The sequence below is a fragment of the Lycium barbarum genome, chromosome 12, assembly GCF_019175385.1.
Source record: "Lycium barbarum isolate Lr01 chromosome 12, ASM1917538v2, whole genome shotgun sequence".
Lineage (NCBI taxonomy): Eukaryota > Viridiplantae > Streptophyta > Magnoliopsida > Solanales > Solanaceae > Lycium > Lycium barbarum.
In genome coordinates this window covers 71,723,694-71,867,284 of record NC_083348.1, presented here as the reverse complement: position 1 = coordinate 71,867,284, position 143,591 = coordinate 71,723,694, and the positions used below count along the sequence as shown (strand labels likewise).

At 35.8% G+C, this 143,591-nt stretch overlaps 11 protein-coding genes and 2 long non-coding RNA genes across 18 annotated transcripts; 4 read left to right on the top strand and 9 right to left on the bottom strand.

The window, feature by feature from the left end:
- Positions 1-6,539: 6,539 nt before the first annotated feature.
- On the bottom strand, positions 6,540-8,909 carry LOC132624409 (uncharacterized). The gene has a single exon (XM_060339193.1). It carries the CDS (start codon positions 8,907-8,909, stop codon positions 6,540-6,542), a length of 2,370 nt encoding a protein of 789 aa, XP_060195176.1.
- Positions 8,910-18,988: 10,079 nt separating this feature from the next.
- Positions 18,989-19,739, bottom strand: LOC132622608 (stigma-specific STIG1-like protein 1). The gene has a single exon (XM_060337234.1). The coding sequence runs from the start codon at positions 19,647-19,649 to the stop codon at positions 19,242-19,244; it is 408 nt and encodes a 135-aa protein (XP_060193217.1). The 5' UTR covers positions 19,650-19,739; the 3' UTR covers positions 18,989-19,241.
- Positions 19,740-41,687: 21,948 nt separating this feature from the next.
- LOC132624408 (uncharacterized) lies at positions 41,688-42,406 on the bottom strand. Its single transcript, XM_060339192.1, has 2 exons — positions 42,097-42,406; positions 41,688-41,941 (listed from the first exon to the last, which is right to left on the bottom strand). The coding sequence occupies exons 1-2, from the start codon at positions 42,404-42,406 to the stop codon at positions 41,688-41,690; spliced, it is 564 nt and encodes a 187-aa protein (XP_060195175.1).
- Positions 42,407-44,828: 2,422 nt separating this feature from the next.
- Positions 44,829-50,684, top strand: LOC132622259 (uncharacterized). Of its 2 annotated transcripts, XM_060336834.1 has the most exons (7): positions 44,832-45,206; positions 46,086-46,152; positions 46,587-46,633; positions 48,720-48,807; positions 48,920-49,053; positions 49,149-49,247; positions 50,269-50,684. In XM_060336834.1, exons 1-7 carry the CDS (start codon positions 44,847-44,849, stop codon positions 50,347-50,349), a joined length of 876 nt encoding a protein of 291 aa, XP_060192817.1. In that variant the 5' UTR covers positions 44,832-44,846; the 3' UTR covers positions 50,350-50,684. The 2 variants fall into 2 exon arrangements, with proteins under 2 accessions (XP_060192818.1, XP_060192817.1); XM_060336835.1 differs by lacking the exons at positions 46,086-46,152; positions 46,587-46,633 and having other exon boundaries at positions 44,829-45,206.
- A 1,632-nt stretch (positions 50,685-52,316) lies between these two features.
- Positions 52,317-54,576, bottom strand: LOC132624058 (uncharacterized). Its single transcript, XM_060338892.1, has 3 exons — positions 54,157-54,576; positions 53,346-53,667; positions 52,317-52,934 (listed from the first exon to the last, which is right to left on the bottom strand). Exons 1-3 carry the CDS (start codon positions 54,554-54,556, stop codon positions 52,481-52,483), a joined length of 1,176 nt encoding a protein of 391 aa, XP_060194875.1. The 5' UTR covers positions 54,557-54,576; the 3' UTR covers positions 52,317-52,480.
- A 4,781-nt stretch (positions 54,577-59,357) lies between these two features.
- LOC132623436 (pentatricopeptide repeat-containing protein At4g04370) lies at positions 59,358-62,380 on the top strand. Its single transcript, XM_060338193.1, has one exon. It carries the CDS (start codon positions 59,459-59,461, stop codon positions 61,682-61,684), a length of 2,226 nt encoding a protein of 741 aa, XP_060194176.1. The 5' UTR covers positions 59,358-59,458; the 3' UTR covers positions 61,685-62,380.
- A 1,509-nt stretch (positions 62,381-63,889) lies between these two features.
- Positions 63,890-66,303, top strand: LOC132621809 (uncharacterized). Its single transcript, XM_060336251.1, has 3 exons — positions 63,890-64,179; positions 65,187-65,210; positions 65,665-66,303. Exons 1-3 carry the CDS (start codon positions 63,975-63,977, stop codon positions 65,970-65,972), a joined length of 537 nt encoding a protein of 178 aa, XP_060192234.1. The 5' UTR covers positions 63,890-63,974; the 3' UTR covers positions 65,973-66,303.
- A 461-nt stretch (positions 66,304-66,764) lies between these two features.
- LOC132621808 (glycosyltransferase BC10-like) lies at positions 66,765-73,386 on the bottom strand. 2 transcript variants are annotated; one of them, XM_060336249.1, is made up of 10 exons: positions 72,921-73,374; positions 72,131-72,247; positions 71,307-71,407; positions 70,180-70,251; positions 69,865-69,946; positions 68,813-68,893; positions 68,435-68,476; positions 67,861-67,920; positions 67,550-67,696; positions 66,765-67,148 (listed from the first exon to the last, which is right to left on the bottom strand). In XM_060336249.1, exons 1-10 carry the CDS (start codon positions 73,179-73,181, stop codon positions 66,963-66,965), a joined length of 1,149 nt encoding a protein of 382 aa, XP_060192232.1. In that variant the 5' UTR covers positions 73,182-73,374; the 3' UTR covers positions 66,765-66,962. The 2 variants fall into 2 exon arrangements, with proteins under 2 accessions (XP_060192232.1, XP_060192233.1); XM_060336250.1 differs by lacking the exons at positions 66,765-67,148; positions 67,550-67,696; positions 67,861-67,920 and adding an exon at positions 68,626-68,704 and having other exon boundaries at positions 68,436-68,476; positions 72,921-73,386.
- A 1,432-nt stretch (positions 73,387-74,818) lies between these two features.
- Positions 74,819-87,128, bottom strand: LOC132621905 (leucine--tRNA ligase, chloroplastic/mitochondrial). The gene is made up of 20 exons (XM_060336376.1): positions 86,691-87,128; positions 82,364-82,508; positions 82,235-82,291; positions 81,375-81,494; positions 81,184-81,288; positions 80,832-81,055; positions 80,676-80,742; positions 80,438-80,592; positions 79,983-80,247; positions 79,625-79,819; positions 79,396-79,475; positions 78,654-78,716; positions 78,437-78,518; positions 77,767-77,844; positions 77,596-77,697; positions 77,296-77,468; positions 76,974-77,151; positions 76,771-76,848; positions 75,992-76,123; positions 74,819-75,407 (listed from the first exon to the last, which is right to left on the bottom strand). Exons 1-20 carry the CDS (start codon positions 87,032-87,034, stop codon positions 75,162-75,164), a joined length of 2,889 nt encoding a protein of 962 aa, XP_060192359.1. The 5' UTR covers positions 87,035-87,128; the 3' UTR covers positions 74,819-75,161.
- Positions 87,129-98,254: 11,126 nt separating this feature from the next.
- Positions 98,255-104,615, bottom strand: LOC132622598 (lysine-specific demethylase JMJ26). Of its 2 annotated transcripts, XM_060337224.1 has the most exons (12): positions 104,401-104,614; positions 101,885-103,746; positions 101,673-101,785; positions 101,476-101,575; positions 101,263-101,395; positions 101,127-101,190; positions 100,311-101,013; positions 99,768-100,097; positions 99,028-99,403; positions 98,862-98,947; positions 98,652-98,771; positions 98,255-98,567 (listed from the first exon to the last, which is right to left on the bottom strand). In XM_060337224.1, the coding sequence occupies exons 2-12, from the start codon at positions 103,727-103,729 to the stop codon at positions 98,496-98,498; spliced, it is 3,942 nt and encodes a 1,313-aa protein (XP_060193207.1). In that variant the 5' UTR covers positions 103,730-103,746; positions 104,401-104,614; the 3' UTR covers positions 98,255-98,495. The 2 variants fall into 2 exon arrangements, with proteins under 2 accessions (XP_060193207.1, XP_060193206.1); XM_060337223.1 differs by having other exon boundaries at positions 98,255-98,771; positions 104,401-104,615.
- Positions 104,616-114,918: 10,303 nt separating this feature from the next.
- On the bottom strand, positions 114,919-116,595 carry LOC132622256 (uncharacterized). Of its 2 annotated transcripts, XR_009575854.1 has the most exons (3): positions 116,333-116,581; positions 116,190-116,251; positions 114,919-115,880 (listed from the first exon to the last, which is right to left on the bottom strand). It is a non-coding gene; the product is annotated as an uncharacterized LOC132622256 (long non-coding RNA). The 2 variants fall into 2 exon arrangements; XR_009575853.1 differs by having other exon boundaries at positions 116,190-116,595.
- A 9,578-nt stretch (positions 116,596-126,173) lies between these two features.
- On the bottom strand, positions 126,174-128,730 carry LOC132623555 (uncharacterized). Its single transcript, XR_009576290.1, has 3 exons — positions 128,548-128,730; positions 128,133-128,189; positions 126,174-126,553 (listed from the first exon to the last, which is right to left on the bottom strand). It is a non-coding gene; the product is annotated as an uncharacterized LOC132623555 (long non-coding RNA).
- A 2,433-nt stretch (positions 128,731-131,163) lies between these two features.
- Positions 131,164-143,197, top strand: LOC132624992 (uncharacterized). 2 transcript variants are annotated; one of them, XM_060339761.1, is made up of 4 exons: positions 131,164-131,507; positions 138,291-138,468; positions 138,652-138,762; positions 139,273-143,197. In XM_060339761.1, exons 1-4 carry the CDS (start codon positions 131,437-131,439, stop codon positions 139,279-139,281), a joined length of 369 nt encoding a protein of 122 aa, XP_060195744.1. In that variant the 5' UTR covers positions 131,164-131,436; the 3' UTR covers positions 139,282-143,197. The 2 variants fall into 2 exon arrangements, with proteins under 2 accessions (XP_060195744.1, XP_060195743.1); XM_060339760.1 differs by having other exon boundaries at positions 139,197-143,197.
- Positions 143,198-143,591: the final 394 nt, after the last annotated feature.

The following is a 143,591-nucleotide window of genomic DNA, read 5'->3' as shown; positions in this document are numbered from 1 at the left end:
TTGAATGTTGAGTTTTTTTCTTCTACCTTTGATAGTGCTATGAAAATAAGCCGAGTTTGCATCCCCTTCAGCAATCCATTTAATTCTGGCTTTTTGCCTCAGAAAAGACTCCTTCCTTTTTAGCATTTGGATATATTTTGCATTGGCCAGATTCAGAAGGGTCCTGTTTTCGGCCGAATTATCCAGAATCAAGTTGTGTTCCAATTCTGAAATTTTATTCTCCATCCTGTCCACTTCTTCAAATATGTCACCAAAAGTTACCTTGGACCAAACACTAAGGGCCTTGCAAGTCTTCTTCAATTTCTGGTGAAGAATCCACAAAGGATTTCCATAGATGTTCTCTTCCCAAGCTTGTTGAACAACAGTGAGAAAGTCATTATGTTCAACCCAAAAATTCAAGAACTTAAAGAACTTAATAGGATTAGAATCTTCAATATTAACATTGATCAATAGGGGGGCATGATCAGACCCTGATCTTGGCAGGTGGTTAACAGTAGTGAAATAAAAAACGTTACTCCACTCAGCGTTGATCAAGACCCTATCTAGTCTTTTCTAAATGGCTCTATGGCCTCTGTTATCACACCAAGTGAATGGATCGCCAAGAAAACCTGCATCTTGTAAACCAGAGTCCTCTATACAATTCAAGAAATCTAAACTGTTGGAAATATTGAAAGGTTTGCCTCCTTTTTTCTCCTCAGCACTGGTAATAACATTAAAATCTCCAAAAACTGCCCATGGACAGTCCACACTTGAAGAGAGAGTGTCAATAGCTTCCCAAAGGTCCTTTCTTTCCTCATTGTTACATTTGGCATAAACAGCGGTAAAAATTACCTTATCAATTCCACAAACACCTTTAACGCAAGCAAAAACATATTGATCATCACTAAATAAAACATTGACATCATATACATCATCCCAGAAGAGCCAAATTTTATTGTTGGGATTACAAAAGCATTTGTCCATGCCAAGCATAATTCGAAACTTGTCTCCTAAGCCATCCTGGTTTGGGTCCTGTAAGACAGGTTCCTGAAGACTAATGAAAGAGATTTTGTATTTGGTTTTTAAAATTTTTAGCCTATCAAAGGCTCCCATCGTTCTTACTCCTCTAATATTCCAAGACAGAAAAGTAATCATGGAAAACATTAAAAATGGGGGGTTTTTTTTTTTTGTGAGCCTTTGAGCTCTAGTTTTTAGAGGGGAGAATTTGCCTTTCATGATTTCCTGGCTTTTGGACCCTCTTGGGGAGAGATTTCCCGCCATGGATTGAACATTGTCATCATTTGAATTTGTAGACATATTAAAGATGATTCGCCTTGCATTTTCATCATCGGATTTGGCACAATCTGAGAGATCATCATCTTGGACAGAATTATAATCATCACTCCAATCCCCCTCCTCATGATCTAGTGGTTCTCCAGCTTGTTCGTTAAGTCCATCTTTTTCTTGGAGAGATTAAAAAGCATTTCCAATGTCTATAGTGATAGCTCCTCCTTTTATATTGTCTCCTAGAAGAATCCTTCTACAAATGCCATTTTTTGAGATCACCTCTTCAAAATCAGGCTCCTTTGACACCTCTAATATCCTATCAGAGAGGATACTAGAAGAAGTAGTGGCAGTCTCCTTATTGGTAGATGTATTTGGTCCCGGACCATCCTTCCCCTGGTCATTCTTCATATCACAATTGTTCGACGTATTCTGGGATGACAAACTGATCCCTGTAGGTTGGTAGATCTAGTTGGTTTTAGTAGGAGAGTCCTTTTTATAAGTCGGCTTAGGGGCAGTTTCAGCTTTTCGATCAGTGGCCTTCTCATTTTGGGGATCTTTGCTTTGATCAACTTTGGTGATTTCAAGATCATTCGAGTTATTTAGCACAATGTCATCATCTCTTGCCGTCTCCTGCTGAGTATCCTTGTCACTTTTATCTTCCTTTTTTTGATCCATCTTACCTTGTTTGGTGATTTTATTGGGTTTTTTCCCATGTTCTGATTTTCCTCATCGCCTGAAGATTTCTTTTGTTGCGCAGGTTCTTTTTCTTTGTATTCTTCATCTTTTTTGCCCTGAGGGACCTGTTTGTAATCCTTATTGCTAGCATTGCCTCTGTTAGAGAGCTTATTGTTGATAGTGTCTTTTCCCCCATCCTTCTCCTCTTTCCTTTGGTTCTCCAACCTCATTTGTTGAGATTTCTTCTTTTCAGCCCACTTACACACATCTAGGGAGTGACCAATCCTTTTACAATGAGTGCAGTATTTTGGCATTTGTTCATACTCGATTTTCTGATAAAATCCTTTCAAAGGGGAATTTTCATCCTCTAAGCCAATCCAAATCTTATCAAGACGAGGTTTCGTTAGATCCATGATAACTCTTGCTTTGGCTAGCCCCGGTCTTCTTTTAATCACAGTGGCATTATCGGGGGTCTGAGGGGTGCCAATTGGACTAAGGATTTGTTTAAGGTAATCCCAATGATAACAATTAAGAGGAAGGCCTGGCAATAACACCCACACAGGAGCAAATGGAGAGTCTTCATCCGGTTTGAAATCCGGAGTCCACTGCTCCATCCACATTTGCTGGCCGTCGATCTCGAACATTCTTCTAAAGAAAGCATTTTTACAGTCTTCTTCCAAACTAAATATCAAGAAAACAGTCCTAAAGTCGAAAGCCCCAATTTGAACATTTCCTTTGACAGTCATCTTCTCAGCAAAATCGCTTCGAATTTTCTCTATCTGAGGACGAGTTTTGAGGAACTTACCGACTATAGTCCATTTGCAATGATTGGCCATGACACCGTAGAATTGATTGGCTTTGAAAGTGACCGCTGGTACTCCATTGTGAGAAGAGACACGAGCCACGACTTCCGGTGCTCCTTCAATACTAGGGGTCAAAGTAGGTGAGGCAGCAGATGCATAAGAAAATTTTGGTGGGATTGTTTCTGTCGATGGGGTCGTTGCAGTTGGTGGTGATAAGATCTGTGCCGGACGCGCCGTTTGTTGGCCGTCCGGAGTGGCCATGAAGAGGCGCGTCGACGACAAACGCCACTGAAGGTGGTAGACCTCTATCGATATTACCGTTGGTAGAGAGAGAATATCTTTGCGTAGTGTTTTCTGTATCTTAAGTCTTCTTCGAATCTTTTGATAAATTAAATTTCAACAAGTCTTACCCTTAGTTTTATCATTATCATAATATACAGTATTAGTAGTAATATTGAAAAAGCAATCTATCTGTAATAATATCCCTATTGCATTAGTTGTATTCTTGGAAGTACTTGTTACTCTGTTAGTAATTACTAGACAAAAGTTAAATTTGCATATCAGTACCATTATACTTTTTCTTCTCAAGTCTTTCTTAATCCATATACAGTCAAACCTCTTTATAGTGGCAGTGTTTGTCCGAAAATTTTATGGATGCTATAGTAAGGGACTGATATGTACGTATACTGGCGTTTGATGTTTAGATCGATTTATTTTTCTATACTTTTTATTAGTCTTACATATAAATGAAAATGATATACTTGTTAATTTTAAAATCTCAATTGATTTTCATATCTCGTTAATTAAAAATTGAAATGACTAATAAATTCGTAACTAGTTGTACCATACAATAAAGAATTAAAATCTAAGGAACATATGCATTTAAGATTAATTGAGAATTTAAATATTTCAAGTTTGACGTAAGAATTCTACAATTGTAGGTTGTTTCGTAAATTTCAGTCTCTTAGTGATAATATAACACTTAAATTGACGAAGAATTTTGTCCAAACTTCAGCAAAAGAAAATTCAATAGCTTTCCCTTGAAGACTGTCTAAGAGCTTAACAATTGACTCTTCTATCTCACCTCAAGTAACAATTAACTCTTAACAATAACTTTTTATTTTGTACATAATATATTTCTTACTAAATTTTATTACACAATATATGAGTATGACTATTATAGAGAGGTAATTTTATAAAGAGCGTACCGCTATAATGAATGACGAAGAATTTTGTCCAAACTTCAGCAAAAGAAAATTCAATAGCTTTCCCTTGAAGACTGTCTAAGAGCTTAACAATTGACTCTTCTATCTCACCTCAAGTAACAATTAACTCTTAACAATAGCTTTTTATTTTGTACATAATATATTTCTTACTAAATTTTATTACACAATATATGAGTATGACTATTATAGAGAGGTAATTTTATAAAGAGCGTACCGCTATAATGAATGTCACAGATGTTATAAAGAAGTAAAAGATAACATGAAAAATCAGTTTCAGAGAAAATCGAGCCGTTATAGTAAAATGTTGTTATAGCGAATGACAATTATAGAGAGGTTTGACTGTACCGAATCCTTTTTACCATGAGTTCTTGGGTAAAACTTTTGCAGGAAAGTTCAGAGTGAAGGCGGAAATAAAGCTTCTCTTTTCCAATTAGACAAATAACATCAACTCAAAAAGGAAAAATATTTAAACCCGCCTTTTTAAAAAAAACAAATTGAGATTGATCAATTTTGCCATCCTTTACTCTTTAGTCCATTCATGAGTATCCTTAATGTTAGAATATTGCTTCATATATATCATTGTCATTAATAGAATTCCAGCAAGAAATGGGGTAAAGTACTCTATGATGTGTTCAGATTCTTCAAGAAAAAAACGTCCCATTTACTAAAAACGTCCAATTTACTCCTCAATTTCTGATTATGCTTTAAAGATTTCCTTAGGTTGGAGCTCCGTAAGGGCAAGGGAAAAAATGAGATATTTTCCTAACTGTATGTTAATATTAGATCAAAAGTCTGAATAAGGATCAAGTTACCCAATTTCGAATAGTACAAAATAAATTAAATAAAGAAATTTACTGATATAGTGCATTTTTCTCCTTCTGCTTTTCCATTATGATATTGATTTGGAAGAGAGACGGGGGGGGGGGGGGGGGGGGTTGTCTGAATATTGCAAAAGGTAAACTATGAGCACTTTTCTCCAAAATAAAAGCTCCTTTATTAATTCCATCGTTTTTCAAGTACATGAGTACGTAGCTTATGGGAAATAAAATAAAACATAATTGTAAGATTACATGCGTAATCGTCATTTATTTGTTCACACACATTATTATATTTCTCTAAGCACTATATATAGATATATAGCTAATTAAAGTATTATGCTTTCACGCTTGCCTTTCTTGCATTTGCTATGTCAAATTCCACAATGGCCTACATATTTTTTCCCGAACAAAGCGTTAACGCAGAATCCTTTGCAACAAATCTCATTGAACCTGCACATCTTCCCACAAAAACCACAGTTCTCTTTGTCTACCAAAAAATTCATGCACTTGTTCTTGCAACAAAAAGGCCCTGGACTACCCTTAGCAAGGCATATTTTAGGATTTTTGTTGCATGTAATAATTTTGCTGCCAAATGCTCTCTCATGAATTCTCCAAAAATGAAATTTTTCCTTAGCAAAAGAGTCACTTGTACTCCCTCTAAGGGTTGTTTCTAGTGTATCTTTTACTGCTTCAGCCATATTATTTTTGTCTTCATCTTCTTTCGAAATTGATTGCTCTTGAATTGATGCTGAAAGGGTATTAGCAAAAGCCATGAAAATGGCAAGAAAGAAGAAGAAGAAGAGAGTTAAGTTCTTCATTAAAGGAAAATGCAACTTTTTAACGTGCCTTAATTTTTGGGGTAGTATATATGAGATAATGAGAAGATTGGATGGGTTATGGAGAAGAATTGAGTTGAAGGGTATTTATAGGTAAATTTTTGCACGGAGCTATTGATTATACTAATAAAGTTCTTGATTAGATTTTGAACAAAGCTCGACAAACATTCTATTGATGGAAAGATTGTGACTCACCAAAAAACGCAAAACTGGTAGAAATGTAGAAAGTAACTGATCGACAATATATGTTGGTTTTGCGTTTAGAAAATGTCACCATTTTAATTTTTTATTATAACCAAGTTAACTATAACTCACCAGAATATCTAAGAAGTACTTTTAAAACGAGAACAAAAATTTGGTGCGAGTGTTGCGTAAATGAAGATCAAACTACTAGAATTCCAAAGCGATTTTATTTCTAAAAGAAGTTATATGTCAAATCCTTCGCAATCAGAGGCGGATCCAGGATTTTAACTTTAGGAGTTCAAGATTTAAAATTTTAGGACAGACCTCAAGGTACCATACAATAATAACCTAACCAAACAAAGAACATTGATATTCAAAAATTTTAAAAGTAACAATCCACCTTACACTCAAAACCATAGAAATACTTTTCAAACTCCCTCACCCCGCTATACCCAAAAATTTACATTTCAATACTGTAGACATTGAAACAGTTAAGTACTGGATACAAGCAAATAATTCTATACTTTAGTTTAAATAAAGTGGTTTGAGATATTCTCTAAAACGCATAAATCTCATTAAGTTTTATTCAGTTGTTTCCTTACTTTTCAGGTGTACAAGTGTTATAGTAAAAGCACGAAAAAGTAAAATATTTGTTGAAGAGCCAGGTTAAATCAAATCATATGACCACTATCAACATGCAAAAGAGATACATATATTTAGTAAATATCACCATTACAATTGTCCCCGACGACTTGTCATGTTTTGAAAACGATCAATGATCGCATCATTTGGTACACTTTCAAATACTTCATCTTCTATATAACAAACTAAACAATCATTAAGAAATTGATCACCAATTCTGCTTCGCAAGTCATTTTTGATGTATTTCATTGAAGAAAAAGCTCTTTCTACTGTTGCAGTAGCCACAGGCAATATCAAGCTTAACTTCACAAGCAAATAAACAAGTCTCCAAGTCTTGTGCAGATTTGTTTCAACTAATGTTTCTGAAAGATCTCGAATTCCTTTCAAATTAGAGAAATCACTATCTTCTCTCACAAAGAGAATATAGTTGTCAAGCTCGTAACTGAGATCTTCAAGCTTGGAAACACTAAACTCATCACGATAAAGTGTACCAAGTTTCATAATTTTGTCTTTATCATAATTTGCAAAAGAATTATCCGGACTCAAACTAGCCATACCTAAAAGCAAATCACTATTCACTGCATCAAAACGACTATTAAGCTCCGCAAGTTGCAAATCAATAACAGCATTAAAGACTTCTACATGCAAATGATGAGAATATGTGACACTTGAACTCTTGCGCTTTGACTTTCCAATATGATAGTTCTTATCCATTTCAGGAATTAGAATATCATGCTTCACACAAAATGAAGAGACATCTTCAATCAAAGATTCCCATTTAGACTCTCTCATCGATTGCAGTTGCCTCTTGGCAAAACCAACAAGCTTCATAGCATTCACAATATCTTGATCTTTTCTTTGCAAAGTCATATTCAAATCATTTGTAATTGCCAACACTTTCAACATCATTTTCAACATATGCACAAACTCAAAAGATCTTATATCATTCACTAGACTTTTTGCCATGGATCTCTCTAGATAAGTTGTACCCTCACTTGCAATTACTTCAAGCACATGAACAATTGATGAGAATAATGCAATAAAATTACGCACTGTTTTAAAGTGAGATCCCCAACGGGTGTCACCGGGCCTTTGAAGCCCAAGTTCTTGATTTAGTCCACTTCCCGTATAAACTTCACCAAGCACTAGTAATTCCTCTAGTTTTTTTGCTTGATCTTCTCGAAGAATCTCCCTGCGCTTAAAAGAACCTCCAACAATATTCAAGACATTAGCAACAATATCAAAAAATTGATCTACATCATAGTGCTTCTTTGCAACATCTACAAGAGTCAATTGCAACTGATGAGCAAAGCAATGTATGCAATAAGCTGAAGGAGTGTCTTCCAAAACTAGAGTTTTAAGACCATTGATTTTTCCTTGCATGTTACTAGCTCCATCATAACCTTGTCCCCGTATTTGAGATGGACTTAATGAATGCTCTAAAAGCAAAGAATAGATAGCATCTTTCAATGCTATTGCACTTGTATCTTTAACATGAACAACACTAAGGAATCGTTCAATAAGTGTGCCTTCTTTGTTGACATATCTAAGAACAAGAGCCATTTGTTCCTTATGAGAAACATCCTTAGATTCATCAACCAATATGCCAAAGTAATCTCCATTTAAATCTTCAATAATTGCTTTCAATGTTTCTTTTGCACAAGCATTCACGATCTCCTTTTGGATACTTGGAGCAATCATCATGTTATTTTGTGGAGCATTTTCTAGTACAACTTTGTTCACTTCATCATGCCTATTTGCATACCATTTTAAAAGTTCTAGAAAATTTCCCCTTTTTGTAGAAGTTTCACCTTCATCGTGGCCCCGGAAAGGCATTCCTTGTTTCAAAAGAAATCTTGTCACATCAACTGAAGCATTCAACCGAACTTGATAATTATTTTTATCTTTCTCATTATGCTTGTCAAAAGAAGTTACAATCGATTGTTCTTGATTCTTTAAGTCTCTCATCCTCTTGAAACACCGATTGTGAAGACTATTCACATCACCAATATGTCTATTAAGCCTTTCTATACCTTTATTCCAAGCTCTAAAACCATGTTTTGTAAAAGAATCTCCAACTCTTCCATGTTCATTTTTAAACAAGTAGCAACATAAACAAAAGCCCGCATCAAGTTTAACACTATATTCTAACCATTCAGAATATGAAGTACCAAACCAGTCAGGATTAAATTGACGCATGAGTCCACCAAATTCTCTCTTTGGGAATATATGATCACGAGGTTGGCATGGTCCTTTTTGAATATAATGTCTCCTTATTTGGTCACGTTCATTATAAGAATATTGTGAGATTTGCTTTCTTTCACCAGGATCAGGTTTAGGAAGATTCAAATCCAACACTTTATCTTTGTCATGAACAACTGGACACGAAGAAGAATTTGGCACAGGAGAGCTTAAACCAGAACTTGAAGGAGTTTGAATAACCTGGTAAAATCTCTTCATTATAGCGACTCTCGCTAAAAGAATCCTAAAATCACAAAACAAAAATCACTTCACATTGCATATATTAAATTTAATTTAATTAAACCAAGTATTAGTGGGTGGTGTACTTGAATTCTCTTTTTCCATTTTCTGGTTCTGGTTGTGAGATTAACCCAAAAAATATTTGATTAACTAACCCCAAAAAGCTGCATTCTCAAAAAGAAAAAAAAATATTATCCCAAATAGAATGCCTAAAAGCTTATAGTGTTGCATATGTTTTCAAAATTTATCCCATAAATGAACAATATTGCAGTACAATAAGAAATGAAAAGACATTAATAATAGATTTTGAGCTTTTAGGAGCATACCAGTAAATCAAAGAAGAGTTTGCTTGAAGCTTCTGACTTGGAACCAAGCTGAAAGAAGAGAAGACACACTTGTTTCAGTTGTTTGATTTTTTGATGTGGAGATTATAAAATTCAAGAAGCACTGAAAAAAAAAAATTGATTTGTTGGAACCCTAACTTTTGTACTGATGTTGAAAAGCCTTCTCAAAAGTGAGAAGTTTTTTGTTTCTTTAAAGAATGTGAAAATCAAGAAAACAGAAAAGAACATTCAGGTTCTTTTATGAGTATTTGAAAAGGAGAAAAAAAATCTCCTATAAGAAAATGAAGTACAAAAAAAAGGAATAAAAAGTATGAAGCGGGTCCTATTATTTTAAGAGCATACACATGCCTATTAAATGGAAAAGGACAATATAAGTCCTGCATCAAAGAAAGCATATTTGATATAAAAAACGTGGTCAAGGAGAATCGAACTTGGATCTCCAAGCATGGATAAGCCTTACAGTGAACTGCCCAACCACTGAACCCCCAGCCTCTTTTAGTTTGGGGTTCAACACTAAATGTATATGTATATTTCGGATATTTAACACAGTATATTTACGATTTACGTCAAAAGTTTGGGGTTCAATTGAACCCCACTCAAACACATTACATCCGCCCCTGTTCGCAATACGTAAGGTAATTTTATTTAAGAAAAATTAGCCTTTTGAGTTGTTAAATGTTAATGATCCACTAAATATTATTACTACTAATTTGTTTTTTGGGATTCAAAAGATGGACATAGTTATAAGCTTAGGGCAAGAAAACATTATAATAACGTCTTCTGTACGTGTGTATATATGTCACGACCCAACCCCGTAGGTCGCGACTAGTGTCCGTGCTGGACACCCAAACGTACCCAATAACCCAAACCAGCATATTAGCAGAATATATATAAATATAAAGGTCAAATGGCGTCACTAACTATCACATGTGAACAAATATAGCACGTGGAAGCCGATAAGGCTATCACAGATCATATCACCCAAAACATATACAGAACCCACATGTATGTCTACAGACCTCTACAGAACACAACAGAATCATAAGACGGGACAGGGCCCCGTCATACCCCTGAATAGCGTACATATATACAATAGCAAAGGACTGTACCAAAATATAGGCTCCGGACAAAAGAGCGCTCCAAAATAGCAGAATATAGTCCTAAGTAGGCGGATCAACAAATCTGTCATCTGAACCTGCGCGGCATGAAAACGCAGCCCCCGAAGAAAGGGGGTCAGTACGGAAAATGTACTGAGTATATAAAGCACGGAACGTAGTAAACAAAGTCATAACCGAAGCAGAAGGTACAGAAAATGAACGGAATATCCAGAATAGCAAAATGCTGATCATAAAGCATAAATAGTGCATGCAGAAAACATATGTCATATCTGGTCCCATTACGGAACAAAATCATGACCGGAACAGAACGTACAGAAAAAAATGAGTATAATATCCAGATTATCAGATGCATATTTCCAGAACATAAAGAGTGTATGCAGAAACATATGTCATATCATATCCGGCCCCCGCCAAGGGACTCGGTGAACAGAACGTGGTCGCCACCCCGACACTGGCGCCACAACACAGCATAACTCCAGAGTAGGGAATAACTCCGTAACATATCATATCATATCATATCATATCATATCAGAATGTGCACATGTCGAACATATCAGATGGTCATATCATCATATATCAGAATATGTGTACATGGCACAGCATACTCCACAACCCATGTACATGTATACCTGCCCCCTCACATCGAGGCGCGGCGAACAATGCAGTGAAATAAGCGTGATAACATATCCTGGCCCGGGCTCAGTGAAGGAAACGTTGAGGCATCCACGAATGGAGTAGTGAGAAACTAATGCAAAATAAAATATAACACATTTACGGAGACTCGGTAGCATAATTCAGATGACAAACCATATGACAGAAGCGGAGCAGTAATCATAGTGTATGCATTTCGGATATCCCAATAGCATATGTCAAAATAAGCTTTTTGTAATCATTTTCATGTTTCAAAATACATTATGGGGCTTATCAAAATAATTCAAACGAATGTCATATATTTCCAGAGACTCAATAAGACCTATCGGATGACAAATCGAAATAATAAAATCGGACAGAATCATAGTGAGTGTATTTCGGATGTCATAATGAATTACGGAGAAATAACCTTTCTACGATCGTTTCCATGTTCCAAAATAGTTTATAAGACTTAAGGGAGCATTTAAAACAATTTTTATTTAGTAGTTAGAAGAGTAGTTAAAATATTTCCTTTAGAACCGCTCGAAGACAAATCATAGATACAAAAGGGTAAAATCGGAAATAGTGGTCCACCTCGGGACAACCGAAGCGAAGGGCTCGAATTACGTATATTATGCCTATGGAATCGCCTATAGAGGTCCTAGGGACATTCCATAACTTTCTAGACAATTTGTAAAAGTTTACATAATTCTTTCAACCAAAATATCCTTAAAGGATTCAATTCCATTGAATGATAAAGGGGCATTTTTGAACGCGGATTCCGATGAATAGAACGCTTCCCGAGATTCAAATCCGATCCTAGTACACCTAGGACATGCCAAAATAAGAATAGGGGTAGCTTTACATACCTTTTTCGCCCTTTACGCTAGTCCAAATTCAATTCCCGTTTCGTTAAAAATCTGCAATTGGTCACTTTTACCAATTATCAATTTTCAAATTTTTAAGAATTCAATCTTAATTCATACTTGTCTACAGAAATTTGGGCAGCACCTCCCCTATACATATAGCATCCCCGAGAATTTAACTCGGCCAAAACAATCAACAACAACAACAATCACTACAAAACACAATATAGTATAACTAGTCCTCTTTCCAACATAGTGCAATAACTTTCATTCCAACTTCACATTTCCAAACCAATCTCAATGTTTTCACATTCATTACTAATCAAGATCATTACAATATAATTCGGAAGCATTTCATATCATTTCTACAAAATATTCACAAGATATACAAAATATACAAACTTTCCACCAAAACCATAATCCATCCAAAACTTCTAATCTTCAACCTACATATTCATAACATATTTCCATCTTCCAATTTCATCAACCATAATCATAATTCACACCTTAACAATTTCATTTTCATCATTACTTAAATTTACCATAAAATCACAAAACTTCCCATAACAACTTAACAACCAATCTTTCATGCCAATATGGACTATTATCCTTTCAAATTCACCAACTAACATAATAATTCACATTTAGAACTCCACTTCCATAATTACATAAAAACTTCATTAAAATCACATAATTTCCTATAACTATTTCCAATAATTTTCCATGTCAACTTGAACCATTTTCTTCCATTTCCAATATAAGGTTCACCACAACTACAACTAGAATACAACATAAAATTCAACTCATCTTATTTATACAACCTTACATACACATGCACACATACAAACCCACTTTGTAAACTTTCATATTTCCATAAATTCTACTCATTTCTACATACTACAACATAAACGAACCTTCATAACATAATAAAAAGGGATTAATTCTTACCCTTTTCTACAATCTTCTTCACTTGACCAAGTTGTCAACTTGAAGAAACAAGTGCTCTTTCTTCCAAAATAATTACACCAAGTTGTAAAGGACCCTTAATTTAGTAGAAAAACCACAAAATAATAATTTTTGGAGGAAGATTTTGAGGGGGAAAAATCCCCTAGCTAGGGCCGAAATTCTCCTTCTTTTTGCTCTTGTTTCTTGTTTTCTCTCCTTCTAGTTTTGTCTTGAAACTTCTAATGTTTCAAGACAATTTATGATCTCTTATATTAATTTTCCACATGGCAAATTAATTGGAATTATGGGCTTGGGCCATAAGATGGCCGGCCACCCCTCTCCCTTGGGCTTGATTTTTATTTTTTATTTTTTTGGGCCAACTCGGTTGGTCCCGAGTTGGGCCTAGCCCATTGACCTTTCGACCTTAAAACGTCCATATCTCCGTGTACCGACGTCACCTGGGAACCCACGACCTATGGATGGAAAGCTAATTCAATTATCTACAACTTCTATTTCCTGGTAGTTTTCCAAATTCCAAACTTATAATACAGTTTTTTCCCCCCAAAATCAGGTCACCCGAAAACGTTTTCTTAAAAATATTCGTTTGGAGGACTTCCACTTTGATTTGGCCCAAGGGCCCTTCTTGAGTTGTGTTTAACTTCACATATGTGATTCATATAATTTGTTACATGTCCCAAAAAAAATATTGACGTGTGGGCCCCACCTCAACTTACAATTAATCCGACGTTCAAAAATACGGGATGTAACAATATATATATATATATATATATATATATATATATATACTAGTAAAGTTGCTCGCGCTTCGCGCGATCATAAAAGTCATTAATGAATATTACGAAAAATTCAATAAGCTAATAACGTATTTAGATACTATACCTCTCTTTTTACTTTTATTACGAGGAAGAAGAGGAAGAGGGTCGCGGATGACCTGCCAAGGATCAGGTGGGGGAGTCTGACTTTGTCGAGTGCCCAGGAGATGGGGGAGAAGTTGATGGCTATGGGGGCTTGGGAGAGTAGTGGGGACGCGAGCAGTATGTGGGATAGGATGGCGAGCTGCATTAGGGAAACAGCTAGAGATGTCCTGAGAGTCTCGAGAGGTCGCCGTGGTAGGCGACGTGGGGACTGGTGGTGGAATGGAGAAGTCCAGGGAAAGGTGGAAGCAAAGAAAGTGGCGTATGCGAGGTTGGTAGACAGCAAATATGAGGAGGAGAAGCGGACGAATAGGGAAACGTATAAGATTGCGAGAAAGGAAGCAAAGTTGGCAGTTTCGGCGGCAAAAACGACAGCTTTCGAACGTTTATATGCAGAACTAGAGGACAAAGGCGGGGATGAGAAGTTGTTCAGGCTAGCCAAGGTGAGGGAGAGAAAGGCACGGGACTTGAATCGAGTAAAGTGCGTCAAAGACGAGGATGACAAAGTATTGGTAGAGGAAGCTCTCATTAGACGGAGATGGCAGTCATACTTCCATAAACTCTTGAACGAGGAAGGTGAGAGAGACATTGTGTTGGGAGATTTGGAGTACTCTGAGAGGCGCCGCGACTTTGGGTATTGTAGGAGTATAAAGGTGGAGGAGGTTAAGGGTGTTGTTCGCAGGATGCGCAAGGGAAGAGCTATCGGTCCTGACGAGATCCCTGGGGAGTTTTGGAAGAGTGCGGGTAGGGCAGGTTTGGAGTGGTTGACTAGATTGTTTAATGTTATTTTTAAGACGGCGAAGATGCCTGAGGAATGGAGGTGGAGTATGATGGTCCCTTTGTATAAGAACAAGGGTGATATTCAAAGTTGTAACAACTATAGAGGGATCAGGCTGATAAGCCACACTATGAAGGTGTGGGAAAGGGTGGTGGAGATGAGGGTGAGAAGAGGCATGCCCATTTTAGAGAACCAATTCGGATTCATGCCGGGGTGCTCGACTACAGAAGCCATCCATCTTGTGAGGAGACTGGTGGAACAGTATAGGGAGAGGAAGAAGGACCTGCACATGGTTTTCATCGACCTAGAAAAGGCTTACGACAAAGTGCCAAGAGAGGTTTTATGGAGATACTTGGAGGCCAAAGGTGTACCTGTAGCGTACACTAGGGCGATCAAGAACATGTATGAGGGAGCCAAGACCAAGGCAAGGACAGTGGGAGGAGACTCGGAGTACTTCCCAGTGGAGATGGGGTTGCACCAAGGATCAACTCTTAGCCCATTTTTATTTGCTCTAGTGATGGATTGTCTGACGCGGCGAATTCAAGGTGAGGTGCCATGGTGTATGTTATTTGCGGATGACATAGTGTTGATCGACGAGACACGCAGCGGAGTGAACGCTAAGCTGGAGGTTTGGAGACAAACTCTGGAGTCTAAAGGGTTCAAGTTGAGTAGGACCAAGACAGAGTACATGGAATGCAAGTTCAGTAACGTGACACATGAGTCTGGCATAGAAGTGAGGCTTGGTACCCAGGTCATCCCAAAGAAAAGAAGTTTCAAATATCTCGGGTCTATTATACTAGAAAATGGGGATATTGATAATGATGTCTCACATCGTATTGGCGCAGGGTGGATGAAATGGAGGCTTGCTTCAGGAGTGTTGTGTGATAAAAAGGTGCCACTAAAACTTAAAGGCGGGTTCTACAAAGTGGTTGTGAGACCGACCTTGTTGTACGGAGCAAAGTGTTGGGCAGTCAAGAGCTCTCATGTCCAAAAGATGAAAGTTGCGGAAATGAGAATGTTACGATGGATGTGTGGGCACACCAGACGAGATAGGATTAGGAATGAAGATATCCGGGATAAGGTTAGAGTAGCATCAGTGGAGGAAAAGATGATGGAAGCGAGGCTGAGATGTTTTAGGCATGTGAGGATGAGAGGCACAGACGCTCCAGTGCGGAGGTGTGAGAGGTTAGCTATGGATGGTTTCAAAAGAGGTCGGGGTAGGCCGAAAAAGTATTGGGGAGAGGTGCTAAGACAGGACATGGCGCAGGTTCAGCTTACCGAGGACATGACCCTAGATAGGAGGTTTTGGAGGACTCAGATTAGGGTAGAAGGCTAGTAGGTAGTCGTTGTTTCGATCTATAGTCTATTGCCCTTTGCGCCATGTCGTTGTACTTCGATTATCTTATTTATCTGTGGTAGCTATTGTTCCCTTTTTTTCCAGATTGCTTTATTTTGACTTATTCGCTTTCTTTAGTTTCATTTGCATTCTGCTTTGAACTGCTTGTGCTTATCTAACCTTTCTCGTTGTGATTTCTCTTGAGCCAAGGGTCTTTCGGAAACAGTCTCCCTCTCCCTGTCTTCCGAGATAAGGGTATGATCTGCGTACACTTTACCCTCCCCAGACTTCACATTGTGGGATTTCACTGGGTATGTTGTTGTTGTTGTTGTTGTGTTGAAAAAGGAAATGCTCATAAATAACATACGTTTGGGTTCATTGATATGTTGGTTTATTAATTTTGTTTATTTAGCAGGTACCTCTAATTAAGGAACATCTAGTTAATTATACTATTATATCAAGGAAGCTCTTTAACTTTTATGTAATTAAGAAAGATTCAAGGAGATCTAGAAATAATAAACGAACTCAAATTAAAGTATTTAAATTCTTATTAGTCATATATCAGAAGATGAAATGTATATAAATGAAATAAAGCATAATTGCCTGAATTCTTTCAACCTTCTTTTTTCAAAGTTGTCCGAACTTCGAAATGCCTAAAACAAAACAAATAATCATCAGTTAGTCAATTATTTTTGAAGAAGAGATGCTAATTCATTAATTTTTTTTAATTGCAAATAGAAAATGAAAAAGAAACTACACTAAGTTAACTAAAAGACAAAAAAGGCTATAAAGAATGCAATTTTAAAAATAATATTCAAAATTAGTACCTGGTACCTGTTGATGGTGGTAAGTGACAGGTATCCCGTGAAATTAGTCGAGGTGCGTGAAAGTTGACCCAGACACCACGGTTATTTAAAAAAAAAAACTAAAGATTGGGTCTGCAAATTCACAAAGCAAATGAGTGTCATCTGAGTAAGTAAAAAGTAAATGAAACGAAAAGGACAAAGAAGAAAGAGAACAAAGCAACATCAAAGGCAAAACACAATAATAAAAAAGATAAATAGAGCGTACATACTAAACAATCGTATAAATTCTTCCGGCATTTTCCTTTTCAAAAGAAATACTCCAAAATGCCTTAAATAAAATAAATAATCGTCCATTAGGTAAATAATTTAAGCCTGTCAATTGGGCCGGGTCGGCCCGGGACCGACCCACCTAACCCGGCCCATAATTGGCCCGGTCCCACAACCCGGTAAGAGGGTGGTGGGCTGGGCTAGTGAAAAAAATTAGGGGGCTGGGCCGGACATGCCATTTAGCCCGGTAGCCCGGCCTACCAATAGCCCGGGTTCTGGCCCACCGGGGGGCCCGGCCCGGCCCATTTCGAATTAATTTAAAAAAAAATTAATTATTTAAGTGGTATATTTGTGTATATCTTGTATATGTTAATGGTATATTTGTGTATATCTTGAATATGTTGTTGGAATGAAGACTCCCAACGGCTATTTAAGTGCTAAAAATTATAAAATGTTGAGAATGTGATACAAGACTACATAAGTAATTTAAAATAAAACTTCAAACTTAAATTGATAACATTGCAAATTCAAAACTTGCAAATTCAAAACATACAAACTTGAACGGTTAACTTATTACAAATGAAAAGTTCAAAACGCTAGCATCGATGGAGAAATTTAAAGAAGAGATAAACTTCAAAGTTCAATTTTGTGTCTTTTGTCCAAGTGCCTACGTAATGGACCGGTACCCCCAAATACCGGTTCAGACTTATGGAGATATATTTGACCACAATGTTGACATTTAACATGTTCTTCGTCTACTCGCTCAAAATGCAACCACACCAGACTTGATATTGATCTTCGGACTAGAGGAGGAGGTGGAGGATTATCATTATCCATTAAATTTAAATTTTGAAATTTGAAATTTGAAATTTGAACTTGGAAGTTGGAAGAGAGAGAGAGAGATTTAGATAAGTAGGAAATTTAGGGAAAGAGGAGAGTAGGGAATTGTGAGGCAATATGGAGAAGAATGAATGATACTTATAGATTGAAAATAGGGTCAAAGTATAATTTAAAGAACTTGATGGTTAAAATAAAGTTGACAGCAACTAGATTTTAAAGTATCGAACTTAATAAATTTTAGTATTAGAATTTATTTTAAAAATAATTAAAATCCAACCCGGCCCACTAACTAAAACTCGGCCCGGCCCACTTAGCCCACTATGGACCCCTACCCAGGTAGGGGCTGGGCCGGACATCCCTTTCCCTCCTCCAACCCGACACCCAACCCGGCCCACTAACTATGGCTCGGCCCAGCCCCATGTGACCCGCATTTATTTGGCCCGGCCCGACCCACTTGACAGGCTTAAATTAATTCAGAAGCAAAAAATGTTAGTAAATCACTAACGATCACAATCGTGAGTAAAATGAACCAAGAAATTGCTTAGACAATTAAAAGACTACAAATAGGTAAAGAATAGAACTTTTTCTGGAAAAAGAGGAAAGGAAAATAGTTATTGTGTTTTGGCGATACCTTATTATCTCCGCGGTATCCTTTTCGAAACTTAAGTGGAAAAAAGAACACTGAAGTTATTTTGTGGCAACCCTCAATTTGGAGACATAACTATCCGAAGAATCAATAGTAACGCCCCAATAAGGAAAAGTATAAGAAAGAACCTGCAACTGCAAAAACCAATGATGAAAAAAAGGGAAAAAGAAAAGCAAGCAAAAGCAAACCTATTCTTCAAGTTGACGTAATGATGATGCTATTTTTGCTAGAGTAAGAAATAGCAAACTTATTGTGACTTGATTTCTTTTAATCAGATAAGTTAGTTAGATGATAGAGGTTGGAGAAACAGGAAACCGGTTTCATATTAATTGGTATGTCGACACCCATTCCGAACGGCTGTGTAATTTTTTTCGTTTGCGACTCTTCGAAGTTACTGTCTTTTTTTATTTTATTTTAATAATAGTGTTGGTTTTCTGTTTTAAGAAAATAGAAGGGAAACTCCAAAATTTTGAAAAAATAGATAAATCTAGTTTCTCATCAATGAGAGATGCCACGTGGCGGGCCTAGTGCCTGCTTTATATAGATATATAGATATTAAGTTCTCAATTAATTAAAGCACAAACAATTTTATCTCTTGTAGTAGCATTTTATTTCAAAAGCATACAACTTCATCTATGTGAGAACTAAACTTATATGCGGAATTATACCACGTAATACAACTAGCCATCATACTATATATACCATACACAAACACAAATTTTCCTAATTAACTGGACACCAGTTAATCGCAATTATTACATATAATTAGCAGCAAGTGAAGCTGCTATTTAGCCCTCTAATTAAGCATAGCTGCACATTCCATAAGAACACTCGCTTCCTTTCTTGCATGTATTGTTGCACTTTCCACAGTGCCTTTTGTGGAAATATGTATTCACACACCACCCTTCGCAGCAAATCTCTGAATACCTACACTTCTTACCACATCTACCACAGTTAAATCCATCAGTCATAACATTTACACATTTTTTTCCACAACAATCTGGTCCAGGACTTCCCTTTGTAGCACAAACCCTAGGGTAGTTGTTGCATGTGTACATGTTATAACGACCAAAAGAGCCCTTTCCTCTTTGATATGTTGCATCCATTGTTTCATCATGAACTGATTCTTGGGTAGATAGTGATGGAAAGAGAGTAATGGTCATGGCAATTGATAGAAGGAGAACAAGTAGGAATGTGAATGACTTCATTTTTTTGGTTTTTTGAGTCTAGGGGTTTGTATATTTAATTGTGAATTGTGACTAGCTAGCTGTATGTGAAGATGGAGAAAGAATATAAATAATGTGGTATTTATAGAGAAGGTTATGTAGAAATCTGTAAATGGCGGTCCCTGTCACGTTACACAAAAATTATGTCACCGAAGTTTGGCTAATGAAGGAAAGAAACTGTTTAAAAATTGACATATTGGAGATGAACCTTAAAATTGTGGTTACGCCGGGAATTCTCGTAAGGGGATTAAAAAAATGCAAGAATGCCACCTTTAAAGCGAACTTTCAACTATTTTACCACTATACTACATATATTATGGCCTAATATGATTTTGAGCAATTCACGCTGATCAACCTAGTTTTCAAATTTAAGTTAGCTAAGGGCAAGTTGTCTATCTCCCCAACGCGATAACAGATACATACAACATTCTTTTTTCTTTTTGTAATTTTTTAAATTTTCTTTAGATACATGATCTCAATCCAATTTTGACAGCTTACTAGGGCATAATTTACGTATATAAACAGCATAATCAAGATGTCCAATCCAATTTAAAATGTAAAAGTATTAGAAAAAGAGTTGGTTTCTATCCTTTTTATACCTTTTTATATTTATTGTCCTTTTCCTGTATAATAATTTCTATTGTGGCCGTGGTTGATAGTAGCTCAATTACAATCATTTAAAACACTAATAATAATTTGATAAGGATCGTGGATACCTAGGCGGTATACTTACTAGATGAATATAATGAAGCAAGTAGTCAAATTCCGTCACTACTAGAAAAGCTCGAATTACATGAGAATTTTACCTGAGAATTTTTTCCGCATGTAATTCCTGCGAAAATCTAAAAATTCCTAATTGCTTGAATATTTGCCCGCAGATACGATTTCCCCAGGTAAATTCGCAAGCAAATTTTGTGCCAAATTATTACCTGGGATTTATTTGGAAAAATAATCTCCAAGTATCATTTTCGTAGGTAATTTCGCAAGTAAACAACCAAAAATACAAAAAACATATTTTGTTTGTGAACTCGTAGGAAAATCTCCAGGTAATAGTACTTGCGTATTTACCTGGGGATTATTTTTTTGGAGATTTACCTAGGGGATTGTATTACCTGGGGAATTACTTAGGGATCTTGTTGCTGCAAATATAGCTGGGGATTATTTCTTGGTAATTTACTTGGGGATTTTGTTCATGCAAATTTAGTTGTGGATTATTTGTTGGGAATTTACCTTGGAATTTTACTATCTAGGGATTTTGCTGTTGTGAATTTAGTAGGGGATTATTTGAATTTAGTAGGGGATTATTTCTTATGGATTTACCTGGGGATTTTATTACCTGGGAAAGTATTTGGGGATTTTATTAATGTGAATTTAGTTGCGAATTATAAAGCAAAGATATAAAAAAATTATATATTTTCTTAGAAGTCACAAAAATTAGTGATTGTATGTAAATTAAAAAATTTACAAGTGACCTCCAAATAATAAAAGTTAATATTTAAATAACGCCCTTCAATATTGATTTTGTCTATTTTATATTCATTGATTACTTATAGGTATACTTAGTTAAAATATTGATTTCATATAAAATCAATGATGTGAAATTTATTTGGGTTGAATATTTACATGTCATTAGGCATGGTATGGTTGGCATTAATATTTTTTGGATGTCCGGTACTATTTTTTCTGTTCCATTTTGTGTGACACACTTTTCTTTATCGTCTATCCAAAAAAGAATATTACATTTTTATATTTTAGAAACTATTTAGTTTTGAACTTCTCACTTTTCCCTTAAAAATGATTCCTAGCGACATAAATTGGGAAGAAATGAGTAATTCAATAACAACATAATTATCATGATAATTAATAATTTTATATGATTGGTATAAATGATATAACAAAGCTAAGAAATTATCACATCTGACTTTTTTCGACTAATATCATTAGAAATATACTAAATTGTGTATAATTGAACATTTTACATTTATTTTTTTAGAAATTAAGAAATGATTAAGTTGCATTAATTTAGTATTAGAATGATGTAACTATAATTTTTAAGCGTGTTTCGTACTTTGTATATGTTATTTTTTCATATGCATTTAAAATGATGTAATTTAATTATAATATGTTACTTAAGTCTATATATTAGTAAGTAACATTTACAAATAAATATCACTTAAGAATCAAGTAATCTTCTGATAATATTATTACAATAACTTTATCTTGTATTTCATTGTTAGAATTGAGAAATAATATTAACAACTACTCTCCCGCTCAAAAATAAGTGTCCACTTAACCTTTTTCGCTAAGAAAACACTACTTAACCTTTTTCGCTAAGAAAACACTAACTTTTAGAAAAAATAAGTATTTTGATTAAATTATCCTTAATTAATAAAACTCATGCTTAATTATTGCCTTGACTAAATAGGGACAAATCTGAAAAAATAAAGTTAGTTTCTTCTTGATTTTATAAGTGGACACTTATATTGAACCGGATCGTAACAACAAGGTACAATATATTTAATTAAGGCATTCCCATATAAAAGAAAATTCTAGTGTGTCATTCGAGGCATATAAATGAAACTTGTTGAAAATATACCTTAAGAAAAGAATTAAAAAAGAAAGTGAATGGAAAAATAACGGAAAATGATGGTAGTGAATAACTGGATAACACTCCATATCGGCGGCGAAGCACATGGTTGAGCCATTTATAAGTCGTAAACCACAGAAGATGCCGTACAACTTGTCTGTGTCTTCTACAGTTGGAATCTTTAATTTAATTGTTAACATTAATTGGTAGGACTAGTTAACATTAATTGGTAGGACTAGTTTGTTAGTAATTATTAAGGTTATAATAATAATTAATAAGAATAATATGGTAATTCATTAATTGTTAGACTATAATTCTAGTCGACATATGACAATGAATAATATGGGCGAATTTGGAAAATAGTGGAAGCCACTCATGATGAGAAATTTGGAAAATAGTGGAAGCCACTCATAATTGTTAGACTATAATTCTAGTCGACATATGACAATGAATAACATGGATTGTGATGAGAAATTTGGAAAACAGTGGAGCCAGTCATAATTGTTAGACTATAATTCTAGTCGACATATGACAATGAATACTAAGGGCGAATGCGAATAGTTGAAATATAAGCATTTGCTAATGCTGTGGATTGTGATGAGAAATTTGAAAAATAGTGGAGCCACTCATAATAAAATGAAAATACCTAGAATATAAAAAAAAATCATGGAATTACCTACGGATTTTTCCCAAGAAAATTTTCCTTTAAAAAAATTTCTTACGGAAATATCCCCATGTAATTACCTGCGGATTAAAACTTCGCATGTAATTTACCTGGAGAAATATAAATCCCCAGGTAATAATTACCACGAAGATTTTTCCATCGGATTTTTTCGCTGAAAAATCCCCATAAAACTAAATTACATGCGTATTTTCCTATATAATTCCCAGGAAAATTCCCATATAATTTGCAATTTTCTAGTAGTGCGTTAACCTGAATTTGCATCTTATTTCGTATTTAAAAAATTCAAGGTTTTTTTCTTCCAATTTATCAGTTACATGTTCACTTATGCAGACTTTTAGTACTACACGTTCATCTTTGCCTTCTGGCTTGTGTTGAAATGCTAGTCAATTTGCTCGACTATATTTGGGCGATACCAAATTTATCTTTATTTTCCAACTCATTGTGATTGTGGCATACTAAACAACTTGCTTGAACTATTTACACCCCTTGACTTTAATGTGGTTTGCAATTCATAGATCTCTAACGTATACATATTAAATATCTAAACTCTTTTTAAAAATATGAATTAATTCTTATTTGGTACGAGGTAAAATTAAATCAAACAACTCACTCCCTCATATCTTCCTATCTAAGGTCATGACCTCAGTCAGCTGAAACTGTGACATATCCTATCTAATCACTTCTCCCCAATTCTTCTTCGGCCCACCTCTACTTCTCCTAACTCCTGCTATAGTCAATCTCTAGCACATGCTATAGCCGAGCTCCAACTTGATGGCAATTGTCGAAAAACACTTTTAGGCGTTGAAGCTAATTTTCTAAATAAATAATTATACATGTGAATAGAACTCATAAAAATGCTAAAACTGATAATAAGTAGTTAATGTATTTGGGTAAAAGGTACCGATAAGCACATTTTGTGTTAAAATGACTGAAATATCTTTAAAGCTATTACACATATTATATATAAATTTAAAAATATATTTGACATAAAAAGGACAAATGATGAAAACAAAATAGAGAAATAATTAAAAGTTACTAGTTTTAGGCCGTATTTTAAAAGGTGTTTTAGGGCGAGTCTCGGGTGATGTGCACTCGCCCTAAAAACGCATCGAAGCATTCTAGAGGACGCAAGTATCATGAGGCATAAGTCCCAACATTCAGGAGCGTTCTCTTACGTGTAAATTCCAACGTTTTGGGTGTTCATTTAAGGCGTAAATCAGAAAACTTTTCTAGGTTGGAGCTAAAATTGCTTAATAAGCTCTTTTTCAATACTGAATTACTCAAAAATTGACTCATAATACATTCTCAAACCAAAAAAATTCAAAAGTCAAAGATCTCTTATAAGAGTCATGATACTCGTCGACTCTTTATTTACAGTACAAATTATAAAGCGAGAGCTCTGTCCTCCAATACTTGCCTGCTTCCACGCTTGCAACTTCCTGTGCTTTAGTTTCATCAAATTTTTTTCTTCTCTTTAATTTATTCTTTTTGAGTTCATTTTTGGTTTTAAAATTTCTTTTTGTATCCTTGAAGTCTCTATTCCAAAAAAAAAAAATCTATTTATATCATTTTTTTTTTAATTTTAGGTTTTTAAATAATAATGTTATATTATTGTCATTTTATTTTTTGAATTAGTAAAAACTAGAATATCAATTTTACAATTTTAAGCATGTTCTATCATATGTTATAAGTGTAATGTATCTTTACGTCTTTCACTTTTTCAGAGTTTTTTTTTTTTTTTTTTGCAATAATCATGTACTCCCTCCGTCTCAAATTAGTTGTCAACATTACTAAAAATATTTGTCCCAAAATAGTTGTCCACATTACTAAATCAAGATAGAATTAGTTAAAATTTTGCTATTTTTTCCTTACATTAATTATTTTTTAAAGTAATCAATATTGATTATAGTGCAATTTATTGGAGAGAGGTAAGGGTAATGTAGTAAAAATATGATTTTATTCATTATTTCTTAAAGGACGTGTAAAAGAGAAAGTGGACAAGTAATATCGGACAGAGGTAGTAGACGTTAGCATGTTTGATAGATAAATGCATTTTTCTACTAATTTTATTAATTTCTTGATTTTCTTTTAAAATTTTAATGTAATTTTTTTTGTTTATTAATTGTAATTAATTTATAAAATATTAAAAATTAAATAATCCTAGGGCTTACGTTCCACGCCTCACCTCGTGATAGATAAAATGCCTCGCCTCATGCGTGGGACTTTTAAAATACTGGTTTTACAGAAATATTCATGAGATCACGAAATTAGGGATAAAATAGTAAAAAGTTTGGTCAAACCGACAACTCTTTTAAGGTGTAAAATCATAAGTTAATGGTGATCAACTTATCTTTGTTGTGTGATTTATAAGCACTTGACTTATAAATACTTTGGATAGATAAGCCAAAAAGTGTTTATCAAAATACCCTCATAATATACTCAAAGTTGTGGCTTAGTGGTCAATGATTTGAGAATCATGAGGTCTCACGTTTAAATCCGTCCAAGCTGACCTGGACGCCACAGTTATTAAAAAAAATCCCTCATAATCAAAATGCTTAAAGGTAAATTCTATAGAGTGGTCGTTAGGCCGACCTTGTTGAATGGGACATAGTGTATTGGCCAGTCAAGAATGTCCACGTTCAGAAGATGAGTGTAGTGGAGATGAAGATGCTCAGCGGATATGTGGGCATACTAGGAAGGATATAATTAGGAACGAAGTTATACGAGGAAAGGTGGAAGTAGCACCTGTGGCGGACAAGATGAGAGAAGCGAGACTGAGATGGTTCGGGCATATGAAGAGAAGGCGTGTGGACGCACCCCTAAAGAGGTCTGAGAGGTTGGCTATAGCGGAAGTTAGGAGAGGTAAAGGTATAGGCCAAAGAAGAACTTGGTGGGGGGGGGGAGTAGTGATTAGACAGGACATGACACAACTTCAACTTACCGAGAACATGACCATAGATAGGAAGGTGTGGAGGTCAAGGATTAGGGTAGAAGATTTAGTAGTGTTAGTATAATCGCATAATTTAATTTATTTCTATGTGATTACTATTTATTGCACCATTTGATTTTAGTCTTGTTATTTTGTTGTCATATTTTTGCTGATATCATGCTTCAAATTATTTTTCTTTTCTTTTGAGCCGAGGTCTATCGGAAACAACCTCTCTACCCTACAAAAATAGGACAAAGTCTGCGTACATTCTACCCTCCCAGGCCCCACTCATAGGACTACACTGAGTATGTTGTTGTTGTAAATTTGGACATTTTTCGAAAAAGACCAAGTATATGAAGCTTATCAATTTCAGGCTAGCTTCATTAGTGACGGCAAAAAAATTGTGCAAGTACAGATTTGACACCTTCCCATTAAAAAAAAAGGAAAAGGGTAAAAAATGTCCTTAAACTAGATTAAATTGAACAAAAATGTCCTTCGTTCATATTTTGGTCCAAAACTACCCTTAAGTTATGCGAAATTGAAGAAAGATGCCCATATTGTTACTTAATTGGGTCAAAAATGCCCTTTTTCTAATAAATATAGTGTTTTTTCTTTTCAAACACATTTTTTAAATAAAAATATTATTTTTAAAGAAATCTTTTCTTGTTTCTTTTTCTTTTAAAGTCTCTTTAACTAAAGTGGGAAGTAATTTTTTTTCTTCTTAATCTCGTTTTATCAATTAAAATAAAATTATCCCATGTACTTTTTAAACTGATAATATAGGTCATATATATAATATCATAGTAACCTATCATTAATTTTAATTTAGATAACAATATAATTGTTTTTCCTAATAAAAAATAAATATTTTGATTTCTTAGTTTTTTTTTTTCGAATTGTAGTGGGATAAGCATTTGCTCATATAATCCTTGATTAAAAGTTAAGATACAACAATCATAATGCTATAAAATAAAATAAAATTATTACATTGCTTCAAATCACAAAATATCTTTAAGATATCGTCGATGGAGTTATTGTTGACCCTTTTTTCATTATAACTTTAAAACCAAGGATTATATCAACAAATGCTTATCCTACGTCAATTTGGAAAAGATTAAGAAATAAAAATATTTTCTATTTTATTAGGAAAAATAATTTATCGATATCTAAATGAAAATTAATGATGGGGTTACTATGACTTATATATATACATACATATATATATATATATATATATATATATATATATATATATATATATATATATATGACCTATATTATTAGTTAAAAAAGAAAATGGGGTTAATCGAAAAAATGAGATTAAGAAAATAAAATTACTTCTCATCTATTTTTTTTTAAAGAAAATTTTTTACCCTAAAAAAGAGAGAACGGTTAAATTTGTTTAGTAGTTTAAAGGATACGTGATTTAATTTGTTATAAGTAACGAAATAAATCTAATTTATAGAAGTTAAAGTAATAATAGGAAAATTGAGTGACTAAAATAAATAATAAATAATAATAAAGCGATTGAGCCTGGGCTTAGTTGATCTTGGGAGCAAATCCTTTGGTAGGTTTCCTCCGGTGGAACAGCTAAACGCTTAGACTTCTACGAACAAATATAATGTTCCGGAGCAACAGAGCAATTTAAGGAGAATAAATGTAAATGGCTAAGCTTGCAAGAACAGTATGTAATCATTGTTATTCGATGATTTTTTTTAGGACTGTTAAGCTCCTTTTATAGCGCCAGTACATGAACTCTTAAATCAGTAATTTAATCCTAATAATGAACAATAATGGGCAATGAATATTGCCTTAATACTGAATCGTAACGTCTGCTTCATATCCGGTCCGGTCTTGTAACGTTATTCCGCTATTATTTACCCGGTACAATTTTCTTCGCTGATTTGGTCCAGGTATTACCGAAGGCTTCCTACTCGCATTCAATGCCACAATTCTCAACGTTCCATCTTCCCTTGCCACGTGTTCCTGTATTATTCCGACACGTGCCAAGCTGTATTTTGCCATGTATACAGATAGTCCCTCACTCTCGGTAGAAGGAAGGAATACCGGGGAGTGGATTTGAAATCATTCCGATTTTGTTTTCATTCAATGGCGGGAAAACGAATCGTCCCATTTATTTATTCGAAAAGGCAACCGTCAAATTCGTAATTAATGCTACTACTGTGAAACGCCGACGACCCTTCAATCAAAACGATTGACATAAAGCTGCCACTTTTTCGAAAGTTGTGACTTTTGAATACCAAACGTTTCACCGCCTTATTCGAATTATATATAAGGCAAGAGGTTAAACCTCAAACTCAATCAAATCTTTCTTTCATTTTAGACGAGTAATATTTTACTTTAGCAAGTCTTTTTCTTAGCAAGATTTCAACGTCTACTCCTCATTCATCACCCAACCACTCTTCTCACAATGACACCCCATATCCTGGACGCCGTTCTGGAAAGGCTCCAATTTCTCCCACCAGTCAAGAAATTGATTTACAATCCCTTGTTGTTGACATCCTACCCGTGGGATTTAGGTACCACGATGATTTTGGTACTGTTAGTAATCACCAGTCTGTTGAAGGGGTTGAGTCGTTTATTACCGCCGAGTCTATCCCCCAAAGTTCGTACTGACTGCAATTTCTCCTCAGAAGTTACCATTGCTGCTGTTGAACCCAATGTCAGGATGAACCACCATTCAGAGGGTTTTTTCATAATTTATATCCATCCCTTCGCGATAGGTTTCAATCTCCCTATTCCTCAAATAATTGAGGATTTTTGCCACCGATACCGGGTGTGTATCAGCCAAGTCACTCCTCAAATCTGGCGCCTTGTTTACTTCATCAATTTTTTGGCTAATCAGGCTAGAGTTCCATTCTCCCTCGATCTCTTAATGCATCTGTATGCTCTTAGGGTTTTTCGAGGAGGGTTGGTTCACTTAAACCCCCGAGGAAAACGTTGTCTCGTGTAACATCCCGTATATCCGAGTTAGTTGTGACTGTATGAAACTAGTATAAAGATGAGATTTTAGCCATATGAATCCATTCGGGATGAATTCGAGTGATAAACAGTCATTTGAAGTCAAACCAAAAATTGAAGTTCTTAAGGCCTTCTAAATCCGTTCAAGTCTAAGACAGTCTGTACTTATGACCTGGTTTTGGATATTTACTATAGGAATTTGAGAAAACTCAAAACATGAAAGTTGTAGGAATTTGAAATATCTTTCAAACCATATATTATGGAGCTCAAATGGAGCTTTTTTCTATAAGTTATACCCATTTTACTGGACGTTACGCAATCTACGCGAAGTGCCCTTCAGCTGCGTGATCGCACACCAGAGGCAGTGTTACTGCTTTCACTGTGAGATCACCTACGCGAAGTGGGCCTCCAGCTGCAAGGCCGCACACCGAACACGACTTTTTAAAAGCCTAACTTCGTTATATTCATTCCCACTTTGTTTTAAACTAATTTTTCTAAAGAAAAGAACCCTAAAAAAGTCTCTCAAGCCCTAAGGACGAAGCTCTTCTCTCCCAACCTTCAAGATACTTTAATATAAGCCTATTCCATGCATTCCAAGTCAATTCCAACATACGTTCATGATCATTAATCAAGAATTCATCATTCTTAACCTAGGGTTTTCAAGAAAACCCAATTAAAGGGATTCAAGACTTAAGCTTTGGGATTCTTCTTCAAAGTTCAGATTTTTATTTCAAGTTTGGAGCGTTACTAGGTATGTAGGGTTACTATCTACGTGTGGTAACATCTTTATTCTTCCCCACGCCACTTTTTTCATAAAGTATGAAGTTATACGAAAACTAGGATTTTTAACCATGCTCATGATAACCCTAGGTCCATGTACCATGCTATACTAAGTATTGAAGTATTATTAATCCATTATTGAGTTCTTGATATTTCATTATGATTATTGAGAATTTGTCTGTAATCCATGAAAACACATATTTTGCATTCCATGGGTTCTTACATGCAAGTTATAATTTATTATGTTTATTTTCAAGAAAATACTCTACATGTTTTACACATTTTCATGCAAGAATACTATGAAGTGATATCCATGTACATGCAAGTTATGATTTATGAAAACCATGGGCTCAAGTGCCACCTATTTTCCATGTTTATGTTTTTTGGAAGTTACACAGATTACCGAGAAGGCTTCAAGCAGCCTGAAACTACGTAAGCCACCATAGGATGAGGATCGCTCCGCCCATGTTTAGGACAATTCCTTAATAATGATTGGATCCTTTCATGTTATATTTATATCTCATATTCCTGGCAAGGTATGGGAGCTCTGCTGGTAGGGTTCAAGTACCAAAACCATCTTGTCGGTTATATTTATGCTCTCCTTACTTATGATGTTTTTAACTCATGTTATATCTATATGTATTCATGTTCATGACCAAACTTCAGTTTCAGTTTTTATGATGTTATTTCCATGTCCCATGTTATTTCATTCAGTTGCTTTACATACCAGTACATTCAATGTGCTGACGTCCCCTTTCTATTGCCCAGGGCTTGAATTTCACGATGCAAGTACATATTTACAGGACGACACATCTGCTCAGTAGGATTCTTCACGTATCAGCTTGTTGGTGAGCCCCATTTTCTTCGGGGTTTAATCATTCATCTATTTCCTTATGTTAGTCATGAATTAAGGGTATGCTGGAGGCCTTGTCCCAGCAAGTATGTTTTACGATCCAGACTCATGATAGAGGTTTCATACACTAGTCAGTTATGTTATGTCAGATATTCAGAGTTATAGCCATCTTGGGCTCAATTCATGGTATTTCTGCATTCATGTTTTAAACGAGTATTTTATTAATTATAATGACTTCATGTATTTTCTTAAATCCCATCATGTGTCATGTTATATTCCGCTCATGTATGCCTCATAATGATTTAGCAAGCCATGTGGTTCGCTCGGTCACATGCAGTAAGGCACCGAGTGCTGTGTTTCGCCCAGACCATGGTTCAGGGCGTGACAAAGCTTGGTATCAGAGCACTAGGTTCAAGTGTCTTAGGGATATGAAACCGTGTCCAGTGGGGTCACTTTAATATGTGTGTGCGTGCCACACATATAAATAGTTGATCACCAAGACATTTAGGACTGTCTCACTTCTTTCAACTCTAGATCGTGCAATAGAGTTATGTTCCAAGAAATCACTCGAACTCGTGTGTTGTTTCCCATTCTACTGAATACGCCTCAACTCAATGGATGAGGAAGATGTAAAGCTAATCATTATCGATGTGTTTCTTTTAGATGGAGTCATTAGGAATTATTCTAACTCGTTCCATGAAGCTAAGAGCAATAAGTAACATCCTCTTTCTATCGAATTCTGAACATGTCGAATGTGTAAGCGACGAGAAGAAAAATTCGAGACCTAAGACTTGCCAAATGGTGCATGGTGTGTTTATTAGGTGATAGTACCATTTTTAAAGACAAATTTCAGTATGATAGTACACGTAGGTTATATACCTTACATAATAAGTTTATTTGGATTCTTTAACCATAGAGCTATAGTATAAGGATGATAGTTCATATTTAAGACCCTACAAGGTAACATATTATGAAGTTAACCACAGCGGGCGTAACTTGTCCACGGTAGTTTTGAGCAAGAAATAACCTAAGAGCAAACCATCTGTAATACTAGAAAGTCTCGACTTTTTCAAGGATATATATATTTTTTCCATATAAACTATACACATGACTAAGAAGGGACTGAGTACGATAAGAAAACCACGAGCAAACGATATTAAATTTCTTGGGATAGTTTTAAATTATTTAAGCTTATTCAGATCTGACCTAGAGAGTAAGACATTAGTAAGTTACTACAAGGAGTAGATACTACTATAAGATGATAAGATGTGACAGTTCCCTCTAAGGTTAGGTGATTAAGTGTTTACCCCCATATGTGTCTAATGTGATATGATTTTAAAGTGTATAGAAAGTTTGGGGTTAAGTATTCCAATCTATCAGTTAAGACTGACGAAAGTTCCCTAAGTATGATCCGTGTCTATAGGACAGAAGAGATAGTGTACAGCCATAGAATAGGGTTAGATGATGAGGAAAGTTAGAAATAATCTACGTTTCACTTTATCGTTCGGGACAAAATCAGAGGACATGATGCTAACAGGTGTTTAATGGAGAATACTAAGTAAGTTCAATGTAGGGTATTTTAAATTTTCCTTCGAGGATATAGACCTAATTTAGTATGATTGTGTACGTAACTAAAAGAAGGAAGCTTTCGACCGTAAGATATAATCAGATGATTTTGAGTCTCTCGTAATAGTTCTAACTTGTTTACGTGGCTTAGGCTAAATTAGAGGGCATGATGTTAGTAAGTTGCCACAAGAATATTATTTTGATGGGTAATAGAGGAAGTAGGTAAGGAGATAAAAAGACAAGTCTTATGGGATAGTCTTATAGATAGAATAAAATTTAAAGAAAATTAGCGGAACGATTAGATGACCACTTATCACTAACTTAAGAGATCCACATGCTTTAAAAGTCATCTTTTGAACTAAGGGGGAGATCATGCGATAAGGTGTTGATATAGATTATGTGTTTCGTAAAGTGATAGATGTTAAGGAGATTATGTCAGAGGATCACAATTTCATTTAGCCAAGATAAGGTGCGTAGAATGCGATTGTTGTCATGCCCGTTGAGGTCAAGTACTGGGTAAATATGTTATGAGATAAAGTTCTATATTGAATAGCCGGTTTAAGGGCGTAATGGTTCCAATTCCAGAGTAATTCATGCACTATGTGGTACTAATGCCCAGACGTACTGTACTCGTGCCTTTCGTACCTATATCATGCCCATGTTAGAGCTTTACACTCCACATTTAAGATACAAGAATTAAGACTCCATATGATGGTAAGCTACCCAAAGGAAATGTCCTTTCATGTTTCGCACATCAGGTTGTGCTCATGTCTAAAGTTAAAAACCGCATTCATGTCCCACGTATCTATCCTGCTTTTATACCCATGTCTATGTTCTAGCTTCTAAGTACTTTCCGATTATAGTGGTGACTTTGATAATGATAGCTTCTAAGTACTTTCCGATTATGGTGGTGACTTTGATAATGATCGAAGGGAAGGTAATATAAGAGTTTAAAGACTAAGAATCTTATGGAATGCACACCTATTCCTTGGACAAGAGGAGAATGCCTTAGGTAAATGACTTATTTCGACTCCAATGGCATACTACCTATTTTTTCACGTACTCGTACCCACAATAGATTTATTCGAGCATCCACCTTTAAAAATAGCATAATAATGATGTTGGTAGGTAATGATGAGAGTAAATCAAGATGGATGTCCGACTCACGATTTTATATGTTTTGTGCTTATGTTCCTCTTGCTAATATTTTAAACCATCTCGTACCTTGTCACAAAGGATGCCCTTTCTTTCACTAAGTACATATGTACTGTTTATGATCAAGGTGACTTTCCACCCATGTCTTAGGTCCTTGACGAACGAAGTGTTCATGTAAATGACATGTTGCTTATGTCCCTATTCCCCATGTCATGCTATTCGCGTAATTACGTTTCATGTCATATTAATCACGTTTCCATATAAGCATGCTCCAAGTTACGTCCTTCATGTTCAATGTACCTACGTCCCGCCTATACTCTAAAATGAAGCATTTCACATAATTTGTACCTATGAATTCCTTTCCTCTATGATCCTTTATGATCCACTCACGATAAGGGGATTGATGAACGAAAAGTAAGATAATCTAAGGTATTCACATCTAATTTTCAAAGCGAGCAAGAGTTCCTTTTCTGCACCCTATAGTGCTTATCTTTGGGAGTACTCTACTCAGATTTGACGTACTCATGATATGCCATGCTCGAGTTTCACACTATATGTTGGGATCCTATTTCTATTTTATGACTCATGTCGGACTCATTTGCACTAAATTGCGATTTCATTCAAGGCCTAAGTTGCACTCTTATCTCATATGTCTACCGCGGTGACATACGAACGTCTATGATCAAGTCTCTAAGTGTTCAGATCCTACCCGCTCTCAGTATTCAATCCTCATGTTGTAACAATCATGTTTTCGACATTCAAATCCCATGTTATGATATCCATGTTTACACGTATTCGTATCTCATGACAGTTTAGCACTCATGTATTCATGCCAGCCAGTCTTCATGTATTTAGGTCCCACGTTATGCTCTTCACGCCTAGGTAATAACATCATGTTCGTGCCTATTTTCCAATACTCATGTCATTCGTTCCTACGAATTCTCTTTCAAACCCCATGTATAGTAATCATGTAATCATTCAGCCAATATCAATATGTTCAGGACAGCTCAATATTCATGTTAGCCACATTCAAGATTCAGTAATCACGTTATATCACATCATGCGTATTAGGATACCCTATGAGGTTTGTGTTAGTACTTTAGTTAGTTGGCAAGCGTTTGAGAAATGTCGTGAGAGTCCGAATTACGAAGGAAGTCCTGCCATAATTTTTGTAAATTCCAGAGTTAGTAGTAATTCTTAACCACTATTTATAAATTGAGGACAAATGTTTCACGATTCTCGTTCATGTAGGTACTACTCAATTTCATGTTCCCATGTACATGTTTCTATGTAATCACGTATTCAGTTCTCATGATTCATGACCACGTTCCCACGTAATCATATCGAGCTCTTATGTTTCATGTCATGTTTCATCACACTCATGTATGCAGGCCATGTCCAATCCCATTCTTAACCACGACCCATCATTCGAGGACGAATGATCCTAAGGGGGGGGGGATAATGTAACATCTCGTAAATTCGAGTTAAGTGTGAATGAATAATACTAGTATAAAGATGATATTTTAGCTATATGAATCCATTCGGGATGAATTCGGGTGATAAACAATCGTTTTGAAGTCAAACCAAAAAGTGAAGTTCTTAAGGCCTTCTAAATCCGTCTAAGTTTGAGACAGCCTGTATTTATGGCCTATTTTTGGATATTTGTGATAGTAATTTGAGAAAACTCAAAACATGAAAGTTGTAGGTCTTTGAAATATCTTTCAAACCATATATTATGGAGCACAAACGGAGCTCTGTGATAGACGTTATGCCCATTTTACTGGACGTTACACAGTCTGCGCAAAGTGCCCTCCAGCTGCGCGATCGCGCACCAGAGGCAGTGTTACTGCCTTCGCTGTGTGATCATCTGCGAAGTGGGCCTCCAGCTACGCATCCGCGCACCGAACACGACCTTTTAAAAGCCTAACTTCGTTATATTCATTCCCACTTTGTTTTAAACCAATTTTTCTGAGGAAAAGAACCCTAAAGAAGTCTCTCAAGCCCTACGGACGAAGCACTTCTCTCCCAACCTTCAAGATACTTTAAGGTAAGCCTATTCCATGCATTCCAAGTCAATTCCAAGACACATTCGTGATCATTAAGCAAGAATTCATCATTCTTAACCTAAGGTTTTCGAGAAAACCCAATTAAAGGGATTCAAGACTTAAGCTTTGGGATTCTTCTTCAAAGTTCAGATTTTTATTTCAAGTTTGGAGTGTTACCAGGTATGTAGAGTTACTATCTACGTGTGAGAACATCTTTGTTCTTCCCCATGCCACTTCTTCCATAAAGTATGAAGTTATACGAAAACTAGGGTTTTTAACCATGCTTATAATAACCCTAGGTCCATGTACCATGCTATACTAAGTATTGAAGTATTATTAATCCATTATTGAGTTCTTGATATTTCATTATGATTATTGAGAATCTGTCTGTAATCCATGAAAACCCATACTTTGCATTCTATGGGTTCTTACATGCAAGTTATAATTTATTATGTTTATTTACAAAAAATACTCTATATATTTTACACATTTTCATGCAAGAATACTATGAAGTGATATCCATGTACATGCAAGTTATGATTTATGAAAACCATGGGCTCAAGTGCCACCTATTTTCCATGTTCATGTTTTTTGGGAATTTCACAGATTACCAAGAAGGCTTCAAGCAGCCTGAAACTACGTTAGCCACCGTAGGATGAGGATCGCTCCACCCATGTTTAGGACGATTCCTTAATAATGATTGGATCCTTTCATGTTATATTTATATCTCATATCCCTGGCAAGGTATGGGAGCTCTGCTGGTAGGGTGCAAGTACCAGAACCATGTTGTCGGTTATATTTATGCTTTCCCTACTTATAATGTTTTTACTCATGTTATATCTATATGTATTCATGTTCATGACCAAACTTCAGTTTCAGTTTTTATGATGTTATTTCCATGTCTCATGTTATTTCATTCACTTGCTTTACATACCAGTACATTCAATGCGCTGACGTCCCCCTTTTTATTGCCCGGGGGCCTGCATTTCACGATGCAAGTACAGATTTACAGGACGACGCATCTGCTCAGTAGGATTCTTCACGTATTATCTTGTTGGTGAGTGATAACATCCAAATCCACTCCTCAAAGAGAAAGTGTATACGGTCATTGCAATATAATTTACCCAACTATGGGTCGAGGTCGATCTCATAGGGAACAATATACTAGGTGATTTAAACAAGTAAGGAATTATCACCAACTAAGCTAAGCCAAATACTTTTTCAATATTTTGTTTTTGATTAAAAAAACTAACAAAGATAAAACTAACTAGAAAGCGGGTAAGATGATCAATGGCCACAAGTTTGGATACAAAGGAAATTACGCTCAAGTAACGATCCAATATATTTCACGATTTTACAACTAAGAGCTGGTTTATGTTAATAGATAATGATTTCTAACATCTCATTGAAAGTATTCCAACCAAATCAATGAATTTCACCCTAAGCTTTTCCAAGCCTTAAAGTGTGAGATTAGGCACAATCAATTTAACCTCAAGTAACTATCCTCTTCCGAGCTCAAGTTATTAGATGGGTTTAATGACCCAAATTCTTGTTAATTAATCTTTCCCGACCTAGATTTCCTCTTTCGAGCTTAATAAAAGTAAATGGGCGAGTCTTAGGGTTAGCTACTCTCTTAAGAATCATTCAAAACGAGATTAATTAAAGAAACCAAGATCCATTTCATTAGAAATAAAAATCATTCAATACATAAGCAAAACAAGAGTTTCAATCCAAACTTTAACAATGTATACTTCCATAAACAAGGTTTAAGTATAGAAATGAAATACTACACACTTAGATATTCATTACAAAGGAAGAAATTAAAGAAATGAAGTAAAGGTTCAAGAAAGTGCGCAACCAAATCTTCAAATCTTCAACTTCAAAGTGCGGTGTAAGCCCTAGCCTCCAAGAACTTGTGTTTTATGCCAAATATGAGTTTTACAAACCCTAGAATTCTATTTATACCATTGCCAAAACGGGAACAAATTGTGGACAAAAATGCCCTGCGTGCACAACATGCTACTCGCATCTGGTGTCGCATGTTCAACCAGCGAGTCGCATGTTGTGGATAACTATATCATGTTGTGCAAGCAGCTGTGGTGAAGCACATGCTGCAGCAAGTGCTGCTAGCAGGCACAACATGCTACTGGTATGTGGTGTCGTAGGTCCTGCACCAACTATTTTTAATTGCTTATATATCTGTCAGCATATGCTGCAGCAAGTGTTGCTCGCATGCACAACATGCTACTTGCATGCACAGCATGCTACTCACATGTACTGCATTTCAACTATTTTTTTATCCATTTTGCTCTGTTATGATCTCCGGGCATCTTATCCTACAAAATGACATAAATACACGAAAAGTAATACCAAAAGTGCTTGAAGAGTCACAAAAGCTTAAGGAATTAGCATCGAATATCCCGTAATTTCACGGCACATCAGTGAGCCCCATCTCCTTCGGGGTTTAGTCATGCACCTATTTCCTTAAGTTAGTCATGCATTAAGACTATGCTGGGGGCCTTGTCCCAACAAGTATGTTTTACGATCCAGACTCATGATAGAGGTTTATAGACTAGTCAGTTATGATATGTCCGATATTCGGAGTTGTTTAGCCATCTTTGGCTCAATTCATGGTATTTCTGTATTCATGTTTTAAACGAGTATTTTATTAATTATTATGACTTCATGTGTTTTCTTAAATCCCATTATGTGTCATGTTATATTTTGCTCATGCATGCCTCATAATGATTTAGCAAGCCATGTGGTTCGCTCGGTCACATGCAGTAAGGCACCGAGTGCCGTGTTTTTCCCAGATCATGGTTCGGGGCGTGACACCTCATTAACCCGGAGGGGGATTTTGATCGGGGCTGGATGCATCGGTTCATCATGATCTAGATCAGCCATCTCCACCAATTAGAACCTGAGCCATTTCCGGAAGCTTGGAATCCGACCCGCAAGTTTTCCCATAAACCTTGTTCTCTTTTTTGCGTTCCTCCTATAGATCATATTTTATTGACATTTCCCTTTTTCCTTAGCGGCTCCTATTGAACCCGAACTATTAGTTAGGATCTTTGAATGAGAGCATTACTGAGTACTTCTCCTGACTTGATTCGATCTTGGAAAAGTATGACATCTAGTTGGTGAAGAGGAAAAAACAATGGTAAGATTTATTTTCCATGATATCTTAAAGAATTCTCATTCCATTCGTTTTAACTTTGCAAACGTTCTTTTTCACAGGCCTTCGGGTATGAAAGCCCATCCCCCGGAGAGTCCAACCTCAGAAAGACGCTTTGTCAAACATTGTCGGAAGCGCAAACCAAAGGACACCTATGTTTCTCCAGTGGGAATTAGTTTCAGGGTGCGTAGCCGTCACTTGCTCATGGAAGCTTGGAGCAAAGCCCAACAGGACGCTCTTCCCGGGGAAGTTCTAATTGGAGAAGACGACGAGCAAACACGAGCTAATGGTACTTAGGGTCCATTTCCTGATGGTTTTAGTAATGCGTCCAGTGAAGCCAAGACTCCTCCCATCAATCAGCGCCCAAAGAGTCTAACTCTTGCGGTTTGCGAGGCATCGCAAAGAAGCTTTATTCCTCCAATTGAAGATGGAACCTAGAGCTCGTCTCCACATCCCAAGACTCTGGTTGCTAACCTGGAAGCCTCCCTTATACACCTTGCCAATCTGTTCCTCCAGGTACTTGCTCCACCATTTCTTCTAACTTTCTGTCAGTCCCCAGTATCTTCGAATGACCTCTTTTTCATTCGTGTTTTCAGGGTCATGTTGCCGCTATCTCTACTGTTGAGCTCGTACATTCCGTTGCTCCTTCCCGCCGGGAGGTAAAACTTCAGGAAGATAATGATCACTTTTGGGCGAAAGTAAAGAGATTGCAGGATGAGATCCGGGACTCTGATTCCCTCCAGGCTTCATTGAGAATGCACTTGGAAGATGCAGCCAACTCATTACGGGACGGGGAAAATTCACTTCAAACTCTGACTTTCTCTTATTTAGGTATTCAGAACAAAGCTTCCCGGCTTGAGGATGATTTGAACAATCTTCGGGGTCAACTTCTTAGTGTGGAAGTTTCCCGTGACCATCTTAGAGGCCGATGTCAGAAACTGCGACTCCGACGTGACTTGGCTATTCTTGAGACTAGGAGGGATACGCTTGAAGAAATGGTCTCTCTTGATTTTGATCTTTCCACGTCGCTCCTTGAAGCAAAAATTGACTTAGAGGCTACGAAAATGGCTCTCAAGGATATCCAGGATCCTGAGGTAAATAAATCGAGAATTGAAGACTCCGGGTCACCACCTGCCGCTGGGATTGCTCCGGATAATTAGTCCTTGTACTTGCTCTAAACTCCTCAATATCAGAATTTTTACTTTTTAAATTTTTATTTTGATTACCTGGGAATCCTTGCTATGTCTTTATCATACTTTGATTATTGATCCTGCCGCATTTTGAGACCGGCTTTGGTTTTGCAACATAAATGTTGACTCGATACAATTTATTTCCATACTTTGCTTTCTCACTATTTGGATCCTTGAACAAACATTCCTTTCACCTTAGCTATTTTCGTTCCTCAGGCTTCTCAGGGGAGTACGGAAGCTAGATTGCCTGACAATAACCAAAGAAGAGAACGTTCAAGAAGCTCAGTTACAGAGAAGTTGATCTTGATGCTCTTCTTGACATGTCTACTGATGAGCTTGTTAAGTTTTTCCCTGCTCGTCCCCGTAGAAGGTTCCAGAGAGGTTTGAAGAGGAAGCAACCCACAAACTTAAGTTTGCATCAAAAAGAGTTCTTTGCAGAAAGAGTATTCCATAAGTGTAGTTTTATCACAATCATGTCGGAAGAATTTCTTGCCTCAATTTTGATAACAATAGATGTTTTAAAGTTTGATAGTAGCATATTGCAATCCCTTTGTAATTTTCTTGGGTTTTTTGGTCGTACTCAATGAATATCTTTTGTTTCCGACTAAATAAACATGACTTTTATGCCCATCTTACTGTAGTGCTTTTGTCTTTAGTTCTAAAACTTCATTATTCTAATGCAAGATAAATTGAAACTATGTGAATACTCACCACTTACCCGAATTCGTTGTCTCCAAAGGTGTCTCCTTCACTTTACTCTTTTTAGAGGTTGTGCTCGTGCGATTATTTTTACTAAACCTTGAGCAAATAACAAATTCTTACTCATTTGAATTTAAATAATCCTTTTGTTTGTCCGGGATAAAATTGTATTTTTCCCGAAAATCTTTCTTGATAATTTTGGATTCAATTGACTACGAGTCTGATTTTTCTGGATTTACATACCCAAGAGTCTGTCTTTTTGTGTTTTGTCATTTCTAGATTTGACTTAATCGGATTTTATGTAACTCCGAGTTTAATTTTTGTGAGGTTCTGAGTTACTGACCAGGAATCAATCATCCAGTTCAATTCTCTTTTTATTAATAAGGCCTTATAATTATGCTGATGAATCAGACATCTCCGATCCATTTAGGCATTATTTGCTTAAGTGCAAACTTAAAATTTCGTATATAACTTGAGTATGAATAACACTCAGTCAATGCTTATGGTTGAAAGAGTCTATTTGATCAACATAATTCTCTTTTTGCTATAAATTAAGCATTTGAGAAACAAATTTATTGCAATCATTCAAACTTCGACTTAGTGTTTGGAACATAGTCCCCAATTCTTACAACACTTAGCTTTAAAATTTATAGATATGGCTTCTAAACCAACCAAACTTCTATGACTAGGCTCCTTGGAAGCTTCTTTGAGATCATCATCAATCTTTGGCCTTTACTTAGAGCGACACACTTGTTACTGCCTCGTTAAAAATCTTGCCGGAAAAACTCTTTCTTTATTTTTAGGGATAAAAATCGGGCGAAGGAAAAAAGAGTGTAACATGTGTTTGTTAAGTCCTCCGAATCATTATTACGACCTTCTTTTACCTCCGGGAATCAATCATCCTTACTGAGAAATGTCTCGTAATCAATCCTTTGCCTCCGGGCTCCATCTTTACTTGGAAGCACTCCGAAATTAATCTTTTGTTCTTGCAACAAATATAAAAAATTTCTTAGAAAAAGATCCGTTCAGACTTTAAACTTACCTCCAAACTATCTTGGCTTTAAAATCCTATTTTTCCTTTTTTCCAATCCATCAGACCCTCTTTTCTTTTTTGCACCCTAAAACGTTCCGCTACCAGATATTCCCACCCATTAAAATTTTTTGCTGGGACATACAGCACTCCCTTCGGGTTTGGAAATTCCAACCGTTTGAGGGGAGCCAATATCACGACATTTGTATCTTGAATCCAAGGCTTCCCCAGTACAGCCTTGAAACCCTCATCATCATCATCGATTACTAAAACCTTTACATTTCCTTTTCCGCCTCCGGTGGCTACCATTAATCCCACAACTCTAGATTGAAGTAAGTAATGACTCATTTCTCAGACAATTCCATTTCACCCATTTCAACTAGTTGTTCTACAACATCCCACTGAATAAGATTCATTTCACTCCTTGGTGCTACTGCTATTCCAGAAACCATAATACTATTGACTAAAGCTGATATCACCAAATCATTTGGTCGAGGCAAAATATCTCCTACTAACAGCACATCTTTCCATCCCAATTCTGTAGTCTTTTGCTTCAGTTCTTCCGTCGTCTCAATCCTTACAGCCGAAAGCACTTTTTCTTATGAAAATCCTGCTTCATCTGAACATGACCAATCAAAACAATCAACATTATCTAAAAGAAACTTACAAACTTTAAACCTGAGCTCCGAGGTACTCTGGTGCCCAGGCATACCTTCTTTTCTGATTTTCGATCTGAAAGGGAAATTCACTCACTTTCTGGCACTTCTTTGGATTGCTCGGGTTCATTAATTATCATGTTTATAACATGACGAGGCTCAGCCTGAGGTTCCTGCTTAACCGAGTCCTTGTGCTTCCCGTAGTTATCTTTAGCCCTATCACTTAAGAATTCTCTTAAATAGCCATCTTTCAACAACCGAACAACCTCATCTCTGAGGTGTCGACAATCGACCGTTCGATGACCATGGGTTCCATGATAATCGCAAAAAAAATTCATATTCTTCTGGCTTGGATTCGTTCTCATCGGTCTGGGTCGCTTCGCACCATCTATCTTATCTAGCACCATCTATCTTATCTATCACCGCAATCAACCCTACTAAATCAATGTTAAAGTTGTACTCCGACAACCTTGGATTTTCAATTTTGCTTGTAACTGAATCAACTGTTGCTGCCTTGGGCTGAAATCTGCGTCTGCTCTGACCAGACTCGCCCTTTCTATCCGGAATCGATCTCTCATACTGACTACCTCGGCTCCGTTCTGGTCTCGTTTGAGACTTTTCTTATTGACCATATGGCTGATATCTATCTTTTCTAACTCTGGAATCAAAATCAGCATTCCTTCTGGCCTATCGTAGTTTCGACTTTGGCCGGTTGAGCCTGCTGACAGCCCAAATTGATCATCCTCTACCCGAATTTTTGATTCATATCTATTGTGAATGTCCGCCCATGTTGTGGCAGGAAAATCCAATAGTTTTCCTTCAACTTTAATGAAACACTTGAACTCCTTGGGTTTAACACTTTGGCAAATGCCTCTGCTGCCTATTTGTCCGAAACGGCTGGAAGCAACATACGCTCCTTTTGAAAACGGATAAAAAAATTTCTGAGCAACTTGTCATCTCCCTGAGCAATTTTAAATATATCAATTTTTCTCGCTGACACCTTTTTCGCTCCAGCACGTGCCTTGATAAAGGCATTCACAAACATCTCGAAAGAGTGAATGGAATGCTCCGGAAGCAATGAGTACCAGGTCATTGCTCCTTTGGATAGAGTCTCACCAAACTTTTTGAGCAGTACAGATTCAATTTCATCCAGCTGCATATTATTTCCTTTGACAACACACGTGTATGAAGTTACATGCTCCCGAGGGTTAGTAGTCCCATCTTATTTGGGCAGATCCGACATCTTAAACCTCTTTGGAATGAGTTTAGGGGCTACACTTGGTGGGTATGACAGTTGCACATATCTTTTCGAATCTGGTCCCTTCAACACTTTGGGGGGGGGGGGGGGGGGGGCTCCCGGAATCTGATCTATTTGGGAATTGAATGCCTTGAACTCTTTCTCACTCCGATCCAACCGGCTTTTCAATTCTTTTTCATTTTTCTCGAACCGATTGGAAAGAGCCTCCAAGTACGGCATCACCCCAGGTGCATCAATATTGCCTCAGGCTTCACTATTTATTTCTTCGTGTGCTATCTCCGCAGTAGGCGGATCAACGTTTCTTTTCCCTGCTTGCAAATCCACAATGGCTTTCTGCTGTTTTTCCAATAACTCCAGCATTTTTGCTATTTTCGGATCTGCTTTTGCAACCGCTTCTTCTTCATCGTCATTGCGAGGAATGTTGTCATCTCTAGTGTGCTTAGATCCATGAGGTGAGTACATGATCTGCTCGTTCCTCGTAGGGTCATCTTCTACAATTTGATTTCTTCCCTGAGTGTTTGAATTGTTCAACACTCCATTAGCCTGATTTCCAGTATTCGTCATCTTTCAAGACTTATCTAGTGACAAGAAATTAAGAATTGTAAGCTTAATAGTTAGAGCAACAAAACAATATCACTATTATCCTTAGCCCCACGGTGGGCGCCAAACTGTTTACCCTAAAAAAAAAAAAAAAGAACAACTAAATTTGTTTAGTGGTTTAAAGGATACGTGATTTGATTTGTTATAAGTAACGAAATAAAACTAATTTATAGAAGTTAAAGTAATAATAGGCAAATTGAGTGACTAAAATAAATAATAATAAAGCGATTGAGCCTGGGCTTAATTGATCTTGGGAGCAAATCCTTTAGTAGGTTTCTTTCGGTGGAACAACTAAATTCTTAGACTTCTATGAACAAATATAATGTTCCGGAGCAACAGAGCAATTTAAGAGTAAATGTAAATGGCTAAGCTTGCAAGAACAATATGTAATCATTGTTATTCGATGATTTTTTTCTAGGACTGTTAAGCTCCTTTTATAGTACCAGTACATGAACTCTTAAACCAGTAATTTAATCCTAATAATGAATAATAATGGGCAATGAATATTGCCTTAATACTGAATCGTAACGTCAGCTTCATATCAGGTCCGATCTTGTATCGTTATTCCGCTATTAATTACCCGGTATAATTTCCTTCGGGAATTTGGTGTGGGTATTACCGGAGGCTTCCTACTCGCATTCAATGCCACAATTCTCAACATTCCATCTTCTTCGCACGTGCTCATGTATTATTCCGACACGTGTCAAGCTGTATTTTGTCATGTATACAAAAATTACTTCCTATTTTTTTACTAGTTAAAGCAATTTTAAAATAAAAGAAACAAGAAAAGGTTTCTTTAAAAAACAATATTTTTATTTAAAAAAATGTGTTTATAAAAAGAAAAGAAACAATATGTTTATTAGGAAAAAGGCATTACGTAATAATAGAGGCATTTTTTTTTAAATTTTTTTTGCTTAATTTAAGGATGAATGGAATGACATTTTTATTCAATTTGTTTAGGGAAAAAAAAAAAAATGTAGAATGCACACATGGTTGAGATGCATATTTTAGGAGAATTGCGTATTATTTACGCCCCAATAAATTCGAACCAAAAGATGAACACTCAAGAAAAACCAGTGGAAGAGGAGACAACGACGACAGGCGACAAAGAAGAAGATTCATCAAGTGCAGTAATGTCTGCTGCTGCTTCCGCCACAGACGGCGTCGCGGCGGCGGCACTCCGATCTGTAATTCAGCGGATTCAACACGCTGCCGCACGACCGGACCAAGTAAGGCTGGTTGCTGTAAGCAAAACGAAGCCGGTATCTCTCCTCAAACAAGTCTACGATGCAGGTCACCGTTGTTTCGGTGAAAATTACGTCAAAGAGCTTGTCGAGAAAGCTCCTCAGGTAAAGTTCCTCTACATAATTTGATTGATTAGTTTACTGTTCGAATTTTTCTGATTTGACCATAGCAGTCATTTTACCCAGGTCTATTCTGATAGAGTTCAATGGTCAAAGGGTCTATACTCGTATTCGATTGCCTCTACATAATTTAAGTGTATATTTATTATGATTGATTGGTTGGTTTACTGGTCGAATTCTTCTGATTTGATTGTAGGGTTTATTTCTGTCCAATACTAGTAGAGTTAATGGTCAAAAACACACCGAATTATCACTTTTTCGCGAACTACCAGCAGTTCCCTTTTACTACCTGAACTATCACCGTCTATGTATAGGACAATAAAGGTTTTCAGCTGTAGCTTAATTGATTTTCTTCTTGAATATTGCCAAGAGGAGATAGGTTTGCTATAGTATTATTGTAATATCCCAACCTGCTTATGCACTTGTAATGTCCGCTTTGTCCAATGGACCTTACTTATTATCCTTTGAGTAAGTCACATGGAGCTCAATAGTGTGCTGCCAAGTGTTCTTTGTCATAATAACTCAGGACTTTCCACGGTGTGACTCACCTAAATTGTCATGTGCACTCCTTCTTTAGAACTCTGCCAATCCTTGACCCGTCCTCCGTCATGGGCATCATAACTACATTGAAATGGCATCTTGCACTAGTTTTATTCTTCTAGACTTAGCCCGTTAGCCGTGTTATGTATCTATTTTCTTTTTCTCTTTTTTTGTGCTAGTTAATGTGTGTGTGTGTATGAGAGGGATTTTCGTCATGCTAAGTTATATTTATTATGTGGGCTGTTGTTATTTTCTGCGGGGGAAAATGTGAAGTATTATGTTTCAGATGAGGTGTTTATACTGCTATTGTTTGGTGAATTGCAGCTTCCAGATGATATAGAGTGGCATTTCATAGGGAATTTGCAGAGCAATAAAGTCAAGCCACTTTTAAGTATAGTCTCGTTCCTTCCTTCCTTCAATATTCCTTCTCCAGTCCTTTTCCTTATGGACCAATTAGATGAAATGTACATTTCTATGAAAATATGTTCAGATGAAGCAAAATCATAAAAATCGTGATTACTGGATAAATGTTGTTACAGAAATAAGGGATAAGACCTTTATTTATAGGGCAGGGCTGTTTCAAGAGTTGTAAACTTTATCTTGGTTAAATTAACATTCTTGCTTCATCCAATTTTGGTTATATTAAGTACTGCAAATATTTCAAAAAATGTTAGAGGTCGTGAAAGATTTGGCCTTCACTTACATTAGTAAAACAGGGGGACAATAAGTTTCTATATATTACATAGCGGTAATGAAGAGCTTGAGCCACTTTTTTGTGCAACTGGTATACGGCTCATAATGACTTCTCCTTCTCTTTGTTTTCAGTTGGAGTGCCAAATCTTGCTATGGTGGAGACTGTAGATGATGAAAAGGTAGCTAACACCGACTGCACTAGTAATTTATATCCTGTAAATAGCCTACAGGTTAACTGGTACCCGGCGCGAAATTTTGTGTTATACTGTTACATTGAACGTTAGAGCTTAAGCTATCTTACTCGTATTATACCAGTTGTAGTAAGAAGGAACTAAAGCCTGTTTTAGTAAGAAGAGGAAAATTTGCGTTATTGAGTGAGTTTAACTTTAGGGAATTTGTGGGGTTGCTACTAAATACATATGAATTCAAAAGCTTTCTGACCATGTCATTAATAGCTTTCTGAAGTTGTTAACATCTAGTTGGAGCTAGCAGAGACACAATATTATAAGCAGTGTTATTAAAAGCCATCACTTTGTCTCTTAAAGCAAGGAAGCAATGTGAAGCGAGGTGTTATCGCTTCACGGTGAAGCTAGCTTTATAGATGTGCTTCAAATAATGATGGTTAAAGTGATTTAACAAGAATCAGTTGCTTCTATGAATCTCAGCTTTGAGGAGTTGCATTAATATCAACATTATTGTATATTGGATGTTTAATCTTTTTGCTCAAGTCTTATGGACCTTGTCACACTTTTCGCTTTTAAAAACACCCATTATAACAATATCCTTCTGATAGGAAGTGGATTAGGTGGGTGTTTCTTGTTTGCCCATGAAATGAAGTTTATGTGAGGAATAAATTATAGCAATTGGTTTATTTAACTTGATTCTTTTTTATACCTCTTTGAGTCGGTGTAACTTTTTTTTTTTTTCTTCCTGATAAGGCTCTTTGAAGCTGATTTACTTTATTAAATGAAAGGGCTCTTTAGGTCTGCGTACATCTTGTCGTTACCAATTTCAAAAAAGGTCTGTGTACATGGAGCACAGTCAAGTGATAAGAAGCCCACCCTATGTTCCTGTCTATTCTTTCTTTCCGCATCAGTGAATGACTAGGTTCCTTCTTTCTATGTTTTACTTACTTCCCTTCGTTTTTCATCTCTATAAACATTTTATCTGCACTCCTTGATGGACAAGGAGATCCGGTACAAATTTATGGAATTTGTATGTGAACAAAGCTTGTTGAACCTCTTAATGCAAAGGAGGAGGAGTTTGGCTTTGACCAAGTTACCTTGATGTTATATCGCCAACTTTACCAAGAGTACCTTTTTGATCAATGCCTATTGAATGTGAGATTGTAATGGTTGCAAAAAAATCTCATACTATGCTCTGAAGGCGTACTTGATTCTGGACTGTCCCAAATTAATATTAGAAAACCTGTAAAACTTTGATTCTTCTCTTCTTTATCATTGTTTATCTTTCTTAAACATGCCACTGGTGGACAATTTCGAGGTTCATGAATTAGGATAGTAGTACTTATTGTCTGAAAATTTTGATTTGTAAGTTGCCAAAGTGTTCCAATCCGTGAATTAGTTAGTAATCCGAAAGGATGTAATGCCAATTGATGACTCGAGAATGCAATATCCTACCTTTAGATTTAGACCTATGTGTATGTTAACCAAAAAGATACCAAAAAGTTATAGGAACTCAAAACTTGTACAAGTTTACAGAAGTAGAAATAAAAAAGTCAGATAATGCCTGACCAAGGGCATGATAGAACAACTTTTTATAGAGTACTCCTCGTGTGCCCATAAAAATAACGTTCTTTCCCTTTTGATCCATCTTTAGAAATTTATAAAATAAAAAACTTTTCTCCTTCCAGCAATTCAAACTTATTAAATTAATATTAATTTATACAACAACAACAATAGTAGGATCAATCATAATTAAAGAAATGACTATAACATTGCACCTCAAACCTAATCTAGTTGGATCAGTTATGTGAGTCCTCAATATCCAGCTAGCTCTATTTGGACTGGTTTAAACTCCTATAGCATTATAACTGTGCCTACAGGCCCATTACCACACATTCAATATTGTGAGGATTGACTTCCTTTTATTGACATAGTTTATATTTTATTTTCTATTTGAGAATGGTAAAGGTATATTCATCAACATTAAGGAAATGTTACACCTTATTTACAGTTCGGAGAATTAGCACAAGCCCTGTTCACTGTACAACGATTCTTATATTTTTCTTACTGCACCCTGTAGATTGCAAATCAGCTTAACCGTGTGGCTGGGGACATTGGAAGAAAGCCATTGAAAGTTTTTATCCAAGTTAATACAAGTGGGGAAGAAAGTGGGTAACTGGAGTATGTCTCTGATTTATTAAAGTCATTTTGGTCATTGTTTGTGAAGGTTGTCATACTCAAGAAGGAAAAACTAACCGTGTTTGGATTCCGTTATTGCAGCTAAATCTGGTGTTGAACCAGATGGCTGTGTGGAGCTTGTGAAGCATGTTACTTCAAACTGCCCTAATCTTGAATTCTGTGGCCTGATGACTATTGGAATGCCAGATTATACGTCAACTCCTGAGAACTTTAAGGTTATCGTTTTATCTTTGTTGTTTCTTCTTGGCCTGGTTGCTGTAGTTATATCCTCAACTCACATATCCTGATATTTGTCGTGCTTTGGTTTCAGACTTTAGCAAGATGTAGAAGTGAGGTTTGCAAGGCACTTGGAATATCTGAAGATCAATGTGAGCTGTCGATGGGCATGTCGGGCGACTTTGAACTTGCTGTGAGTTACCTGACTTGTCATTAAGCACATCAAACCATTAGTAGCTTGCAAGGAACTTGAATAACACGAGTTCTCTAGGGAGCATGTGGTAGTCTGACACGCATACAATATTTCTTCTTATAAAGTAAACCAAGTAATGATTAATTAGAAATCTGGCTCAGTTCTCATTAGTGGTCTCTGTTATTAGAAGGGTTTTGAGTCTGATTACAATATCTGGACAACCAATTTGCCCAGCTCTCAGCCACACCCATGGGATTATGGCACTTATGCAGACTAGGAGAGTAGTTTCACCCTTTAACAGTTTGCTGCAACTCAAGTGTTAATCTGTTTTTATCTTTTGATATTTGCGCAATTCTTTGAGTCTTGAAGCAACCGTGAAGTTATCCTCGTGTGGCCTATAGGTCACAGATTTGAACTGTGGAATCAACTATTGATGCTTATGTTAGGATAGTAGGATTCCTACATGACACCCCTGGAGGTGTAGCCCTTCCCCGGACCCTGCGGGAACGCGAGATGCTTTGTGCATGGGGTTTTCCTTTATATTTGCGCAATTGTTTATTGGTTTCCTTTGCGTGATATTAGGTTAGTTTGCTGTTAAAGTAGAATTTCATTGATTAGTTGTTGATTCTTTTGTGTTAATTATGTTTGAAGTTCATGATGAGAATTGTTTAAGGAGATCTTATCAATGAAATACAGTTCCAATTTTCATCCTACCTCCAACCTGACGACTCTTACTGCGCTCACTCGTCATTCCTATGCTTTTAGCCTGTGACCCCCTTAATAATGTAAGACTTAATTTTCTTCAAAAGGAGTAGTCTAAGGCTAGTATATCAGGTAAGCATATTTTATAATTGGTGTCCTGCTGTGTGTGTGTGTGTGTGTTTTTTTTTTTTTTTAAAAGTAGCTACCACTCATGCTAATTAGCCAGCATTGGTATTGAATTCTACATATGCTCCATTTGACCTCATGTTAAGCTATGTTTGAGCACGACATACTTATAATGCTTCGCCTATTGCTACAGGTTGAGATGGGCAGCACAAATGTTCGAGTTGGATCTACTATATTTGGTGCAAGGGAATATCCAAAGAAGCAATTGAACTAAGCTTGATGAACCCATTTTTGTGAAAGAGCCTGAGGCAAACTTGTACCTTAAAAATTTGCAGCTTGATTGCAACATCTGGAGCCTTCTGCAGATAACTGATATGAGCAGCTTCTTGTTTGTACAATGCGACTATGGACCTCATTGGCTATGTGGCCTATAGCATCCGTTTTGTATTTTAATTATTATTAGTTATTATTACTGCTGAGCATAGTCTTAAGCTGTGATCTAGACGTTCTTAATAATGTCATGAGATTTGATATACTCTCTTCTAGATGTACTAATTGATGATATATCTTTAGAATAAAGACTCATGGCCTGGTAGGCTGGCCCTTGGATCTCCTTGTTGAAAGAACGACTAAACTATGTGGGACGGCTAACAGTCATAACTTGTGCAAACTTTAGACTTAGACATAATAGTCCAGAAGATAACAAGGATTACACTCTGGATACTGGACAAAAAAGACGTAGGCCAAAGGAACTGGTGCCACCAAAACCAAAGGTGGAAGTCGTAGGCCAAAAAAGAAATGAAAGGTAAAACTTCCAAAAAAGTTGGAACAAACAGCTTTGGTAGGAAGGTCACTGAGCATCGAGAAAACAAAAGGCTAGGAATGAAGCTTAATTTCACCAAGTCACTAAATTTAATGTAAAGTCATAAATTAATTTTTGTTTTAATAAAGTCATTGAATTTTACTCGTTATATTAGTAAAATCGTAAAAGTATTTTTTATCTTATTAAAGTGAATTCTAACACAAGAGGGCTGTCTTCTTCTTATTATCATAAGTCAAATGGTTAAGTCCTAGAGCCTGTTTGGATGGGCTTATGCCTTTTGCAGCTTATAAGCTAAAAAAAATAAGTTGGGGTAGTCTAACTTATTTTTTTGGGCTTATAAGCTGTTTTCAGCTTATAAGCTGCTTTAGATAAATTAAGTCAAATGGGCCCAATTATTTTTTTGAGCTTATTTTAAGCACAAAATGACTTTAAGCTGGCCAGCCAAACACTCAAAAAGCTGAAAACAGCTTATAAGCAACTTATAAGCAACTTATAAGCCAATCCAAACGGGCTCTAATGATGTGTTAGTTACTCATAAAAGTAGTCGGCGTACATGGTACCTGAAGGATTTTATTTTATATCATAATATTTTACAAGTTATGTTCTGCCCTCTTAAATAACTAAGGTGAACTTATGCCCTACTATGCATAAGTTTGATTTTGAAGGGCAAAAATGAAAGACTAACCAATTTAAAGGACAAACGGTGCAATTTCTTCAAATCAGTGCCTAGTGGTATACATTCCTTTCCAAAAAACACATTACATCATTATTTAAGAAAATGACTATTTGATTTGGTTTGGTTGGGTTTAAATTGAAGAACATGACTATTTGATTTAAATTTTGGTATACATTTTGAAAAGAAGTTATATTACTTGTAGTTCCTACAAATGATCGGAATCTTCTTATTCTTTCATTAGTAGGATTCTCCATTCGTATTCTGTAACTAGGAAAAAAAGAAATATAGATAAGCTAAAAATATAGAGAAAGAAAGGGAAAAACGTTATAAGGACGAGAAAAAAAAAAGAATAGAGAAGTACGAAAAACAAAAGAGAAACACAGCAAGAAAATGAGGATGCGACTGCATTTATCAAGTGCATTTCAAATAAATATCGGAACTAAACTCCCTAGCTAGCTAGCACGAACATGTGTAATAATGGGTTCTAGACTTGTAGTTTTAACCTTTTTTTTTCTTGTTGTTATTAGAGATTCAGGTATGTAGGTTAAATGAGTCTCATATTTTCAGGGGTGAAAGTGAACCCACAAATAAGTGATGTAAAATTTTAATCGGATATATGCATTTTAAAATTTAAAATTCTGGAACTGAAAAATAAAACATACTGCGTAGTTGGCTAGCGCGTACTTGTTCATGAATTCATAATACAACATTTTGAAAAAGAGAAAAGCAATGATCTTATTATTGGAGAAGAAGTTTAATATCAGTAAATCTTTTTCGCCCAACTTTAATAATTTTTCTTTGAGCATAGTTCTTAAATATTATATTCCTTTGGTTTGTAATTAACCTTATTTTCTAGTCAACTCTTTATTCACTCATGACTAACAATTAATGTTTAATCAAGAAATCTCAACGTTTGCAGACAACTCCACGTCCATAAATCCCACTTTTGCATCTCAAGCTGGGCAGCTCCAAATTCAACGAATCCTCATTCTCTGATTTTGGTGTTTGAAACTTAGTCACAGAGCAATCAGCATCAAAGAGTCCCGAAGCTGAAAACTCTTTGTCACCTCCCATTACAGGCATCAAAACATCCATCTTCGCTCTGCTCACATAGTTCCTTCTATAAGTTTGGCCCAAAACACCACTCACTTCATCACTGAGTGAGAAAAATTTGAACCCAAGTTCAAGATGTGCAAAACAATCATCTTTTGCTATGCCATAGTTATGAACTCTAGATTCTTTATCAGTAATAGGCACCACCTTTGTTGCAATCTTGAAAATGTTTTCAACTTCGATTATAACTTCATTGGTGTCGCTGGTTCGAGTAATGGAGGCTATTGGTTCAGTTTCAGACTGCCACCTGTTGAAATATAATATAATTGTGTAACTAAAAATCATGCTCTCTTACTAACATAAACTTTTACATGAGATCATGATCACACAATTCAACATAATATGACAAGAATGTTTGGGTTCAAATCTACAGAAACAGAATTTATTTACACCAGGTGGCCACTTTTGTTGCTTCGTATTTAGAAGTTAGTCACTTGTTCAAAATTAGACTCGTGATCCAAATTTTAGTTTTAAATACTAAATTTCATATCAAGTGGTCATTTTCGAACGTTAGATCACTAGTAGATTTGAAAGAGTGACTGACCTCTAATACAAGGCCACTAAAGTGGATATTTTGTGCAAATTAGTCAAAAGAAGTTATATGCTTCGCTCATTAAAAATTAGTTGTGAGAGGAGACATAATATAATTAAACATTACCTTGCGCCTTCGTTGTCGGGAAGAACAATAGTTTCACCGTCAAAGTTGAGGAAAAGGCGGTCGATGGCATCGTCCCATGTTGCTGTTTTTTGTGCTCCAACAGAGATGTTGTGAGTACCATAAAGTATACCGATGGCTTGAACCCATGTGAAGTCTCTTTTCATGTTCTCATTTCGTTTTCCTATGAAGTGGGCATTAATGTGGAAGTCAGAGTCTGAGACCAGGCAAAAATCTTTGTCCTTCTTGCCATGGAAGTAGAAGGTAATGCCATCTGCACCAATGAAACGTGGATCTTGGCAAACAGCTCCTGGCTTGTCACAATCTGTGTTCCAATAAATTAAAACACTCAGTAATTGGATATAACATAAGAGAAATGATTGCATGAAAAATGGTCCCTAAACATTCAATATGGTCCTTAAAACTCAATAACGACTAGAAAAATCAGACTGTCACTTGCCTGAGTTATAAGCTTCGATACTAAATATCAATACTGACGAGATTTAGTTACTTGACGTTAATTAATTAAGGTCTGTACAACACTTTCGTAAGGATAGAAACTGATTTTACTTGTCCTAATAAAAAGTCTTTGAAGACCAAATTTTGATCCTTAAAGAGTTTTTTGATTATTAGGTTACTTAACAAGATAACTACTGCTATATATGTTCATAATAAGTTAAATCAGTAACCTAGGTGCTATAACAATGTATCAAATTAAGCTTCAACTTGACAAGAGACACAACTCGTTTCACAAATATCAATATATATAAGTCAAATTAATCCATTAAAGAGCGCATGTGGAAGAGGAACTTACTGCAAACAGGTTTGCAAGAGACACAATCAACTTGACAAGTACCAGGGCAAGAGCTAGGGCACGTATGTTCTTGATTATAACAACTCGGGTATTTCTTGTTCTTGCACTTAAACTTCTTTGGAGTTGTTGATGGAGGTGATGTTGATGGAGGAGGGGAATAGGGAGGTGGAGGTGAGCCATCAATGCAAATAGGCTTACAAGAACGACACTCAGTTATGCAACCATTAGGACAGAACTTGGGACAAACATGGGGAAGATTTTTACATTGCTTGATCTCATCATCAGAGCAATGAGAATGGCTTGGATGGTAGGCTATTCCAGGAGGAGTGGCCTCTACTAATGCCACAAGCATTACCAAGAAAATCCCAAGTCCCACAACATTGTGGGCATATGATGCCATTTTCCTTTTTGAATAATTGAAATGTGAATACGTTGTTGAAATATTGAAACTGTATTGAGTTATGGAATTAGCTTTGGCACTTTCCCTTTTTATAGGAGTTGAGGATGAGAAAAGTAAGCATATTGTTTCGTGTCATAATGTCAACGTATTTAGTATAATTGCATGTTTCTTTATAAGTCATCTTGCACATGCTTCTTTTTACAAAGTCAACCCTCAATATTCTCTTTACTTTCCTCAAGTAGTTTGTCGCTATTCGTATTAGCGTATAGCATCACTTGATTATAAAGTTACGGAACATTTATTTTCACTTATTATAGAGAGCATCCATGCATCTCTCTTAAATAGCTTGAAAACATTAAAAGGAAGATAATTCTGCAGCCCATTCCTGTGGAAGGAGAAACTAAGTCCACCCTGCGAAACTATCAGGAAAAGGATATATAAAACAACAACCCAGTGAAATCCCACAATGTGGGATCTGGGGAAGATAGAATGTACGCAGACCTTATTCCTACCAATATAGGACGGCTGTTTCCGAACAACTCTCGGCTCAATAGAAAGCATAAACAGAGGTCATATAAGCCAAGAAATTCAAAGCGATATAGAAATGAAATAATAAAAGTGACTAAGCCATGATGAAACAGTTTGCAAAGGGAAAATGATATATAAAGGTGGAAAATGAGCGTGTTAAGTCAAATTTAAGTGGGTGAAAAATAAAAGGGGTTACATTGATAAATCTGTCATGACTTAGCTCACACAAATAAAGTTTACTTGGGTCAAAATGATTCGGGTGAAGATGGGTCAAAGAACGGGTCATCATCTGTCCAACATGACCTAGCTCCCCTCCCTTTTTGTGCGGCTTTGACTTATTTTGACTCAATAATTTGATGGGTCATTTCGAGTTCAATCAATATATAGGTTAAAATGACCCATTATTGATCGAACTCATTTTAGATTATGACAATGTGTGAGCAGATTGTGTGATACTGTGTGAGTTACTAAAATGAGTTAAAAATCACTTTTAGCAATATACATTCATGAGTAGCTAGAACGAACAAATGCGTTCTTAATGAAGGGTGATTTTGTTGGGGTTGTTTTTTTTTTTTTTTTGTGTGTGAGTGGGGGGGAGGGGGGGGGGGGTGGGGGTGGGTTTAGGTTTTGGCTTTCCTTCTCAATTAATGTAGTATGCAGTTTTTGCGTAATTTCATTAGTACGTAAAGAACGAATATAGCTGGTCAGATTTTTGCATGGCTTTCAGTATTAGGTCGTATGGCACTACACACAAAGTATGGTGTATTTTTTATTCCTCCACTATGCATGTGAGCATCTTTAGCTAGCTATATCTTTAGTTAGCAATAACATGCAGTAAGTCAGTAACGATAATTATTATCACCCCGTGGCGGAGCTAAGACTTCACTAGGGGGGTCAAAATATATAAAAAAAAAAATTCACAATGAAGTCAAGGGTGTCAGTATGTAATACGTGTACATAGAAAGTAAAAATTTACCCAGCTACACAGTGTAATTTTTCGACGAAAGGGTGTCGGTTGACACCCCTCAACTACATGTGGCTCCGCACTGTTATCACCTGTTACAAATTTAAAGTAGAAAACAGAAAACTTTGAGCGTGAATAAATTCATTGTCCTTAAAAAAAATATTGTCCGTATATCTTTTTAGGGGAATATATAAACAAGTTTATTCAGGATTCCACAAAGCCAAAACTTACACTTTACTGCAGAATGATTAGCGGTTGTAGGGATAGTGTGAATTTATACATGAGGAAGAAGCCTATTCGTAAAGGGTATCTTACTTCTAAACAAACACTTAGTTAATTAAAATTTGAAATTCAAATTTAAATTTCAAATAATACTACAATCTGTTACAAAAAAATAAAACAAAAATAAATAGTCTCTTATTTGAAGGTCCGACCCAGACCACACCCAAGTCCCAAGTTCAAGTCATTTATTTATTTATTAAGATTTAAATATGTAATATATGATACTATACATACAAGAAACTTGGTGTGTCAAGGCATTTAAACCCTCAAACTCCTATTGGAATTTCTTTACCACACAAACTATCCGACATCACCAATGTACGTAAGGGGTGTGATACGATGGATGAGATCGTTTCACCCTTGGTCAAAAAGTTCCGGTTCAAGTTCGAAATAATAGGAATTGTTCTCCCTTTATTGAGTCTTACGCAATGCAAATATGAATTTATTGGGCCAATGAGTACGAATATCAGAGGCTACACCAAAAAAACCATTGTTTATATCTTCTAGCTACAGCTGTTGTGGGCAAGCTGGTTTATGACGATATAGGAAAAAACATATATTAAATAAGAGTAATGAACTTAAAATGTGGTAGTGTATAGCTCAATTATAGTTAGCACTTTCTAGTTACGTTCAAATTAATTAATGTATCCTCCCTTCGAATTTGATATGGTTAGAGACACTTTACTTCTGATTATATATAGTGACTTCTAATTGCTTCATGTCTTGAATTTAGTTAATTTTAATTACATGCAGGGCACAATTATATATATTGTAAAATAAAAATTAGTAGGTGATTAAATATTTGAATGAGTTTTCAAACGCATGCCATAATAGTGACTGACCTTTCTGCATTAGGGGATCTATCAAACCCCCTATCGGTCGTCCTCCCTTTAAACAAATTGACAGCCCTAAAGAGAAATCTTTTTCAGTAATGATAGACTATATAGTTTAATTTATATATGAACTATATTACTGACCGCATATAAGTTAGATACCACGTTTATCAAGTCAAATAACATAGGGGGTTCAAAGGGGAAATTCGTTCGGAGAGAAGACCAAAATTCCCTTGGTCCTTCTAAGGACCAGCAACATACCTGGATTTACCGTCCATCCAGAGAATACTAGTAGTCTATCTTAGAAACCATTGAACTTGCTGCCAGCGAAGGGTTTAAGTTAGTGCACTAACTAGGTTGTTTTTTCTCGCCTAATGGCTCATAAGTATTTTAATCAATAAACAAGTAACTTATGCCGAATCTCAAATTAATTGACTTCTTTTCGAGAAGTCCTTATTCATTCCTTCGCTGAGACTTAACAGTCATAACTTGTGCAAACATTGGACATATATAGAGCCCGTTTGGCCAAGTTTTTAAATTTTTATTTTTATAAAGTTAGAAGCGTTTTTTGGCTTTCCAAAAGCACCTTTTTCTTATATTTTAGGTGTTTGGCCAACAAAATAAAGTGCTTTTAAGAAGCAACAGAAAAAGTTTTTCTAGGTTTGGAAAGAAGCTAAAAGAAATTTTGCTTCTTGGGAAAAGCAGAAGCAGAAAATTATTTTTCTCAAGACAAAAATATCCCTACTATAAATATATATTTACCAAATATATCCCCCATTATTTATTAATTTTTAATTATAAAACAACCCATTTGGTTACTATGTATAGCAACTCATTTCATTTTGATTCTTTAATCATGAACTTCATATAATTTATTTTTTCGTGATGATTTTTAGTATATTTAAATCATCATGTTAATATTATACCAATATATAATATTTTCTTTCATTTATCTATGTATTATATTTTCTTTTGAAAATTTTAATATGTACTTTTTTATTTTAATTAAATAAAAGTATAAAGTAAATTTTTTTAATTAAAGTCTTTCATAATAGATATTTAAAATAACCTCTCTCTATAAAATAATCTTAACAGTAAATGTCATTGATACTTATTCTTTTCATAATTTGGCACTCAATTTTTTTAAAAAAAAAAGAGTAGCCAAACACACTATGCTTATCAAAAACATTTTTCAAATGAATTACCAAACACAAACTGGTTCTTATCAAAAGTATTTTTTCAAAAACACTTTTAAAAAAATAAATATCAAAATAAGCAGATTTTAATCGCTTGGCCAAACAAGCTTAAAAGTGATAGTCCAGAAGACAACAAGGATTACACTGTGGATACCGGCCAGGATGGAGAACCGATGCCACCAAAGCCAAATGTGGAAGTCGTTGGACAGTTATAAGAACAAAGGCCACAAAAAGAATGGAAGGAGAACTGAAAAAACTTCCAAAAATGTTGGAACAAGCAACTTTGGTAGGAAGGTCAATGAACATAGAGAAACAAAAAGGTCAGGAATGAATAGGTTAATACCACCAATAATAACTAAATTTTACTTATGTATTAGTGAAATCAATTAAATTATTAGTTTTTGTCTGATAAAAAACTACTGATCGAACCATGTATTAGTTATTCAATTATTTTAGTATGCGAGATGTAATAAACAACGATATCTAGATTGAAATATCTCATGGGATTAGCTATATTCCACCTTCTACATGAGATAGCTAACTCCACCATTTTAGTAGATCTCATGGGAGAAAATAATCTTGCATTTTATCCCATGAGATAGTTATCCCATTCCGCATACCAAACGAAGGGTTATTTGGATACTAGCATAAGTTACCGATCCCGAAAGGTGGGATAGCAAATTTCATGGGTATCCTTGTTTATCCCATCCCAGTAACCAAACGACTTAGGAATCGTTTGGTTCGTGGACTAAATTATCTAGGGATTATAATCATGAAATTATAATCTTTGAACTAATTTATCTCACCTAAAAGGTGAAACTAAATAGTAACAAGTTTGATGGGATCATAAATAGGTATATCCAGGATTAAGTTGGAATTAAATCTATACTGTATTTAATTGACGGCGATATAAATTTTACTTTCAACCAAACACAATATAAATTTAGTCCTAGAATTAATCCTAAAATATTCACCTTTACACAACAACCTCTTAACAAATGGAAATCAAAATCAAATTAGTGCCCTATAGTATACATTCCATAATTATTTGACAAAAAGTTGTGTGCAAATAAGCCAAGGAAGAATGTCACCATGAATTATGCACAAGCTCAAACTCAACATCCTCTTCCACCCTCTAACCACCAAGTCCATCAACGCTACTCTCAACCGCCTTTCCTCAGAAGGTGCTCACCATCAAGCCTTACTCACTTACAACAACTCCATGCTCAACTCTTCCATATCACCTGACCCTTTCACTTTCCCCACACTCCTCAAATCCTGCATTTCCCTTAACCTCCTCAACCACGGCCTTTCCCTACACCAACATATAGTCGTTAATGGGTTTTCTTCTGATCCTTATATTGGGTCTTCTTTAATCAGTTTGTACTCTTCTTTTGGCCTTACAGAACATGCACGCAAAGTGTTCGATACAATGCCTGAGAGAAATATAGTTCCGTGGACGGCTGTTATTGGGTGTTATGCACGGAGTGGGGATTTTGAGCATGCTTTCTATATGTATAATGATATGTTACGTGATGGAATAAAGCCGAGTTCTGTTACATTGTTGACGTTGCTTTCGGGTGTATCGGAGAGTGTTTATGTGGAGTGTTTGCATGCTTGTGTAGTGAAATATGGTTTTATGGGTTATATTGCTTTGTTGAATTGTATGTTGAATGTGTATGGTAAATGTGGAAGAATTGAGTATGCTAGGAAGTTGTTTGAATGGATGGATGAAAAAGATATCGTTTCTTGGAATTCTTTGGTTTCAGGGTATGCTTTAGTGGGGAAAACAGGAGAATTACTGAGGTTAATGTATAGAATGAGGTTGGAAAATATATGGCCTGATCATCAAACGTATGGGTCGTTGGTTTCTGCGATTGCAAAAGAGGGTAGCGCTGAATTTGGAAAAGTGGTGCATGTACAGATAGTTGCTGCTGGATTTGAATTAGATGTGCATCTTGAGACATCACTTATGTTTATGTATTTAAAGTGTAGGAACATGGATTATACGTTTAAGATATTTGAGCGAGCAAAAGATAAAGATGTAGTTTTGTGGACGGCTATTATCTCTGGACTTGTTCAGAATGAACGTGCAGATAGAGCACTCGAAGTGTTTCAAAGCATGTTGTGTAGCAGAATTGAACCTTCTACAGCTACCATAGCAAGTGCACTTGCAGCTTGTGCTCAATTAGGTTCATTGAAAGTAGGAGCTTCTATACATGGCTACATGTTGAGGCATAGAATAGCCATTGACACACCTGCCCAAAATTCACTTGTCACTATGTATTCAAAGTGTGGCTACTTGAAGCAAGCTCTTGTTGTTTTTGATATGATCAAAAACAGAGATGTGGTCTCCTGGAATGCAATTGTTGCAGGGAATGCCCAGAATGGACATTTATCAATGGCCTTGCATCTGTTTAATGAAATGAGGATAGCCCATCAAAGACCTGACTCAATAACAGTGGTTTCCCTTCTTCAAATTTGTGCCTCAATAGGAGCATATCATGAAGGGAAGTGGATTCACAACATTGTTGTAAGGAGCTATCTTGAACCTTGCGTCAAGATAGGGACGGCTTTGGTTGATATGTACTGCAAATGTGGTGACTTATGCAGTGCGAGGAAGTGTTTTGACAGGATCAAAGAACATGATATAATTTCATGGAGCACAATGATTGCTGGATATGGTAGTCATGGTGAAGGGGAGACTGCCTTGGAGTTGTATACGGAGCTTGTGCGAAGCGGTCTTACGCCAAATAGTGTTATCTTCTTATCCGTTCTTTGTGCCTGTAGTCATAATGGACTTGTCAACCAAGGCATGAGCTTGTTTGATTCTATGGAAAGGGATTTTAAGATTAAACCTGAACTCGAACACTGTGCATGTATAGTTGACCTACTTTGTCGAGCTGGTAGGGCGAAAGATGCATACAACTTCTATAAGACGAAATTTCCAGAACCAATGACCAATGCTCTAGGTATAATTCTTGATGCTTGCAAAACAAAAGCCCTGGTAGAACTTAGGGATGTTGTTGCCACAGAACTCTCAGAGTTGGATCATGGGGATGCTGGAAGGTATGTGCAATTGGCTCATAGTTATGCTTCAATGGCCCAGTGGGAGGGCGTTGGTAAGACCTGGGTCCAGATGAGAGAACTTGGGCTCAAAAAGCTTCCTGGTTGGAGTTTTATTGACTTACATGGAGTAATAACAATTTTTTTCATGGGCCAAACCTCCCATCCTCAGCAGGAGGATATAATGTTGGTTCTGAAGAATTTGAGTGAAGAGATTACTGAAAGGGTAATCATGTCAAACATAGAGAATATATCATAAGCACTTATGTACACCATCTTCCCCGAGCTGTTTTTTCCCACTGGGGATCGCTGATGTCAAAGGCTTGGTAAAACCCAGACAGGAACGGAAAGGAGATATCCGAGAGTAAATGTCAATTTGCTCTCGATGCCATTATGCAATTAGGAATTGAGAAAGGGCATATCAGTTTAATCTGAGGGCAAGCCAGAATTCTGCAAAGTGTTACAACTGCTAACAGGCCGAGGATCTTTCGGAAACAGCCTCTCTACCTCCACGAGGTAGGGGTAAGGTCTGCTTACACTCTACCCTCCCCAAACTCCACTTGTGGGATTACATTGGGTATGCTGTTGTTATTAAAACTGCTGTCTACAAATCCACCATTCAGTTGCTCAGTCAGCAATGGAACGCAATGTATGTCCATGAACATCAGAACTGAATCTAACATGTGACAGCAGACAGGTGTTTAGAATATAGCACATTGGTCGAGGGAACTGGTTGTCATCTTCTAATATAATCTTGGACAATCTTCACCTCATGAGTTAGCCCCACATCTGTTTTCTTATATGCTAATAGGGTCAGCCCATTCCAGTTTTGGTTTGTCCAATGATGGTCCATATTGTTCACAGTCACCAAATTTGCAGTACTTGGGCCGGGCCGTGCTGGATGGGTGTTACAATCATGCACTTTTGTTGAGGAAATGAATTGTTGTCTTGTATATTCTTTGAGCAATCCTCATTTCACATGAGCTAGCTTTTGGAGATGAATTAGGTATAATCACTATATACAAAGGACCACTGAGGAACTCCAAAGCGCCAGCTAACTTGAATTTTATTTTAAAAAATATGAAGTGCAAGGATCTGCAGAATTTGAGGAAGCTCCTTGATTATTTTCCATATAAAATTTCATCTGATGATATTAGTAATATATATGTATATTAGTAATATATATGTATATTATACATATAGTTGTGCCAATACCACAGTAATGAAGATCTTTACTTATAGTTAGTATGTTCGTATATGATATTTTGTCATGTATGGCAAACGAATGCAAACCTGTACACCTGCAGGGTTTAAACTCTAATGTACTGAATTTGATAATGTTTCCTTTTTGGCTTTGGCAACCGGCTTTTTATTCTTTGCATTGGGATCAAGTTCATCCATTATGCAAGATTTAATCGAATAAGCATCAAATTGGTGCAACTCGGGGTTTAAATATTGGTGAAGTACTAACCATGACCTAACCAACAATATCAGAGCAAGTACTTGGCTTGGGTAACTTTACAACGTTGAGATGTGTTAATAACTTTGTTGGAAAAAGGAAAAAAAAAATGTGTAAATAACTTTTAACTGTATTTGTTGCTTTGACATTGCCGAGGTTATTGCTCAAAGTTGTACTTGCATGTGTTCATATAATTTGGTTGCTTCCACCACCGGATACTGGAACTTATAACATCTCGAAAAGAGATTTTGTATGTATACAAACATACAATATCATGTTATATACACTGCACACACGCAACCCCTCGAGGGGAGTGAAGCAAAAGTTACATATATGGACTTTGTTAACCTACTACAGTATCTTTTTAGGGAATGATTAACCCATTCTATGGGTAGGAATAGTGAGGATATTTGAGGAAATTAGAAAATGGGCAAAATACTAAAATATTACCTCGGCAAGTTAGCAAAATTTATATATGAAAAACAAATGTTTTGCATTTATCGTTTTGACGTAAATATGGGTATGAGTAGTTTTTGCCGAAATAGGCGTATATAAACAATTGTTTTTGTTATTCTCGTTTCTTTCTTTCTATATTTTTTTTTTTTAACTTTCATTTGTCCCCTTTTCTTTACCTTTGGTGCAGACGGTAATCCACCTAGCTTTGTGATCATGTCTATCAGAAGCTATAGAACTTCGGTATGTTTCTATAAACTGAAACCAACATTTCAAAAAAACGTAATGCTAATATAAAAAGGCGTACGTGTCGAATGTGTTGGAGTTACATTTTTGGTTACCCCTAATTATACGATTGTAGGGGGCAAAAATATATTGTCTTCAGAAATCATGTAAAATTGTACTTTTATATTTTCCTAATTTTAACAGTTCTAGTTTCCATTTTAACATGTCCCAAAATGTATGCACCAACTCTCGCATGCATAACAATGACCGAGTCTTAAATATTAGATATCAAAAAGAAAATTTCAATAAGAGCTCAATCGCAGTTATATTATAGATCCTGAAAAACCTCTTTAACATAGAAATAACAATTGAAAAAAGAGAAGAAAACATCCAAACACAAAGAGAGAGGAAAATGAATAAACATGGAAGAAGCAAATGGAGTGGGAAGAAGGTGATGTTTGGGGTATTAATTATGGGATTGTGCATTACTGCTTATGTAGCTGGTCCACCCCTCTATTGGCACATCTCTGAATCTATTTCTTCATCCACTCACTATTCTTGCCCTTCTTGTCCTTGTGATTGCTCTACTGATCAACCCCTTCATTCTTTTTCACAAGGTGTGTGTATATATATATATATACCTCTTTTAATTAATTTCCTCTCTTCATTGTTTCAGTAATTCACATGCATCTGCATAATATGTAGTTGGAGTATGTATGTGTATAATTCACTGCAATGCACTTTGAATTCAGTGAATCTAATTTTAGATCTTGATTCTATATATATATATATATATATATATACACACACACACACCTCTTTAATTAATTTCCTCTCTTCATTGTTTCAGTAATTCACATGCATCCGCATAATATGTAGTTGGAGTATGTATGTTTATAATTCACTGCAATGCACTTTGAATTCAGTGACTCTAATTTTAGATCTTGATTCTTGGAACTTCGCTAAAAATGGGATGATTAGGACAAAGTGATTGGTCAATAATTTCTTTCTTTTCTTAGCTTTGGTTATTTAGAGTCCCAGGCGGCAAGAAGTGATTTTCGCTTTGTTCTCGCAATGTCCACTTTTGAGTGTCACTCGGGCATGTAGTTGTAGATAAGTTAGTCTTACATAGTAAGCTGAAATCAGCATAAAATGAAGGGGACGATCTTGTGTTGGCTTTACCAACTTATTAGATTGCGGCTTCTAGGTGGATGAAAGCGGGGGCAGGTACTCGTGTGAAGACCGACTTTCAAATACTTATAGGCAGGTCTTTCTTTAGAGTAGATTCATTCCAGAACAGAAAACCGAATTTCGAATCAGAATCGCACTTGGAGCCTATCGCTACAACGAACAACACACCAACGAACAGACTTTCTACGCTAGTAGGGCTTGTGGGGAAAGCAAGAGATCTTATTTTATCCCAATTTCTAGAAGGCGAGGAAGGTATTGAATTCACTGACTCTAAATTCTGAATCCACCTCTACTGCCTTGCATATGAAAAGAAAACATTTTAGTTCTGGAATCTACCTCTATTGCCATGCAAATGAAATACTGGTTCATAGCTACTCATTGAGATGTTTTCAATAGTATGTTTGACATGGTTGACCTCTTTTTTTCTTACCAGGTGTGAATGTGAGTACTTTTACAGGTTAGTTTTCTTAACCTTTTGGTAGTTATTGCATCAGTTTCTTTGGTTAAATAGAATGAGCATCAAACATTAAGTAGTCATTACAGCGTATACTGCTCCTAATAGTAATGGAGCTTCCAAAGCAGACCAAAATATTAAAAGTACTATATGGGGGAGTCAACAAATTTTCTTTTATTATAATTTTCTCTAACTTTTTAAAAATGTTTTTGATCATTAGCTATATTGACTTGTAGTACTTTTCATATAGTTTGCCAATGTATATATATATTTTTTTTTTGAAAACATGAAAAATCTATACCTGGAATTCACATTGAAACTCAAGTGTTTTGGCCCTCATGCTCCCATCCTTCCACACAAATTGAGACACGGGGAGCATTAATATTTGCTACTCCGTAGTTAATATTATCACCTCTTTTCTTGAATGACAGCTTATTTTTCCTCTATTGTTTCATAGATTGCATGGAACATGATCTGGGGGTGAGCGATGAAGAGGAGAGAAACTTCACAGCTCTTTTGACAGATGAATTAAAGCAAATGGAAAGTGAAACACTGGAAAACCAGAGAAGAGCAGACATGGCACTGCTCGAGGCAAAAAAGATGGTGTCCCAATATCAAAAGGAAGCAGACAAATGTACATCAGGGATGGGAACTTGTGAAGAAGCTAGAGAAAAGGCTGAAATTGCTTTAGAAGCACAGAGACAAATCACTTCTATGTGGGAACTCAGAGCACGCCATCAAGGTTGGAAACAAGAGCTTGTTTAAGTTAATTAGAGCCTAGACAAGTTCTCAATGAAGCAAGTAAACAGGCACTTCACCAATTTCTGATAGCTAATATTAGTATTCGGCTAGTCCGGACATTTCCCTAATTTTCCTCACAATTGAAGTCACAAGGCCAGAAACAATCAGACAGTATTATTTTAGATAAGCAAGGAACAGAAACATCTCGATCTTTTTATAGTTTTAACGGTTTGGATTCACTTCAGGAAATATATCTTTCTCCTCAAAGTATACCTTCACTCTGGAGCACAAACTGGTTGAAATGTTACGCAAATTACATTGTATAAGACCATTCCCTCAAACCAGAGCTTGAACAAGAGCCGCAACTGTAAGCAAAGCCTTTTTCAATTAAGATAAAACAGTCATTTAGTTATCTTCCTGTACGGGTAGAAAGTAGAAGGCACCAGTTACCGATGAATTAGTTGAAATGCATGCAAACTAACCCGAACACCATCATTAGAAAGAACTATTTAGTTATTGCACCTGAACTTCAAATGATCGACAGGACTGAGCGATGAGATTATGTCCCTTTTTTGCTTGGAGCACTAAAATCTAACCAAAGAGACCAGTTCTCCCGGTTGAAAATTGACAGAATAGACAAACCTTCTTTAAGCATATTTGGGGAAAAGAACATAAGATTGTGGAAGCTGGAAATAGAGGTATTTCCCGTCTCAATCATACGCGAATCAACAATCATTGCTTTTCCAAATTCGAAATATAATGCACTATATACCGAACAAAAAAGAAATAAAAAGAATTCCTAGCATTTTAGACAGATACCATACAATGAAATGCCATTTCTTAATATCTACAGGACCAAGTCTTACATGAACCATACTACGATCAGCTTCCACCTGTATATTTCCTAAATCAGTAAGCTAAAGGTGTTGTGACACACTCAAGTTGTAATTCTATCAAGGGCAGCTAATACCCTCATCGAAGTACAAAGAAAAAAAACTATTAAAAAGAGACTGATTAAAATCGTCGTGTTGAGTACATTATGGAGGCGGCGTTGAACTGAGAAACTACTCCTTCACTCAAGAGGCGCATAGCAGCCCCCCGCGAGAATTTCCTTGCAAACAGAAAACAGGGGACCAGAGTAGAATTACTCCGGCACCACTCTGTTCTGTACTCGCTTGCATAGTAAACATTGCGAATATCCTGTGAAAATCGGAGGGGTGGCAAGTTGCACAAAGCAATCAGTTCAGTAGGCAAGATATCTTAATGCAATACCAACCAGAAGAGTTGAAGAAGCAAAGAAAACTAGAGAAGTTGAAGAAATAACCAACAAAAGATTTTAAGAAAGAAAACAACTAAAGTCATGGAAGGAAAACCAAAAGAGAAAAGTCGAAGATAGAAAACCAACTGAGGAAGTCAATGAAGAAACAAAAGGCAAAGCCAACAAAATAAAACCAATGGGAAAGTCCACAAGGAAAACCAACAAAAGAAGTCGAAGAAAGAGAAGTTGAAACTACGCCAACATGAAAATGTAAATAGAGATGATCATAGCGCCAAATGCCCAAGCTAGAGGTAACAGATTATTATACACATCCAATACATACCTTTATTCGCTTGATCTGTACAGGTCCAGCAACTGCATAGCTAAATGTTATGGGATGCCAACCCTTTTTCTCCATATTTGTCACAGATTCGTTCCACTCTGTATAGGTTATCGTTCTACGTTCAAGTTCTCCTTCCACATCATGCATCTGTAAACCAATAAAAATCTAGAACCTTTAGTCCCGAAGAATAATTCTCAAAAGTTTGCCTAAAAGAATGGAGTTACAAAAGAAAGATGTATCGCGGAGTCCTGCGAACACACAAGAAGACTAAAGATGGAAAGTAGTCAAGGTATAATAAGTCTGATACTTACCGCCAATAATGTCTGCACATAGTGTTCATCTGGAATGCAGTTGTGCTGCTTTTGAAGTTTCTGCAAGATTTATTGCAAGGTTAGAAGAAACAAGTATCAACTGAAAAGTGAATGCTTCAGGAAAAAAGGTGCACTAGTACGAATTAACAAAAATATAACGAGTAGAGGCAAAGTCATAATCCTGTATGCCTGTACAAGTGTGTTTTTTTTTGTTTTTTTTTTTGGTGTGGGTGGGTGGGGCGTGGTGGTGGTGGTTGGTTTGGGGGGGGGGGGGGTGTCTAGGAATGACAAAAGTAACAGAGCATAACGACACAGCCGCAACTTCGCACGCCATGAGGTAGCAAAGGATGGGGCTAAGCGACAGGAGCCGACTGAGAAACACGTCGGCACAGAGCCATGGCCCAACGCATGGAAGTGTAGGGACAAGAGGATGGTGCTGCAAAGGAGCACACACAAGGCAAGGCAACCACGGAAGTGGGAAAAAGAGCACTTGAATAATGTACATTGGATCCTCTTTTTCTCAAATATTAATAATGTCAAATGCATCAACTTAGCAGAATGCACACTAACTTACCATATTCTTTTTCCCCTTACTGTCTTCCAGCGGTGGACGTCTCTGCAAGATTAAGATCCTGACTCTATTAGTTATCAGATAAATGAAGCATATGGATATCAACATTTAGTGCAACAGTGTAAATCTACACTTAACAGTTCCAATTAGAGAATGTAACTGACAGTAACAATCCAACTAAGGAAGGCATTAACTGTGGCATGTTCTTCATCGGGCAGACATTAGTAAACGGGGCTTTTCGACTGTTGAGGAGCACCAATAATTTTTATAAACCTGAAGCACCAATGCTTTATTAAGCATGCATATGTTCAACCTTATAGCACTATCTATTGGGTAAACATGTATGTGAAGTTTAAAGAGAGAAGAGCACATGATACGAACCTTGCAGAACATCTTGAAGACTCGAAACACAGCATCATCATCTGCAACCACTTCCGCGTGCTTCCTGATTAAAGTGATCCACTGGACTAAAATGTCAAGTCAAAACTCATAGAAGCAGATAGTAGTGGATCATACTGTCATACTCATGTCACAAGTCATACGAGCAGACAGTATATTTTATCGATTTGAGATATTATGATTTGTTAAAACCACCCCAGCTTCAAAAACTTAAGTCTACCTTGCTTATAGATAAAAACACTACTTTAACTTTAAAAGGTGAATAAACTGTTTACCAAGGCTTGGACAAATGAGAAGAAATCACCTAGTGTTTTTGCCTCCGCTGGGATTTGGACCTGATACATCATGGTTCTCAACCCACTTCACTGACCAATGACCACTAGGCCACACCCTATGCTTAAAAATTTCATGTATTATATTTTCACATATTGACAAACTAATTATTTTATCCAGAGACAAGTTCAACAAAGACCATCAAGTTGGTGGGTAACCCCTTCTGAAAAATATCTTTAAATTTTTGTTAGGTAGTTATATAGGTTGACATATTTCAAGTTCATAGGAACTTTTTTTAAAAGAAGGTTCATATGTGCTTTTTAGTTGTCATCTGCATAAGTTTTTTGCAAACCTCTTTGGTTCCTGAGTTACTTTTCACTTTTGTACATCCTTTTCCTATTTGATGGAGTTGGTAACTGCTCCTCCTCTTTGATCTTTGAACATGATTTTGGATTAATCTGAAAAAACAAGCATTCCAGAGCTTCTCTAGAGTTTCCTCACCCAGCTTGTCTACAGCCCCTATACTCTATTATATGCCTTGGATTTTTCTTTGTAAGAAATAAATGAAAAGTCAACTTCACTAGCGCAGCTAAATAGTAAATACAGAGGTCAATGAAGTTCTTTTTTTCTTTTTTAATCAGGACAGGTTAATGAATTTCATAATTGAGGTTGGCGGAACATAGATGTCCTTATACAATAATTTGAGGAAATCCTACCGATTTATGTAAATCTACATATAATTCGGATGGAAGGGAGATTACCTGTGACCCTTTTCGCCATTTGTTCATTGGTATATAGGGTGACATCTTTGGGTTGTAGCGACCATCCTTTTTATCAAGAAAACTGGAAGACAACAAAAAATCATTCATTCACTGTTAATGCTACTAACACAAGAATTTGAAATAATCCTTTAGAAATTCAATCGATCTTTAAATCCTGAAACCAGTTAAGGAGTTGATTCATTGCAGAAGGAACGAGAAGAAAAAGAATCCAGTTTCTTTGTCTATCCTTTCCTTCCAGTTCCACCAAATCAACCACCTGTCCAGCCATCACGCAAGTTATATCATCCATTTTACCTGTCCACAAAGCTCCTCGGAGAAGCAATCAAGTAGTTGTATATGAAGCTAAAGTTGTACAGTGGGACACAGCTGCAATATCAACCATTAGATAATTAGAGAAAAATCTTAACACCAAGGCATAAACCATAACTCAATAATTGGGTAAAACAAACAGAAGGGAAATCCATGGATAGAAGAATTGAAACACACTACATATGAAGTATGCGTTCTCATAAGTCATTAACGAGAAGTCAAGAAGATATGTTGCATAGACTCTCAAGTGCAACAGCATACTGGACAATTTGCAAGCTATTTAGCATGGACAGTTTGTGCACGACAACGTTTGGAATGTGTATTCGTCTTCGTTCTTTTCTTATTTTTTTCCCTTTTTTGGATAAGAAATGTGTATCCTGTCTTTTAAATCTACAATGAACCTGTACCAAGCTAGAATATGATTGTGCTGTTCATTCAATAATTCCAGTGTGAATTCACTTTCTAATAACCCTTATAGTTTTTCATTGATATGTCCTACATGTCATGTCATGTCATGTCATTTTTTTTTTCTTCTTGAAAATCAGTGGCTTAGGTCCTTATCCTACCATATCGATGTCTCTATTAAACATAGTAACGATAGCAACGCGCATCGGTGCTAAGCATGTCTAAAAGAGTTGTATAACTGTTCTTATGCAATAGGAACCAAAATTATTATAGCTCACCAGTCTTGATATCTAACGCAAGTATTACCTTGAACGCAGTTTAGATGACCATGTTTAAGCAGTGTGGAAATTAACAAAACAGAAGGCGTAAACAGGTTAATGAGTTTGAGATAACCAATAATAGAACTGATCTTAGTTAGGTATGTACTCCAAAGGAATGTGTCTAAAGAGTTTGAACATCAGGGAAACTTCAAATATATGAAGGGGGGTGTTTAGAAAGACACTAGACTTCTCCTTTTAAGGGAAAGAATCAAGTAATCGGAATCATGAGAAAAAAGAAAGCATAAAAAATATCAGTTTGAAGGCAGGAGGTAACCAATAGCCGAGCATGGCATGCATCTACAAGGCACATGCATGCACTAAAAGCCATTTACATAGACTTATCTGAGAGATGTCATACGTCAAGTGTTTTTGAAGTAAACAATATACCTGTCCGACAGGAGAACAAATCTTTGATTTGCAGGATCATCAAGTGCTGCCCCAAGTAATAATTTCTCAGCTCGGATCATACTTGATTCTCCCCAAGCTACCTACAGGTCACTCTTAATATCAATCTGGTAAAGACACGAAAGTGATAGAAAGAGCAACGGGAAGTAAATGAATAATACTAAATTCTTTGATGAGACACAGATTTTAAAATGTCAAATTGACTTTAAGTCTTTTATTGATAGTAGTGGATACAATTATTAAAGTACTCGTAGTAGGTAGTCCAATCGAAAGTATCCGATACAGGAAATATCAAATCATTGTTTGAAACTTTTAAAAAAAGATTTTGAATCTTGAAAGTCGTGAAAGTTATACAAAATAATATTACAAATGGAATACCGGGATCATTGTCAAACAACTCCATACGCCCCAAAATGGAGAGAGTCATATAAATTGGAGTGGGTGGATTACCATATACCCAACCTAGTTCCTAGGTTGGTGAAACAAGAATATACAAGCTTTAAGGTTTAGAATCTAAATTTACAACATATTGGAGGAATTAACATGCAACCTACCAAATCTCTACATACAAGCTCAATCAGATACATTTCCTGATAATATTCGAGAGCAATAAACATAAACAGACCAATCAACAGGACAAAAGAAAAAGACAAAAAATGAATTTCACTGAATTAAACACTCATGTCACTGCAAAATGAAGTTAACCAAAAAAAAAAAAAAAAAAAAGAAGAAGGAACATAATAAACATACAAAAAAAAGTTTTATATTACAATGTAGCAACACAGTAAGCAAGTAACACCACTTACCTTGATGCTATTTGTCAATTGGCGATCATAAAAGAAACTCGATCTTGTTGTAGACTCATCAAACACAAAACCAGGCTCCGAATGTATATATATTGAAAAATTACCAGTGTCAGCATTCTGCAAAAACACCAAAGAGATAAACAATGTCAAATAATGCAGTTTCTAAAACAGCCAATATCAGCGAAACCTAATAACTTTCACATTTTCCATTATGCTCTAGTAAATTAAAAAGTAATTGAACATTCACTACTACTCCTTGTGTCCCAAACATTCACCACTTACCTTGATGTATTTTTTCACCAAATTAATATGAGAAAGGTTGCAACTTAAACTACTTTTCATCTAGTTTTCAAATATATAAATTTAATCTTAAAATATTGAGTTAATCTAATCCAATATAGCTTCAAAGTTTAGTCAAATTCTCTCCAAAAGCAAAAAGTATCATATAAATTGGAAAAAAGGGAGTAATTCCGTTTATGAAACAGCAAAAAAAACAACGGAAGCTAATATTTTTCACATTTCCATTGTGCTCTAGTAAATTAAAAAAATAATTGAATTCTCACTAGTATTAAAAAAAAAAAAAAATTGCACAGTTGCACATTATGAAGCTGCAACAAGAGTTTGATCATCAGAAAAAAAGAACGAAGGAGGAAAAAAAAAGAGCTATCCTAATCCTAAATTTAGTGAATTTTGCTAAGGCTAATTAAAAAATTGAATTTTCACTACTAAACCAAAAAAAAAAATTGATGTATTTTGGTAAGGTAAAGGAGAAATTGAAATGTTATCTAACCTCGAAGAAACTTCCCCAAAGGAAATCGAGAGGTAAATCCCGACGTACGAGAAATAGGAAAGCAACTTTAGGATTGCCGATATAATCATCAACAGCTCGAGATCTACGAGAAGAAGTAGAAAAGGAAAGTTGTTCGGAATCGGAAAGAGAATAGCTTTGTAGCTTCCAAAAAGCTAATACACAAAGACTAAGAGAAACAACAACAACCAGTTTCCACCATAACCACAACACATTTCCAACTGACATTGAATTCTTCGTCATTATTCTCTTTTCTTCTCTTCTTCCTTCTCTTCATGAAAATTATAAAACAAAATAAAATTAGAGTTGCACTTTATCTTTCTGTGTATAATATATATATGTGTGTGTGTGTACATTGAATTTGAGAAACGACACCAAATGCTAGCTTTATTTTTGGTTTCACATTGACTGCTAGTGCTTTCCCTTTTTGTTCTGTTTCTTTACTTGGTGCACAACTGTCTCAACAACAAGGAAAGGGAAGACGTTAACGGTGTCGTTTTTGCACCTTCTAATTTACAACTGTATACGTCATCTCGTGTAGATATTATATTATGCACTGATCATACAATTCTCCCATCCGTTATAATTAATGTGACATAATATTACCTCAGTCATATCTAATTGTTGTTTTAGCTCTTTTCACTTTTATTTAAAAAAATAATAACCAAAAGATATAATTTACTAACTTATTCCTCCTATTTATGTTTTTTAGAATTGAGAGGAACTAACTGTTATACTTAAATTATCAACTTTCATCTATTTTTTAAAGTAACAATTATTTTGAGCTAAAATAATTGTTTATTTGGGACAAAGTATTAATTTTCATAATTAGATTATTTTTATGGTCAGGTCAACTTACTAGAGATATCCTCATTATCCTAACTTGGAAGTGGAACTAATCATCGAGCAATTATCAAACAACTATAATTTGAAAACCTATATTTAGACAATATCAATATTTTGAATGTTTAATATTTTTATCAGTAACTATGTATTAAGTTATATATTAGAACTTTTATATTTCAAGATTTAATAATAATAAGTAAGTGGACATAAAAGAATTTCATTTGGGTTGCGGGAGGTGTCAACACCACTATAATTAAAATGTTTCCAAAACCGTAGACATCATTGTATAAAAAAAATGGTAAAATAATTTTCGATATTGTTACTACCTTATGCAAAAATGCTACAGAAATCTGTACTTTACCCTCCACGGAATCGAGAAATTTCAAAATCTGTCAATAATTGTTTGGATGCACAAATCATCGCGACAATTAAAATGATTTTGGCACCGACCATTGAAGAACATGGGAGACTTCGTCCTTGTATAGCTAAAGTTTGTCGTTACACCTATTCTGTTTGGAACTTATTATACTACCTAACTTCCCAAGCCAACTTTGAACATCAGCATAGGTCGACACCTCCTCAGTCCATCACATAGATCCAAAAAGTTAAATCATCCACCTATTACTCTTGTGACTAATATATACTAGTATTATATTCATATTATTTGTCCTTCTGTTATATACCTCTCCAAAGACACACTTAATAATATTAACCATAAGAGTAACTGTCTTAAATAACATTTTATCAGTTTACCACTCTCTAACTCTTTTAAGTGTCTCAATTAATTTACACTCTGCTGATTAGAGCAGTAAAATTGAATTTAGAAGATACGTCAAATATTTTGAAAATTTTGTTTACTAACATTTGGGACTAGAGAGAGTATTTCTGTATATTTTAAACTATCAATGTATAGTTCATCAAGGAGGCAACATTGGTGTATCTGGCTATCTGCTATGGAATGCTACATCTGCCATTGTTCAGCCAGAAGTGAAAATGGTGCCACTTGAAAATATTGGAAGAGTAACTAATAATCCTTGCAAAATGAAACAATGTTCATTGAAGTTGTGAGTTATGATGTTTCTAAACCTTCATATATAAATACAACAGCATATTCGGGGTACAATGGTACAACAATGAACATAAATTACACATAATCTAATAGCTTAAGCTATATTCAGACCCCACCCCCTCTTCTCCTATACAACAAAGCCTATTCCACTTCCATTGATGGCGAGCTTATTGTCCTCTATAACAATATTGTACAGCAAAAAGAATTATGGTACAGAAGCCACCGCTGCTTGCTACTCCACGGTGTTATTAATCCATCAATCCTTATGAAACAACACAATGTATAGAGATCCAGGCATCATACATCAGCTATTGTTGAGCCACCTTGGCCTTTTTCTGCGTATCTATGACGATATTCAGAATTTTCCCTTGGACATATATTCTCTTCCCAATCGATTGTCCATCCAAAAATTTGGACAGTTTTGTATCAAGTGAAGCTAATCTAAAGGCCTCCTCTTCTGTGCATGTTTCTTCGACCTGTATGGTACCTCTAGTCTTTCCATTTATTTGAACCGGAAGGACTACCGTGCTCTCTTTTAAATATGCAGCATCAGCCTGTCATGATAACCATAAATCAGTAAATGTTTCACCTAGTTCAATGATTTAAGATCTTCATGAGCTACTACCAATCCCATAAATTTAATTTGTCTCTAGGGGCTACTATAAACAACAAAATGTTTTCATGTTTTTCAAGTTATCTGGGTTTAGCCTGTCTAATGTCTATATTGAATATTTGCTGAAATGGACTCGTGCAGTATAACAACAAACTGAACAACTAAATATGTAGATAACGAGAAGCTGTGTAGAACTAAATATGTGGAAAAGTTCCTGGTTAGGAAGAAGCAAAAGCTAATGGAGATGAGTCTAGGATTATAAAGAGCGTAGAAGTCCTAATATTATGTCTTCACCATGAAAAGTGATTGACGAATTCAGCAAAGCTATTGCAGTTTCGATTTGATTTCCTTAGTCAGATTAACACATAACGAGAAGCTATGTAGTAGGATGTTTCTAACTTAGCTCCCTTTTCTTTAGCAACAGTAAAGAGACTAGGAAAAAACAAGTGAACCACATGGTCTTCAGAATGGCCTGATGGGGGAGAGGAATAGAGAGAGAAAATCTAGGATCAAGAAAATGCTCACTTTAGGGAATGGCTCATATGCCAAGGAATTCGAGTGTCCCAGACGAGACCAGAGCTCCTCTGCCATGTGAGGTGCATATGGTGAGAGCAGCAAAACAAATGCTTCAATAATTGATCTCGGAAGTTTGTCCCACTAAAAACATGAGAGCCAGAGGATTAGTCAAAATGCTATCAGGTAACTTGTAATGAATATAATATAGCTAGATCACTCTTTGTTTCCCCTTTTTTGTTATTTTTCAGTTGAAAAAATTAAGTGTCCAATTTGATCTCAGTTCGATGAAGTCTACCGTAGAGATAGCCTCTTACAAAAATGTAAGGTAAGACTGTAAAATAGACCCAGGGGGGCCAAACCCTTCCCTGGACTCTCTTCATAGAGGGAGCCCCGTGCACCGAAATGCCCTTTTCTGAGTGATGTCTACAAGCATTCAGTTGGAAACTTTAATTTAATAGGGAAGGAGAACAGCTAAAGAAGTCCTCTTGGGAGTAGTCAACCAATTTTGTATTTCATTCGCCTAAAGGAAGAGACTGAAATCTCTTCCCTTATGTAATTAACTCTTACAAGCACATCAAATGTTTGGACTAAGCTGCTCTTCCAACCTGCCCAAGTTTGACAACGTCGAAAATTTGACACGATTGAAGTGACGACTTTTTCCTTACTTCCTAAAAATTGATCCAACAGACTGACAAGTTTAGGAAAAAAATCGAAGTGTGACTATCCCCTCTTTTTTCCTGTTTTCCTATTTTTTGAGCACTGAGGGGGAAACGAGGATTAATAGAAACCTTATATGCTGCGTTAATAAACTCCATCATTGCAGAAATCCCAGTGTTGAACCGAGTTCCTTCAATTTCTTCAGTTACCTGTTATATTAAACCAACTTGCAAATCAACAAACGGTTGTGTAATAATAGGAAGTGCATCAACATCCAACCAAATTCCATCCCAAAGGATACATGCCAGCCATATCCAATGACAAGTAGTACTACCTTATCAATGCATCTGTGCAAAGAACGAAGTTGTTCAATCGAAGGTTTCTCATCAACCGTGACTGTTCCATCCGGATATGAACCAGTGGGCAAGGCTGAGCCAACAACCAATCTCCAAGATCTTGCTAGGAAACGGTGAACGCCTTCAATACCACTTGTATTCCATGTTTTCGAGTCTCTATCAGACATAATGAATATTTTGCATTATGCACTAGAAGATATGCTGTGTGAATACAATTTTGAAATGGTCGTGTACATATATCACAATAAACTAAGATTTTGAAAAGCAAAAGAAAAGATAAGGCTGGACAGGAGAAGCTACCTTAATGGACCCATAAACATTTCATATAAGCGTAGAGAATCTGCACCATACTGCAAGACAACATCATCAGGGTTGATGACATTTCCCCTACTTTTACTCATCTTGTGAGCTCGGGCAATCAAACGAATGTTGGGGTTGTCTTTCAATACAAACAAGTCACCAGATTTCATGACCTACACATCATCAAAAAAAAGTTTCAAACAGATGAACTATATTCTGAAAACTAAAATTAACATAAAAAGATGCTAAAAAGATTTTTATAGAAGCTAAGTAACTGAACATAATCAGTATACAGTACACCTTTTCCTCAGGTATTCTTTCTTGCTTATACTCAGCCGGCTCATCAACTGAGTCTGCTGATATCAAGTTCCCTTCATCATCTTTGCATGCTGTATATTGAACCTGAAAACTTGATTGTTAAAGACTGACAATGAAATGATGGGACTTTCAAGACCAAGCAAATCGACTTACTTCACCAAGGATGATGCCCTGATTTATGACACACTTAAATGGTTCCATTGTTGACACAACACCTATGTCATACAGAACCTGCAACAATGAACATAGTCATGATTTTTAACAGAAATGTTAGAGAAGAATATAACATGATCTTCTGAATTGGGGGGGGGGGGGGGGGGGGTGCAATTCAGAAGGACCACACAAAAAAAAAAAGGGTGGTTTGGGTTTGTTTGTGTGTGTGTGGGTTGGGGGGGGGGGGGGGGGGGGGGGCAATTCCTCTTGCTTGGTAAGCAGCCACTAATACTTGCATTAGGGTAGGCTGTCTACATCTCATCCCTTTGGGTGCGGCCCTTCCCCGGACCCTGCTAACGCGGGTACTTTAGGCACTGGGCTGCCCTTTGACCTTTTTTGGTTTCTTTGTCCTCCTACCTCCTCATCTATTTTTCCAAATATATGCTCTGATTCACTTCGCTTGTCTAACAATGTATTGAAGTCCAATTTAGGTTAGTGAAAGAGATTCATCACCCATAAAACCGGTAGCCAAGGAAGAAGAAGAAGAAGAAAGTCTTGGCTCATTTGGATTAACTGCAATACTGACAACATCTGCAGTAGCTAAAGAAGGGCAACCAAAGCTTGAAACTGAGAGAATTCATTTTATTTGTAACAAGTTGGCAGTACTAACCTTGTGCCAGAACCTGGCATACAGTAAATGAAGAACAGCATGCTCAGCACCACCAACGTACACATCAACAGGGCCCCAGTACCTATAAGAAAAAGGAGTCCAATGGGTGGCTAACACTGAGAAACACCAAATCTAACTTTCCAAACTAATAAGTATAACAAAATGAAAGCCAGAAAAAACTGGAACTATTGATTGGACACCGAAAGTGCAAACTCACTGTTCTTTTGCCTTGTCAACCAATGCACTGGAGTTCTTCGGGTCCATAAATCTTAGATAGTACCTGTATATTAGTGGTGGGTGAGTGACAAGGTTCAACGAAAAGCAGCAAGACACAGATCAGACATATGACACATCCATAGGAACCTCAAACGCAAAGATGATTATTTCTTTACAACACAGATCTCAGAAGGGTGAAAGTTGCATTGGTCTTTTGGACCACACATTATCAGTTTAAGTACATAATATTAAGTATTCATCGATTCTTTGCTTTCCTTATATTTACTTTCAACACCGTATTAAGCAGCCAGATTTTGAGTGACAACATTCGACACTCTCCTCTTCTAAATGCGGTAGGTAAGTGTAGGCTTTTTTACTTCCATTACTACCGGTGACAAATATGCGCCTAGCGCCACCCACCATGGAACAAGAAATTCAAAGTAATTTACTTCCTTTCTTCTTCTTCTTCCTTCTTTTTTTATATGATAAGTTCAGAGTAAAATTCCCTCCAATCTGCTTTGGCTTGTACTATTCTATGCTCTTGCCCATATTATCATGCTCCTGCCCCCAAACACAAAAATATAAAAGATATATCCCAAAGTAGTTTTCCCCCCTTTTGACAAATGACAGCCATATACAATATCTAACAACAAAACTACTAGTTAAATGCAAAGTCCTTTTAGGTGGAGAACTTGTGAAAGGAAATAAACACCCAATATTGAAGGAAATACATAGTTGATTACCAGCAAGAACCAGCCCACTGGGGCATGGTGTTTGTTTCTCGCCTAGCAGGTTTTCCAGATAAAGGATCTTTGGTTATAACCTGACAAATTGTTCAGACAAAATAATGCATATTATTACATGAAGTGTGGTAAGCCTAATAGGAAAGAAGAAATGGAAAAAGGAAAAGTATCAAATGACGAGGAACCAATGTTTAACAAGTTGAAATCTCTCACACTAGGCAAAACATACCCAAGAATCTGCTTTGGCAAGAGGTGGCTCCCCTGTCCCTGTGGGAGTGAAATCATCCAACTCAGGAAGGGTAAGGGGCAGCTCGGTTTCTGGAACTGGAATACCTTCTCCGGAATCATCCAAAAAGATAACGGGAATAGGCTCCCCCCAATAGCGTTGCCGAGCAAAAAGCCAGTCCCTTAACTTGTAGTTTACCTGAAGCAAGATAAATTTGGCAATATGTAAGATCTTATGAGCAGTAGAAAAATGAGAATTGCTTCCTTCATACTTGACTTCATAATTCTGTTTAAGATCATCATCTTTCCAGAAACTGATATACAAGCTGAAGAGGTATCCTTCATAAATCAAAGGAAGTTACCTTTTTCTTCCCGTTGCCACTTTTCTCAAGCCATTGGATGACTCTTGAAGCAGCTTCTTTGCTAGGCAAACCATTAATGTCAAGCCCTGTCTCTGAACATGATGAATTTATCATAGATCCTTCACCTGAATATGGTCTCTCGACATTGCCACAATCGCCATCATCTGGTCTTACAACCCAAGAAATTGGGATACTGTACTTCATAGCAAATTCAAAGTCACGTGTGTCATGGGCAGGCACAGCCATTATTGCTCCTGTCCCGTAGCTGCATCATAATTGGTGCACTACTATTAAACCCCAGAAACATTGTCAACATGAAGTTTGTAAGACAAACAAATACTTTGGTATTAGGTGCTCATTCATTACGAGAGCATTAATACAGTCATGGACTCATAGCCATAGGACATATCTTGCTAGTTGAATGTACAACAAGAAGATATAAGTAGGCAGACAACCTTCCCAAGACATAATCAGCAACCCAAATAGGAACAGCTTGTCCATTGGCTGGATTTTTTGCATAACACCCAGTAAAGACACCAGTTTTTTCCTTTTGAAGCTCAGTCCTCTCAAGGTCACTCTTTTTAGAGGCAAGTTCTCTGTACTCCTCTACCTGTCTCACATCCGTCATCTCTTAAAAGAACTAGAACGAACAGCATTCTGAGATTAAGAAGCTCAAGGGGCAGAAGAGCATACATGTTTACACTGTGCTTCAGATAAAAGTGATGACAGAAGGGGATGCTCAGGTGCAAGAACTAAATATCTGCACAGCAGAAAAAAGGATTAGTGACATGTGAATGTAGTTTACAAAAGGAGGTGTTAATGATTAGATGTCAAAAGCAAAATGCATACGTTGCACCAAAAATAGTGTCCGGTCTTGTTGTATAAACTGTGATTCTTTTCTCCTCTTCCTGACTGTTGCCATTTATGACGACAAAATCCAATTCTGCTCCTTCTGACCTTCCAATCCAATTCCTCTGCATTTCCTTTATACTTTCAGGCCAGTCTAGGTCATCTAAATCCTCAAGAAGCCGATCAGCATAAGCAGTAATCTTCAACATCCACTGCCGCATAGGCTGCTTGGCAATAAACAATGTACTGTAAAATCATGAAACCATCCAGGCCATGAAAATAAGGACTAGACATTGAGTGGTTCTTTGAGAATTTCCTACCTTAAAATATAATAGGGTATAAGAAAGCCTACCTTTCTGATGACTGGATGCCCCCCTCTTTCACTTACACCATCAACTACTTCTTCATTTGCCAAGACAGTGCCAAGTGCTGGGCACCAATTGACAGGCACTTCAGCCTAATATTGGATTCGGAAACGTTGGTAAGTCGAAGAAGGTTACTTCAACCTACCACTGAGCATAATAAAAATGGAGTTAAGAAAACCTGATAAGCTAGCCCTCTCTTCAGAAGTTGAAGAAATATCCACTGAGTCCATTTGTAGTAATCAGGTTCGGTCGTAGAAATTTCACGATCCCAATCATAAGAGAAGCCTAACGATTTAAGCTAGAAATCAATATAGATATTAGCAAAGTGACATTTTTGAAGAACCATCCTATACGACGAAAGATAGCAAGGGATTAAAATCCCATTAAATAACTGAAATAACATTCTTCTCACATAGATTAGCAAATAAACTCCAACAATGACAATTTAAATGCTCTGAATTTTGCAGGGAAAGCATCCTTTCTTAAAGGCATTTATGGGCATATGGCCATATAAATATCAGCCAAAGTAGAACTAGCCAGTGAGGAATGGAAGAAAAGTAACGGAACTAAAAGATGGTGGGGCATGACAGCAGGCTCTTGGATGGAGAGGTACAAGATAATATCGTAGCTATCATTTTAAAAGACAGGGACAAGTGGCCAAGACCTGAATTCACGAATTCTGGTTCACCTATATAATTTTTGATATAGGACTTTTTACTGTTTCTGACCTTAAAAAGCATGCACCTGCTATACACTATCATGAACAGGCTAAATTCCCCTTTGGTGCTCTGCCAAATTAAATGCAGATAATCTGAGGATTTGCCAAGTCTCATTAAACTGGAATATGACACTTATGTACACGAAAACAGCTCAAAGTCTATGTCCACCGAGATGAGAACCTGATTCTTACACTAGGATTGCGAAAAAAAAAAATAAGGATTTGATTTCATGGCTAGAAATTCGGACTCTTGGATAGGATTAACAGCCTCAAAGTAAACACCAAACATAGTCACCAAAACAAAAGAAAGCAGTAGTTACCTGCGAGGTGAAACGACTAATATTCCTCAAAGTTGTGATTTTTGGATGTGTGCCTGTCTGTCAAAGGGAAGGGAAAAAATTAGATACCTGCAAGTATTACATGGAAAACAGTGACTTTTGCAAATTTACCTCAATAGCGTATTGCTCAGCAGGTAAACCAAATGCATCCCATCCCATTGGATGCAATACATTGAAACCTTGCATGCGTTTAAATCTAGCAAGGATGTCTGTTGCAGTATATCCAAGTGGATGTCCAACATGCAAACCAGCTCCACTGCAAGGATAAATAAAGAACCAAAGCAAACTTAATAGGTCGTCCTCATGCAAAGGGAAAACTTTGTCCAATCTCAATGGCCAAAAAGTAGAAGTCCCGGACCTCAATGAATGAAATTTTAATTCCTACGTACCGAAGGTCAATTGCCAAAGCTCAGAATAGCTTGGCAACTATCTACACCAGAATATTCCTTCCAATAACTGGCTGTCAATTTTGCACATAGGCAGAAAATGCACTTCTAGGGAAACTATTTTTTTTTTAAATAAGGCACTTAAGTGTAGGGAAACTAGGGCACTCAATCAGTATATGGTTGAATTTGATGAGTATGATCAACATTGGTAGGGCTTATGCTATACTAATGTGGAAAATCATGGACTACTGAATAGCTTCAGTAATAATTTTATGAACAGACGTAAGGAAATGAAATGCTATGAATGTTGGTGCTATTAACATAGTCGACACAACATCAGTTTAAACCGATAATTTGAATGAGTATGGCTCTGATACCATGTTGAAGTTAGTTACCATCTGATCTAAAAGCTTAAGCTATTAGAGATAATACACTTTTTACTAAATAATGCCAGTGTGCGACCCTCTAATGTAAAAGCGTAAGTTGTTCGAGAAAGCATACTGTTATTTACTTAATTATGTCAGCATTGCCCCTCACGTGCAGGCTTGATTCCTTTTTATGAGCCAAGCATATACAGGTTCTTTTTTATGATAGGTGATAGTGAGACTTGACGCCAGGACATATGTTGCTCCGATACCATGAGAAAGAATATGAGCATACCTTAAGGCAATGGGTGGAGCAATCCAAGATTATTTAAGCTTGTTCAAAAACCCAACACAACCAATAAGGAATAAGTGTATTCTCTAACATCCTCCAGCACGTGTAACTCGATTTTCGCGTTTACACATGAACCAAATATTTTATTTTTAGTCTTTGTTTAGAGATTGAAGAGTAGCCCTGATGTATACAGATTACACTGAACGGGCTGAATGGTGGGACTAGAGCTAGGGGAGAGTAGGCTCAACAGGAGAGGGTCCGCCTATAGCAAAGTTTGTGGCTTGTTGGGCTGAATTGAGAGAGAGAAACCCAGACCAATAGCACATGAAGAGAGAATGAGGTTTGCATAGAGGCTTACAAATGATAAAAGAAATTGTAATTTATAACTTTTTATGTAGCTCAGTATATGTAAAAAAAATTAGAAAACGAGAAACCACGGCCTTAATTCACATGGAAAGTTAGATACGTAAGTTAATCTAACAACACTCATGCTACAATAAAAAAATTGTCTAATAATTACATAAAAGCAAAGAGCTTTACCATTTTCAAGTAACAAACAGCTTACCCACAAATATCGTGTACATACACAATGCAAGAGTCGGTACCAATGTACGTCCAAGTTGAAACTAAGACATATTTCCAATTAAATTGCCTATATAGATCTTTTCTTTTAATGTGTCCTGTCTTTCACTAGGTTTGCATGGGTCCCAAGATATTGTAGGTCTTTCGAGATAACTCTCTTCCATGTGATTTAGGTCTACGTATCCTCTTTTAACACCTTCATTCACCATAACTTCACAGCAACAGATTGGTGCTTCTGGAGGTCGACATAGGACATTAACAAATCATCTCAAGCGATCTCTTAATTTATCCTCAATATCTGCTACTTTCACCTTCTATCCACTTAGTATTTGCATCTCTGCAACATTCATCTTGTAGATGTATTGGACTTTGACGGCCCAAAGTCACTCACATATAACATTTTCGGTCTATAAATATTCTACATAATTTACCTTTCCTTTGGTAGACATCCTTCTATCATATAATACCTCAGTAGCACTTCCCCATTTCAAGGTATAGCAAACACAACAAACACATTATTAACATTTTGTTAACTCGAAATAACACTTTTCAATTACTTACAAATATATGTTGTCAAGCTAAAGTATTTATGTCTATATAAAATATTATTAGTATAAAATATTATTAGTATAAAATACAAGAACGCAAACAAGAAAGATTACACTAACTTTTTGTAAAGTTGAATTTCCATTTTTTTTTATCAAGTGTATTTCCATTCATAAAAAATGGCCAAAATGGTTGTATACAAGGATATACTAAAAGGTAAAGAATCTACGAAAAGACATAATTCTCTACAAACTCCACCCAATCATCTATACAACAAGGAACTTTATGTATGCACCAATAGAAAACAATGGAACAGAGACTACTGCTCAGGTGGAGAAATTTGACTCTACTCCTTCAAACACTCACCTATTTCTCTCTCTCCAAACAACCCACATTAACGCAAGAGGGGCCCTGTCCCAAGCCCTTTGTCTTCTCCCGCTCTTCTAGCTAAGCATCAACTCTTTCACAGTTTTTAGCATTACCCATGAAGTGCAAAACCACCTAAACATATCCCATGATAGCCTCATGGTAAACCCGCAATATAAAAGAAAATAATCCATGTCCTCGACCGTCTCCTTACACATATAACACCAACTGACGCAGACAACCTTCCGCTTCCTAAGATTTTCCGCAACCAAGAGAAAAAACATACCTTCCTCGGCACCCTTGGAATCCATATAGACTTACATGGAAAAATGTGCTCCTCCTTAGCCAATAATTTCTCATAGAAAGACTTCACATAGAACACTCCATTATTCCCGGGGCCACCGCCAAACATCGGGTTATCAACCGATATGACCTGCCTATGTAACAAAACTACCAACCTTTAAAACTTAGTCACTTCCCAATTTTAAAATTCCCTTCTAATCTCAAATCCCAAAAAAACCTCCCCACCTTGTATCCCCCTAATATGCTGTATTGTCGAGTCTCTTTGGCAAGATATTCTGTACAATCTCTGAAATTCATCTTTCAATAGAAGTCCCCGCACAAGCTATGTCCTCAAAAGTTTACTCTTCCGTCTCTAACCTTGAATGAGATATTTTCCCAAAAATAATCCCATTTCTTCATGACCTTCCTGCACAACCCACAACCGAAAGACAAAGTAACATCTCTAGTTCTCCATCCCCATCCTCAATTCCATATTTATCAGCTATCACTCCCCTGAGTCCCCTCCATAGAACTTTTACCTCTATTCCGAACCTCCAACGCCACTTGCCTAATAAAGCTTTATTTGAGACCTTTAAATCTTTAATTCCAAGACCTCCCCATTTTTTAGGAGATGTGACAGTCTCCCACAACACCAAGTGAAATTTTCTTGCCCAATCTACCGCATTCCATATGAAGTTTCTTTGAACCTTTTCCAACTTCTCCATAACTGAAGTTGAAGCATGAAACAAAGACATGTAGTAAGTGGCTATGCTTGATAATGTGCTCTTAATTAACACTTCCTTCCCGTCTTTGGACAAATATCTTTTCTGACACCCCGCAAGTCTCTTTCCACACAATATGATCCTTGTTCCAAGCACCTAACGGTACTCCAAGCTCCATATATTTTAAAGAACTAACCTCAATCATCATTTTGCCAAAACAACAACAAATCTAACAAACTCAAATTGCAACAATGGTTATTTTCCATTATTTTCAAGCTTTCCCAACAACACCCATTTGATTTATATTTGCTTTTCATATTCGAATCCAATACCACTTCCTCAAAACATTATACTTCACTTGTTATAAGTTCGAAAAAGATTATTGTACAATAAGTAAGAAGATGAAAAAGAAAAAGGAAAAGCAGAGCAGAAGCAATTTTATCTGAAGTTACCTATAATTTGGGTAGCAGTTAAACTTTTTGAAAAAGGTGGGTACAAAGGGGATCAAATAGGGTACCAAGTGAAATTTTACTATCTTGAGTACTAATGTCATAGAAAAACAAACAAAAATAATCAATGTCCTAATTCAAGATTACTTTGTTTGGTTCGACTTTGTAAAACATATACAATAAGTAGGTTGGTTCCTTCTCATTAAAAAATGATACTCCATAAGGTTTCCTTCTAGTTAAAACATGATACGCCATAGTATATCCTTGGCACATAATCGTCTTAGTTTGACTGAGCACAAAATTTAAGAAATAAAAAAGAGACTTTTGAATATTGCGGTGCTAAATGAAAGATGTGAGTAATGTAGTAAAATATCCAAGTTGACACGTAGATTGTCAACTTACTAAATATAGAAGAGTAAAGTTAAAAGAGTGGGATAAAAGTATGTACCTTGGATATGGGAACATATCAAGAACATAGAATTTAGGCTTGGAAGTATCAATCTCATCAGGGGTACGAAATGTCTTATTCTCTTCCCAATAGCCTTGCCATTTTGGTTCAATTTCATGAAAGGGATAAGCCCTTTTGACCTGCACATTAGTTTTTTGCTCATCAACTTCTTTTACAACCTCACTCACTATACTTCTGCTACAACTTTTTGTACAAGTGAAAACTCTGAAGCGCACGTGGGTACATAATTGGCGGCGGCGGTAGTGACCGGAGGGTATAATTGTATGGCGGCGGAGAGGAGGAGGAAAGTGGTGGTGTGTGCAAGTATGGAATTGGGTGAGCATTGCTATAGGAGTTGCAGTGGTTTGAGAAAATTTGAAGGTTGCAATTTGCTGGGAAGATGATGATTAGATAATGTATTGTTGCAGTTCATGGGCTTGGGCTTAGGCTTTACCGGGCAATTCGCTTCTTTTGGGTTGGTATTTAAATTTTGCCCCTCATAATTAAAATCTCTAAAATTTATGAGTTCTAGGTTCGAATCCCCACTCAGTCAAAAATTTTTAAAAAAATTCATAAGGCAGAGTTTAAATTTCGCTATGCAGTGTTAAGGAATTACCAAAGTTATGCCGGACCCGACATACTTGTGTCTTATGGGCAGACTTGGCATAAGTATGATGGGTCCGACATAACTTTAGTAATTCCTTCACAAGTTTATGCCAGGTCCGGCATACTTATGGGAAAACTTTTAATGGGTAAATTTTTAGTTAAGCCTTAATTAAAAGTCTTTTTCTAGTTATGTCTTATGGGGCAGACTTTTAGTTAAGGCATAACTAAAAGTTACCTCATAAGGCATAACTTTTCCTTAAGATATAAACTTTGTCTTATAAGGCAAATTTTTAATTATTTCTTAAGGAAAAGTTCCGCCTTATGGGGCATACTTTTAGTTGTGCCTTAACTAAAAGTCTGCCCCATAAGGCATAACTAGGAAAAGACTTTTAGTTAAGGCTTAACTAAAAGTTTGCCCATAAGTATGCCGGATCCAGCATAAACTTGTTAAGAAATTACCAAAGTTATGTCGGACCTAGCATACATATGCCAAGTCTGCCCATAAGGCATGAGTATGCCGGGTCCGGCATAACTTTGGTAATTCCTTAACAAGTGTATGCCGGGTCCGGCATACACGCGACCTAAATCTTACCTTGATTTTTTTTTTTATTTATGCTTGAGCGGGGGTTCGAACCCAGAATCTCATGATTTCTGCGTGAACGCTCAGGGTTGCAACACGAAGGGCAAAAATTAAAGACCAGCAATATGAGGGGCATAATTTAAAAACCACAAATATGAGGGGCAAAATTTAAAGACCACCCCAAAAGAAGGGTAATCCGCGCAAAAAAATGGGTAAAACAAGTGATGGTTGCTCAAGAAAATAGTGGACTGGGCTTACCTCACTCTTCTTAAATATTGGACAATGTGAATTTATGTGATACAGTTTGACTAGACATAAAGTTTAAAAAAGAAGGTATTTGTGTAGCTATAAATTAATTTGTTAAGGATTAGAGCAAATTACTCCCTCCGTCCCAATTTATGTAATATAAATTTGACTTAATATTGAGTTTAAGAAAAAAAATGAGACTTTTGAAATTTGCGATCTAAAATAAGATATAGATATTTGTATGACTTTAAATTATCTAAAAGGGAAATTCAGAGTTAATTATTTTTAAATATAAAAATAGTTTTTTTTCTTATAATAGATTAAAAAGAAAAATGTATAATATAAATTGAGACAAAAAATATATAAAAAATGTGTTACATAAATTAAGACCGAAAGATTCATATGTAAAAATAAAAAATAATTATAGCATGGGGTACAAAATACAAATCCCACATTCAAAGCTCCAAAAAGATATGGTTGATCAACCTTTTTTCTTGTTCCTTAAGAATAAGGGCAGACCAGTCATTTACTATGTTTGTCAAACCCTACTACTGCACTAACTTTTGCCCCTGTATAAAAGGATGCTTTAGTTTGCCCTTTTGCACAGTCACTATGGAGGAAAGAGCAAGGGACTTGGAAGGAGGTTTATAAAGTAGTTTTTTCTTTCTTGGCAAAGAATAAATAGGATTTAGATTTAAAGTTAATTGGTATTATTTATTTTATTGATGTAGAGTATTAGATCTATCTCTTTGCATGATAACTATTAATTGAGAAATTTGAGTGATGTTTTTTTATGAAGTTAAACACAAAAAGGATGAGAAGATCAAAGAAACATGGGTTTGGAAGAATTGGAAGGGCTTATTCTTTTATGGTAAGTTTTTTGTGCCAGTACAATTTGTATATTGTCTAATTTGACTTGCTCTTTGCAAGGTTTGCATATGGTATTTGAAATTGTTTGTTAAAGAATTGGGTAAAAGTTTGGGTTTTAATACAACAATCGTGCTGTATGGGTCTAGTTCTCGTAGAAGTTGCACTTTTACTAGTATTTTTTTTATTTATTGTTTGGATTTGGATTAGAAACGTTTTTAGATGCTTTTATATTGTTGAAACGTTGCTCTCGCCTCTTTCCAACCACTTACTTGAGTGGTGGAGTTATTGGACGTATTTGTACAAATAGAATAGCTAGCAAATTTTTGATGAATTGTTAGGACTTCAAATTGATAGACAAAAACATGTCTTATAACAAAAATGCTAAGTTTTCTAGACATATCCTGATTGGTTACCAAACTTTTTGGCCACAATTTTGATGAATTTCAAATTGATGGGTGGAATTTGTCTTATTATAAATCCCGACGGATCACCAAGATATAATCATCGTCAACAGATCCCACTTGTGAAATTACATTAGGTATGTTGTAATTTGTTCATCAGAATTTGACCGCAAATTTCGATGAATCACAAGAATTGACCACTAAATCATGATGGATCACCATAACTAAGTAAGGAGTCTTCAATTTTCCACAACATGTTCAAGGAGAAAATGGAGAAAGAAAGAATGATGAAAAGGGAGAAAGGAGAGAGGAGGAGGAAGAGAAATTCTGACGAGAAATGGAGAAGGGAGAAAGGAGGAGGAAGATAAAAGTAGCTCATAAGAATCAAGTGCTAAAAAACAGGTCTTGAAATTGATTGCTTTTTGTTTTTATCAAGTAAAAGTATTTCATTCGGAAACAAGGTCATAATTGGTTGTATACAAGTGGTGTACCAAAAGGTAAAGTATCTACAAAGAGTATATATTCTCTGCAAAATTCACCTGATCGTGTATACAATAAGGGACTTTCTGAGTGCACTAAAAAACAATAAGGGACTGAAGGCTACTTCCAGAACTAGAAGAAGCTCGACTCTCTACTCCTTTAAAAGCTCTCATATTTCTCTTTCTCTCCAAACTACCCATATTAACGCAAGTGGAACGACTTTCCACGCCCTTCATGCTCCCGCTCTTTCACTTGGTCATTAATTCCTTCATTTTGACATCACCTAAGAAGTACCAAAACAACCTATACTTTCACCGTAACCTCATTGTCAATACGCAATGTAGAAGAAGATGGTTCACCTCCTCCCCTGCCTCCTTGCACATGTAGCACCAACTTACACATGCATCCTTACGTTTTCTCAAGTTTTCTGTTGTCAGAATCACTCATCTTGCGGCTAACAAAGTAAAAAGCACACTTCTTTGATACCTTTGGAATCCATAGGGGTCGTTTGGTATGTGGACTAAGTTATCTTGAGATTATATTTCTAAGATTATAATCCCTGGACTAATTATCTCACCTGAGAGGTGGGATAAAATAATTCCAAGCTTAATGGGATTAGATAGATATCCAAGACTAAGTTCAAGATAAATTTTATACCTTGTTTGGTTGATCGTATAATTGTATTCCGGGATGATTTATACTTTCAACCAAACAAGGTATAAAATATATCCCAAACTTAATCTTGGGATATCCCACTTTATCTGTGTACCAAAGGACCCATATAGTATTACTTGGGAACACTTGCTCCTTCCTAACCAAAAATTTTTGGTAGAAGGCCTTCACAAAGAACACACCATTATTCTTGGGTTTCCACCACCATGTATCAGGATTAAATAGCTATATGTTTGGGTAGAAGTGTTGAACTTGATAATAAAGTTAGCGTGTTAGGCTGGTTAAAATGACTGAAATATTCATGAAGATTACAAATATAAAAGTACTTTTTTTAATAAAAAAGGATGAATGATGAAAATAGCATGGAGAGATAACCAAGAATTAATGTTTTAGGAAAATTGGAGAGTATTTAGGAGACTACAAAAGATATTATAAAATGGAAAAATGTTTGGTCGAATGAAAAGTGCTTATATGCTATAAATGATAAGTTAGGAGTGACCAACTTTTGACTTTTGACTCATTTTTTGCTTATAAGAACTTTTGTAGTTTATCAAATGCGTATATAAGACAAAATAACTTATATGTTTAGCCAAGCATCCTTTTAAATTGTTGAGTTGAAAAGTGGCTTATCTCGTAGGTCCGAGATGTGAGGTTTGAGTACGTCGTTTTTCTATGACATTCTTTTATGCTCGTGGTGTTGAGTTAACTTGCGCACACCTCGATTAGTGTCGCCAACCCAGGTGTCGAGGAATTGTTTCCATCAAGACTCAAATTGGTGAGAAAAAATCACTTAGTGTTGTTGCTTCCATTGAAAATTGAACTTGAAATCTCATATTTCTCAATCTACTTCATTGACTACTAGGCTAGCACCTTTAGATGCCTTTTTGGGCAACCTTTTTACTAAAAATGTAAATGTAGCTATAAGATTTATAGATTAAGGAGAATTTGTTGAGTTGTTTGGGTTTTCTTCTCGGGCTATGTATAGCTTAAGTTGAGCTCGCACCAAATAGAAAATGAATAAGTTTCTAGTATAGATCTTATAGTGAATTCAATTCCGGATTCTCATTTTAGAAAGTGTTTATTGAGGAACTCTTTTTAAAGAAATTCTATGATAACCTTAGAGCATATATTAACTCACTTTTCCTTTTCGACCATTTCAATTGTAATTGATGTCTCACTGGTTTAAATATGACGAGATAATCATCAAAGTTCGGGATTCTCAACTGAAATAGCTTGTTGCACCTGTATCAGTTGACACTAGTCAAACTTATTTACTTAGAACCCGTTTGGCCATGAGAATTATTTACTTTTTTTCGAAATATTTTTTTCACTTTTTTCAATTGAAGTTATATTTGGAATTTGAAAAACAACCAAAACTTGTTTTTCACTTTTTTCATTTTTTGTTTTGGACCTTTACTTTTGTTTTTTTGTTTTCAAGTTTTACCCCAAAAGCTTTTATGTTGCTCAATTTTTATCCTAAAAGTTCATACAACTTTTTTCACTGGTCAGAGACAACTTATGTTGCTCAGTTGCTCTCCACTCCAACAACATTGAACATCATGTGCTAAAAAAGTCTTTAAAAGAAAAGAAGCCGGTGGGAATTTTGCAACAAAATCATATTTAGAGATGCTATATTTTTTGTGTACACCAGTAAGCTTCCCAATTGCAGCCTTTTGATGGAAAGAAACCATTAGTTTTGAGCAGTCCATAAGCTGATCTAAAGTATAATTGCTATATTTCTTGCACTGGTTATGTTTATTAATTGTTTTGGGTGGTTTTGCTAGTTTTTAGAAATTGAGGGGTATAAATCTTGTTTCATATTTTTTAGGAAAAGTACATTGAACAACCAAATATTATTTGCAAAAACTATGACCAAACACAACTTCAACTTCAAAAAATTTCAAAAAAAGTGAGTCTTTTTTTTTTTTTTTTGGTTTCTATGGCCAAACACCTACTTATTCTCCATAGTAACAGATTTATTTTAATTCTTTCCCAAACATGTGATAATTTAGTTAAGCATCCTCTTAAGTTGTTGAGTTGAAAAGTGGTTTATCTCATACGCCTGAGATGTGAGGTTATAACCATGGTGTTGAGGTTAACTTGCTCATACCTCAATTAATTTCACCAACATATGTATTGAGTAATTTTTTAACCTAGACTTAGATCGATGAAAAGAAATTACCTAATATTGTTGCATCTCCTGAGAATTGAAGTTGTGGCTTCATATTATTTGACCTACTTCATTAACCACTAGATCACACCTATAAATATTTTAATAGGCAACCATTTCCAGAGAAGTATAAGTGTAGCTATAATATACATAAATTAGGAATATTTTATAGGAAAAGAATAAGTTTTTTTTATTGGGCAGTTCAGAGTATATATTGTAGACATCCTAGGATCTAAGATGAAATAGGATTTAGAGATAGTCTTTGATAAACTCTTTTGGATGTAAGATTCAATGCTGTAAATTTTTGGATGCAAGCACTCTGTATTGTTCATTTATACTTCTTCTCTCTCAATTTATGCGATACACTTTCTTTTTTAGTTTGTTCAAAAAAGAATAATACATTTCTATATTTGAAATAATTAACTGAAAACCTCCCCTTTTATCGTTGATAAAATGATTTACAGCCACACAAATATCTATGGTTTGTTTTAGGTCACAAGTTTCAAAAGTCTTCCTTTCTTTCTTAAACTCTGTGCTTAGTCGAACTATATCACATAAATTGGGACGGAAGGAGTATATACAACCTGTTACCTTGTAAAAAAAAATGAGTTATTGCAAAATTCTTTTTCCAGATTTTCACATTTATCTTTCTGATTTTAGTTTGTGCCACTTCAATTAATATGAATTCGCATCGCATAAGAGTCATTCAAGGATGAAGTGAAGAATGCTTTCAATGATTGGGAAATCAAAAATAAAAAATTGCTATATGTCCAACACTCCGGATAGGCGGAAGGATCTATGTCCATCCCCAACTTCTTTGCATTCCAGATTGGAAAATTAAAGCTTTCTCTACTATAGTTATCTAAGGAGGAATGAACATATGTTGGTTCGATTAGTCAAGGAAAAGCAACCACTGCTTGGTTTTGACACTCAAGCGATCCATCCTGCTAAAGAAAATCGATGCAAACGTTAGATTTCACCACCTCGATCTACCCAACTAGTACTATTTGATTTCAAAAAATCCAATATGACAACTTTCTCTCCTCCAGAAAACTCTCTATCCCCTAGTCTCTTTACTAGGTTGGACAAATTTTCTATTAATATTTTCATTTTCAAGACTCAAGCCTTTAGAGGTGATGAATCCCATCACAATCCTCGATGGTAGGTTGACTTTTTCTTGATCATTATCCAAGTTGGATACATTATCACAAAATACTTTTACACTTTGTCTCTTAGTTAAAGATGAAGTTCTTATCGTTTCAAACGTCTAACCTGCTTAGGATGCCTTATTCCATTAATTATGATGTTATGTACTTCAATGAATAATATCTATCTTTCGTTCTATTTATTTCTTATTCTTCTCTCTTTCTAATTTTTTCTTTTCTTCTTTCTCCTTTTATTGCTGAGAATAATGTAACTTACATTTATAAGATATTACTAAAAATAGCTATTGGGTCGGATTCATCATAAGTCGTACTAGTTAATTTGCTAGCCAATTAGCTTGTCCTCCTGCTAAACTCGATTTATAATAAATATACACCAATAGTATGATGACTAGGGTTTACACAAAATACGATCTGCATTTCCTAAAATATATCTAGGTTATGAACAAAGGGAATCCACCCGCTTCGTGAGGATGCTCGGCAACACGAATCATGATTGGTACAGACCTGCTTCCACTAAGGAGAAACCCGTAAGTCTCCTATACTAGTATTTTATGATTCAATTCTTCGGATACATATAAGAGATTTCCTTGTAGAAGAAGATGAACATATGTACAAATCTTAGATTTTTGTTAATCTTCTAGTTATTTAACTATGTTTAAGTCAAGTAATACTTTATTCTGATAAAACTTTACCTACACTTGGTTTTTATACCAAACAATAAAGGTAATATATGTGCTTCCATATACATATTGGTTCACCTGATATAAATTCTTATTTTATTTTTTAGCTATTAAGATTAAATTGATTGTTTTGATATAAACATTCAGAGCAAATAAATTCTCTTTATTCTAGATAGAATTTATTCTATGCTCTACCATAGGGAAGAGAGAAGTCTAACCACCTACTAATCATCTACTCCAATCTTCGAACTCCACACTCTCCTATTTAGGGTAGTGAGCTGAAAATGTGTCATATTCTGTCTAATCAGTTTTCTTCGGTCTACCTAACCTCTCCTCAAATTTTTCATCGTCAATCTCTTGCACCTCCTAATTGGGGCATTAGTGCTTATCCTCTTTACATTCCCGAACTATCTCAGTCTCGCTTCTTGCTTCTTGCTTCTTATCTATCAGGGAGGCTACTTCCACCTTGCCAGTATATTTTCATTCCTTGTCTCTCCTCGTGTGCTCACACATCCATCTAAAAGTTCAGGTACACCAATAAGGAACCCAATAAGGGGTATTAATTACCCGTTAGCCCATTAACTTGTTCTCCTCCTAAACTCTACTTATAATATATCACCATTGTGGTGTTGGAAATACTACATTAATATGGCAAATAGGGTTTACCAAGTAAAAAATCTCTACATCTTCCTAGCAATGGCGGATCCAAGATTTTCACTCAGAGGGGTTCGAAAAAAACAACAATCCAGGATTTTCACTCAGGGGATTCGAAAAAAAACAACAAAAGTTAAATATAAAAAACTATGTTATCCCTGGGGATCGACCCTAGGACACTAGAGACAATTTTGAATATTTTGGACTGCTTGAGCTAACCTTTGCATTTGTTCAAGGTTATCCTTGCTAACCTTGAACAAATGCAATTTTGAATAAACACAAAAAATTTATCTTATATATATACTATAATTTTTTGCTGAGACCGCTATGTAAATCCGCCCCTGCTTCTTATAGAAGATTTTTGGGCTAAGGAAACAAGGGAGTTCATCCGTCTGCTAAGGATTCCCGATGACTGGTACCACAAATCATGACTGCTGCAAAGAAAAAACCCGTGATTCTCCTAAACTAGTATTTAGAGCTTGTTTGGAAGGGCTTATGACTTTTGGCTTATAAGCCGTAAGTTCGAAATTCTAACTTATGACTTTTGACTTGTTTTTGCTATTTTGGCTTAAAAATAAGTGCTTTAAAACAATTTTTTTAGCGTATTTGATCAAGCTTATTTTTCTCTAAAATCGCTTATTTTTTCGAATAAGCTCTTGTTTTAAAAAAGTGATGTGTTTGACCAAGCTTTTGAAAGAAAATAAGTGGGAAGTAGCAGAAGCTATTTTTCATAAGCTAAAAATAGTTTTTGTGCAAAAACACTATTGAGAAAATACACTCAGAATCGCTTTTTAATAGCTGGGTCAAACATAAATTGCTGCTCAAAAGTGTTTTCTAAATTAATGGGCCAAACTGCTTTTTGCTAAAATGTGTTTTTTGAAAAGCATTTTTGAAAAAATATTTTTTAAAATAAGCTAATTTTGAAAGCTTAGTTAAACATGCTTCTATCTCATTCAAACTCTACAAAAGTATTTAAAAGTTGTTATGACTTAAAGCACTTAAAATAAAGGGAAAAGGGTCAAAAATACCCCTCTACTTTGGAAAAAGGGCTAAAAATATCCTCCGAATTGATTTTGGGTCAAAAATACCCCTTTACTTTGGAAAAAGGGCTAAAAATATCCTCTGAACTTATTTTGGGTCAAAAATACCCCCAATATGTAGGTTTGAAGTTTGAGGGAATTGGGGGAATAAGGGGATCTTATGGGTTATTATTTAGTTGTGTCAGGTTTAAATGATGAAGCGGGTTTAAAAAAAATTGGGTTATTTTGGGGGATAATTTCCGTCAAGACAGGGGTAGATTTGAAAACTTTAAGGATGAGAGGGGTATTTTTGACCCAAAATAAGTTCGGAGGATATTTTTAGCCCTTTTTCCAAAGTAGAGGGGGTATTTTTGACCCTTTTCCCTAAAATAAATCAATCCAAACAGGCTAAAATTCGTCATGCTGTAATTGAACTAATTAACAGTTTGCCAGTATGTTGCTCCAAAGGTTACCTCGTATCCTCTCCTTGGCAGAGGGATCCTATGGTCGTTTGTATTGGCCTAACATTCGTAGTCTAAATTTTTCTAAGAGTTACGTGTCAATTACTTTTGTAAGAATTTTTTTTATTTTTACACATAAAAATATTTTGCCGAATAATTTTCTTCTGTTCATATTATAAATAATTATATTCAAATATTTTCTCGTTTTGTCTTTAAGCTGCCACTGGCTTTGCGTTGGGTATTATTATTTCAAGTCATTTGATGCGACACTCTTCTTTTAAATACTTTATTGGCATGACTAGTTCGGACTCCACTCTATCTTAAAAAGTGTTTATCCATATTAGGAAAGAAACTCAAAGTGGACATGTGAAATTCTTACCATTTTCATTAATTGTTCATAGAAACGTTGATTTTGTTACAGTACAGCTTGTTGTCAAAAATCTTTATTTACTTTTCAGTCTTAAAAACTATTCACAATTTATTCTTATTGGAATGACTGGTTGGAAATGTACTCGATATAAAACTTTTTTTTCATCGTTAAAAATCTTTATTTACTTTTAAGTCTTGAAAACTATTTTAATTTTAATATTCACAATTTATCCTTATTGAGATGACTGGTTGGAAATGTACTTGATATAAAAGTTTTTTTCATCGTTATAGTTTTTTTTTTTTTTTTTTTTTTTTTTTTTGTATTTACAAAATTTAGTTTTTGTAAAAGGTCTTTAATTTTTTAACTTTGTGCTCATCAAACTAGGACGAGAGTAATTAATATAATAGGTACAAATTCACTTAATTGTTAATAAATCTAAAAAATATTTCAAGACAACTTCTAGTAACCATTTGTTAAATTTGTTCCATATACGTCTTGCGTGTAGTGCACTAAATTGATTTTCAATTTTGACCAATTTTAGAGCCACAATTCACATGTATGCTTAAATTTAGTAGACACTCGCTATTTTGGAATGAAATAACTATAATTGAGTATAGTTGTACATGTCATAATTTTGATTATGACATTGATGCTTCAAATTTAGTAGACACTCACCATTTTAGGATAAAATAACTATAATTGAGTATAGTTGTCGATGTCATAATTTTGATTATCAATAGTGACTTGTGATGTTAGTTAAGGGGCATTTATTGTTGTATTTAATAATGATGAAATAATTAGTTCTAACATGTGACACAATAAAACTGCAAAGCAACTTGAGAGTATTTTTACCTAATTTAAGTTTCTATAAGCAATGATAATATGCACGTGGTTTATTCTTTACTCTAGTTTCACATTGTTCTATCCAGAAATTATTTTTCTTTTCCTTAAAAGATTTTCTTTCAACCCCTCTTAGGAAACATATTACCGTTAATCTGTTGATTTACTTGTTTTCCTTGTTTGTTTCCATACACCACAGTTTTATATGCCTAAAATCTAAAAATGTACTAGTAGTTCATAATTCCTAAAAGAGTATAATACCTTGAGCACTACTATAGAATGTATTTGCATGAAAATTTTCATTATATTCTATTATATAGCTAAATACAGAGGCTAAAAGAATGGGAAAGACTACTAATATGCCAGACTTTATTTAAAAGAAGCTGCCTTATTGCAGGAGTATGATATAAAAAAGAATGTCCTTTTAACATTACTTTTCTACAGGCAACAATTGCGAAGAGAACCTAAGCTGCAAGAAATGTGTACCAAAATTGTCCTTGGCCTAACAGCTAAAAGAACACCCAAGGACAATACCAACTGCTACTGCTGTGAAGGAAAACTGTTGTGCAAAAGTTTGTACTGCTATTTCTCTAAACTATGTATGTGAGCTGCTCCAAATCTGTGACAACTTGGTTGATTGCATGAATTATCATCTTCTTTATCTGTTCCATCAGATAGCGAAATAAGTCAGTCAAAAATGGAGGCTTAATGTCGCCAGATGAAAATAAAGCATTTTGATATGGTACCTCTAGTTTGTCTTCTCTGGCCTTGTGGCGTCTCGGCAATTTCCTGAACTCAGCTGTGAGGCGGAGGCATTCTCGAATGTTTTCAGGAGAAACAAAATCGGCAGCAACTTTGGTACACGACTGGGAAGTTGAAAAGAGTTGGTTAATCGATGAACTTGATCATCTGGATTTTGATGGAAAATAAAACTAGTTGAGAAGTATGATTCTTACCTTGAGATTACGCACTTGGTGAGGGCATCCGGCAGGAATGAAAACCGCCTCTCCAAGTTTTTGCTCGAAGGTCCAAGGTTCAACCCCTAAAATATTAAACATCAACATTTTGAGTTTATGCAAGAAAATGTTATTTCCTGGTTATTAAGGAGAGCAAATTACTAACCAAATTCTTCCTTTAGTTTTCTCTTGTGCTCCAAAGTTAAGTAGAAGGTTTGGTCATGGATTGGGTGAAAAACCTGATCAACGGGACAACAGTAAGTGTGCCTAAATTCCTTTGCGTGCTTTAAAAGATACTCGCTCAACTTGGGCACATCTTCCCTTCTGAAGATATCCCACAAGGCACCTCCAGTCGTCTCTGAATCATCAGATGTTTTCTCCTCCTTTCTGATATCACTAGACATTTTTATAGGATATTCCTCGCCCTCACGCTCAAGCCGCTCTCTTTCATCTTGAGCTCTATGCTTCTGTTTCAAAATTTCAATTGCAGGCCGCTGCTCATCACTTACAGCCATCTCTGCTGTGTGTGTCAAAATATTTACCTGAGCAATTTACATTTTGAGAACACATCAGCTTAACATAAAATAAGCGTGAAAACGTAACAATTGCAATCTAATAGCAGGTTAGGAAAAGTGACAACTCCTACTAAGGTTAGATTAAACATAAACTAGATTGTAGCATGGACACCTTCTTGCCAAGATCCTTGTCAATTCAGTTCTAGCTTTTGGAAGTGATATGAGATATCCTCTTAATTGTGATTTAAAGTATTAACCAGTGCTATTCACAAGTCAACACAGACTGACCACGTAATATTAGAGTTTATACATATACTAAGGGAGGTGGCAATGACATGAGAACAAAGTGAAGTCAAATGAAGGAACTAAAACAGCCCTGTTGGAATTGTACCGCATCTGACATATCACAGTGGAGCTTTGTCACCGAATCCCCTCTTCCAAGTTCCTCAGTGAAACCATATGCAATGTATGTCTTTGGACCTAAATCAGGTTTTAACACGCCAGCTGGTAATTTAACAGCAAGATTCAGAATGCCTATCCTTGGATCTGTGTACTCTGGGAATGGCAATGCACTGATGAACTCATCACAGTGCCGAGGCAAGAGATTTTCAAACTTGTCAGATGGTGGCCAGTCTTTAAGTTTGAGCATTTCGGGCCAGAGATTTTCGTATCTTCTGCCTTTTGTATAACCTTTAAAAAACTGTCGAGTGTTGATCTCAACCTGCAAAAGTTTTATATAATTTAATGCTCAGGACAATGGCGGCAGATAGTCATATTTTAACAACACCATGAAGCTATTCAAGAAGCAACTGCTTAAATATGAGGAAAAAGGCTTTTTAACAAATGAAAGGGGAGTGGAGGTATGAATAAGCGGAATGTGGTGAGTACTAAGTTTGTGGACAAGGTTGAAAACGCAGAGGAAATGAGAAAGAACCTGACAACCAGCTAGACAGTCGATAGCTTTTACTTCTGACATACTTGTAAGGATCTTTGAATCAGTGCTCTCACATAATGCACGCCACATAACCATTGGTTCCCAGCTTAAACCGCTTGTATGCTCAAGAACATTTCGTACAATCACCGGTTCACCCTTGGCCCAGTGTCTGCGAAAGTGTAAAAGCGCATCATCCTCCATAGCATCCTTTGCGGTAGTAGAATACAAGCAGTTATCATCGGAACCAACTCTTGAAGCCGCCCTGTGTAACAGTTTAGGGTCATCTGTTCTACAAATTGGCTGAGAAATCATCTGGGAGAAATTGCATTGAATCAGAATTCTTTCCGCCTTTGCTTCCAAGGTTGAGATCCAGTTTCTCGGTAGCAGATGCTTGAGCTCCAAAACACAATTTCCACATCCACCCATTTCTACAGGAGCACACATGATATTACCATCATAATTAGCAACCCAAGTAATTAGTTTGCTCTGGTCCCATGGAACTTCCCTATTATGAAAACTTTCAGGCAGTGGATCTCCACCATGCATATAATCATGACCTTTATTTGAATATTGGAAAACTGCTTCATAACTATTTCCTGGAAACTTGCCCTCCCGAAGCTCTTGACAGCAACTTAGACATAGTTCGTATGAGCAATCTGGGCAGCTTCGATGAAGATCGACTATTGAAGTTGAACAATTATTGCTGCTCCAAGGCCAAGAAAATCAATAAGCATAAAACTTCCAAAACTAAGGTCTGCAAACATAAGATCTCCCAATAGCTGAAAGGAAAAGAGAGAGAGAGAGAGGATATATTACCAGTAAACTCGCTCATCATTGTGACAAAGTGATTGTTTAATTTCAAGAAAAAATGAAGATACCCCTGTGATAAAAACTGTGTTAATATAAAAATTCATCGGGCTCAATGTCTTGTTTTTTAAACTTAGATACATACCACGAATACAAGACTCTATCTCTATCTCCTGAATTTGTTCCTGACGAATTTCTTTCAGAAAGGGAAGGAGTGTGATAATCAAATAGTGCAAATGCTCAATCTTTTCACGATCAGTGAGATCCCTTGTTGATGTCTTCAAGGAAACAAATATCAGCAGTAATTAAAAAACAAAAGCAACAAGATCATTTTGTTTGATTAAAGGAAAAGACAGACCTTAAGCATGCCACTTGAGTGTAAGCACAAGTTGCAGTTACATTTTCCACGACAATATGGACAAACCTCTGAGACTTCCTCTTCTTCCAATTCTGGATACCTATTCACCAAAAATAAATAGCAGAAAGCTTAAAATGAAGTTAAATTTCCATTCGACACAAAGGAAATCCCTATGAATTTGGACATTAGAGGTTTACCATTCCCTGATGCACTGGATACAGTAAAATTTCTCTTTACACTTCCTACAAGGAACAACAATTCTTCTATCACTTCTTCTACAATGATGGCACTTTACAGCCTGACGATTTACCTGCATAGGATTAAATAAATAAGCGTCATCATCTGAAGGATTAAAGAAAAAAGAGCAGAAATGCCATTTAAAGTAAAAGATGAATAAAAAGAGCCTGACCTTCATGTTTTTAGATCTATCTATTCCACTTCTTAAAATTGTCGAGCCAGAGGACGATGAGGAGGAAGGGAATGAACTGCAAGCAGATAACTTCCCTGAATTATTTATTGTATCTTTTAGACTATCTTTTGGTTTCGACTCATGTGAAACGTCACTTCTCTGGCTTCTTGTGTTACTTGGTATATGATGTTCATCACTAATTGGGAAGACCTCATACTCCTCAGTATCATCTTCCCACTCACCAACGTAGTATTCATGATCGTATCTCTTGAATGCTGCAGCAGCACGTCTTACTGATTTCCTTTTATTCCCTGCATCTTTTTCATGAATTCCCTGATTCTTTTTTCCATCCTTTGACAAACTAGCCTTTTCCTTGCACACATTCCGATCGTCTTTACTTTCATCCATTTTATCCGTTGTACTATCTTCTTGAGGAATCTTCTTCTTGCTTGATGTTCCTTGACACTGTTCTCCATTTAATGTAGCAGGCTTCCAGGAAGGCATCCCTGAATTTTTAATTATATCTAGCAGACTATTTTTCGGTTTCGACTCATGTGAAACATCACTTCTCTGTATGTTACTTGATATATGATGTCCATCACTTATTGGGATAACCTCATATTCATCAGTATCATCTTCCCACTCACCAACATAGTAATCATGACTGTATCTCTTGAATGATGCAGTAGCACGTCTTACAGATGTCCTTCTAATCTCTGCATCCTTTTCATGAACTCCCTGATTCTTTTTTCCATCCTTGGACAAACTTGGCTTTTCCTTCCACTCGTCTTCACTTTCATCCACCTTATCCATTTTACTATCTCCTTGAGGAATCTTCTTCTTGCTTGACGTTCCTAGACATTGTTCTCTCTTTAATTTAACAGGCACCCTTTTATTCTCTGAACCTTTAATTTCATGAGTCCCTTGCATTTTCTTTCCAACCTTGGACAAACTTGGTTTTTTCTTGCACATGCCCGACTTTTCTTCACTTCCATATTCCACCTTGTTCATTGTATTATCTCCTTTATGAGTCATCTTCTTGCTTGAAGTTCCTGGATGTTGTTCTAAATTTACTTTATTGGGCATCCTTTTTGTAATGCTTTTTGTGGAGGTAGATAGTTTAAGTCTGTCCCTGCACTGGGAAGGCTCGTCTTTCTCTTTATCATTCCCTTTATTTCTCATAGGTCCATTTTTACGAACTTTTCCCTTGTTGGAAGTGCTCGAAAACTTCTCTGAATTTCTTAAACTATTCAACGCTTCATCAAGCGGCATCTCAAATTTCGTTAAGGATCCTGGAAAATACTCTTCATCCTTATCCTCTTCCTCTTCCTCTTGCCCTTCCTCTTCACTATCCTCCTCTTCATCTTCGCTCATCAAGTCATTCCAAATCATATCACTTAATTTCTTCTCTACTAAACGATGATGCTCCTTGGAGGTGATTCTGCTACGTGAACCTTCAGATTCCTTTCCAGTTACTGTTTGCTTAGCTACCGTCTTGGTTCTCACATTTGATTTAATCATGTTACTCTTTGGCTTTTCCACTGTTTTTATTTTCTCTCCCGAACCACCCGATAAACGTGCATCCTCCTTCCTGATTGCAACATTCGTGTGCTCTGATACAGTTCTTTTACCACGGGGGGTGCCAGTCTCAGAACAAAGCTTTTGTTTCTTATTAGGTAACTCTGTAACGTCGACCAGCGACTCTGCATTGTCCTTTTCAAGTTTTTCTTCATCACGATTTAGGATAAACTTGCTCTTCCTAAAAACCTTAGACGGGTTTCTCTTTCTTGGAACATGTTGATTCGGATTGCTCAATGGCCCTTGTTTCGCAACTAACGTTGCCATCTTCTACTCCAACACAACTGAAAAAATGGAACTCAATAAGCAAAAGTATATACATTTCATAATTATACTAACTTCAAATCTGAATCTTCAGGGTAAATGACTGTGCAAGAATATTATAAACAAAATAATGAATCCATAGTATGAACCTTAGATACTAAAATGGAATTAAAATCAATCAAACATCAGCAATCAGATTAAACTCATAATTCAAAACCCTAGACACTAAAATGGAATTATATCAAAATCAAACTAGCATCAAAGAGCAGATTAAATTCTTAATACAAATCTACTATTTATACTCATTTAAAAGCTACAGAAAAAGAAAAAAAAAAAAGATAAAGCAAAAAATGAAACTGACCCAAAGTCAACAAAACTGGGTCAATCAGTCATCGCCTCAAACCAATTCATTATAAATAAATAAAAATAAAAATGAACATAACACCAAGAAATGAAGTTCTGATTCAATTCCATATTCATGTACCAACACATCAATTCATCAGCATTTCAATTCTTAAAATGGAAAATCATTCAATCCTTAGAATCTATACAAAATTCATTCAAATTCCAAATTACCCATACGATAATTCACAAGAAAAAAAGAAAAAAAAAAGAGAATTTGATTAGAACCCAAGATCATACATATATAAATGTAACAGAAAAATTCAACTCACCTGATCAAAGGGATCAGTTGAAACAGTTTTGATTAAATTCCCACAATTCTAATTCAAGAATTGAAATACATAGTCTCAAGAGAAAACAAATGAAATTCGGTTATTTGATTAAAAGAAAAAAAGAGAAATTTATAAGCCGGCTGGTTACAGAGAAGAAGAACAAACTATAAAGAGGGAAACAAAACAGTGGGTGCTGACTCTGTATTTTTTTAATATTAGGAGTTACATTTTATAGCAGTATAAAGGGTCTATTTGGGATTTTTGGGAAATTGTGATTTTTGAGAAATATCCTGATTTTTGACTATAATCCACATTAAATTCCTGAATATGCCGTTTGTAGCTTTTCTTAATTAAGTAAAAACATTAAGAAAATGTCATGCTCACTCTGTTCGCATTTACTTATCCACTATTAAATAAATTTTTAATTTCACTTGTCCACTTACCCTATCAAGATAAAGACAATTTTTTTTCTTTTCTTGTTTTACCCTTATATTAGTAACTCATTTTCAAATCATTTTTCAAGTTTATTAAGACTATACACTAATTAATATGAGTACTACTAACTAAACATATCCGGTGAAATCTCACATAGTGAGGTCTGGGGAGGGTAGAGTATACGCCGACCTTACCTCTATCTTGGGTAGAGTTTGTTTCCGGTAAATCCTCGCAACAAGAATAAGCAATACAAAGCAGTATAAAAAATCATAGTAAAATACTATAGAAAGCATGATAGAGTTGACCGGCAAAAAAAAGAGTTATAACTACCCCATAATAAGGTGATAATCGAACTATAAGTAATAATAAATAGTAATAGAAATCGAAAGACAAGGACCTAAGGCTAAGTAAGACAACACTCAACTACTTACTAACCTTCTACCCTAATCTGTGTCTTTTATAACCTCCTATCTAAGATCATGTCCTCAGTAAGCTGGACTTGCGCCATGTTCTGTCTAATCACCTCTACCAAATACTTCTTCGGTCTACCTCTGTCTCTCCTGAAACCGTCCATAGCCAACCTCTCACACCTCCGCACTGGGGCACCCGTGCATCTCCTCTGCACATGGCTGAACCATCTCAGCCTCGCTTCCCGCATCTTATCCTCCATGGAAGCCACTCCCACCTTGTCCGGGATATCTTTATTTATGATCCTATCTCTCCTAGTATGTCCACACTAATTAATATGAGTATTATGGTAAAATATATACTTCATTTATTAATTCTTAAGGGGCGTGCAAAATTAAAAGTGAACAGAAGAAGTAAAAGTTTTGATCAAAACTATATACTATTTGTTTTACTATATTTGGATCTTTTTAGAATTGAAATCTATAGACAGATACTATTATGAGACACTACTATACCAACTTCTGCGAGCTAATTATTATTTTTAGTCCTTTCGCCATAAAGGTTTTTACGAAAGAAGAAAAAAGAACTTTGATACTGACAAGGCTTAATATTGTATTAGTTTTGTTTAAGTTATTATAAGAATCAGCATTTTGCTTCTTTTTTTTAAATGAAATTTAAGTATATACCGATGCCAGACTCTATTGTGCCAACTTTTGCGAGCAATTTTTATTTATTATTAACCAAGCCTCTATAACTGTGACGAGGTTATAATGAGGGAGAACCAAACCTTGCCTTCTTGTACGTAAGAGTTACTGATAAAACAGTCTAAGATGTGAGCAAAACATTAGAGCATGCAAGGGGTAATAAAGCTTTTACTTCAAGGTGGATCATAGATGATGGCACTATGTTTTTATCCTCTTGACTCGGAAGATGAAAGTTGCAATCTATCAGTGTTAAACAGGCCTGATTTTAAGTCGTTGTAGTTAGTAGTGGTGGAGTCAGGATTTTCACCTAGGGGTTCAAAAATATGAAAAAGTAAATGCATGAAGAAGTCAAGGGGGTTCAACATCTACTATATATATATACGTAAAAAATAATTTTAATCTTGTATATATATTATAATTTTTTGCCGAGGGGATTTGAAGCCTTTCTAAAAAGAATTTCGATATTAATGGAGCTTAGTATAGTATTATTTTTATTTATATTATTATAATAATCTACATTTTACTTTTTGTTGGAATGAAGTGTATAGCCAGATACTGTTATAAACACTATTGTGCCTACTTATGCAAGCTGGATATTGCTCTTCATCCTTTCGACATAAAGGTGTTAGGATTTTTACGAAGGAAAAAAAAGAATTTCAATACTAACGGAGCTTATTATTGTATTAGTTTTATTTAAGTTATTATAAGAATCTCTATTTTACTTTTTATATGAATAAAATTTATTGGCAGATACTGTTATGAGACATTATTGGGTCAACTTCTGCAAGCTAAGTATTTCTTAATTCTTTCGACATAAATGTTGTTAGGGTTTTACCGAAGGAAAAAAAAAGAATTTTGATATTAACGGAACTTAGTATTGTAATGCTTTTATTTAAATTATTGTACAATGAAATTCATAGGCAGGGGCGGAGCCAAGTGTAACCGAGGGGGTTCGTCCGAACCCCCTCGATAGAAAATTACAGTGTATATTGAAGGTTAAAATTATTTTTTTATGTATATATGGTAGGTATTGAACCCCCTTGGCTTCTTCGTATGTTTACTTCTTCATATTTTTGAACCCCCTTGGCTTCTTCGTATGTTTACTTCTTCATATTTTTGAACCCCCTTACAGAAAATCCTGGCTCCGCCACTGCTGCCAGGACACTATTGTGCCAACTTCTGCGAGCTGAATGAGCTCAGTCCTTTCAACATGAAGGTTGTTATGGATTTTACGAAGAAGAAAAAATATTTTGATACTAACGGAGCTAGTATTGTATTAATTTTACTTAAATTATTATAAGAATCTATATTTTACTTTTTAGAAATGAAATTTATGGACATATACTGTTACGAGACACTATTAAGCCAACTTCTGCGAGCTAAATATTGCTCTTATAAGATCTTTTGACATCAAGGTTGTTAGGGTTTTTGTGAAGAAAAAAATGATTTGTGATACTAATGGAGCTTAGTATTGAAGTTATTATAAGAATCTATATTTTACTTTTTTAGGAATGTAATTTATAGGCAGAGACTGTAACGAGACACTATTGTGCCAACTTCTGCTAGCTAAATATTGCTCTTAGTCCTTTTGACAAAAGGACTGTTAGATTTTTTATGGGGAAAGAAATAATTTTGATACTAATAGAGATTAATATTGTATTAATTTAATTAAATTATCATCAGAATCTGCATTTTACTTTTTTTTTTAGGAATGAAACTCAAAGGCAGGTGTTACGAGAAGCTATTATGCCAACTTCTGCAAGCTAAATATTGCTCTTAGTCATTTCTACATAATGGCTGCTAGGGTTTTTATAAATCAATACTAACAAAGCTTAGTATAGTTTTATTTAAGTTATCATAAGAATCTACATTGGAGATTGCACAAAAGAGGATCTTCAATAGTGATAAATCACATTTACCATATTTGAGGACTTCAACAACAAAACACTCAGTGAAATCTCACAATGTGGGGTCTGAGGAGGGTAAAGTGTACGCAGACCATACTCCTATCTCGTAAGATAGGGAGGTTGTTTCCGAAAGACCCTCAGCTCAAGAGAAATCACAACGAGAAAGGTTAGATAAGCACAAGCAGTTCAAAACAAAACGCAAATGAAACTAAAGAAAGCAAATAAGTCAAAATAGTGCAGTCTGAAAAAAGGGAGCAGTAGCTACCACAGATAAATAAGATAATCGAAGTACTAGAAACCACATATAGTAGCAAGAAACAAAGGACAATAGACTATAGATCGAAACAACGACTACCTACTAGCCTTCTACCCTAATCCGAGTCCTCCAAAACCTCCTATCTAAGGTCATGTCCTCGGTAAGCCGAACCTGCGCCATGTCCTGTCTCAGCACCTCTCCCTAATACTTTTTCGGCCTACCCATACCTCTTCTGAAATCATCCATAGCTAACTGTTAGGTATTTGGTGTGAATGGGAAATGAAAGTTTTATTTCCTTTGCCTTTTTCGGAAAAATATTTTTTTGTCGAAAAGGCACATGCCTTTTCAGAAAAGACACACCTATTTCGTTAACAGACACCTGTTGTTAGTTATAAATATCTAGTCATCCCTTCAGATTTTCCTAATGAAAAATTCTGAATTCTTCTATCTTCTTCTTTTGCACTTCATAAAAAGTTCTGTGTGATTTTACAGCCTTCGAGTGGTTCGCTGTCACCAAAGTTTGCAGTACCGCTACTACGGTGAGTAAATCGTTCTATCCTGGGAGGATATATTCCACAACCTCGGGTACATTGAGGGGAATAATTTCCTTAAGGACACACTGTGCATTCAGTGGGCTCGATTTTTGTTCTTACATATTTTTCCAGACACTGTTCTTAGTTTTCCAGTTTCTGTCCAGTTTCTGTTTTATATTTTCAGAAATTATTGTTACTGTTTTAACAATTTTATAACAATCTTAAGGAAATTATAATTTTTATAGTCTGTGTTCATCGCTCTTCTGTTTATTGGAAACTAAACAAGAAAGAGGAAATTTTTGTCTATGAAATAGGACAATACCAACATCTAAAAGATCCCTTTAGTATACGGATAAGCATCTATAATATTGATGGTTTCCCTTTTTATGATTTCAAAATAGTAATGTAGGAAGGGACAAAAAATAGCGATTGACTAGGAAGTCATTTGAGCTTTCTCATTTGAAAGACTTGAGACGTTGATGCTCTAATAACATTTGGAAAAGAAATTTGGCACCGAATGGAAAGAAATTATTAGTTGGTGCTGCAACAGACACGAAGAAAGTTTTTATTTCAAATTCGAAAAAATGTCTGTTGGGAGACTGACTTAGTGTCTGGATATTCACATGTGTCTTTTATTTAATGATATTATTTTTCTGTGTCCTGCTTTGGACTAAAAAAAAATTAAAAAAAAATTGAAAGGATGGTTGATGTGACAGATGAGGAGCAATGCCTCAAGATTTGATCTTAAGTGAATGTGATGTTCTTCCATTAATATGCTCCAAATGTTTAACTGAATATGAAGAGTTGTCATCAAATGAATTAACCGATGCAACTTTTCGGGCGTAATTTGTTTGTTATGGTTACTGTTGGGAGAGATTGGAATGACATTAAAATTGAGTTATATTTTCTTCACTCCCTTGTCATTTAATCTCCTACCCTTATGATTTATTAAATTCATGTTTTATACATGTTAGGGTAGATATTTATTATTTGATGATCTCAAAGTCTATTCTATGGCAGAAACATTAGTAATACATGGCAAGGTGCTGAAAATTTATCTCAGCAACTTAACTTGAAATTTCATTCATTGAGATCATCAGTTATAATTTTCAGAAAGTATGGAACCCAACGGTGAAAGTGTTTTTCTTTATAGTCTACTTAGAAAAGAAAATCACTCTTTTGAGAGAAAAAAAATAATAATACTTTTTTTGGAGACTAAAACCTTTGTGGTTTTCTACTCCACTGTTTGGAGATTAAAATATGTGTGATTTTTTACTCCAAGTTACTACTCGGTTTAAAGAATATAAATTTTTTATCGAGTTAGTAAATTCGGTTTAAAGAATATCAAAACTTTGCTGAAGTTAGTAAATTGTGTTGGTTTGAAGAAATAAAATCTTCATTGGTTCTCATTGTTTTGAAGGAAAAAAAAATATTTTTCCAGAAATAAAAGTATTATTTCCTGAGATAAAAAGATATCTTTTTCCAGGAATAAAAAGTTACTTTTTTGGAAATTAAAATCTTCAGATTTCCTACTCTAGTTTTGAGATGAAAGTTTTCGTAACTTTCTACTCATTTGTTTGCTCGATTTGAAGATATAAAAACTTCATCGAGTATATATAAGTTTGTGCATTCGGTTTGAAGATATAAAATCTTCACCGATTTATTAAATCTATTTGTGCCAGAAAGTATTAGGTTTGAAGATATAAAAACTTCACCGTTTTATTCTCTGGTTAAGTGGAAAAAAAAAACTTATGATCGTAAGGATGTTCATTACATTCTATGGTACGACTGACTGATAGAGATGAAAATTAAAGAAAAAATATAATTGGAGGTTTAAAGTGTGAATGAACATTTTTTTTTTCCTATAACTCCTTGTGATTGTCCTTCTGATTACAAATTCAGTGGCTAAGAATTTATATGAAGAGGATCATATTAATTGCTGGACATTAAATATGTCCATGTTATCTATGTTCATGGCAAAGCCTTCTTCATCAGTCACGTTTCCTGTTTCCCTAACAGTCTCAAAGAGATTCAGGCCATCAATTTCTTACTGATAATTTAAGTGTTGATAAAGTGGTTATGATGCAAGGAGCAGGAGCTGGTTTCTTTAGTTCTCCTTTTACTAATGGGTGTCTAGTACGTACGAGTACTGATTCACGGGAACTAAGTCCATACGTGTTTAATGATGATGTTGCATTGTGAAGGAACAATTTAACATAGATGGTAAATGCCTTATAAACAAGTTCTGGTTTGCCTCAGAACTTGTGAGGGGAAGCTATCCTTACAGCTAGTCGAATACTCAATCGAGTGCCCCATAGTAAAACACAATCTATTCCATATGAAAAGTGGACAGGAAGAAAGCCTCATTTGAAATATTTCAAAGTGTGGGGGTTGTTTGGCCAAAGTGAAAGTTCCTAAACCCCAAAGGGTAAAAATAGGACTTAAAATCGTTGATTGTGTTTTGATAGGATATGCCACAAATTGTAAAGCATATCAATTTTGGTGTACAAATAAGAAAATCTGACATTCATGTTAATACGGTAATTGAATCATATAATGTTGAAACTATTTATCCGTATAAAAAGAAATGTGCGACGTCTAGTGAAAGATCTAAACGACCTCGCAAAGAAACAAAGGAAAGTACACATAACAAGGAAAATCCAAGGAATAGTAAACGTCAAAGGATGTCTATATTCTTTGGACTATATTTTCTGATATTTTTGTTGGAAAATGAGCCTCAAACTTTTTAAAGAAGCTATGATTTCTTTTGAAGCTTAATATTGGAAAGAGGCAGTCAATAGTGAAAATTGAATTCATATTGAACAACCATACATGTGAATTGGTTGATCTTGCTCCTAGGGACAAACCTTTGAGTTCCAAATGAATTTTGAAAGGAAAATGAAAGTTGATGGCACTATTGACAAATGCAAGGCAAAATTTGTTGTCAAATGTTATAGACAAAAAGAAGGCCTTGAGTATTTTGACACATACTTGCTAGTAACAAGGATTATATCCATACGGGTATTAGAAGCATTGCCAGATGTGTATGGTCTTGAAATCCATCAAACGGATGTTAAGACAGCTTTCTTAAATGGAGATTTGTGGAAGCAATTTACATGGAACAACGTAAGGGTTTTGTGGTTCCTGGTAACGAAAAGAAGGTGTGCAAACTTGTTAAGTCGTTATACAGACTAAAACAAGCACCCCTAACAAGGTCATGCTAAATTTGATCAAACAATGTTGGCAAATGGTTTAAGATTAATGAGTGTGATAAATGAGTTTACATTAAGAACTCTCTAAATCATATAGTCATTGTTTGTTTATTTATTGATAATGAGTAAAGACATTAATGACATAAATGCTACTAAGCGTATGCTTGTTAGAAATTTTGATATGAAAGACTTAGAGGTTGTCGATTTAATTCCAAGAATTAAAAATCACTGAACTTTTTAAAGTCTAGCATTGTCTCAGTCTCATTATGTTAAAATGGTACTTGAACCATTCAAGTATTAAACGCCGATTAATGTAAATCTTGCTATTGCAAAGAATATTGGTGACGGAAATTCTCAATTGGACTATATTCTTGGGTATTAAAGAAGCATACTTGAGTGTTACAATGAAATCTGAATTATTGAATGTGCAGCTGCTGAATAGAAGTGGAATGGCTGGAAAAAAAAATATTGTTAAAAGTTGTGGCCACAACTGTTGCCAACTATCCACACATATTGTTATAATGATGCTACATCAAGTGTAGCTAATAATCAGATATGTAAACTCAAGATGCATGAGTCTTCGACATACTTAAAACTTTATATTGCATTACAATAAATATCTTGCGGTTGTTGAAGGATATGTTGTTGCAAATTGGATCACCGGATGAACTGAATCTAAATCCACAAATGAATATGTTTTCACCAATAGTGGAAGAGCAGTATCTTGGAAATCATCCAAATAGACATGTATCGCCCGCTCTACAATGGAGTCTGAGTTTATAGCTCTAGACAAGGTCGGTGAAGAAGTTGAATGGCTCCGGAATTTCTTGGAGTGTATTCTTTTTGGCCCAAGCCGTTGGCACATATATGTATACATTGTAATAGCCAAGCGGTAATAAGGAGGGCAAGGAGCATTATGTATAACGGTAAATCTCGTCACATACGATGAAGACATAATACCGTTAGACAACTACTTTCTAGTGGAGTTATCACTAGTGACTATGTAAGGTCTAGAGATAATGTCGCGGATCCGCTTATAAAAGGCTTAACTAGAGAGGTAGTTGAAAGATCAACAAAGGGAATGGGATTATGGCCTAGAACAAGTCATCATGGCGGTAACTCTACCTAGCAGATTGGAGATCCCAAGAGCTAGGTTCAAGGAGAAAACAAAGTTATGAATGACGGTTCAACATTGTCAAATAACTCAACCCATTCTCGTGATCAGACAATGTTAAAAAACAAGGATAAGGCCTTAAGGCTTTTTAACGAGTTAATAAAGCTAAAGCTTTTTAATGATTTCTAAGTTTGGCATATGACCAAATAGTGTATCTACGAGATGACACGTTTAGGAATCACCTATGTGAGTGTGAAGTGTAAGCCGCTTCAAGGAGTATGTTAGGTAAAGGCCCATGCTCTACGCACTCATGAAACCAGGCGGTGTTCATGGCTAAAACGAACACAACCGTGAGAACCATAGACGGTTAAGGGTTAATTGTGTGACATATGGTTGTCTAGGTATACACCAAAGCTCGACAGTTCAAAGATATCAAATCTACCGATTGACCGAGTATATCCGACATATGTTCACTACGGAAAGTTCAAAGGGAAACCTACTTATCCAGATGCAATTAATCTTTATTTGTAAATCACACACTTGTCCGTGTATTTTTATATCATAGAGCCATTCCCCATTCATGTGGGGGATTGTTAGGTATTTGGTGTGAATGGGAAATGAAAGTTTTATTTCCTTTGCCTTTTTCGAAAAAATATTTTTTTGTCGAAAAGGCACTTGCCTTTTCAGAAAAGACACACCTATTTCGTTAACAGACATCTGTTGTTAGTTATAAATATCTAGTCATCCCTTCAGATTTTCCTAATGAAAAATTCTGAATTCTTCTATCTTCTTCTTTTGCACTTCATAAAAAATTCTGTGTGATTTTACAGCCTTCGAGTGGTTCGCTGTCACCAAAGTTTGCAGTACCGCTACTACGGTGAGTAAATCGTTCTATCCTGGGAGGATATATTCCACAACCTCGGGTACATTGAGGGGAATAATTTCCTTAAGGACACACTGTGCATTCAGTGGGCTCGATTTTTGTTCTTACATATTTTTCCAGACACTGTTCTTAGTTTTCCAGTTGCTGTCCAGTTTCTGTTTTATATTTTCAGAAATTATTGTTACTGTTTTAACAATTTTATAACACTAACCTCTCACACCTCCACACTGGGGCATCTGTGCCTCTCCTCCTCACATGCCCAAACCATCTCAACCTCGCTTTCCTCATCTTGTCCTCCACTGATGCTTCTCCAACCTTATCCCGAATATCTTCATTCCTAATCCTATCTCGCCTGGTGTGCCCACACATCCATCGCAACATTCTCATTTCCGCAACTTTGATAACGTCCAAATACACTTCTCAAAGAGAAAGTGTACACGGTCGTATGCAATATATTTACCCAACTATGAGTCGGGGTCGATCCCACAGGGAACAATATGCTAGGCGATTAAGAAAGTAAGGAACTTTCACCAACTACGCTAAAGCCAAACGATGGATAATATTTTGGGTTTTTGAGAGAATTATAACTAATGCAGAAATGTAAACTAACCTAGAAAGCGAGTAAAATGGTCAATGGCCACAAGTATGGATAATAGGAGATTACACTCAAGTAACGATCCAGTATATTTTATGATATTACAACTAAGAGCGGATTTATGTTAATAGATAATGGTTTCTAAAATCTCATTGAAAGTCTTCCAACCAAATCAATGAATTTCACTCTAAGCTTTTTCAAGCCTTAGAGTGTGATATCAAGCACAACCAATTGAATCTCAAGTAACTATCCTCTTCCGAGCTCAAGTTATTAGATCGGTTTAATGACCCAAATCCTTGTTAACTAATCTTTCTCAACCTAGATTTCCTCTTCCAAGCTCAATCTAAGTAAATGGGTGAGTCCTAGGGTTAGCTAATCCCTTTGGAAACATTCAAGAACGAGATTAATTAAATCAATAAAGACTCACTTCAATAGCAATAAAAATCATTCAATACATAAGCATAACAAGAGTTTCAGCCAACACTTTAATCCTAAAATATTTTTCCATAAACAAGATTCAAGTGAAGAAAATAAACACTACATACTTAGATATACAATACAAAGCAAGAGATTGAAGAAATGAATTAAATGTTTAAGAAATGTTCAACCAAATCTTCAAATCTTCAACCCCAAAGTGTGGTGTAGATGAACCCTAACCTCCAAGCTTGCAAAATGGCAAAAGATGAAAATGATATACCCCAAGTCTCTCTTTTGTAGCTGACCTAATTTTTCCAAGTTTAAAAATGACAAAATAAACCCCAAAGTTTCAATTTTGCAAATCTGTCCCCTTTTTGCAAAACTGTCCAGTTTTGACAGTTTTGCAAAAATGTCCAGTTTGACCTCTTTTTGACTTTCTTTTTACTTGGTTTCTTCCGATCACTTCTAAATCACATAAAACTTGATAGAGCACCAATATCTCATAAATCATCCGAGGTGCAGCATCTGCGACACAGGATGCGACTCGCGGGTTCCACATGCGAGTCGTATGTGGTGTCGCATGTGTCGCATGTGTTGCATCATTGTCTTATTTTATTTGGTCATTCTCTGTCAACAGATGCTGCACCACCTGCGACTCGCATGCAGTACCTGCGATTCGCAGGTGGTGCTCTAGTTCATTTCAGCTATCTTGGCTTGTTTTGCTCTATTTTGTTCCATTTTGGTCCATTTTGCTCTTTTATGCTCTCCGGGCATCTTTTCCTACAAAATAACAAAAATACACAAAAAGTAACAACAAAAGTGCTTAAAGGGTCACAAAAACTTAAAGAATTAGCATCAAATATCGCATAATTTTACGACTCATCAAGCTTTCATCTTTTGAACGTGAGAGCTCTTGACTGCACAACACTCTATCCCGTACAACAAGTTCGGTCTCACAACTTCTTTGTAGAACCTGCCTTTAAGTTTTGGTGGCATCTTCTTATCACACAGCACTCCTGAAGCATATACCATATTTGAGGACTAAGACTATGAAATGAGGAAAATCATAAGGTGCAAACACAAATACCAACAAAGGAATCAAATGCGAGGAGATCACACACAGGGTTGAACAAAAAACCCACATTCACAACAGAACATGAAAGAAATGAAAAGAAAATTAAGCATGCGGGAAAAATCTCTTCATGGAAAGCAAATACGCTGAGGAAACAAAACACCTATGAATGGAAGGGTCACGAATTCACAATTCAAAGAACTCAAAGCAGCTTTTGTTTCACACGTTTAAAAGATTTTGAAGAGGATCTTACCTTTTTCAGATTCAGCAGGAGACGGATAGACATCAAAGCTGTTGAATGGCTACGATGCAGATCTGGAAGTGTTAAAACAATTTTCAGGTGATATGCAGAGCAAAATCAAGGAAAATTGAAGATTGGGTCATCTGAGCACTGACAAGTCGAAGTAGAGAGAACATAACATGCACATACAGCTGCAGATGCGGTAAATAGACGAGCAGAAGTGCAAGAAAGCTCAAAACAAGGTTGGAGAAGGCCTGAATCCAGCTCAATTTGAGAAATCGATGCAGATTGAAAGCCGACATTGCCGAGAAATCCCAACAAATCTAGGGATTTTACAAAGCATATACTTTCCTATTTCATTTATACGCTTTCTGTTTTTTATTCTTTTGACTCTTGCAATTTGGACCTTTTGCTTTTGATTAATACAAAATAACCCTTCGAGGTTTTGATTTTTTTTTTTAAAAAATAGGTAAATACTGTTACGAGTCACAATTGGGCCAACTTTTGCGAGCTAAATATTGCTCTTAGTCCTTCCGACACAAGTGTTATTTAGAGTTTTACAAAGAGATAAAAAAATCGATATCAACGGAGTTTATTATTGTATTAGTTTTATTTACATTATTATAAAAATCATTATTTTGCATTTCTTATGAATACAATTTATAAACAAACTAGAAAAAAAAATTAGATCAAGAATCTAACGATAACTTTCAATATTTACTTTACTGCCGAGCACTAGGAACCATAGCTGCGCAATTGCATGATGCTAAATTTTGCAGAATAACAGCTTTTAGGAGTCTTTCTGCATGAGGGATAAAATATGAAAATGTCTTGTGCCTTATATTAGGGCTATCCATGACATGTACGATGGAGTCAAAGCCCAGATTAGGACAATGGGAGGTGTCTCAGAGCACGTCCCGGTCAAAATGGGGTTGCACGAGAGATCAACCTTTAGCCCGTTTCTTTTTGCCTTAGTGATGGATAAATTGATACGACATATTCAGGGGGAGGTGGTGTGGTGTATTCGTTGCGACATAGTATTGATTGACGAGACGAGTGTGTCAAAAGCTTTCAAGTTAAGCAGGACTAAAACTGAGTATCTGGAGTGCAAGTTCAGTAATGTGACGTTTGAGGTGGAGGTGGAAGTGAAGCTCGAGACACTAGCCATACCTAAGAGAGACAGATCCAAGTATCTTGGGTCCATAATCCAAGGGAATGGAGAGATTGATATTGACGTTGCACACCGTATTGGAGCGGGGTGGGCGAAATGGAGGCTTGCCTCTGGGGTACTGTGTGATAAGAATATGTCACCAAGGTTTAAAGTTAAATTCTACAGAGTGGTGGTTAGACCAGCATTATTACATGGGGTAGAGTGTTGACCAGTCAAGAAAGCACAAGTCCAGAAGATGAATGTAGCAGAGCTGTGAATGCTCAGATAGACGTGTGGGCATACTACGAAGGATATGATTAGGAACGACATTATACGAGACAAGGTCGGAGTAGCCTCAGTGGCAGACAAAATGAGAGAAGCCAGACTGAGATGGTTCAGACATGTGAAGAGGAGGGGCGCGGATGCGGCAGTGAGGAGGTGTGAAAGGTTGGTTATAGCAGGAGTTAGGAAAGGTAGAGGTAGGCCGAAGAAGAACTGGGGTGGGGGTAGGGGTGAGGGGGAGGAGGTGATTAGACATGACATAACACAATTCCAGTTGATTAAGGATATGACTTGGGTAGGAAGGTATGGAAGTCGAGGATTAGGGTAGAGGGTTAGTAGATACAAGAGTGTTGTAATACTTGTAGTCGTATGTTTTAGGCAATTGCGTAGTTTTTTTTGCTACTGTGTATTGATATTTGTTACTACATTTGTTTTGTGCATTTGCTATTTTTGTCTCCTTTTCATTCTTACATTCCTGAATCAGTTACATTTCTTTTGAGCTGAAGGTCTACCAGAAACAGTCTCTCTATCCCACAAAGGTAGAAATAAGTTTTGCATACATCCTACCCTCCCCAGACCCTACTTATGGGATTACACTGGGCATGTTGTTGTTGTCGTCGTCATCTTCCTATTTTTGTTTACTACATTTTAGTATTATTCGTATTTCATATTCCATGTAAGTAGCAATTCCAAAATTAGCTAATCGGGGGATAAAACAAGCAAAAGACAAAGAAGTCCTCCTCCAAAATACTTAATAAGGTAAAGGTTAACATTAAAGAAAAGTTTATTCAAGTTTATTTATAGCCTATTTGGTCAAATTTATTTTTCCCAAAAGTACTTTATTTTTTTCCAATAAGTGCTTATGTGAAAAAGTGAGGTGTTTGGCCAAACTTTTGGGAGAAAATAAACGTTTCTCGAGAGTAGCAGAAGCTATGTTTCAGGAGCTAAAAAAAATAGGTTATACCCAAAAGCACTTATTTAAAAAACGCTTTAATTTAATAACTGAACATTTATCAAGAAAATATATCCACTAAATAATTCAATTATTCTTTAGTTCTCATATTATGATTTTAACTTTATAATGCCAGTAAAATTTGTCTGCAAACCAGACGACCCTTTAATCCTTTTGCAATAAGAGTTATCAGGACTTCTTTTAACGAGAAAGAGCTAATATTTCGATATCAACGGAGTTCATTATTATATTAGTTTCATTTAAATAATAAGAATATACATGTTAGGTTTAGATGAAATTGCATTCCACAAAGTACTCAAATTATCTTCCAAAAAATGCAAAATAAAGAAGAAATTGTATTCAATCAATTTTATTAATGGATTAGATTTTAGGTGATACTTTTTGAATTTTTTAAAAATAGAGCAGAAATTTATTAATATTTTCTGTAAAATAATGCAAAGAAGGGTGTTCCATCTTATAAGCTACTCCTGAGCTGCGTAGATAATTAGATTGATTTTTTTGTTAAAAGGAAATAATAGCAAGACCTCATAAACTGCGTAGCACATTTTTAGTACTCTATGAATACCATCAATGTACATTAATGGACTAGATTTTAGATGACACCACCAATTAATGCGACATTGTTAGAGATTGCTTAGAATTTAATTTTATTAATCTGATCGGGGTGCTATAGACAGTACTTTAAAAGATACATTTAATAGAGCAATCATCAAGTTAAAGTGGAGTGGAGTAGAATTTGTATTAAAGAAAAGACACTCTTAACACGTTCGGTGCATTATAAAAATAAAAATAAAAATTGGGATGTCATATAAAATCATGATTAGAAGAAAACAAGCCATACCTACATTAAAAATATAGTTTTCGTTATTTATTTCGGAGATATGCTAATAATTCTTTAAGTGGATCTATTCTATAGAGATATGAAATAGATTTTATTTTGGTAAATATAGTAAAATGTTCTGTTACTGCTCTCCAAATGATTGAGGAAGGGGGTTATCTAAATCTTACTACTAATTAGGCAGAGCATAATATTTAGCAGGATATTAGTATATTATAATAGGAAGTACAATATGTTGTAATTATGTTACTAGTGTTCTTTTTAATGTTCTTCATGGTGTGCTAGTGTGCTTGGTATTCAAGCAGTTGATACATTGGCTCACACGCGATCTTATCCAACGTTATTTTTTTGTTATTTGTTTTACCAATTCAATAGTCAAAGTTTATTTAACCTAACTAATTTGAATTTGCGGAAAAGTTTACTATAACAAAATAAAACATTTTTTATTGAACATAACTCAATACAAATTTAAGCATTTAATATTGCTATACACATCGATATTTCTTTGGTCATTATTTATTACTCCTTTATTAGCATTACTTGACCATTTGATATTTCAACTTATATCTGATTATTAATTTTCTATAAAGGATCAAATGCTACTTATAGAAAGAAAAAAAAAAGTTAGGAGTAATTCAACCTCGAAATTACAGTTTACTATAATTTTACCACATCAAGTTTACTTAACCTTATCCTTTAATTCTCAAGGCCAAAAGAGGAAAAGTACTAATTGGGACCCACGCGCGGTACTGCGGTTTTGAGACCACGTGTTTCATTGCGTTGCCCGTTGTTCACGTGTACTTCGTCACACAATCTTCGTTTTCAAGAAATATTTTTATACTCTACGTAATATGTTTTTAATAAAAAGGAGTAAAAAGTTCAACCTTTTTTTTATAAAGTTTGTCCGGTACTAGATATGAGCTAATATCTGACAATGTACAATAATAGTAATTGCATCATATCTGCCTGTACATCTCCCTTTGTGTGTGTATTTTTTTTTTTTTTTTTTTTTTTTTTTTTTTTGTGTTAAGAGTTACTACGACTTTGTTTCTCAATGTAAGGAAATATAAAATAGTAGCAATATTATCGATGAATTTATGTAATTCTAAGTCTTTTCTTTTCACCCATAATTTTGAATAGTTGAAGAGATAAAAAGAATTTATGTGAACATATATGACAGTAATTGATAATGATGGGTGATGACACCAACGATGAATGGATGAAATTGATGAACTATCATTTTGTAGAAATCTCTAAATAAACATCTTAATGATTTTCAAATTTTATTGCAAATCATTTAGGTCTGTTCAAACCCATTAAGTGTTGAAACATAAAAAAACGTACTAATGATTAAGATTCAGATGTAAAATACAAACAGACTTATAGCTTGTTTTGTCAAGCTTCTAAAATCAGTTTATTTTGAAAAGTGCTTTTAAAAAAAAGTACTTTTTGTGAGAAGCAGTCTATGTTTGGTTATGTCACACCCAAACCTTGGGGGGTGTGGCCGGCACTCGGCACCTGAAGGCCCGAGCGAACCAATCGTATATCTGAATTCTGTAATATAAATCATAAGTTGACAAGGCCTGTTATATCCCGCATTTTGTACATTCAGATATTTCAAGATAGTCGCGATAAGTTAAGGGCAAGGCTATTATTTTCCTTCCGATTTTATTTTAATACACAAGTTGTTTATTAATGGTATGGAAATATTGAGAAAGGCTAGGGGTAAAAAGGGAAAAAAATTCAAGAAGGTTCATGATAATAGCCACCATGGCCGTGTGGCTCAAGTGGGACCCACCCATGGCTTGGCCAATTAACTCAAGCCATGAGTGGGGGCATGTGTCCACTTCATATTTGTAGGAGCAAGTATATATATAGATAGAGATGACCAAAGCAAGACATATTCTTCATCTTCACCATTCAAGAAACTTCAAGAAAAAAAATATAGTAGTATTCGGCCATGGCTAGAAAAATTTGATGCCTTGGAGTTGATCAAGAAAAATAATTTTCTTCTAGCATTTCAACCAATTGGAAGGCCCTTATTAACGTGGAGTAGTTGTTGGAGCAAGCAAAGCATTCATTTGTGCAATTTACCAACCCTAGCTAAATTGAGAAGTGGAAGGGTAAAGGTAAGAATTAATCTCCTTTTCTATGTGCTAGGGATGGTTTGTGAGTGTTGTAGTATGTAGAAATGGATGAAATTCATGAAATATGTGTGTGTTGGTTGTGGCCGAATAGGGACTATGTTGGTAAGATGTGATGAATTGATTTTATTTAGTATTTTGATTGTTGTTGTTGCGGATTCCATGATAAAAATGAAGGTTTGATGGCTTGAAATGAAGTTGTAATCGTTGTGGGATTGTTGAAGAAGTTAATGTGACACTAGCATGGTTTCTTATATTTGTATGATGATGTTGCTAACGTGTGGTTGTTGGTATAATTCATGAACTTGGAAGCGAGGAATATGTTGTTGTTGTTCTTATTGAGTTTGGAAGATTGTAAGTTGGGTGGTTGTGGTTAACTTGAAGGTAAATGAAATGTCGTCGAATTATGTAGAAATGGTTGCTAATGTTAGAATGCATTTTGAGTTAATTGTTGAAGTTGTTAATGTGGCTGTTGGTATTGTTGTTGATGATTTGGCCAAGTTGAATTCTCGGGGTTTGTTGGATTTACAGGGGAAATGCTGCCCAAATTTCTGTAGGTGAATTGCTAGCTTGGAATCGGGTTCCTAAATACCTATAGCTAATGTTTGATATTTTCTGACGTTGTTGTAGATCTTGGGAAAGCCGAGACTTAAGTTCGGCTTAGCTTAGGAAGCGGACAAGGTATGTAAGACTTACCCTTTCTTTCTTTTGGCATGTCCTAGAACTAAGTAAGGTATGACTCGCATCTTGGGGTAACTCTATTCTTTAATTCCGAGTTTGTTTACGATTCTTATTCACTTCTTGACATGAGCATACTTAGTATAGTTGTCACGACCCAACTAGGGGCCGCGACGGGTACCCGGAGCTGGATACCGAGCACCGCTCACTCTACTACTCATTTTACTCATTTAATGATCTTTTGCCATTTTTACGCATGAAAGTATAGGAAACATAATTTGTATCAAAACAGAAGTACTTTATATACATATGCCTCTCAGCCATCAAAATAATATATACATAATAATAGCATCTTTTGAGACTACCTGACCCACACTACGTATCTACGAGCCTCTACTGTCATAATGAATACATAGACGGAACAAGACTCCGTCGTGCCCAATATATATATACATATATTCCAAAGAGAAATCATAAGCACCTCCGAACAATGGAGTGCTCCCAACAGCTGACAGCTCCTAAGTATCTGGATCAAGCTCGCCTCCCTGCCTACCTGTGGGCATGAACACAGCGTCCAAAGAAGGGACGTCAGTACGAATATTGTACTAAGTATGAGAGGCATGAACAATGAAGAAAGGCATCAATAAGATAATGAGAGCATCAATATAAAGCATATGGATCTGACCGATAATCATAAATGGAATAATGCATGCTGTCTTACTCATACCTATCATCGTAACATGTATGCATCATATGCAAGTTGCCCGCCCATGTCGGAACGGTGTGATAATCAATAATATAAGCCCGCGTCCGGGGTACCATCTCATGCCGCCCACTAGTGGTGTCTGCCCACGCCCGAAGGTCGTGGTGTATCCGTATCGCCGCCCGCCGAAGCGGTGTCTGCCCGGCCAACTAGGCCCGGTATGAAATGCTCATGCCATGCTTATCATAAAATAATCATAATAATGTACTCATTGTAAAATACTTATCTTATCATAGCACATGCGTAAGGTTTGAGAACAACTTTACTCTATCGGGGTGACGTAAGGTCGTGACCCCCCGATTACTTTATGGAGCAATTACGGACATTCTGCCTCACCTTGAAAGGACTAGTACATAAGGTGAGTGTAGGCAAGGACTAACATCATCATCATCCTAGCATCATCATATCGTATAACTTATCTCATATAGGCATTTAACTTTTTGGAATGTAGGAGCTCATGGAAAGATGGTAATTCTGACTATAAGATTCATGCCATTGGAAAGAAAGGACTAGCCTCACATACCTTGCCGTTTAGCTAAGTTGTTGTCCACTTATTCTCCTTCGATACCACGTCATCACCTTCATGAGAGAATTCGTATTACATTAGTTAATTAACTACAAGAACGGATCGCTAGTTCTAGGAAAATTTGGGCAGTACTTCTTTCGTTTATACTACTTTTCCCATGTTCTATATCTATTCCCAACATTCACAATGCTATTCGCAATATCGCAATCAAAATCATTATTTATGCACCATTAGCAAAATCCACCATTTTCCTCCAATTTTCCCATATTTCCCCCTTTAGCTCACCTTAGTGCTTTTGTGCATTTACTACTTGTTTCACATTATAAATATCATTTATATCGTATTTGTACTCACAACACTTCAACATTCATGATTCAATTCCACTATCATTCATTTATGTCACTATTCACTCAATAATGACCCATTCCTATGTTCTTCTACATTTTAAGTATCTAAGCCTTCCAATACCTTGAATCACGTGGTATAGTCATGAAACATACCTTAAATGATGATTGAACAGGCCTTGAGTTGAAATACTTCACTTAGCCAAAACCCTAGTTCCACCCTTTTAAGGATTTCTTGACTTAGATGATCCTTTGATGTGTTCTTACACTTGTTTTCATGAATTTAGTGGTGTTAATCTTGATGTTCCCTTTGATTCTCTTGAATTCTTATGGAGGAAATATTTGGAGAGTTCTAGAGCATTCTTGAGTTGTATGGAAGAAAAATGAAATGAAATGAAGCCTAAGTTCCTTTTTAATAATCACAAAACTGATCTTTAATGAAAAATGGTTGGGATGAACAGTGGTCGTAAACCACAGTTTACAGACCGTATTGTGGTTTACGGTCCGTCCTCCATGATCGTTTTTAATCATCCCAGAAACAGAAAGTTTGGCTGAGGGACATGGCAGTTTACGACCGAGGTTTACGGTCCGTAAACCAGTTTACGGGCCGTCCTCCAAGTCGTGTTTAGCCATTTCATCACTTGGCAGAAACTTTGAGATTTTAGAAGGCTGGAGGACTATTGTACTATACGGTCCGTAAATCACTTTACGGGCCGTATAGTGCCCTTTTACGACCACTGAGCTGAAAATTTTCCGCAACCTTCTTATTTCCAAAAATTCATAATTAGCCATTCCCGACTTAGTAAAACATCATACACTCAAGCCCTTCATTGTTCTACTCATCACACAAGTACAGAAAAATTTCCGAGGTGTAACAATAGTCGAGCTTATTGTGTGATTGAATAACGAGCAAAGCATAAAGAGTTTCTATTCCTAAAGGGTTCTATAAGGATTAATGTCTCTAACTTTCATATGTGGTCTTGAATTGTTCTGAAACGTTCATAAAGGTTTCTGTAATGAATAACGTCCATAACTTTCTTATGCTAACTCGGATTGACTCGAAACGTGTTTATGCTCCTTCAAGTGTCGATTAGTGTACTTACCTATCGAGTCTTAAAAAAATTGATTTATATGCATATAGTTTCTCACTACTCTGCTCGTGCATGCCTCAATATATCTTTCACTGAGTCCCGGGCCAGGACACGTTCTCGTGCGTACTCCACTGCATTGTTCACCGCGTCCCTCACTAGAGGGCCGGGGCACGTTATATGTATATATATATATATATATATATATATATATATATATATATATATACATGATATGATGACATGATGATATGATGATATGGGGGTGGCGGCCAGGATGGCATATAATGACTCTATTCACCGAGTCCCTCACTAGAGGGCCGGGACACATTATATGTATATATGATATATGATGTTGACATGCAAGATTTTCATTTCAAAAGGCAAGTGTATATATATATATATATGTATATATATATATATACATATATATATATATATATACATATATATATGTATATATATATATATATATATATATATATATAGATGTATATATATATATATATGCATATATATATGCATACATATGTATGTAAATATGTATATATATGTATACATATGTATGTATATATATGTATACATATATATACATATGTATACATATATGATATGATGACATGATGATATGATGATATGGGGGTGGCGGCCAGGATGACATATAATGACTCTATTCACCGAGTCCCTCACTAGAGGGCCGGGACACATTATATGTATATATGATATATGATGTTGACATGCAAGATTTTCATTTCAAAAGGCAAGTGTAATGATGTTTTTAACAGTCATACTTGTTTTTGGTAAATCTCCGTTTTAGTTATGATCCTCTTTACTTTATTTCATGCCTTACATGCTAAGTACATATTCCGTATTGACCCCCTTTCTTCGGGGGCTGCGTTTCATGTCACGCAGGTGTATACAGATGAGTAGAGGACATTGCTAGGAGATGTACCAGCGGGATTGGCGAGCTCCATTCCCTTCCGGAGTGTTGCCGAGTCAGAGTATTCATGTTATGGTATCTTGATTGATGTTAGAGACTTTGCAGACAGAGTCACGTGTATAGGATGTCAGTCTTGTAAGCGGCTCTGCAGGCCGACGTACCATTATGCTTTATGTTACAAATTCCATATGATTACAGATTTTACTTGACTTGAGAACGACGAAAAGAATGGTTTTGACAAATTTCTATTATGTATTTCATTTCGTAACTTAAGAGTCCAGTGAGGTTATGAACATAACGAGAGTTAAAGGGGTTCGCTCGGCTCTGAGTATGGGGTCGGGTGCCCATCATGCCTTATCAAGATTAGGGTGTGACAAGGCCCAATAACATATATATGCATAACTGAGGCCGACAAGGCTAACAAAACACATCAACATTAACTGATAGTTTGTAAGCCTCTAAGAGTACTTAAATGCAACAACTGGTCGGGACAGGGCCCCACTTTACCCAACACCATCTAAATATATGTATATACATGTATGCATCCTATTTGATGACTCTGACCAGCAACTCCAGAGAATGGAGTGCGAACATCCCTGCTGAACTCCGGTACCCTACTGAGAAAGGTACATCAATCCGTCTACCTGTACCTGTGGGCATCATCACAGCGTCCCCAAACAAAAGGAGGTCAGTATGAATAAAGTACTGAGTATGTAAGGCATGAATAACAACATAGTGAAAGTACAGAAGGAACATAAGATAAGAGTACATCTGATTGTATTTTAAGGCGGATATCATGCATGCTTAGCTTTTAAAAAAAACATTTTTCATACATATATAACATAAGTGTTAGTGTTGTGGAACGTGCAGCCTGATCATAATGTTAGTGCTGCGGAACGTGCAGCCCGAGCCATATATCATACCATCCCGTGTCCGAGGCATCATCATAACCTGCCCACTGCAGCGGTGTGCACAATAGGTGTCGTACCCGACCGACTATAGCGCGGCTAGGTAATGACAATAAATAAATACATACATACATACATATATATATATATATATATATATATATATATATATATATATATATATATATATATATATATTCGACATCAAAAAAGCGTATTCATAAAAATATTTGGAAAAAGAAGGGATATTGGGTAGCATTAAAGGCTTTTTCGCATCAGAAGAGAGATTTCAGGAAATGGCAGATCTATTCACTCTATCAATAACCGATCCGGATCTGGTGTATCATAAGGGATTTGCCTTTTCTATTGATTCCTGCGGATTGGATAAAAAACAATTCTTGAATGAGGCCAGGGATGAATCGAAAAAGAAATCTTTATTAGTTCTACCTCCTACATATACACATATAGATATGTATATATATGTATGTATACATATACACATATGTACATACATATACACATATAGATATGTATATATATGTATGTATACATATACACATATGTACATACATATACACATATAGATATGTATATATATATATATATATATATATATATATATATATATATATATATATATAGGTGCAAGACTGACCTCAGAAGAGATATCATAACAAGAGTTGGAGTGACCTATCATCGTTACTCTCCGACTATCATTATTGTTGCTACGTACTTTATCCTTTCAATTCAAAAAACAACACGTGGAGAATAGGAGATATACTTCAATAATGATTATATAAGTGATAAAGATCGGCTCAACTAAATAAAATACCATTAGCTCAACCTCAACACGAAGAATAACATAGTGAACAACCTTTTTCCAATCGACAAGAAAGATACGAGGTGTGAGAAAGTACTACTACACAAGGCATATTTAAATCAAGGAAACAAACTTCACCATTAGAGTGGTGGAATCAACTCAACTTTAATGGAAAAAGTACCATGATGAACATTATACTTCTCTCGGTAAACAAGAAGGATAAGGAATGTGGGAAAATATTTCAATGTGAACTATTCATAAGAAGTAGTAAGGTTAATCATTTTGGAACACCCTCGATACATGTTTAACGGAAGACCTGTCAAATGATAACCAAATGAAATATGGAAACATGAAGAGTTCTTTTATACGAGTCATATAAGAAGTAGAGATTAGCTCGTTCATTCTTGGATATGATCGACACAAGTCAATGTGATAACATTTAAAAAAAAACGCATTGGAATTCTAGTCATGCCAAGAAAAGAAGAGAAAAGCCCTACATACCTCGTTGATTGAAGTTATATACATTTCCTAAAGTCTCGAACCTTTACAACTGACTTCCTACAGGATTCGAACAATTCAAGATCAACTTTGAGCATATAGCCAATAAAAATCTTCATTTAGGCATTTTATCGGGCAATTTGTAGGCACGAGTTTGTAAGCTCTTTCGTAGTGTAGCTTCTTGTAAAACACTACCAAAAACCTACTTTTCTACTTCTCCTTACTACCATGATTCAATCCACAGCATCATAACTCCAAACAATACAACAAACCCAACACAAATAGCTTAACAAGTTAGCCATGTCCATAGAAGCTTCAAGTTTTAACCATAACTTATTCATATGGGATTTTCCCTCCAAATTTCTTAGATTAAATACTTGAATAATCATGAAGATATGATTAAGAGGATAAAACATACCTTAGATTCCCACAATCAATCCAAAATAGAAGTTGCTTCAAGATGACGTTTTCTTCCGAAAAGCGAATTTATGGAGAAATGAAGGTTTCGTGATTGCCACGGTCTTTGTTGTGTTAAGATGGATTGATTAGCTCCTTGATATGTTCATGGATTATGGAGGAATGTTTGAGAGGGTTTAGGAGGTGTCTTAGGGTTTGGTCGTAAGAGAAATGAGGTTGAAAATGATTTGGGGATTTTTTATATATGTTGAGCTATGCAGCCACTAACTTAGCACATTGTTCCCGTAGTAGTTTGCATTCCTAGACAGAAATGTGAATTTCTCTCTACTCCAACGTTGTATCGACGAATAGTAAAATACTGTGCAAACTAGACTCGTAGACTTTCAATTTGGTGGGTGGATCACCCAGTAAATCCAAGTAGATTGAGAGAAAAGCTCCGAGATATCTGACCCAAATTTCAGTGAAATTTACAAACTTAACTTGCGACGCCCTTTGTCAACTTTCATATTACAACTCGTTTGACTTCCAAACTTAACAAGAGACTATTATACGATTCAAATACTTCATATAATTACTTGCTTAGCATGTGAAACACTCCTAATCTCACCCAAAAGTATAAGTTATTGTATTCCCAACTTGCCGACTTTTGCTGAAACTCATCCTTCTTTGATTCATTCATCCTTCAAACCTTCCGCCACTTACTAATATTATTTATAAACTCTTATAACCATTTATATTAATAAGCTCAATCCCTTTTAACCTCAAGATAATTTCTTTCGAACTTGCGTCAACTAACACATGATGCGACTTTAACGTGCGAAAATCCGGGGTGTAACAGGTCAATTAATCTCAAAAACACTTTTGAGTAGCAATTAGTGTTTGGCCAAACTTTTGAAAAGTACTTCTAAGTATATTTTCTCAAAAGTGTTTTTGGGAAAATGCTACTTTTTTTAACTTCTGAAAAACGGCTTCTACGACTCCCCAGAAACATTTATTTTTCCCAAAAGCTTGACCAAACAATTCATCTTTTGAAAGAGGAAAAAAAGCACTTTTGGCCTCTCTAAAGATTGGCCAAACAGGCTATTAATAACTGAAGTCCAAGTGATTAAAATTAAGACCTTCATTAAGTGCAAACAAATGAGATCTAGATGGGGAGGGGAAAATGGAAAAATATAATGAAAAAGTAAACAAATTAATTGATTTGGGATGAGTGTAATGTGGGAGGGTTAAAAAATAATGAAGAGAAGGGCTTTTGGGTACAAAAAGAATTTGGATCGAGTTATAACATGGGGCGGGTTAAAAACAAAGGTAATGGATTAAAATAGATGGAACGAATTGAATGATGTGGGAGTTTAATTAGATGACACACGACATATTTGGTATTTAAAAACCAAATAATTGACTTATAATATCGGGCGTGTGAACCTTTAGTGATTAATGATATGAAAGGGCCAAAGGTATTATGGAAGGACAATCTTTATATTCAACTATTAACGAATGACATGGCCAGACCTTTTCTCATCATTCGAGCTTTTACCCCATTTTAAATACCACACACCAATGAGAACAAAAAATTTGATTCACCACATTGCCGCCCACCATTATCAACTATGTGTCACCACCTAGCAACAACAACCACCATCCTTAGCTATGATCACTATTACTGCTGATCACTATAATTAACCGGCATCGTCATCAATCATCACTAACCATCATTACTATAACAACCACCAATCACCACCACTAGTCATTGTGTTATATATCGTCAATCACCGCCATTATTCACCATCACTGTTAGCTATCATTATCATCCACGACAACTGTCAACAGCCACCACCAACTACCACCATCAATCTCTACTGCTAACCATCAGCACCGCTAGCTGCTACTCATAACCCACCATTAGCCAATATCATCCCAATCGGCATCAACAACCATAATTGTTAGCCATCATCATCATATAAGTTTTTGAAAAATGTTTTGTAGATATATATTGTATCAGAATAATTTAGTGTTTTATTAAATTTTATGTTTATCAAATTTTAAAAAGACAATTTTTATACATTCAAGTGTTAAAAAAATAAGACGTCTTAGTTATTTAATATTGAGATGTATATCTAAATCTTAATACACATCTTAAATATTCAACCCTATATTCAGATTCAGACGTTTTAATTTTAACGAAAACAAATGAGGTCTTAGTCTCTTTCTTTTTATTGTTCAGGTTTTTATTCTTATTTTAATTTTTTTTCTATTTTTATTCTCTTTATTCTTTTTCAACATCACTTATTATTCTCCTCGAGGGTCTCGCCAAAAAATTCCACTAGCGAAGAACCAAAGATATGGTTATTAGCGACTTTTCTTTGTCTTTACCCTTTTTTTGTTACAAAACTTTTTCCTATCGACCTCAAAATCTTCATGGCTTTCTCTTTTCTCCTCTAAAACTTCTCTACAAAATTCAAGAAAAACTTTGTTGATAGAAATTGTGAAGGAGATGTAAAAGTGTGGTCGTAGTAATGGGATAGAAGCTGGTGATTGTCTGATGTCATGGGTGGTAGAGGCGGGTCCAGATTTTTTTATTTTTAGAAACCACTAAGCATCACTTAGTGGAGGGAATATTTATTAATTATTAAATAATAAGTAGAAGTTAAACAGACCAAATAAAAAATAAAATACAAAAAACAAAACAAAGAAAACAAAGGACCCGGTTCATAGTGACCCAATCCAAATAAAAACACCAAAGAGATGTTGCAGCCGACCAATACTCCATTTTCACTACACAATTAGGAAAGTTCTTGAAAGTTGCCTTCACCAGAGCTAGGCCATCGCAAATCTCCCAAGGTTCAAAATCTGGTGTTCTGGTATGGATTAGCGTCATCATCGCACCCTAATGCTCTCACCGGTGCTGCAAACCCATAGCCAAGGAGTTTATTCTCAGATAAGCCAAATCTGTTCCTTCAGGTAAGAAATGCTTTCAATCTTCAATTTTCCTTCCTTGTAAGTGAAAGAATGAACGTTATGTCGATCTTCTACCCTTGTCTTCTCGGACTGAACAGTTTATGAGTTGAAGTGTTCTTGGAGAATGTAATCTGTGAATCTGCTATGCTTATATGACTGTTGAGCTGAAATTCATGCTTTAGCTAAGATGCGTGTAGTCCCAAGTTGTGATTGATGTTAACAATTGCTATTTAACTGTATAATTAACTAGTATAATTTTGTCCATAATCTACAACTTATTCTCCTCAGATTAGCCATAGAAATGGTTAATCATCAGATTAAAAGGAATAGATATTTAATGCACAAATACACTAGTATATTAACGAGCTAAATACCTTATGTAGATTCCTTGTCTCGAATTCTGCTCCACCCTTGAATGTACATATGATTGTGCTTCCTATCTATTGACCCAACTTCAATGGGCTAAGCCAAGGCTAATACCACCATTAGAAGTTCTGTCAATATTTGGGTCACAAAATCAGGTATGTACATCATTATATCAAGGATTTTTAACATTTCTGATCCTAAGGTTAGGCACTTGATATTTGTCTAAATTTAGAATCCTCCTCCCTGCACTGGGTACTCAAAAAAGGAATTAAAACTTGATGTACCTACAGGATCAAAAGCTAGGTTAGTTAAAAAAATTGCCAAAGTGTTTCCTTCCATGTATACATGTTGTATTATCACATTAAATTCATCTTTCATTTTCCTGATTGTATCCAGCTCTGTGATAATACCCCATGGTACTTCGCACTCTCCATCAACCACCTTCTTCATCAGTAATGAATCAGTTTCCAAAATCAGTGGATGAATCTCATGATTCACACAATATGTCAGCCCTTCCATTATAGCTCTTGCCTCAGCCGCAACATTAGAATCCTGCCCCAAATCCTTACATTCTGCATATATCAAATATCCATTCCAATCTCTACACAAAAACCATAAGAACTACGCCCAGGATTGCCCTTAGAAGCTCCATAAGTGTTACATTTATACCACCTCTCAAATGGCAATTTCCAATAAACAGTCTTGGTACTCAAAATAGGTTTATACCCTTCAAGAAAAACCACCAATTCAGGCCAAAGGAAAGGTATGTTTTTCAGCCAGGGATACCTGCTCCTTGTCAAGTAGTACAGGTTTCTATTAATCTCATGAATAACTCTATTGAAACTTACCAGTCCTCCATGTTTAATAGTGTTTTTTCTCTTCCACAACTCCCAAGTAATCATTGCAGGAACAGCATGTAGGATAGGTTTAAACTTCTCAGCACACTCTATCTCTGAATGAGATTAATTTGAATTCTAACTGCCTGTTTTAACACATTCCACACATCTGATGCAAATTTAATTGCTAGAAAGAGATGTTGCATAGTCTCCTGTTGTGGGTCTGTACAACAATAACATCTTGATAGAATGAGAATCCTAATCCTCTTTAAAGTGTCATCAATAGGGAGGATAGATTTTCATAATCTCCAAAGAAAGAATGATATCTTAAAAGGCACCCTTTAATCCACATAAGTTTAAAATCAGTTTTTTCATGCTCTCTTTGTCTCAAAATGTTCCATGCACTACTGACAGAAAACTTTCCTGTACTAGTAGGCATCCACCAAGGTCTGTCCCATTTACCTTCCAATTCCCCTATATGAATTTCTGATTTGCTGTGTTCCATTATGTCTGCTGGGAAAGATTGATTGAGCAATTGATCTTTCCAAACTCCTCCATCTATTAAATCAGCCACATCTTCAAGATCTTCATTTAAGGGATATTCATTAGAGCCACCCAATTTGGTTCAATTTTCATACCAAACATTGGATGTTCCCCCTTTAATTTCCCACCAAATCTCATGCTCAATTGGTTCCCTTACTTGTAACATTTTCTTCCATGGTTGTGTTCCACCTTTCCATTGTACCAAAGTAGGAATTACTTTCTTACAATACTTTTTCCACATGTAGTTTTCCCATACAAAAGATGTAGTCCTGAATCTCCACCACAATTTAGCAAATAAAGCATTAGACATATCAAATAGAGACTTGAACCCCAAACCACCTTCCCCTGTTGGCAAACAAACATCCTTCCAAGAGACCCAATGTCTACTCCTCCTTTCTTCCTTACTACTCCAATAGAATCTTGCAAAAATTCTATGAAGTTCCTTAATTACACATTTAGGAGGTGCAATCACTGAAAGGAGATGAATAGACATACTTTGAAGAACACTATTAATCTGAACAACTTTTCCTCCAAAAGAAAGTATCTTTCCTTTCCAAGAATGTAACTTCCCCTTCACTTTTTTAAAAAGCTCAGCATAATAAATCTTTTTCTTTCTCGAGTGACAGATAGGACAGCCAAGATAAGTGAAAAGGAACCGTCCCTTATTAAAACCAGTTATATTCTCAACTGCTTGCATCAGCTCATTGCCCTCCTTAGAGTACATGTAGAAAGAGCTCTTAGATGAGTTAATTAGTTGCCCAGAAGTCTGTTCATAATTCTTTAGAACCTGCATAATTCTTTTTAGAGAGTATGAGTCAGCAGAAGCAAAAATAATTTTGTCATCAGCATAAGCTAGATGATTCAATGGATTTGTCCACTTTGGCACCCCATATCCAATATATTTATCATTTTCAAATAAAGCATTTAAAGCCCTTGATAATACTTCTGCTGACAGTAGGAACAAGGCTGGAGATAGAGGGTCTCCTTGTTTTACCCCTCTTGTGGAATGAAAAAATCCAGTAGCTTGTCCATTTAGTAAAACAGAATACTAGTTGTTCTCTATCAATCTCCTCATTAGATTAATAAGATGCTCAGAAAATCCCATCTTCCTTAACACATGGAGTAGAAATTTCCAATATACTATGTCATAAGCCTTAGCCATGTCCAACTTAATAACCACATTTGCTAGCTTACCCCTTATTCTAATATCTGAGACTCTCTTGAGTGAGTAAGATATTCTCAAATATACTCCTTGCTCTCAAATACATTCCTTCCTTTAACAAAGCCGGATTGATTTGGAGAAATCAAAGAAGGGAGTATACTTTCCATTCTATCATGTAGAATCCTTGAAATCACCTTATTGATGAAGTTAGATAAGCTAACGGGCCTCATATATGAGAAAGTTTGCACGGTCTGTTTCTTAGGAATAAGAACCAGATTAGTATGGGTAATAGATGAAAGTACAAGAGGGGGGGGGGGTGAATTGTAAGCCTGTTAAAAAAAATCTAGTCGACTACTGTTTGGTGTCAGTCGACTGATAGCGAGACAGCCTGCACAAAATTATCAGTCCTTCGATTTGCACAAGTATAAACCACAATAAATAGCAAGGGTGCAGAATATAATATGAGAGCAATAAAATAAATGACACCCGGAATTTTTATACTGGTTCGGAACCAATGTGGTATCCTAATCCAGTCCCCTTGGGTTGCAAGGAGGTTATCTCTTTAAGCTCTTTGTAGTTTGAGTTGAGTACAACCTTTATGGTTTTCCTCATTCACCACCAACATTTACAAGGTTGGTTTTCACTCGCTCACCAACAACGAACAAGGGTTGGTTTTGACACGCTCACCAACAACGCACAAAGTTGGTTTTTCACTCGCTTACCAACAACGACTCTTTGGTTTTCACTCGCTCACCAAAGAAAAGAACAATGACACAACCTCTCAATACAAAGCCTCACCAACTATACTATCTCTCCTCTCTTTTTTGTTTACACAGTAAGTCACTCAGAATTACAATGCTTATGAAAAGTAGAGCAAAGAACTTGAGAAGGTTGAGACAAAAGTATAAGTGGTTGCGTGTTGAACCAGTTCAATACTTCTTCTTTAAATAGTGGCTCGTGTGCTCCAAGAAATCTGACCGTTGCTACTTCACTTGTCTTGATACGTTGAATCTCTATTTGAAGTAGTATCTTCAATCTTTGATGAATCTTCTCTTCAATTGGTTGCACAAAATATTTGCTCCAAAGATTTTTGCTGACATTCCTTTCTTGGCCCAATTGTAATAAATATCATATTTGAACTCTTGGAATATTTCAAAGATATCTCCTTACCTTATCACTTCCCAATTTTCCAGTAGTGTTTGGAATTCTATGAGTGACGTGAGTAAGACCAAATTTTGGTCCTATAATAGCATGACCTTTTTTTTGGCTATTATAATATTTGAATCTTGGGTCATAAAAAAAGATTCTCTCTTCATTTTATAATCTCAACTTGTACGTGGACTTCATTATCTCATTTAGAGAAGATTTTGTCCCATTTTACTTCAGCATGATTTAAGGAATAATCCAACCACTGATTTATTTCCTTCCTTTCATGACTCGGTACCACTTACATCCTCCTTGATCCTGTAACCATAATTCTTTGCTGTAGATATTTCCTTGTATATATGATGAGCTATTTGCAATTCCAATTCTTCACTTGATTGATGAAATCTCGCTGAACTCTTTTTCTTTTGGCAAGTTTCTAGCTGTATATATTTGAGCTCTTATTTAAGCAACCCAAGAGAATTTCAAGATCCTCTTCATTTCACCTTGGATCTTGATTTATATTAATTTGAATGTAATCACATTCGTCTTCTAGCATTTGGACTTTGATCACTCTGAACATGAACACTTTTGTGCACTTATGAATTTTGGCATATCTTGATACTCCATAGATTTGTGGACCTTCTTTAAGTAACAAGAGTTGATCTCGATCTTTTCATTTTCTAGAATATTTTTCTTCCGTAGAATCTTAGTAAATATTCTTTCCATAATTCTTGCACCTTGATTTGAGTAAGTATTTTTCTTCCACATCTTCTTCCGTAATTCCATCTTGTAATATCTTCTTTTCCTTATTTGATTAGATCTTCACCAGATCCCTCTTCATCAAATAAACCTATACCAAAAATAAATTTACCTCAAGTAAATGTTCTTTTATTAATAATTATGTTGGTTTGTTATCATCAAAATTAATAGGTGGAATCTTGGACCTAACAATAGATTTAGGTAACTCTTTTCCATCAAAGAAGGCCAGAACTACAGCATGCACATCATTACCAACTATTTCCCAATAGTGCTGATAGAATAAACCTGTAAACCCATCTGGGCCACTAGCACTGTCACCCCCCAAAGCAAATACTGCCCTTTTGACTTCATCTTTAGAGGGATAAGAACATAAGACAACATTTTGATTCTGTGAACCATGGATGGGATGGATGGGACATGCTGAAGAATATCAAAGTCCACTGTATCTCCTTCTTGTGTGAATTGCTTGTTGAAAAAATTAACTGCTTCCTCTGAAACTTGGTCCATAGTCCCCAGCCAAACACTATTGTTGTTCTGAATCATTTTTAACTGTAACTTTTTCCTCTTCCCATTCACATGGTTATGGAAAAAATTAGTGTTTCTGTCCCTTTCAGTCAACCATGAAATGCCAGCTTTTTGCCTCCAATACGGTTCTTCAATGTTTAGATACTTTTTCAACTCTGTTTGTGCTTTCCGAAGCACAATTCTGTTAATTATACTAGGATGTTCCTCAAACAATTGTTCCTTTACCCTAACCACCTCCTCTCTCATAGATAATTTTTTGAAAATGTCCCCAAAATTTTCTCTACTCCATTTTGATAAAGCCCTCTTCAGATTCTTCAACCTCTGTTTAAAAGCCAAGAATGGATTATCTACAAATTCTGTCTGCCACTGTTGTTTAACCACATCCTGAAATGACTCATGTTGAGTCCAGAAATTCAAAAACCTAAATGGTTTGTGAAAAGTAATCTCTTCTTCAACACAAGATAATAGTAAAAGGGAGTGATCAGATCCTGTTCTTATCAAATGCTCCACTTCAATTTGTGGAAAAATTTCCTGATATATAGAGTTAACCATTATTCTGTCCAATCTTTTGAAGATGCAATCATCTACAGCCCTACCATTCCACCAAATGTATGGACTTCCTTTGAAACCATGTCAAATAAATCACAAGAATTTATACAAAAGGCAAAATCTTCACATTCAGCAAGTTTAACAGGTACAGCTCCCAACTTCTCCTCTTCTGATAAAATAACACTAAAATCTCCTCCAATCATCCATGGCAAATCCATAGAATTTGCTATTTGATACAAATCATCCCACAATGCTAATCTCTCTCCTTCGTCACATTTAGCAAAGACAAAAGTAACAATAATATCTTTTTTCTATGTCTTGGTAATGAATCTTCAAAGTAATTTGTTGATCTTCATCCATTATGAATTTCCATTAGACTGCAGGATCCACAAAATCCATATCTTCCCATTCTTATTAGCAGTAGCAGCCTCCATTCCCAACCTTCTTTTGTACTTTTACAAATGTCCACAATTCTAAAAAGGTTCCATTAGAGCAACTATGAAACATTTGTGTTGTTTTTGTAAGTTGATGAGTCTCTGAAATGCCTGTTGGGTATTAATAGACATACTATTCCAAATTAATGCCTTATTCATCATTTACACTTGGAGGAAGTTGTTCTCTTTGACATTCTCTTGGTTTGTGATATCTCCTGGACCTTGCGTTTTTAACCACTCTTAGCTAGAACCTTTGGTGACAACCCAGCTTCTCTTGCTACTTTGTGAATGTTGTTGTTGCTGTCCTTCATGCCTTTATCCTCCTCTATTTGCTGAATCCCACCTATAACTTCTTAAATCTCTGCTTGAGATACTCTGTGTGCTACAATATCTTGGAGATTAGCATTAGGGTTTGAGGCTTTGTGTTTAACTACTAACTGACTCTGGTTTGTATTATTGACTGTAGGCACCTGATTCTCCTTCTTAGCAAATCAATCAGCAGCTATGATCCAGTGGGGGATGAAGAGCTTTCTATCACCTTTTTATTTAAGTCAAACCTCATATGCTCATTTACTTCATCATTTACTTGTGTATGTATTGCCTTTTCAGTGCATTGCTTGCTGGCAACTTCATCATTATTACAGGTATTATGAATGCCTATGAATGCCTTCTTTCTGATTGATATTCTGTAGATTAGTATCCATATTGCCAACATCACATGTTCCATCAGCCTCCGAGTTACTGTCATGAATCTTTATTTCATCATCTGGAGGTTTCTTTTGCAGTTGCAATATGCTCAGTTGCCTTTACATTATTTATTTCTGCAGGTTGTACCTCTTTGCTGTCTGATTCTTTTGATGAAGATGCACATGATGCTACATTATGTGTATTATTCACCCTATAGTGTTGGCTTCCAATTTCAGTCTCTATTGCCCGAGGTAAATCTCCAGTTCCTTTAGACTTGAAGAATTTTCTTATAAAATTGTTCCTTCAATTTGCTCTGCTGAATCTGTACCTTCAGGCTGCTCTACCCTATCTCTCCATTTGGTTTGCTCTTCACCTGATTCTGAGATTGTTTCTATTTGAAGAACCTTGCCAAAAGCATTTTCAACCCATATTTTTGCACTTTCTATTCCTTTTCCTTGCCCTTGTTCCCTTTCCCTTTTGCTTTCATTAGTATTTGTAACATGTCCTTAATGGTTGGTAGTATGTCGAGCCTCTTCTTCTACTTCATCATTGTTTGTATCATGTTTTTCCTTATTCTCCTCTGTGCCCTCATTAGACAAAGCATCAAACTTATTATGAGTTTGAATAATTTTTTCTATTTGTGATCGATTATTCTCATTGTCCTTCCCTTTCTTTCCTTTCTCAGCATTGGTTCTCGTCTTCCTTAGCATTCCAACTTTATAAGTTACCAACCACTTTCCCACTTGCCAAGATTTTAATAGGTCTGTTAATGCGGGTCCAGAATTTCAAGGTTGCGAGTGCCACTATTTTATACATGCAAAAACCTACAACAGGCCACAAAGATTGAATAGGAAGGATGGATCGGGTCAGTTAATTTTCAATTGATTTGATTAGGTCTATTAGGTATTCTATTCATAAATAGACAAATAAGTTTCGTTTAGTTTAGCTTTTTTCGCACTTGATTTAAATATTTAAATTTTAGTCAGCTGTAAGAAATTACAAAAAAAAAATCATTAATTGAAAGAGCACATTCATTTAGATAGATTGATAAAAATGTAAATTTCTACATATTTTTTTTCTTTGCTAGATTAATTTACCTTCAATATTTTTGAGTTGGTTTTTCTATCTTAATTATCAAATTTTATGACAATTATCTGCAAAACAAGAGCTTCACATTTTTAATCTATAAGCATCAACCAAAATGTCTAGTAAACAAACCATTTTGATCTCTCAAAAGTAAAAAATTTACGGCCAAATTATATTCAAATTACTTATCAAAGAAGTTTGCTTATGAAGTAAGACTGAATTGTAGAAACAAAATAATAATTGGTGCAAATAAATTAAAAAAGAAAAGATGATGATGAAGGAGGAGGAAAATGAGAGTATTTTTTTTTAGCAGTAGTGGAGAAAGAAAAGAAGAAAATAAAAGGAAGAAAAAGGAGAAAAGCGAGGAGGAGACAAATCAATTGTCTTTAGAATTAGTTACCAAAAAATGCTTGTACGCAGGATCGAACTCGGATGCTCAGTGAAAGAATCTTTGCGGCCTACATTAACCAGTGCCACCAAAGGGGCTTTGTGCATAGGTAGTGCCATTTAATGTATTCATAGGTTTTCTTACAAATATTTACATATACACACAAAAAATTTGTCGAAGTGTGCGGGCGGCGTGGCACTCCTATCTCATAAGGTATATCCGCCCCTGATGGGTGGTGATGGAAAGATGGAGGTTATTATCAATGGCAGAAGTTGCCGCTGGTGGTAGAAAAAAGAGAGAAGAAAGGAATTTAGGTTTGGTCATGATGTGAGGCGAGTTAAAAATAAACAGAGCGAGTTAAAATAGATGGAATGGATTAAATGATGAGGGAGTTTAATTGGATGACAAGCGGCATATTTGATATTTAAAAATCAAGAAATTGGCTCGTAATACAGAGTGTGAGACCCGTTAGTGGTTAATGACACAAAAGGTCCAAAGGTGTGACAACAACAATTTTTTTTGTCTTACTATTAACGAGCGGTATGAATAGGTTATTTTCATAGTTCGTTGACATATTTAAGTTTTTTCTCTTCAAACTATCTTTTAACAGAATATTTATCTTAATTTTTTTAAGTGAGTTAATTTTCATGTTACATTTTATTTTTTATTGAGTTTGAAAGTCGATAATGTATGAAATAATAGAAGATGTAGGTTTGTCCATAATTTAAAGTATCACATGTTAGTAATAAGTTATTCATATTAGTTGATTTTCGTGATAAATGATTGGATCATGTAAATTAGAAATGTCTCCTTTTTTTTCAGTTTCAAAAAAAGAAATGTCTCCTTTTTTTTTTTTTGCTAAAGAAATAGATTACTTAACCTATTTTCATATCGCTGTCTTCACTCGGACATTCATTTCAAATACATATCTCGTTTTTGCACGACGTATGCTGAACTAGAAGAGAAAGGAGGGGACCAGAAATTGTTCAGGCTAGCCAAGGCGAGGGAGAGAAAGGCACGTGATGTGGATCAAGTAAAGTGCATCAAGGACGAGCATGACAAAGTATTGGTAGAGGAGACTCTCATTAGACAGAGATGACAGTCATACTTCTACAAACTCTTGAATGAAGAAGGGGACAGAGACATTGTGTTGGGAGATTTAGAACATACAGGAAGGCGGCGTGATTTTGGGTATTGCAGGAGTATTAAGGTTGAGGAGGTTAGGGGTGATGTTCGTAGGATGCGCAGGGGAAGAGCGATCGGACCTGACGGGATTCCTGGGGAATTTTGGAAGAGCGCGGGGCCGGCAGGTTTGGAGTGGCTGACTAGGTTGTTTAATGTCATCTTTAAGACGGCATTGATTCCCGAAGAATGGAGGGCGAGTGTAATGATCCCTCTGTACAAGAATAAGGGAGATATCCAGAGTTGTAACAACTATAGAGGTATCAAACTGCTAAGCCATACTATGAAAGTGTGGGAAAGGGTGGTGGAGATGAGGGTGAGGAGAGGTGTGTCTATTTCAGAGAACCAGTTCGGATTCATGCCGGGACGCTCAACTACAGAAGCCATCCATCTTGTGAGAAGATTGGTGGAGCAGTATAGGGAGAGGAAGAGAGACTTACACATGGTATTCATTGACCTAGAAAAGTGTTATGACAAAGTTCCAAGAGAGATCTTATGGAAATGCTTGGAGGCTAAGAGTGTACATGTGGCGTACATTAGGGTGATCAAGGACATGTATGAGGGAGCCAAAACCAAAGTAAGGACAGTAGGAAGAGACTCAGAGCACTTTCCAGTTGTGATGGGGTTGCATCAAGGATCATCTCTTAGTCCGTTTCTATTTGCCTTAGTGATGGATGGATTGACACGGCAAATTCAAGGTGAGGTGCCATAGTGTATGCTTTTCGCGGACGACATAGTCCTGATCGACGAGACTCGTAGCGGAGTTAACGCTAAGCTGGAGGGTTGGAGACATACTCTGGAGGCTAAAGGGTTTAAGCTGAGTAGGACCAATACAGAGTACTTGGAGTGTAAGTTCAGTGAAGCACCTCAGGAGGCTGGCATGGAAGTGAGGCTTGGTACCCAGGCCATCCAGAAGAAAAATAGTTTTAAGTACCTTGGGTCTATTGTGCAAGGCAGCGGGGAGATTGACGATGATGTCATACATCGTATTGGGGCAGGGTGGATGAAATGGAGGCTTGCTTCCGGAGTGCTATGTGACAAGAAGGTGCCACCAAAACTTAAGGGCAAGTTCTACAAAGCGGTGGTTAGACCGACTACGTTGTATGGGGTGGAGTGCTGGCCAGTTAAGATCTCTCACGTTCAAAATATGAAAGTTGCCGAGATGAGAATGTTGAGATGGATGTGTGGCCACACCAGGAGCGACATGATTAGGAATGAGGATATTCGGGATAAGGTGGGGGTGGCCTCGGTGGAAGACAAGATGCGAGAAGCGAGATTGAGATGGTTTGGGCATGTGAAGAGGAGAGACACAGATGCACCAGTGCAGAGGTGTGAGAGGTTGGCCATGGATGGTTTCAGACGAGGTAGGGGTAGGCCGAAGAAGTATTGAGGAGAGGTAATTAGACACGACATGGCGCAATTACAGCTTACCGAGGACATGACCTTAGATAAGAGGGTTTGGAGGACCCAAATTAGGGTAGAAGGCTAGTAGATAGTCTCGTTATCCGTTCTTATTAGTAGTCGCAGTATCGCAATATAATTTCTTGTGCTCCGATTTATGCTATTATCTGCTATTTCCTGTGCTTTGATTATCCTGTGGTATCTGTGTCGATTACATTATTTTATTTTATATTATTGCATTTCCATGTCGCTTTGAATTTCTTAGCCTTATCTGACTTTTTTTATGCTTTTATGCTTTTCTTGAGCCGAGGGTCTTTCGGAAACAGCCGTCCTACCTTGGTAGGAGTAAGGTCTGCGTACACTCTACCTTCCCCAGACCCCACGATGTGGGATTTCACTGGGTTGTTGTTGTTGTTGTTGTTGTTTTTGCACGACGTCTCTCCCAGGCGGAGACGAATCTAGGATTTAAATTTTAGGGGTTGAACATCTTAAATTTTTAGCACTAAACCATTATGTTTCTAAGGTTATGGGTTCATATCTATCATTTATTGTAATTTTAGTAAGCTTTTACACACAAATTTATATCTCGGATCAAAAGTTTGGGGTTCAATTGAACCTAAGTTATAGTGTTCCATCCGCCGCTGCTCCCAGGGTTAACATTCCCTCATATGAGATTTGTAGGAGAAAGGATCAAGTTGGTCCTTACGAACAGCTTAGTGCACTATCTTCCTTCAACCCTTTGAATGAAATGTGATTTATTAACGCAAAATTTGGTTCGTGTAGACCTTTTTAGGAAATTAGCAACTATATACAGTCAAACCTCTCTATAATTGACATTCGTTATAACAACATTTCACTATAATAGCCTAATTTTCTTGAGAACCAATTTTTCATGCTATAATTTACTTATCTATAACAACATTCTACCTATAACAGCAGTGACATTCATTATAGCAGTACACTCTTTGTAAAATTACCTCTTTATAATAACCTTACTTAATATTGTGTAATGATATTTTGTAA

What these genes read in the sequence shown, in the direction of transcription:
- LOC132623436 (XM_060338193.1), top strand. Translation starts at nt 59,459, where the DNA reads ATGCACAAGCTCAAACTCAACATCCTCTTCCACCCTCTAACCACCAAG.
- LOC132622598 (XM_060337223.1), bottom strand. Translation starts at nt 103,729, where the DNA reads ATGGCAACGTTAGTTGCGAAACAAGGGCCATTGAGCAATCCGAATCAA. An exon ending in ACTGTGATATGTCAGATGCG is followed by an intron (nt 99,404 to 99,767) that starts GTACAATTCCAA and finishes TAAATTGCTCAG; the next exon opens with GTAAATATTTTGACACACAC. An exon ending in AAAACTAAAGGAAGAATTTG is followed by an intron (nt 98,948 to 99,027) that starts GTTAGTAATTTG and finishes TTAATATTTTAG; the next exon opens with GGGTTGAACCTTGGACCTTC.
- LOC132624058 (XM_060338892.1), bottom strand. Translation starts at nt 54,556, where the DNA reads ATGGCATCATATGCCCACAATGTTGTGGGACTTGGGATTTTCTTGGTA. An exon ending in CTCTTGCAAACCTGTTTGCA is followed by an intron (nt 53,668 to 54,156) that starts GTAAGTTCCTCT and finishes ATTGGAACACAG; the next exon opens with ATTGTGACAAGCCAGGAGCT. An exon ending in CCCGACAACGAAGGCGCAAG is followed by an intron (nt 52,935 to 53,345) that starts GTAATGTTTAAT and finishes ATATTTCAACAG; the next exon opens with GTGGCAGTCTGAAACTGAAC.
- LOC132622608 (XM_060337234.1), bottom strand. Translation starts at nt 19,649, where the DNA reads ATGAAGTCATTCACATTCCTACTTGTTCTCCTTCTATCAATTGCCATG.
- LOC132624992 (XM_060339760.1), top strand. Translation starts at nt 131,437, where the DNA reads ATGCTCTCACCGGTGCTGCAAACCCATAGCCAAGGAGTTTATTCTCAG. An exon ending in AGCCAAATCTGTTCCTTCAG is followed by an intron (nt 131,508 to 138,290) that starts GTAAGAAATGCT and finishes TATTGACTGTAG; the next exon opens with GCACCTGATTCTCCTTCTTA. An exon ending in TTCAGTCTCTATTGCCCGAG is followed by an intron (nt 138,763 to 139,196) that starts GTAAATCTCCAG and finishes TTCCTTTCTCAG; the next exon opens with CATTGGTTCTCGTCTTCCTT.
- LOC132621809 (XM_060336251.1), top strand. Translation starts at nt 63,975, where the DNA reads ATGAATAAACATGGAAGAAGCAAATGGAGTGGGAAGAAGGTGATGTTT. An exon ending in CCTTCATTCTTTTTCACAAG is followed by an intron (nt 64,180 to 65,186) that starts GTGTGTGTATAT and finishes TTTTCTTACCAG; the next exon opens with GTGTGAATGTGAGTACTTTT. An exon ending in GAATGTGAGTACTTTTACAG is followed by an intron (nt 65,211 to 65,664) that starts GTTAGTTTTCTT and finishes ATTGTTTCATAG; the next exon opens with ATTGCATGGAACATGATCTG.
- LOC132621905 (XM_060336376.1), bottom strand. Translation starts at nt 87,034, where the DNA reads ATGCTCACCCAATTCCATACTTGCACACACCACCACTTTCCTCCTCCT. An exon ending in GGCATCCAGTCATCAGAAAG is followed by an intron (nt 81,056 to 81,183) that starts GTAGGCTTTCTT and finishes ATTGCCAAGCAG; the next exon opens with CCTATGCGGCAGTGGATGTT. An exon ending in TGCACAGATGCATTGATAAG is followed by an intron (nt 76,849 to 76,973) that starts GTAGTACTACTT and finishes TTAATATAACAG; the next exon opens with GTAACTGAAGAAATTGAAGG.
- LOC132622259 (XM_060336834.1), top strand. Translation starts at nt 44,847, where the DNA reads ATGGTTGAGATGCATATTTTAGGAGAATTGCGTATTATTTACGCCCCA. An exon ending in TAATACAAGTGGGGAAGAAA is followed by an intron (nt 48,808 to 48,919) that starts GTGGGTAACTGG and finishes CCGTTATTGCAG; the next exon opens with CTAAATCTGGTGTTGAACCA. An exon ending in CGGGCGACTTTGAACTTGCT is followed by an intron (nt 49,248 to 50,268) that starts GTGAGTTACCTG and finishes CTATTGCTACAG; the next exon opens with GTTGAGATGGGCAGCACAAA.
- LOC132624408 (XM_060339192.1), bottom strand. Translation starts at nt 42,406, where the DNA reads ATGGTGCTAGATAAGATAGATGGTGCGAAGCGACCCAGACCGATGAGA. An exon ending in ATCCAAAGAAGTGCCAGAAA is followed by an intron (nt 41,942 to 42,096) that starts GTGAGTGAATTT and finishes GATTTTCATAAG; the next exon opens with AAAAAGTGCTTTCGGCTGTA.
- LOC132624409 (XM_060339193.1), bottom strand. Translation starts at nt 8,909, where the DNA reads ATGAAGAGATTTTACCAGGTTATTCAAACTCCTTCAAGTTCTGGTTTA.
- LOC132621808 (XM_060336249.1), bottom strand. Translation starts at nt 73,181, where the DNA reads ATGACGAAGAATTCAATGTCAGTTGGAAATGTGTTGTGGTTATGGTGG. An exon ending in TTTGGGGAAGTTTCTTCGAG is followed by an intron (nt 72,248 to 72,920) that starts GTTAGATAACAT and finishes GTGTTTTTGCAG; the next exon opens with AATGCTGACACTGGTAATTT. An exon ending in CCGAGGAGCTTTGTGGACAG is followed by an intron (nt 69,947 to 70,179) that starts GTAAAATGGATG and finishes GTTGTCTTCCAG; the next exon opens with TTTTCTTGATAAAAAGGATG.